This window comes from Vulpes vulpes, chromosome 16 (genome assembly GCF_048418805.1).
Source record: "Vulpes vulpes isolate BD-2025 chromosome 16, VulVul3, whole genome shotgun sequence".
Taxonomy (NCBI): Eukaryota; Metazoa; Chordata; class Mammalia; order Carnivora; family Canidae; genus Vulpes; species Vulpes vulpes.
The window spans coordinates 78,994,715-79,138,893 of record NC_132795.1 but is presented as its reverse complement, the minus strand read 5'-3'; the positions used below and the strand labels follow the sequence as shown (position 1 = coordinate 79,138,893).

Below are 144,179 nucleotides of genomic sequence, written 5' to 3'. Positions count from 1 at the left end.
CTCACTCTAATCCATTTTACTGCAAGAAATGGAGGCACAGGAAGGCAAAGGATATGATATGCCTGTGGCTAGTGAGCTACCATTCAAAAGAAGGTTTGCCCTGAATTCTCTTCCTCCTCCTCTCTTGCCAGTATTTCCCCAAACAGTCCACAGAGCATTGTCACTCAGAATTATTGGCCCCAACCCCTTGACATATTCTCAAGCAACAAAAACAAGGCTTTAAGATTTCTGATAATTAAGATTTTTAAGATTGCTTAGCATATATTGAGTTCCTACTATATGCCAGGTATTAGTCCAGCTATATTTGTCTGCAATTCTGTGAGACCAGGTTTTGCCATTGTTCTTTGTTTTTAAATCACTGATGTACATGTAAGACAGCTGAGGCTCAGACAACGAAAAGTGGGTTTATGGTCGTGTAGTTCTATCAGAGCAAGAAATTCTAACCCATGTGTACCAATCTTCAACTCTGTTTCCTAAAAAATACTATTAGCCAGATGTCCATTTATGGAATATTTCAGTGAACCAAGTTGTTCATGATACTACGATGGGATGCATGGGTTCTGGGGGGCTGCCCCATTTCTGCCCCATGACTACTCATTATCTGAAGCGCCACCACCACCCTCACCATTCCCCTTCACAAAGGACTCAGTTCATACACAGGAGTATGTGCATATGAGCATGCACACACACACACACACACACACACACAAGCATGTGAGGAGGGAATATTTCTCAAATCAAAACCTTCCTGAGTCCCTTAGGGACTCCCCACTACATCAGAATGGAGGAGGGAGTCTCACATGTTTTTCAGGGCTTCATTTTCAAGCAGTGTGTATGTGCCATATGATCGAAGGGAAGGCCTTTGATCAAATCCCAGCTGAAAATAAAATGGTGGCTTATTTTAAATGAAGTTGAATTATTTTAAAATGATAAGCCTGTCACAGGAGAATCTTGAATATATAATTAATTTTTTTTCTGGCCTTCCAATTTACCAAAAAAAATTTTAAACCTTTTTTTTAAAAAAGGAAATTATAAACTCTGAGACACCTAACTTGCCTACAAAAATGAATTAACTCTAAAGGAATTTTAGAGATCAGGGGAGGAAGTATATAGCCATGGGGTCAGAAAGATATGGGTTCTAATCCCACTTCTGCTATTTACCAGGAATGTGACCTTGTGGATGTTGACCTCTGAGCCTATTTCCTTATCTTCACTGTGGGAATGGCAATGCAATGAGATTGTGAAGGGGATTAAAGGACAAATGATGTAAAATGTAAAATATGTTACACATTGCAGGTATTTAATGTTGATCTCTCCCCATTGCTGAGTCCTTAAATGCCTATACCTAAGACCTTCTCTCTCAAACTTAGAAAGACGTTGTATATCCCAACCAGTGGTTCTTCATTCTGGTTGGAATCATTGATTCCAATTGGAATCATTTGGGAAGCCCTGAAAAAGCCAGTTCCCCAGACTGGATTCCCTACTCCAAATGAATTAAACCAGAATCTTTAGAGGCAAGCCCAGGCATAAGCATTTTTTTTATAACTCCCAAGATGATTCCAATGAGCAGCTAAGATTAATAATCACAGCCTAGATTCTTATTCCTGCACAGTAAAGACTTTGCCAGGAAGCTACATTATTATCCTAAGTGAACCTAAAGTTAGCTTTCCTCAAAGATTTTACTTCTAGAGAAGCTCCCCATCACCTATATGATTCTGCATCCCTCTAAGTCCCTAGTACTTAACCCTCTCCCCAAGGCACCCATCATAATCCCTACCCCCACCCCCATCTCAGGAAAAGCCAGGTTGTAGGTCATTCGCATAATAGTGGAAATTAGCAGCTGGGTTATTTCTACAACCATTGGTCATTTTAGGCCTGAGATCTCACAATGCAATTTATAAAAGGGTTTTTAAAATATCAAGATTAATGAGGCCATCATATCTGGAGGGCTTCCTATTTTGCCTCAGAAATCACACCCAGGAAGTAACCACCTAGAATCCAACCCATTCTCTGTTTCTGGAAGTTTCTATCCTGGGTAGATGAGACAAGGGCTTTGAACTGCCAGTTTCACCCTACAGTAGGGGTTCCCAGGATGGGAAAGCCTGCAACCTTTTTAGCTTAAAACAGAATGCTAAGGCAGCTAAAACAATGGCTTGATCTTACAGAAATTAATTGCTCATGGCAAAGAGCAACACCTCTGACCACATTCACACACTCCAATAATATGTATCAGTGAATACTCATGTCAAGCATACATTACAGATAAAGAAATGAATACCTGGAGAGATCATTTAAATTATCCAAATGCAAGTAAAGCATAGGTACAAATAAAACTTGAACCAAGGTCAGAGTGATACCAACATCCAATCCTTAATTGAACACTGCCCCACAGTGCCAGCCACTGGCTGACCCAATTAGCCTTCATGCTGACTGATAGGAGGGGTGGGTCCCAATAGAATCCAAGTTGGATAAAGTGACCAGATCACTATAACCATTCCTACTATTAGGAAAACAACTCCCAAAATAATCTTGCTTCTGTTATCAGTCAAGGTCCTAGGAGAAAACCATTCTACCCAGATGTTTAAAATGAAGAGAATTTAATGAAAGGTCTGCCCTCAGACGAATGCGATGGGTGAGAGTACCACTGGGATGTCAGGCTTCCAGGAACAAATAAAAGGAGGAAGCCATTTCTACCCTGAGGCCTGAAGGGGAAAATAGAGAGGTATAATTGTAGCCTGGTGAAGCATAGCCACCAGTGGGGCTGTGGTCACCAGGGACACAACCATGCCCAGGCCTTTGGTACCTAGCACAGTGGGGAGCTGGTAAGAAAGCCCAACTTCTCCTCTCCCACACTCCCAGCTAGTGCCTCCCTCTGGTCAGACCCAAACCAAGCCAAACAGGAAAAGAGCCTGGATCAATGCAGCCCATAAAGATCAGCCTCCTGGGGTATAGAATACAGCAGAGAAGGAACTGAATGGTCTGGGTGGGGGTGTGGAGAAGTGGAAAACAATCCACGTGAAAAGAAAAATGTAGTTTTACTAGGATGATTATGCACACGGTAAAGGAATTCTTCACTTTTCAAAAAGGATTTCTTTAAACATCTTTCCTAATAACAATAACTGTGGCTTAAGGTGTTCACTGCTAGGTGTTTTATAGAGGTGTGGTATGAATCTCAGTTCAGGCTCAAGGGTGCAGGAAATATTATGGTTTTTTTATTTTCTAATTAGAAACTAATTTAATTTATTAAATTTTATTTTGAGCTATTATCCTATCAGGATAGGAAACTTCACTCCGTCTTCTTTTGGGTTTTGCCAACCTAGGAAGCCATGGTGGTAGGTGTGAAGGTACTAGGGCCCTCTGGCCTGGGTCACCTGTACACACGGGATCCCTCCAGAACGTCCACTGTTCCAGTTGATGTAGTGTTAGAGAATCATCAGTGGCTCACTCCATCTTCAGAGGCACACTGGGTAGGCCTAGGCCCTCTGCCAAAATGAGGACCCCAACTAGAGCCTTACCCACCTAAAGCCATTATTCTTGAGAGCCTTGCCAGGAAGTGGAACCTGGGTCTCTCCTGCCCAGAGATATACAGAACCTCTCAAGAAATTTGGAAAATCTCCTTTTAGTCAGAGGAAAGCCTCCCTCCCTCTTGCTTTTTTTAAACCATTTTGTTTCTTCCACAATTCCTCCTCTCTCTTCTACCTTCTCTGGAACATCTGTATTCTCTGATGGGCTTGTTTCAAAACCTGGAGAGTCCTTCCTACTCCTTCCCTTCCCAGCACCCAGCTCCTCTTAGACATTGTACTTTGCTTCAATTAGTTAGTGGTAAGAAGGTAGAGGGAGAAATCTAGGTAGGAAAAGAGCTCAAAATATGATCCAGCTACACATATGTGTTTCCAAACCATAAGACAACATATGCCTGCTTTTTACTAATGAGGCTCAGAGCAATTATTTGCCCAAGGATACACAGCAGGCAAGGATGCTATAAATCCTCATTCACCTACCTCCAAAACCTATCTCCTAACTAGTCCAGAGATGACAAACAGATTTTACTGCAGGGCCCACTCTTCTTGGCTGGTATGGCAACCTAGAAGCTATGGGATTGGGATGCCATAACTAGTTCATTGGAAAAAGTGCCATTATTGCTTGCCAATGGCCTCTATGAGTACAGAAGTTTGTGTATTTTGTATCCACTTACTAGAAATTAAGCCATTTCTTATACATAAGAAAACAAAATGAAAAAAAAAAATTGGTCCAATTTGTAAAAATTCACTCTTACAAAAGTAAAGGGGCACATCTATCTAGTATAGTATATCATGGCCCAGGGCCATGAAGAGAGCCCATCAGGAGGACCTCTCAAGAATGAAGAATCAATACTTCTTCTAATATTTAATTTTATGCTTCTTGTATTCAAATGGTGGAAGAAGGGGACGCCTGGGTGGCTCACTGGTTGGGCGTCTGCCTTCAGCTCAGGGCGTGATCCTGGAATCCTAGGATCAAGTCCCGCATCAGGCTCCCTGCATGGAGCCTCCTTCTCCCTCTGCCTGTGTCTCTGCCTCTCTGTGTGTGTCTCCCATGAATAAATAAAATATATTTTTAAAAAGGTAGAAGGATAGCCATTATGCCTGCATGATGTAACTTCCACTAGGGACAACCCTAGAAATTAACTTGTAGAACCTGAATATTTCTCCCTCCTTGCTTCCCCTCCCTATCTCTAACCAATCAACTACCCCCAAGGAAAGCAAGTCAGCCAAGCATGGATTATTTCATTACGGTTTTTTTTTCCCCCTTTCATTCTCCTTTCCACAATGTCCTTCCTTTGAGCACTGTGGGTTTGTTGTTTTTCCCTGATTTATGTGGAACTGGGGATATTTGTCAGTTTAATTAAGAAAAAATTACACTGCTGTAATGCTTGTCAACTTAATTTTCAAGATTTGTCTTGTTTTACGTTGTAAACTTTGGGGACGATTTGTTCTATCTTTAATCAACACTTCAAAGTTTTGTTTTCTTTCTTTCTCTTTTTGAAAAATTTCTTGTTCATTTGCTTTCAAGCCCAATGTGGCAAAAATTGCTTCACATTTTCCCTTGTTTCAAAACCTGTACCACTGTGTTTATATTCACTTTGCTTTGAAGAAAAAGAAAAATCGTTTGTGTGTTTATTAGAGGAAACAGATTGAGCATAATATTATCAGGTTCAAGGAGTACTAAACAAAGAGTCAAATGATCTGGTTCCAGGGCAGTCTCCCCCAGTTTTCTGAACTGTCTTAGATACTCACATGTTTTCTCTTTTTTATAAAGTGAGTGTAACTTCACAGGACAAGTGTGAAGCCCATGATCACTTTGGAATTTATGGATCCTGTGTTAACGTTCTTTGGTTGCAAGCAAAATTACTTGGCTAATGTGAATAAAAAATTGAAAGGAGCCTGGGATCATTTACAAAATTGCAGAAAGAAGTGAACAAAGTGAACAAAGACAAATCAAAGAAGTGCTGGAAATCCCAACCACAGAATTTTCAGACCTTCACTCAAGGGCATTACCATGCATGAAGTGATTCACTCTGACAGCCTTCCATCCTCCTGTACTTTGGCTCAAATTGAGAAGTTCTAGGAGACAAAATTCAATTGGCCTAATTTATTCCTGGAGCCAGGGTATGAGACACCATTTAAGGCCCCGCCTGGAACAGTGTCAGGGATACAGCAACTGTCATCATAAGAAGGGATAACAAGGAGGTCAAGAAAGCATAATATGCAGCTAAAAACAAACTGCTACCTTGGTCCACTGCTTGGTAGCTGCCCAGGACACAAATACACACACATGCACACATAGGTCCAGGACTCTAGGATATTCCATCATGACCATATCTCTGTTGTCCATCCTTATATATTAAGTGACAGACAATCCCAAATAACCTAAGAGGAAGAGAGAAAATAAAAGAAAGCTTGTTAATAGATTAAACAGTAGGCAAGAAGATGCAAGTAGAGACATCTCCCCAACTGGCCTTAAAACTACAGCTGGTGTTTATGGCTCACCATCACCTCCCCTATCCGCTTCCTGTTCCTCTATCCTTTGACCAGAACCTCTGACAATACCAGCTGAGGTTCTGTTATGGCAAAAGGAATAGATCTTCGAAGGGATCTGAGCCTTCAGTGGTCTTTCCTACAGCTATCACACATTAACCTTGACCACTTAAAATGGCACAATAAGGCTTCCTTACATTAGACCTATTTTATGCAGTAGCCATCTGACTTCTCCTTGATAATCAAAGTGAATCACTCTAGCCAACCCTATCACTACCTTTTCCTGTTTCCAAATGGTGTGAGGGGCCTAACATGGTCTGGTGGCAGTCTCAACTCCCAATTCAGTGGACCCATTGTTGTCCCCTGATGAAAGAAACTTACATTTGGTTACCAAGACCTGTAAACGGCAGATGCCAGATTCTCAGAAATGGAGACCAAAACTCAAAAGCAAGTTATAAATAAAATCGTGAGATTTTCCTCGCTCACTGGGTGAACAATAATGAAGGATGAAAATTAGGCAGATAAGAGTAACAAAACCTCAAATATCAATGGCTTAAGCAAGACAGGAGCATATTGTTCTCATGTAATGACCCAGCTAGGTGGCCCACGGTTAGTAGGGCATTCCATAGCTGCTATGATGGATATCGCCATGCTCTGCTATGTCTAATAGGCTCCTGATCATCCAAAAGATTTAGATAATTGCAGGCCTCCTGAAATGGATGCAAGACACTGTGCATATGTTAGTTATATATTTTCCTTAAGAGAAAGCCTATATTTTTTATTTTTATTTTCAGGGGACCCCATAAACCACCACCCCTCTATGCCACCAAAGATAGTTAAGAATAACTTCCCTAGATATTAAAATTGCCCTTAGGGTTTGTCACATGTGGAATCATACATTCTCGTGTCTTACTCTCAGTCCATAGCCTCCCATCTTTCCATCTGCTTTCCTTAGCTACTCCTCTGATGGCTCAGTCTACCATCTCCTTAAAAATTTGATTTTAATCCTCTTCAAACTTAAATTTCATCATCCATTCCTACAAGAACTCTTCATTCATCAATTCTTTCAATCAGTGTTTCTTGAGCAACTACTATTTGTTGGGCACACAGAGGCAAACAAGACATATAGTTCCTGCCCTAATACAGAATACATTGTAACAAGAGAAGGAAAACGAAAAGCAGCAAAAAAATAAATAAATTCAAACTTGTGATTAGTGGCATGAAAGCAAACAAGAGCTAAGCAAGAGAAAATCAGGAGCACCTACTTTAAATAGTGTGGTAGGCAGAATTATGGTTCCGCCAAAATGTCTATGTCTTAATTTCTGGAACCTATGAGTATGTTAAATTATAGGTCTAAAAGGAATTAAGATTACAGATGGAACTAATATTGATAATCATTTGACCTTAAAATGTGGAGATTATCCTACCATAAGTACAACAGTTTTTAAAGGTAGAAGGGGAAATTAGGATAACCAAAGAATGTCAGTGTGAGGAGGACCTGATCCACAATCCACCATTTCTAGTTTTAAAAATGGAAGAAGAGGCTATGAGCCAAGGAAATTCAGGTGGCCTATATAAGTCAGAGAAGGAAAATAAATGCATTCTCCAGAAGAAACTCAGCCCAGCCAAACCCTTGATTTTAGACTTCTGACCTTGAGAACTGTAATATAATAAACCTGCATTATTTAAAACTCTAATTTGTGGTGATTGGTTATGGCAACAACAGAAAATTAATATAGATATAACAGATAGAAACAGCCTTTCTAAGGAAATGGCATTTAAAATAGACCCCCAAAGTGAGTAAAGGCCATGAGTTGGAGAAAGGTGTGCCAGACAGAGGGAAGGGCATGTGCAAAAGCCTTGAGGTTGGAGAGAGCTTGGTACATTTGCCAAACCAAAAGTAGAACTATGTAGCTAAAGTTCAGAGACTGAGGGGGGATGTCCATACACTAAGTCTTAGAAAGTCAGGGTAAGATCCTATAGCTGGATCACAAAGCATAGAGTGATTTTTCTAAAACACAAATCAGATCATATCACTCCTATGTTAAAAAAAAACAAAAAACAAAAAAACAAAAACAAAAACAAAAACAAAAAAAACTTCCAAGAGTTCCCAGAGTCCTTCAGGTTAATCCAAATTTCTCAACACATTTACTACCATCTGGCTTCTGTACCATCATATTTCTTGTGTTCCAGTCATTTTTTCAGTTTTCAGGGTTTTCTGCTCCCCCCCCCCCACCCCAGCTTGATCACTGTTCTATCTACCTGAAATACTACTTCTCCCCCTCATAGTCTTCTTTCTCCTTTAGGTTCCACTTCTGGTGTCATTTCCAGCAGGTCTGAGTCTGCTGGCCCTCCCATGGACCTCCTTAGCACCCAGGCTTTGTTTCCATCCAGGAGCATATCATGGTGCTTGGAACCATTCATGTCACCTTGAATAAGCACCAACCTGATGAATGAATCATCTTTATTCTTTGTTTCCCACTGTTACTGAGAAGTTTATCATAGGAAGTTTTGCCCCTTCCACAATAAAAGTCCAATGGGATTTCTGATTTTTTTCATTACTCTCAGAAAATAAGATGTAATTTGGTCATTTTAAGTGATAAAATACAACTCCAGTTGATAAAGTGGAATTTATACTCCAACATATTAATCCATATCTATCTTCATTCATAGTTAAGACTCCTTCCCATTTCTTCACCTGCTAAAAACCTATGCTAAGGCTCCTGCCTTAGTGAAAGGGCATATGGTTGGCTTCATCTCCCTTTCCCTCTCTGTGGTAGGAACATCAAGGAGAGAGAATGGGAATGGATTTAGAATATTCTTATTTGACTACTACAGTCTTTTTTTTTTTTAAGATTTTATTTATTCATTCATGAGAGACACAGAGAGAGAGAGAGAGGCAGAGACACAGGCAGAGGGAGAAGCAGGCTCCATGCAGGGAGCCCGACGTGGGACTCGATCCCAGGTCTCCAGGATCACACCCTGGGCTGAAGGCAGCGCTAAACCGCTGAGCCACCCGGGCTTCCTGACTACTATAGTCTTATTGATGTTTTGCTTTTACTGAGCGAACGTTTAAATTTGATTCTATATGAGTGACTTCAGGGTTCTTTGGAGGTTGCCCAGCTAGGATCCTCTAACTCGTAACATCAATGATAGGGACAGTGTTGTCAGTTCTCCTGCTGCTTCTCCCTCTATCTCAGGCTTTTTGGCTGTCCCCACCACCCAGACATTCTCTCCAACATTGATGTATGTAGTGTACTTCAACCAGTTGAAATAACTCCAGGCAGTTTTTCTCTACTGTATGACCAACATCTGGTCCACATTCCTTTTACTGTGACAAATTTTGGGAGTGCAGATCAATCTCAACCCATCCATCCTTGTTCTGCTGCCAGAAAGTATGGTCCTCTCGATTTCTAGGACAAGAATCAAACCCATGTCCATGGTATCCATGAATTACAGGGAGCATATATGAAGCTCTTCAAGTAGTCTTACTGAAGTCCCTCTCTCTAGACTTAAGGTGACAAGATATAATTAGTTAAGACAATATTAGCTACCTTAGCAAATAAATCCCTAAATCTCAGTGGCTTACCACAATACATGTATAACCAGAGTGGGAGGAATAGCTGCTCCATGAAGTCATCAAAGGTCCCAAGATAATGGAGACTCTGCCATCTTCAACACGTTGCTTGCAAAGTTGCTCTGGGTATCAAAAAGTTGTTAGCACATAAGGGAAGAAGTTGAGGCTTGTGTAGGGAGGATTTGAAAGATCCAGCTCTGAAAGTAAGCATACATAATTCTACCCACACTCCCCTGGCCAGAACTCAGTCCATGGTCACACCTAACTGCAAGAGAAACTGGGAAACGTAGCCTAGCTTAAGCAAAAGGAAAGGAGGCCAGTTTCTGTCACAAGGGAAAAGTACACCTTGGCTTTTATCTGGAGAAAGGAGTGGTGATCTGGGAAGACCCATGGACTCAGAGTCAGGACACCCTACTTTAGTCCCACTACTGACTACTCCTTAGGACTTTAGGACTTGTCCTATTTAGGACAAGTCAGTTGACCTCTCCCTGAGCCTTTGTTTTCTCATTTGTAACTGAGGGGTTGGGATAGAGGATCCCTAGGCCCCATTTCTCTTGTTCTATAGGTCTATGACCCTGCATATGACAGCTACAAATGGAGCAGAGCCATACCTCAAAAGGTACTGTGTCATGGCCAAGGTGAGGAAAGATATTCTGATCACACACTGAGAGCTACTTCCTTTAGTAACATCTTTTTTCAAAACTGAAGGACAGGGATCATCTAGGAAGGAACACATATGGAGACTGAGGTCAGAAAGTCTAAAATATATCTAGAATCCCCACCCTTTCTCACTACCTTCCTCCCTACCACCTTATCCTCTCCTCCCTCACCTGGATTATTGCACCAGCTTCCTATCTGGCCTTCCTATCTGGCCTCTTCAAACATTTCAAGCTGTTGGATTGCTATTGCATTACTCCAAATGATGTTTATTTCAATTCAATTCAAAAAGTAATTAAAGAACACACCATTCTTATTTCTCCCACCATTCAAACTTGGAGTACTCACCTACCCTCCTCATCTCCATCTCTGCAAACCCCACTCCTTTGACTCATGGCCGAAACCTTTCCACTCACTCCATGAAATCCTTCCTGGTACATATTATCTTCCCCTACTCTCAATCCTACCCTTACTATTTGTCATCCTCTTATGTGTTCCTATATTAGAGGCTAGTTATTTATGTACATCTTATCTTCTCCACTAAATTGTAAGTTCCCTGAGGGAAGAGATCATAGATTATACTATTTGCATTTGCACCATGTGAGATGCTTAATTATTTATTGAATGAATGAATGACTAATGACCGTGGAGAATTGTTAAAATCATTAAAAGGCAGGAGTGAGGCAGCCCAGTTGGAAACAGCAGTGAGCCTGGCATCAGCTTAGCAAGTGTATTGTTTTCTGATTGTTTTTCTCAGAGTCTACTGTGGTTGCACTGAACAATCTATAGGAAGAACTGTAGGTGTGAATCTTCAGCCAAGATAATGATTGCGCCAGGGTCTCATTCAATTCAGTCTTGCTCAGGGGCAATATTAGGAAGTAAGTTAAATGAGAGATCACATTCTGTCAAATCTTGAGAAAATGGCTGGGCGCCTGCCAAATGAGAAATTGCAGCTGGACAGTATTTTTTTTTTCCTTTCTCTCTTTTAAATGTGAAGCTGTGTGCTCTGAACAAAACAGAGTGGAGAGATGAGAAGTTATTTGAAGAATTCAATCAACGTGGACAATTGTTCTGCTAAATTCAGACAAAATAAGCCTTTTCCTCCTCAGTAGCAGAAAATTATGAGCTAGTTATATGAATCCATGTTCAAGCTTCCATTTCCTTTTGGCCTGTCTGAATCAATGGCCTTAAGCCAGGCTGCAGTCAGTTAGCTTAGCTGGACAGAGCCTAGAGTATATATCGTGTTGGCCATGAGCCTGGTGCTCCTGGGGGCCCATTAGCCATACTTCCTTCATGTGTCCAGATCATGACCCCAACCACAGATGGATAGCATGCCATGGGCAGGAACTGATCCAGGAAAGGTAAAGGATTAACACAAATCCATCCTCCCTACTAAAGAAGCAGCTCAGATTCAAATGGCACATCCTACCAGCATCGGCAGTGCTGCCTTAACAGCATTAGGCACAAGGGCTGTCATAAGTATCCATCTGATCACGTGTCCACCATGATCACTCTCATAAAATAACAGCTGTCGGTTATTGAGCTTCCCCTCTGGACCATTCACAGTGCTACGCATTTCATATACCTTGTTTTTCCAGTCTGCACATCAATCCTGGGAAGTAAAAAATCAACCCATTTTGCTATTGGGAAAACTGACGCTCTAAGTGGTCTAGCACCTGGTCCAAGATTACATGGCCAGTATGTGGTGGAGCCAAGATTCCAACTGATATCCAACTGCAGACCCACGCATCCTTCTACTTGAGCATGCTGCCCACTCCCTTTGCAACTCCATCCATCCCATTCTTGGGTCAATGGCAATAATGGACACTCTGCAGACTACAATGCTCTTTCATACACATTATCTCATTTATTCCTCATAGGAGCCTGATGAGGTAAAGAAAGCCCATTTCTCTTCACTTTCTTTAGATCCTGAGCCTTCTCCTTGTTAGATGACATGGGAACTGAGGCATTAGAGTGAAAATTATTTTCATTTTCACAACACATGTCCCATGTCCCTCTTTGAAAATCTGCTGTGGCTTTCCATGATTGTCAAAGTAAATCAAACCACATTATTGCATTACATAAGGCCTTTCCAGGCTGGTATTCCCTGCCTCACCAGTCTCCTCGCAGCTCCCTCCTGCCTGTCTACTCTTGCACTGCCATCTCCAGCCAAAGCAAATTGTTCTCCTTTCTCTGAAGATGTCACAATGTCGCACATTCTCGTCATTGTCCCTGCTACTCCCTCTGCCTGGAAAACCCCTCACACTTGCAGACTCAGCTCTTCCCCAATGCCCTCAGGCGAGTTGGCTGTTTCCAGTCAGCCTTGCCATCACCTCCAAATGAGACGGTCTACATGTAGTGCACTGAGTGAGTGTCCACCTCTATTCATGAAACTTCCCCACTAGTCGCTGACACGCAGTGACAGCCAAAGCCCTCACAAAGGACCACACAGTGCTTCATACCTCTGGATATGTGTTACAGCACTGAGCTTAGAATCAGCTAAGGGCCTCTGCGCTCTTCCCCTTTCAATTCCCTCCCTGCCCTTCTTGCTCCTCTCCAACATTCCAGACAAGCTCTTACCTCAGAGCCTTTGTTCTTGCTCTGTCCTTTGTCTAAGAGTATCTCCCTCCCCAGCAATTCACAGGGTTGACTCACTGGTGAGTGAGGCCTTCTCTGAACTCCCTATTAAATTGTAACCCCTACTCTTACCCTAATACCCTTTATTCTTCTTTTCTTTAAAGTGCTTCTGATAGCTCATATATTTCATATATTTTTAAATTTTCTTTCTCGTGAATGAATGAGTGACTCTTTATAGCCCTAGCTCTTCCACCTACAACCCAGTCCTCTGCACGGTGTGCCAGGCCGTGAAGTTATCTGGTGTTTTCCACTGCCTAGAAAATCCTGAAAGGTTAGCCAAGCCCATTTCATTTCTATGAGCCAAGACAAAGCCAGAAAACCAAAGGCACATCACAATCCAGGGAAAGCTGTGGGTCAGGGCAGGCTAATTATGTCTAGGCAGTCTCTCAAAGCAAGTAGGTCCTGGAACAATCACTATCAGGAACAAAGGTACAGGCCCAAGGGAGCAGAGAGCCAGGAAAAAATGAAAGAAAGCCAGGACAACAAGTCAAAACAGGCCAGAGAGAGGGCAGTGTGAGAAAATCACAGAAATGGTAGGCTTTGATGTGTGCTTGGTGATGAATTGTATGGGCAGAACAGAGTAAGAAAGCCAATGTTTGCTGAATAAATGAATAATCAATGGGAAAGCTGGGGGACAGTCCTAAGCACCTGGTGGTCGGCGCCTTTCTGGATCTTCCACTGGACAACCTTCCTGTGTAGGAGCTGCAACTCCCATCCCAAGAGATACAGGTGCCATGCCAGCGCCAACTTCTGATTACCATCAGCCAAGATAGATTGCTGCAAAGGCTCAAAGCAAACGATTCATCTTTTTTCCTGGGAAATAAGGCCAACATCCCCAGCAGATTCCTTTGACAGAACTGTTGCATTTGATAAACAGAGTACGGGCTTTGAGTTAATGGTCTGCTGTTCTGTCCCCAGCACGAGGCCAGGTCCTTTTTGTGGTTCCTCTAAGTAAGTACAAAGCAGAGCCTAAGACAAACTGCTATTCCACCCGGAGAGAGCAAGCAAGCACACTGGGCAGTGCTAAGAACGTCAGCCAAGCAGGGAAAACTAGACACTGGAAAAAACATTTCAAATTGGCATCATCTACTTTAGAGTTATAATCTCAAGCGTATTTTCACCCTAGAAGTCAGAAAATCGTTCAATGAACACATATAAGTGCAGCAAAATGCAATTTGCCTCCACATGTTCCATTGGAAAGATAGGCAAAGAGGAAAGGGAACCAGGACCAAGAAGTGGCCATTTGTTTCTTTCAAGCCTTTTTATGTCATTCCTTTCATTCTACCATGAGTGATTATTTTCTTAGAGTGGAACCAAGAGTGGGCTGGAATCTCAAGGCCTTAAAAATGGTTTATTAAAAAAAAAGATAATTTGTATTAGATGAGTACTATATGAACTCAAAGACTGAAACAATACAAACACTGATATATCAACATAGACATCAGTAAGCATAGACATAGACAGATACAGTTATAAATACAGATATAGATACATAGTGTGAAATGAAACATTGTCCCTTATCTACTTCCCCACTTCCAAACACATTCTTCTTTCCACAGGTAAGGAGAGATGACAAGGATTTCTTTCAAGTTATTTATCTGCACATTTACAATCATATGTAAACATATGCACATTTGTTTTTAGCACTGGTGGGATCATTACACATATTTTTCATGCATTTTGCAACTTAACAAAATGCCTCAGTGATCTGCCCATTTGGATATCTTATCCTTGGAGACATTTTTAAATTTTAATTTTTAATTGCCACACGGTATCCCATAGTGTGGATGCACCATGTTTCATTTAATCTCGATCTTCAGGTAATGTCAATTTTACAGTACTATAACATAATATGACTCTAAACACCCTGGTATCTACATCTTTGTAGTCATGAATAAGAATTTCTTTAAAATTTCTAGAATTAAAAGTCTGTGTCAACCATGAACACAATTTAAATTGTGAATGATATTGGGGATCCCTGGGTGGCTCAGCAGTTTAGCGCCTGCCTTTGGCCCAGGGCGCGATCCTGGAGTCCCGGCATCAAGTCCCGCATCGGGCTCCTGGCATGGAGCCTGCTTCTCCCTCCTCCTGTGTCTCTGCCTCTCTCTCTCTATGTCTATCATAAATAAATAAATAAATAAATAAATAAATAAATAAATAAATCTTTTAAAAAATAATAAATTGTGAATGATATTAAGAAATCAACTCCCTCAAAAGTCTTTACCGTGGCCTATTCCAACCCAAATTACAAGACTTATTTTTCTCCATCATTGCCCACAATGAATAACACAATCGTTTAAATATTTATCAATTTGATAAATGGACATGATGGTTTGTTTTATTTTTATTCCCATGATTACTAGTGGGGCTGAATATCTTTTCATATGTTTACTGTCCATTTGGCTATCTTATTTTGTGACTTGTCTGCTTCTATTCTTTGTCCCCTTTTTGGTTAGATTGTCTTTTTTTGAGTAATTTGAAAGAGCAGACATGCTCTCTTTCTTTAATGCTACCTTCTTCCCTATATACATTAGAACTTTGTTTTCACAATGACCTTTTTCTTCTTGATTAGTCCTGCTTCATTCATCTGCCCAATATAACTATAAGCTTCTCATGAGTAGATATATATATATTTTTAAAGATTTTGTTTATTTATCCATGAGAGACACAGAGAGAGGCAGAGGCAGAGGCAGAGGGAGAAACAGGCTCCCTGTGGGGAGCCTGATGCAGGACTTGATCCTGGGATCCTGGGATCACAACCTGAGCCGAAGACAGACGCTCAACCACTGAACCACCCAGGTGCCCCTCATGAGTAGATATAATATTGCTGCTATACTATTTCTATTTTTATCATTGCTAATATTTTTTATTGTCCACCTACTATGCACATGTCATATATGGGCCCGTGTCCCCTGGCACAGATTCACGCGGAGCTGGCTGAAAGAACAGAGCCTTGAACTCTCAGACAGGAAAGCCTAAACTCAAGTCCCATTTCTGCCCAACAAGCTGGAGATTTGGTCAAATCTCAAAGTCTCTCTAATGTCAGTGTCCTCACGTAATCCTCTCAATCAATTCCTGGAGTTGGATTTGGAGGTATCTCTACAAACACAGGTTTCTGTAACCACAAGTCCAGTTGCCTAAAAGAGCAGCCAGCACAAATTTGCCTCCTATTAGTGTCAATCTCAACTGTCTTGAGCCTCAAATTCCACCTTTTGTCACCACAGCTAAATTCAACATAATAACTTGCAGACCACTCTTACAACCCCTAATAAATTTGACAGAAACCTGAGAGCAGTAACTATGTCATAGACCTTCATAAAAGGGACTTCTTTTCATACTTTTGGTTCAGTGGAGATGAACCCACTTCAACTATTGTTTCATGTACAATATATACTATCATTTATAAATCTATAAAATAACACTCTTTTAAATATTAAGGAATTAATAGTCCAAATTTACAAACTGGTTACACAAATAATAAATAAATGCCCGGGGTGCCTAGGTGGCTCAGTCGGCAGAGCATCCAACTCTTGATCTCAGGTCTTGATCTCAGGGTTGTGAATTCAAGCCCCGTGTTGGGTGTGGAGCCTACATACGTACATACATAGTACATAAATGCCTATAATTTAACGCATTAAATTTTCCTAAGCATTCAAACATTGAATATACATTTTTTTTGCTCAAACTCTCCTAAACATTGAATTACAATCACAAATCTAAAATGTCATATTCTCATAAATGTTTTAAACATATGAGAAATAGGCAAAACCCTGACAAAATAGCATAGGTGTTATAGAACTTGTTATTAAATTTAAACTACTTTTAGTGCTAATACATTAAATTCTATATCTTCCTAGCCTTGCAGTGAGTAAATGATACAAAATTCACTCTCCTTCCCTCTCAAAAAAAAAAAAAAAAAAAAAAAACTCATACTAGTCAGCTGAGTTTGCAAGTTCTGCATAATTGGTCTTTTGGGGTTTTTTTGTGTTGGGGAGAGTTGTGTTTTGTTGTGTTCTCTGTTTCCTGTCTGACATGGAATCTGGTTAAGCTATTTTAGGAATTCTACTTCCTTTTTATTGTCACTAAGACTCTAAGATCACTTTTCAGACAGGTTTTAGTATCTCCCCTTGAAATAATGTATTGTGCTCTTTGAATTTCACTTGGTCAGCATGAACCTTTGTCCTATCATTACACTATGGAGACCTGGCTAGTTAGCATTATTAGAAAAGCTTATATTCCTAATTACTATATTATTATGATTAGTAAGGCCATCCAAGGGTTCTGTTTCCTAGGAGATGACAGATTGAGTCTATGCAATTACCTCTCCTCCTTAGGACATCAGGACAATTGAAAATCTTGCCCCCATACTGTTAACCTCTCTCTCAATTTAGTTACTGTAGGTTCTCATTGTGCCAATTAAATCTTGGACCCTCTTTCTATGTTATTTACATGTGAGAGAGCAGATACTGACCAATTATTCCTGTTTTTTGTAGTTTCTACTGTATTTCCCTGGACTGTTTGAGAATGCATTTTTAAAAACATTTCTAAGATGCTGTAAGAATATATATACCCTTAACAGAAGAAACAAACACACACATTAAGGTCCCCCTGATTTCCTGATGTTCAAATTGTTACAATGTGATTCTATAACCTGGTTCCTTTGTCATTTCAGTGCCATCTGACATATCCGAAAGCATTTTTTTTTTCCAGCAACCATAGAATATTCTCAAGTTTTCCTATATAGAGAAATGTAATCACTTTCCCTCCAGGAAGCTTTGGCTCCTGCTAGGGGCCAATACTTGGGAAGCCAGGAGTGTATATGAAAATCAGTAGTGGCCAAAAGAGCTGCTCCTGCTGCTGGGCCACTTTTGGACATGACAGAGCTAGAAAAGATATTTCTTTGTGAGGTCATAAGTTCAAATGGTATTTGTAAATTAACACATAATCCTGATATATCCTACTTTTCTTAAAGATGACTTTCTCCCACCTTGATAATCAATGCCTCTCTAAGGCATAGTAAAACATTTATTACACAAATGTTTTGAAACCATATTAAATTGAAAGATATTCTGCATAGACATGTGGCTTCCCATCACCCCATTATCTCTGATGCAATGCTGATGGCTAGCTTGATCTTCCTCCATTACATGCCTCCCCACCCCTACCTTCATACTAACTATTCCTCACAGTTCACAAACAGAAGAGGATCATCCCACCAAATAACTGATAACTCTGCTGGTATGTAGTAAAAGCATCAGAAGAAGTTCTGATCTTTGAGTGAGGCAAATAAGCTTGAAAGCAGACCAAGCCAGAGGCATGAGAGTCATGGGCAGGAATGGATCCCAGATAATAAGGCAAGAAATTACTGTGTGGACAAGTGGTGAGAACACTCTTCTCTGTGAAGGAAATATAACTCCATACTTACTTTTTTTAATTAGCTAATTTACTGATACTCTAACTCATCCTTACTAAGAGTTTGAAATAGCTTACAAAATATAAGACAATTTGGTAAAGAAAGAAAGTAGATATAAAGTTCAGAACAAAGAAGAAAACAAGGGTAGAATAGTACTTGAAACTATAAGCAAATTAAATATACCCAAAAAGGAGATGTCACAATGTCATATACAAAGGTTAAATATCCCAAGTTCACTTCTAAGTGTCATAATAGCCAAATCCAAAAGGAGGTCATTATTGATTATAAAAATGACACCAAACATAAAATTCTTCAAATTCAATTTGTTTAAGAGAAAGGTAGGTTTACCTAGTATTTAGATTTGAAAAAAATTCTCCTCTGGGTCCTCAATAAGGGGCATGATATAATATAGTTGACCACGGCTTCACCAATGCTCCTTCAAGAAGGACAACAGCCAGCTTTCATACGGCTTCTTCTTATAGCATCATTGATTCACCCCAAAGTCCGTCAGTGAAAGCAATTTACAAGAGATCCAAAAAAATGTTGTCCAAGTACACGGTTCTTTGATGGTCTGGCTTGATTTGGGGATAAATTTTGGCCTGCTAGAGGAATTGCTAATAATCCTCTAAGACTTTTATTTCTTGCAATTGAGCTTTCAATAAGAACTGAATAACAGAGTTCAAGCTATTGTCTCTGGCAGGAACCTGGAGTACTATAGCTTATGCTATATCCTCTATATCCTCTAACAATCTACCATGGGGAGCATTCTCTTCCTATGTCTTTTTCATTCTCTTATTAAAACTAAAGAGCCTTAGAAGGACTGTATCTGAAAAGAGGGTGCTTCTTCCTTGCTTCTCCCCTGGCAAGGAAGCACCAGCTGGGTAGAAACAAGGTCCTTTCTCAGCATATGCAGAAAGCCCTATTGCACAAAATAAAAGGCTGATAAGACCTCAGTTTTCAGATGGGCCATGTTTCATTGTAGTCAACAATTCTAGTAATGTTTCAGTCAGGGTGGATACTTGGTTTTGTGTCCTTTGGGCCCTAAACAAGTAGGAACAGCAAGGAAGACTGAGGCTAATGGAAACAGGAAGAGTCTGTCTAGGAAGTAAACAGGTCAATTTAATATTGAAAAGATGATTGAAAGGGGGGAAAGGAATTATTTATTTGTCACTGAACACTGTAGAACAGAAAACCCTAACATAATTCAGCCCATAATCACATCAACTGTGTTTCCCCTTATCTCTGTAGACTATACACACATTCTGACCTTCTCTAAGAGGAAGCTTAAGCACAGCAGGTGCTGCCCATTGTTAGCAGGGACCTAAAGCCAGGCTGGGACCAGAAATGAAGCTCTGGAAAGCCTACTGGCCACTAGTCTAAGCTGTATACCTTCAATGGGTTTTTATCAATAAAGCTGGCATGTGAACTTCATCTATGACCTCTCAGAACTGGGTGAGAATAGAAGAGTATTATCTCATGTAGGATGAGGATAAGAAAGATGAAGAACGAACTGCCAGACTGCAAGTTCATTCCTAGCAGGCTCTGACAGACAACAGGAAATGGTTACAGTGGCTGAAGCCCTAGACCAGGAAGAAAGTGGCTTAAATTAGCTGCTGGCCACCCTGGCACACGTTAGGAAGGAGGGACAAATGTATATGGCATTTCCTGTCCTTATTACAATCTTGGTAATGAGGGCAAGGTGTCTGGTGTCTTCATTCCCCATTCTTCAAACTGCAGTTCAAGGTGAGTAAGCTATAAGCTCTTTAACTGTTAGCAATGTTCTTACTCACCAGAATCTTCTCTGCCTGCTTTTAGCTTCTATTCTCAACTTTGGACAGGAAACTTGAGAGCTCCTCAGAAAACTCCATGCACTGATGGATAGGGTCAAAGAAAGCAAAGTATAAAACTTCCTGGCATTTCCAACTATAAATAGGTCCAAGAGGCCTCATTAGGAGCCTTGCGGCTGGCTTACTTCTGAAGCACAGGTCACATCTCAGTCTCCACTTGACTCTCAAGGAAAATAACCTGATTACATTATCACATTTACCAGTTTGCTGAAAAATAGTCTAAGCCCCTCACCAGCACCAGGAATCTACACCCAACCCCCTGCCCAAGACTTCAATGGAATTGACCTTCTCTAAGAAAAATATTCTTGTATCTTTCCCTTTACTTATAGTGATCAGTGATCAGACACATCAACAAGCAGTTAAGGACTTGAATCCTGCAAAGTTCTAGCCAGAAGGAGCTTGGAGAACTAGATTGGTTTCTGGTTTCAAGCTACAGACATGGATCTGGTATACCTTAAGTAAAAAGAGAATATTCTGGAAGGCTATAGTGCTGCTTACAAGATTGAAGGGAAGACAAGAGAACAAAGCTTAGAACAGACAGGTTTAAGGAGGCTCCAGAAGGTTTTGCTGCCAGTTGAGTGCTGGTCCCACAGCTAGAATGATGAAGTTCAATGGTTCTTCTGCCCTAGGTTCACTCTATTCAGGACTCAAAGTCCTAGAAGATAGAGAAACCAGTAGATCAACCTTAAGTCCTATCCTGACTCTTGCTGTACCTAGACTATAAGAGGAACATCAGAGAACTGAGCCTGGAGTGTCTCCATTGGCTGTCATAATGGGACAGAAAGTCTTAAGTCATACCTACCTATCACAACTGCATACAAAGAAGGGACGAAAATTCTCCAGAGGGAAGTCAAACTGCTGTTGGGAAGGGGCAATGCATGCTGGGCAGAAAACATTAAAAATGTCCATCTCAAAATGTTAAAGCCAATTCTCTTCTTTTACAGTTAAGGAAGCTACGATCTAGGAGGTTAAATAACTTTTAAAGGTTAAATAATTTCTAAAGAGGAAGTTTGATGAAGAGATACAACTGAAATTAAGACAAATTCTTCCCAAAGTGTGGTCTATGAACCCACAGCACCTCATCACTTGGGAAATGCAGGTTCTCAGGCACCATCCTAGACCTACTGAATCAGAACTTATAACAAGTTCTCAGGGTGATTCACATGCACATTAAAGTTTGAGAAGCATTGCTCTCTTTATAGGTCTTGACCATAGTGTCGGAAGTTAAATCCAGATATTCCTCATCTGACCTTGATTTATGATTTCCTCAGTTCACTGAAAAAAACTGACATATGTGTCTCTTCAACATTTTCTAGCCTCTGGGGCCTATTCCCATGTTCCCATGTGCTATTTAGCATACCCAAGCAGAGGGCAGTTTATATGATCACCAGAATCTTAACAATAGGGTGTGCATCTAAGCCAGATTCCAATGCAGTGATGGAAGGAATTCTTAAACTCAAGACTTCATAAAGGCATTGTGGAGAATGACTAGTCCCAACTGTGAAGTAAGAAACAAAATCCTACAATGATATGAATTGCTCTGTGGCAAATCCGGTACAAGAAACATTACTTTTTAATGGTCCTATATCAAATTAAATCTTGTTCAGCCTCCTGCTGAGTAGAAAATCTAACTGCAGTTCTCTAGAAGATCCTCCGCCCCCTTCTTTCTTTTATTGAATCAGGACCAAGAAGCCTAGGGAGTTTTACAAAACTCAAGAAAGGGCTAACTCAATTGGTCATGGCTGCTGCTGACTTTATCATCAGGCTTTCTACTCAGGGTCACCACTCTGGGAGGGTTGCAGGCATGCATGCAATCTGAAGACATTCTCTCTGTGTGTCAGCAAGACAGAGAAATCCTCTTCCCTCTCCTCCCCACTGAGGTCTGTGCTTCATTTTGTATTGGTAGAAGGGCTCTTTTGATAGTAAGATTTTATTGCATACATATAATATAGGCATGGTTTCTGCCAGCAACATGCTCCTGGTTTGCTTGCTGGGGTGAAATATATCAACACTTCATAGTGCTCCATAAAGAGGATGATGTAAGTAAAGAGCACCAGTTTGTCCAGGGGCTCTGTCACCTAGACTAGTTTGAGGGGGCACTGCTCTTCACTGCCTGTAATAAATATATAGTCTCTGCTGCTATTGGGCTTTGTAACTCAAACACTCTTATAGCTGTTAGTCCTATACCAACTCTTAATCTTGAGCCTATAGTATGTTGCTCATCCAACATCTTGTCACCTCTGCCCAGCCATTCCATATTACTTCTCTACTGCAGAACTTAATAAGAGTGTTGGTAAAGCTCTTATGACTCAGATTATTTGGGGAGCTTGGAAAACGAAGGTTTTCTCAATTAATGATTAATGCTACTAAGACTGTATATATCTATTAAACAGAAGCCAGTTCCAGCCATGCATGCATGTGTGTCTTTGTGTGGGTGTGTGTATTAGGGGGTTGAAAAAGAGGGTATAGATATTCAATTACAAAGTATTACTTCAGGTTTAAGCCACTGCCCCCCTAAATTCCTTTCATATTATCTGATGCATGGACTATCTTTACTAAAAAACTAAGTTTTTCATGCTATAATTAGAAATAAGATTTTAAATAATCCTGGAATAAAGAGACTGCCATTCAGACTAAGATCTAAATAATTCACAGTAAAGTTTCCTGAGTACAGATTCAGATTAGGAGAGGGATATCTGAGGTACATAATGTCAAGGAAGAAGGAGCCTGGAAAGTAGACCAGAGCACACCCAGATGCATTCATCATCCTTACAATTTGTCAAGATCTTGTACTAATCCATCCCAGAATGAGCTTAAAATGAAACATGGCCACTTCTCTTCATTTCTTCTAGATCAGCAATTTCAGAGGCAGGGGCCATTCTGGCAACTATTCAGAAACTTACTCACAGATCAAGAGGCCATCCAGAGTCATCGGATTCTAACTGATCCACTGGACCTCAGAAGTCTCTCCAGAACATGTTCCATAGCAACCAGAGTGGAAGAAAAAACTGCCTGTTTGACTCCTGTATATAACTGAATGTATTCTTTGACCAATCAAAGCAACATATACTGAATTAAGTACAATTCTAAGAAGTATGTGGCAGGACCTTACCTTCAAGGAGTTTTAGTTTATGTGGGTAAGTAGAGCATGTGCATAGAAAGAAAACAAACAATATACAATGGTCTTTAGTAAGTACCAAATCAATGGAAGAGACACCAATTTCAGTGCCGTTCAGGTGAGAAAAGAAGGGGTAGAGGGAATCTCATCATTACCCAGAGTGGTTAGTACGGCCTTAGAGAGAATTGGGAATTTCAACTTGACCTTAAGCAATGATTCTTAATCTAAGATTAATGTTCTCTTAAGTAGTATATGAATGGAGCTTCAGGGGCCAATGAACTCTTTGGCTATACACTTTCTGGGATGAAGGATGGCCTTCATCAGATTCTCAAAGAGACTGAAAAAGTTACAAACCATTACCTTGTAAGAAATTGTTAATGTAGGAATCCCTGGGTGGCTCAGCGGTTTAGCACCTGCCTTTGGCCCAGGTCGTGATTCTGGAGTCCCAGGATCGAGTCCCACATTGGGTTCCCTGCATGGAGCCTGCTTCTTCCTCTGTTTCTCTCTCTGTGTCTCTCTGTGTCTCTCATTGATAAATAAAATCTTTAAAAAAAAAAAGAAAGAAATTGTTTATGTAGTGAGGAAGAAAAGCATCATCCTATATAGGGGAACAAGTAAACAAAGGCATCGTGAGGGAACAACCAAGCCATACTCAAGTGGAACATGAGGAAGGCCAGTCAAGTGGTAGTACTGTTCCCATGTCCATCCAAGGCAATGTCAAGAGGTGGAGCTGGGAAAGCAGGTTAGAACAGGGGGTAAAGGGGATCCCTGGGTGGCTCAGCGGTTTAGCGCCTGTCTTTAGCCCAGGGCATGGTCCTGGAGTCCCAGGATCAAGTCCCACATCAGGCTCCCTGCATGGAGCCTGCTTATCCCTCTGCCTGTGTCTCTTCCTCTTTCTCTCTCTGTGTCTCTCATGAATAAATAAATAAAATCTTAAAAAAAAAAAAAGAACGGGGGATAAAGGGCCTTGACTATCAGGATTATGCTATGGGTAGTGCTCAGGTGAATGACACAGTGACACTGGGTTTAGGATGATTAATTGACCACCTGGGGCAGGATGAGGTGGAAGTTGGTGAGGCTCAAGCCAGAGGGATGAGAGATGAAGATCAAGAAAATGAGTTGAACTGGTGACCAAAGCCATGGAATGGATGAGAGGGATTCTGGAGGCACTGAGAGAAGAACTGATAAAATTTAGTAATTTGGGGATATGAGAGGAGAGAGGAAAGAACCAAGGATGACTCAAAGCCCCAAGCCTGGATACCTGGAAGAATAAAGACTCATTCATTGAAATAAGGAACAGTGGTTTAAAAAAAAAGCTGATTTCCAAGAGAATGGTAAAGACTTTGATTTCCAACAGGTGGAGTTTGAGGTGTTCCCAGTAACTGCAGAGACCCTTTATCAATGGCACCACTTATTTACATACCCAAAAGGAAGATTGGAAGTATCTTCCAGCCCAGTGCCCTCTAACCTAGACAACTGATTTGGTCTGACTTCTTGGGGGGACTCTGCACATTGTTAACCTGAGGCTGTATCATTTCTGTTTTTTATTTGCAATCTTTCCTAAAGCATTTTCTCCAGATGACGTTACTACTGTGTGATTAGGAGACAAGCAAGGACATAAACATTCCAAAAAGATAAAAGCAGCCCTGCTTTCCCAGTACTCTCACAGCACTCCAACTTCATTAGGCTCATGTTGTTTCATTAGACTCAATGCCATTTAAATTTTTATGTTCATTTCAAGGCTATTTGTTTTGACAAAGGATTTTAAGAAAACGCAGTAGGAACTTTCTAGGTTTTATTTAACTTTATAACCATCTAATTTACTCCCCAATAAAGGGATAACTAAGCATTCCTGTTATGCTGCTAAAAACCTCTTTGCATAATTTTGAAATACAATGCAAGACTCTGCAAGGAGGAAATTCACACCAAGGAAATGCTGACACAGGCTATCCAATGTTTGGTGCAGGGATTTAAGGACTCTCTTCGTCCTCTCTTCATTAGTACACACACACACACACACACACACACACACACTCTATAGGACCCAAAGACACTTCCTCTATTTATATATTATTACTTTTCTAAACAAGTGTGTCTCTGACCCTGCCACATACAGGATAGATGAAGCCCAGTAAAAAGTTTCCCACAGCCCAGGGGCGACAACAGACAGGAGATAATAATGACTAATAAGGGGCAGGGTGATTTATAGGGAGAAAAGAAGAATTTATGGATCTTATAGAATCATTCCTCATCTCTCCTCAAGATGATACTCTTTAACTAATTCAGGTAGATCTCACTTGTCCCCTTATAAATCAAGCCACTGCTCACCTCTTCGTTTTGTACAATGTCCCCCCGTAGTAGGCACGATGTTCCTCTTATCTATCTAAATGCATTTAGGCATGTGACTATTTGGAGACGTATCATCAAATTTGGCTACTTATCATATCCTGCCTCCTCCCTGAAACTTTTATTTCAGACCTCTGGAACATTGTCTTCACTCAATTAGTCAACCAACAAACACTTCTGAGCTAACCGCAGGCATGGGTGGTCCATTGTACTTATTCCTTGTTGTCCCTCTGATTGTTGAAGTATATCCATCCCATCACTCTAAAACAGATGATTGTTTCACTTCTTTACTATTTCTCACAGCATAAAACCAATTTCTGACACAGCATCAATTAGTGCCCATATGTTAAAATATGCTTCATGTGTTCCAAAAAAATAAGACACGAAACCACTTAGAAAAATCCAGAACAAGCTATTGTTTCAACCCAGTTAGAAAACTTAGAACAATGATAATATATTTTTTTAAGATTTCTTTATCTATTTGAGAACAAGAGAGGGTGCAGGAGGGGCAGAGGGAGAGGGAGAGAATCTCAAGCAGACTCTAAGCTGAGTGCTGAGATCATGACCTGAGCTGAAACCAGGAGTCAGACACTTAACCAGCTGTGCCACACAGGCACTTTGAAAATACTTTTTTTAGAGAAAGAGAGAAAAGAAGAAAGGAAGGGAGGGAGGGAGGGAAGGAGGGAGGGAGGAAGGAGGGAAGGAAGGAAGGAAGGAAGGAAGGAAGGAAGGAAGGAAAGAAGGGTGCAAGAGGGGCAGAGGGAGGAGAGAGAGAAGGGGGAAAAAATGAGCCCAAAGAGAAAATGAGCCATTGGAAAGTGTTTGTAATATGCTAAAGTGAGGAATGCATCAGATGGCTTTGTAAAGTATGAGAAGGGAGCAAAACTAATTTCCACTTGGACGTCACAAAGAGTTACTAGTCCTGAGGCAGCTGCATAGCTCAGGCTGAGCTTGGATATGGGCAACAACTTGTTCACCTCATCTATGATAACAGCCAATATGTGCTTCCACAAATGGGCTTGGAATTCACATACTCCAAAGTTCATGTCCAGTAAACATCCCTTGAGGTCACCCTCTAAACACAAAGTTTGAACTCCTAGGAAAAAAAGGATAGCATCATAAGCAAAAGAAAAAAGTCATTATCCTTAGAATAAAAAGATATTTTGAAACAAGAGAGCTGCAGGTTGGTGTACCCTCACATTTAGTTTTTTCCCTAATTATGAAGTCAGTGCCACTATGCTCTTTCCCCAGTACAGACAAGGGTCTCTTTCTTTTACTTCATGGCTCCCCAGCAGCTCATATTACCCTATAGGAAGCAATAAATACCCACCTGAACTGCTAGCTTCTCAAACAAACATCTGGCAAGTTTTGTGAGCCTCTTAACTATTGAATTTCCATATCAAGCACATTTTCTATTTAAATCTTTTATTTATAATACTTTTGTGTAAATCCAAACCAACAGAATACACTCAGAGGCAGAGATTTTAGCAAATAATAAAATTTTTAACATTTAGAACTTTCATAGCATGGCTTTTATAACTCAGGGGAGAAAGCAGGGCAATTAAAAATATTGTCTATGGACTCAGAAGCAAGGGGGGGAAAAGCTTTTATTAAAGTAACCACTGAAGAAACATGTCCTCAAACACGTAATTTATCCTTCTCCCGAAACAGGAAGAAAAAGACATGAGCATGCTTTTTAAATTAGAGAAATCTCTGTGAAGTGCTTGCAGAGAAGCTTATCTTTGGTTTCAGCCCTAAAAAGCTACAGAAATTTCAATGATTAGTTGCAAACACTGAGAAAAAGGTTAACAACATATACTCATGTGGACTCTAAAATTGTACAGTCCTGGGGTCGAATATCAACTTTGTCAGGTGCTGAAGGAAATAGCTCCATCTAATCATAGCTGAATGACCTGTGTGACAACAGGAAAGTTTCATAGCTTCTCTGAGCTTTATCTGGACAATGAAGATAAAAAGACCAACCTTATGGGCACCCTTTGGCCCAGGGTGTGATCCTGGAGACCCGGGGATCGAGCCCCACGTCAGGTTCCCTGCATGGAGCCTGCTTCTCCCTCTGCCTGTGTCTCTGCCTCTCTCTCTCTCTCTCTCTCTGTGTCTCTCATGAATAAATAAATAAAATCTTTAAAAAGGGGGGGGGGGATTATGTAAAACAATTCTGCAAAAAAAAAAAAAAAAAAAGCCAACCGTATAATACTGGCTAGAGGATCAGACAATATCATATGTAATCCCTAGAACAGTCTCTGGCTTTTTGGCTAGAAAGCAGAAGCTCAATTAATGTTGGGTGTTCTTCCTTATATCTTCATACCCACCCCTCCTTCCATCTAATAAAGCCCAAACTGCTCAGAAATTAGGGCTTCATTCATACCCATCCCAAAATATCACTTATTAAAAGGCATCCTTGAGGGAACCCTGGGTGGCGCAGCGGTTTAGCGCCTGCCTTTGGCCCAGGGCGCAATCCTGGAGACCCGGGATCGAATCCCACATCCGGCTCCCGGTGCATGGAGCCTGCTTCTCCCTCTGCCTATGTCTCTGCCTCTCTCTCTCTCTCTGTGTGACTATCATAAATAAATAAAAATTTAAAAAAAAATAAAAGGCATCCTTGAATGTAGCCCTTCACATTATAGTTTCTCCACCTATAAAGTGGAAATATTAACTACCCTACCTACCTAGTAAGAGTGCTGTGACATCTTGGAAAAACACACAGGACTGAAAAGAGTGTCAGTGAGAAAGGAGAAATCTCTGCGCTGACCTTCAGAAGACTGAATATTGAGCTATGTGACCTTGGATCAAGCCTCTTAGCATCACAGTTCTCTTTTTCCTTGTGCTTAACATACAGATAGTGATACCTGCATTATTTATGTCAGAAGGTTGTAGTAAACCCTTTTTCTCCACTACCCATCTTGATCTTTACACCTTTGAAGCCAAAAAATGTTTGGCTCATGCTAAGCCAGCTATTATTTAAACCAAGATTCTACACTATCCCAGGAGTCAAAGTCTTGCCTTCCCTGATGCCAGGATTTTGACATTGAAAAGTAGCGTTATTTTAAAGGGTAAATTCTTTGAAAGCAGACTATGCCTTTTTTCTTAAGAGCTATACTCCTGCCTCAGCAAGGATCTATGCAATCAAATGCCATAGTGCTTTTCAAATTAATTTTAGTTTTTTTTTTTTTAAGAGAGAGAGAGTGCACGCACATGCATGAGTGGGGAGAGGAGCAGAGGGAAAAAATCTTCAAGCAGACTCCCCACTAAGCCCATAGCCTGGACACTGGGCTTGATCATACCACCCATGAGTTCATGACCTGAGCCAAAACCAAGAGCTGGACACTTAACTGACTGAGCCACTCCAACACCCCTCAAATTAATTTTGAAGCTTCCTCATTGTATACAAAACTTTCATTCAGAATTAAGAATGAATATTCATGCAATCAAATACACTGAGGCAGTGTAGTGTATTGGTTAAAGCATGACTTTCAAACCAAGCACCTAAATTCAAGCCATGGTTCTTCTTGCTACCTGTTAAACTTGGAGAAAGAGACTACATCTCTCAAAGTATTAGTTTCTTCATCTATCACATAGGAAAAACCAGACCTACCTTCTAAAGTGGTCTAGAAATTAAGTGCGATACCAGATGCATATAAAGAAGAAGACATTTTACATCTTTACATAAAGATATTTTATATCTTTAGATTCTGTGCAAGGAGGGAGCAGAAGCAAAGAGCGCCACATGGGAGGTAAAAACAAAGTAGAAATTTGGGCAACCAGAGAGCTCTAAGGAAGTCCAAAGTAATTGAGTGAATTTCACATTTGGCCTGTGTTCAACCCTGTTCTCAGAGTTTCTGGTTTATTTATTTATTTATTTATTTATTTATTTTTATTTTTATTTATTTATTTTTTTTTTTAGAGTTTCTGGTTTAAAGGGTGATCTGAAGGGTCCTGTTAAGAATAGGAAGGAAATATTCCATTGAGGTAGAATATTACTCCAAAACTTGTAGGTCTGCCTCTTTCCTGCTCTTCTCCCCATCCTCCTAATTTCTCACACTCACCACTCCAGGCCCATTTAGCTCCTTATCAAACATACTTATTCTCATTTTAACCAACACACACACACACACGCAATCTCACACATAGCCTTGCACATACGCAAACAGATATAAACAGGCACACATACGTAGATACCCTTTATTCCTGACCCTTAGCCCCCGAACAGTTCACATCTGAGTTATAAAAATTGATGATATTAATGCTGGTAAAGTACAACTGATAGGGCTTCTGGTTAAACATGACAGATTATACATGTGCATTTTTCTTCACTTTTCAATCCCATTTAGATGATGGCAATACCTAAATCTGGATGCTGGAGAGGAAAGGCAGTGGTAAGTGATTTAGCAGACCAGAAAAGGTGAAACCTAAACTAAAAGGCAAGTTGGTTGGTGCTGCAGACCCCAGAAAACAGCTGCAGTCGCCAGGGACCCCTGAAAACTCTTCCAAGGCAGAAGAGAGGCTTGCACAGCAGAGGATGGGTGTGACTGCACTAAATGCAAGAGGCTATGTCCACTACACTTCAGTAAATCTGCTAAATGAAAAAAGAAGAAAAAAAAACCCTATCCACAAAAGGGGGATTAAGTGGAAATTGGCATCCTAAATGGTTAAGACAACACACTACCCCCAGTTCCTAGAACTCTGACAGCCAAGTATATACCTCCAGCCAGAAAACATAGAGGATTACTTTGCAGAAACTGACTTGCCCGAGAACAAAGAACTACAGATGGCAACACCTGGGGTAGCTCCAGTGAAATAGCTAAGTTCCCAGGTGCTTACCCATCACTTGGTACAACTCTCCTTTCCTCATACACACCTTCCAATCATCTCTTCTGCACTTTTCTCTTAAATAAAATGGGAAGCCATTGTAGAGAAACCTCCAACATAAAAGTGAGGTCAAAACAAACAAAAGAAAAGGAACTTAAAGAAAAGAAACAATGCAGGGAGCAGAAGAAAATTTCAAACATTCAAAAACACTATCTCTAAAACACTGATACAAGTGTTCTTATAGTGCCCAGAAAAAAACAAGAACAACTGCGGAAAGGTGGAATCAAAGGTAGAGATATTTATATTTATCTTTCATTTCCTCCACGTTTGTATGGATGTGTGTTAAGATTATGTGTAATATATTGTTTTTATATAGGATTATTCTTTACCCTGTGCTTAAGTGATCATCAGCTTAATAAAAAATTAAAGCTAAAAAAAATCCAAATAAGGTATCCATGAATAAAGAATGAAATGCCATGGAATGTAAAGACACAATTTTAAAAATTCAATAGAGTAGAAGACAAAGTTGAGGAAATATTTGTTATTAGAACAAAATGACAAAGAGATGGAAAATAGGAGAGAAAAGAGAAAAGAGTGAACCAATCCAGAAGATCCAACATCAGATATATGTAAATTCCAGAAATCAACCACGGGAAGTTCAGAAGAAAAAAATAATAATCAAAGAAAGACATAATACCTGAGTCTCCAAATTGAAAGAATCTAGTAAATATCCCAACTAATAAACAAAAACGAGAAATATAAACCATCCTCATGAAATTTCAGAACACCGGGGATTAAGGATGATTCTAAAAGCTTCCAAATAGGAAAACAAAAACCAAACAAATAGGTAAGAAGAATTGTATCTGATTCCTCAAAAGGAGCAGAAGCTAGAAGACAATAAAGCAATGTCTATAAAATTCTGAGGGAAATCTATAGCCAAGAACTCTATACCAGCCAACTATGAATCAAGTGGGGAGGTCAAATAAAGACATTTCCAGACATGTAGATTTTTTTTAAAATGTGTTCTTTCTTAGAAAAACTCAGGAAGATGCATTGCTGCCAAACAACTGAGAAAACCAGGAAATAAAGAGACATGGGATCTAGGAGCCAGGGCCAAAAGAACCCCAGGATAGTCTATGAGATTGCAAGCTGGCCAGCAAAGAGAGACAGCAACCAATCCAGATGGGGTGGTTAGATGGAAGGCTCCAGGGGAAATGGCTCCCAGAAGAGAAAGGAATATCTAGTGACTTTGTGTGTTTAAATGGAAAAAAAAAGAGTTTTACAGCTCTGGTGAAATATATGGAAATGAGTTATTGATAGACACATAGGAAATGAAGCAAATGAAAAAGCAAGTCAATTAACTATGCCAAGAAAAAATGTTGCAAACAGAGGAAATGAAATTTTAGAACACTACATGACTCAGCTGTGAGTGATACTGACAAAGTCATGATGAGCAAAACTAGTGGGATTAGCTATATTGAGAAACAGAAGATGAGACAGTAGAGAGGTAGGTAAAAAGAGTGATTTAGGAAAGCAAAATCCTCATTTTTTTTAATGTTAGATATTTAATTCAATGGCAGAGGAAAAGAATCACAAGTTCAAAGTGGTTTTCTTTAAGAGGCAGAATAAGGGTGAGCAGGCATGAGACATGGGACTACTGCTTTAGTTTAAGGTAAATTAATAAAGACACTAAAACTGAACTAAACAGTGGCTTATCACAAAAGGACATTTGTTGTTTACCAAAAAGTAATGTGCACAAATAGATGGTCCCCGGATTGATTTGGAAGCTCAGGGATATCACCGAGTGCTCATTTCTTTCCAACCTCTACCTCCACCTTCCTCAGTGTGTCATTTATCTTTGTTCACTCAGGGCCACAAGATGACTGCTACAGCTCCAAACATCTAGTTTTCACAGACAAGACATAGAGAACAGAACAGCCAATGACTGAGAGAGACTTGTCCTTCTTGTAACGCTCTTCTCTCATTATTGTATCAGTTAGGATTAACTTGGTAATGAGAAACAGAGACTCAAAAAAAGAGGGGCTAGACAAAGGCAGAACTTTGTTTCATGTAAGAGTCTGGAGGTGGGTGGTCCAGGGCTGCTTTGGAGGTTCTGCTCATTATCCCCTTAGAGAACAAGGCTCCTTCTCTCTTTTGCTCTACTAGACTTAGCCTCCATTTCCAATATCACCTTCTGGTTCCAGATATTACTCCAGTTCCAGTCATCATATCAACATATCATATCAACTTACAGCCAGCAAGAAGGAAATATTAATACAAGGTCATCACAGAAGACTTCTCTTTTGGGAAATTTCTTGAAAGCTGCCTTTCAAGAACACTTCTGCTTTAGCCTGTTGGCCAAAATTTAGTCACAAAGCCACAAGTAGCTACAAGAGAGGCTGAAGAATATAATATTTATTCCTGACAGCCACATGCATGGCAAAAAAAAAAAAATGGAAGTTCTAAAAAGGGAAGAACAAAATGATGAACACCTGGTTATCTCCACTACAATTAGAAAGGGAAAATCTTTCCCAAAAGATCTACAGCAAAGTCCTCCTTACATGTCATTGGCTAGAACTGGGTCACATGGCCCCTGCAGATGAGAGAGACCTACTAAAGGCAAGGTATGGATTTTTATTCTCAAAGGTGGGAAGTGAACAAAGGAGAAAGTTGTTGAGAAAGGCTGTGACTAGTCAATCAACAGAGTCTGCCTTATAAATCTTGTAGTACAATTTGACCTTAAAACATACATATATATCCAATTTTTTAATGTATATAAATAATAAATTTACATTTCTGTGAGAAAATGAATGATAGGAAAACTTGTCAATAACAGCTGCCATAACTCCCTCCAACTTTGTGGTGAAGAAATACAAAGAAAGAAAAAGTTATAAGGTCAAAATACATACACATAAGTAATAGCAAAGCCTACTCAAATGGTCTCTGCATTTCATGCTTTGCCAGATTGACTTTGTCATTCATTCAACAAACATTTGATGAACACCTGCTATGTACAAAGGACCGTGGACATGATTGAGTCTCAGTCCATGCCTTCAAAAGGTCACAGTTTAGAAAGAGAGAGGAATGGAAACCATTTTTTTACTATACAACATAATAAACACTATAATGTGAGAATGCACTAGGGAATCCCTCAGCAACCCAAGGCAGGGCTGTTTCTGTCAGCTGGCAGACAAGGGAAGGCTTCCCTAAAGAGGTGGTTTTTGAGATGTAGTTTGAAAGACAGGCAGAAATTTGCCAGGTTATAAAAGAGGCATGGAAAATAATTTAGGCCACAGAAGAGTGAGTACAAAGGCATGGATCATATTACAACTTGGAAAAATAAGCCACATTGTTACCTTGTCTATCACTGATCTAAAAGGCTGGGGACAAGGTTGGCACTCAATAAATATTTGGTGAATTGAATCATGATAAGTAAAAATTCTCTTAATCTACGTGAATACAGCAGTATTCTAGATCGGGGTTGGCAAACAACCACCCTCAGGCTAAATCCCACCCACTGCCTGTTTTTTTTGTAAATAAAGTTTTATTGAAACATTACCACACCTATCCATTTACACATTGTCTATGGCTGCTTTTGTGCTACAGTGGCAGAGTTGAGTTGTTGGCGAAAGAAACTAAATGGTCTGCAAAGCCAAAAACATTTACTCTGTGGCCCTCTACAGACCAAGAATGCTAACCCCTGTTCTAGATTAACTGACATCCTCTATTCTCTAAAACATACAGCACTCTGAGCTCAAATCTAGTAAGCAATAAGTAATACCCTCTTTTCCTCCCACCAATTGAGTTCTATATTTTCCAAGAGTAAATTGTTTGTTCCCAAAAGTGGTTTGCCATTTATTGTGTTAATGTATTTAACATGTAACATTAAATGTAATTTATATATCAATATAAATATCTAATTCAACAAAATATTGTATGTACTGATAAAATATGAGTGTTAAAAGGAAGAGCAGTTTCTATAAAAAAAAATAAAATGGAATGCTTTAAAAAATCTCAGTCATAGCATGCTAATAAAAACTTACTGAGTTAGATGTAAGACAATTACAAAAGACTAGAGAGAAAATGTGAAATTTTAAGATTCTACTTTGCAAGTGAATACAACTTTCACTCCACTTCTTAAAAAATACTAAAATTAGATGTCAGAGATGATGCATTGCAGGGAATGGTTTGTATAAGAAAGACAACACAGAATTTTGATCAGCAATATCCTCAAAGAGGAGTCTTGGCCCTATACCAACAGACTGGTGTTTACCTGAAAGTTCAGGTTAAAATAAAGATAATTACCCTAAGTAAATGAGTAAGTAAGTAAGTGGTAGATAAATAAATGTTAATGTATATTTGCATTTTCTTTTTTATAATTCCCTAATTTAACCAGCTTTTTACTGTCAGAGGAGGAAAGAACAAAGTAACTTCAAGGTTTGTTTGGGCAAAGACACAAGATCACAACTTCTAAATTTAATGAGGCCAACCAGGCTCTGCTAAACTCACCATCACCCAACCACTGCTTTGGTGAGCCAGCCTGTGGGCACCTACTTCAAAGCCCAGTACCAGACCCTAGGAAGGTTAGATAGTCAGGACTCAAACCTCATACTCCTGGCTCTGGATCAAGAAGGAAGGATGAGCCCACACTGGCCCTGGTAAGAGCCAAGACTACCTTAAAAGTTAGCCTCAAAATGTCAACTCATTAAATCCCCAAATTGTGACTTGTAAGCTCTGACAAGCCATTCCTGGGAATAAAACGAATGAAATTAGTATCCCTTCCCTTACGAATTACATGAATTCAGAGTTCAGAAAACTTTTACTTATCACTTCACAGAACCCTGGATCTATCTTCATTCTAGAGCTTCGAACAAATCTCTGCTTCATTAGAATTCAAGGAATGATTGCGTTCCTTGTGGTGCATTAACTCTTTATAACAGATAAACAATTACATTTAATTAGTTCCAAACAGCTGGTTAGTTATTTTCTTGAAATCCTTGATTAAACATCTTTTTTTTTTTTTCAGGCGAACCTATTTGGTTTTATCCTAGCCAATTAGCCCTTTACTTTACCCCCAAAGACTATCCCTTTCAGGAAAAAAAGGGGGGGGGGACTTCCTTGTTCAGAATGGGTATCTCCAGGCATCCCAGGCCCCATTGGAAGCTCCCTGAAGGAGGGCTGTGCTCTCCACCCATGACAGAGCTAAGCAGGCAGGAGACACCCCCAAAGAGACGTACTGAAGATGAGGAGCAAGACAATGACAGAAAAAGCCCACCTATACCCGCACAGTTTCAGAAGCAGCTCAGTTTTCTCCTCTTCTTCAATATCTTCCCAACACTAAGTTAAGCCCATTAACATTTTGCCTTGTCCCACCCTATGTCTACCAACAGTATTGGGTATAAAGAAAATGTGTTGTCAACACTGTCTTAAATGCAATCTGTTTTGTTTTGTTTTGTTTTGTAAGATTCTTATTTATTTATTCATGAGAGAGAGAGAGAAAGAGAGAGAGACAAAGCAGAGGGAGAAGCAGGCTCCCTGCAGGGAGCCCAACATGGAACTCGACCCCAGGACCCTGGGATTACACCCTGGGGCGAAGGAAGATGCTCACCCACTGAACCACCGAGGCATCCTTTGCAGTCTGTTTTCTGTTCTGTCTCCTAGTGCTGCTCCAACTTAATCATGTCATACTCATGCCTTATTCTTCCTCTATCTCTTCCACAGTGTTCAGCAAAACACATTTTCTTTTCCTTTTCACCTACCTAGTGTTTTCATGGTCCCTCAGATGGTACCCAGGGACCAGCAAGCTAAAGCCCAATTTAGGATAATTCCTTAAACTTAGGAGCCATGTGAATACAAAGCCTCTCGAATATTTTGCACTAAAGGACCATGAATGAACAATCTCAGAACTGCACCTTTGTGCCATAGCATAATTATATTTGGTTAAGAGTAGACAGAATAAAATTGCAGTCTCAAAATAAGGTGTGGTAGACAGCCTCAAAAATCGCTCCCAGTGATCCCACTTCGTATCCATGTCTCTGCATAATTCCTTCCCCTTGTGTAGGAACTCACCTCTAATTAACAGAACTTAACAAAGCCATGGAATATCACTTCTGAAATTAGATTGAGAGAAGACTCTTTCTCTCTGAGGCTTACTTTCTTTCTCTCCCCCCAACTTGTCTTACCTTTTATTTTTCCTTCTTTCTCTCTCTCTCACTTACTCATATTCTTTCTTTCCCTTTGCTCTGAGGCAATCAGTTGTCACATTAGGAGTAGCAGCCCTCTGGAAGGCTCCACAGGAAAGGAAATGACATCTCCAGCCAAAATCCAGAGAAGACCCGAGGCCTGCTGACAGCCATGTGAATGCACTTATAAGTAGACCCTGTCCCTGTCAAGCCCTGAGATAACTCTAACCCCAGCTGACACTTTGACTGAAGCCTTGAGAAAGACTCTGAGCCAGAAGCATCCAGCCAAGCATCGAGTTTGTTGTTCTAAGATGCTAAAGCTTCGAGTAATTTGTTACACAGCAATAGATACCTAATATACCAATTTTTCAACAAATATCAGAATTTTTCTCTATAAAAGACATTAAATCTAATATAGACCTCCTCCTTCCCCTGCCAGATGATCAGGAAATTATCTTTTTCAGGCCTATAACTCTATACCCACTTCTACTCCTCAAGGGTCTTGGCAAAGGCACAGGGTATGCAGGACAGAATATTTGGGGAAGGGCCTCTTGTTCATGGCATGTAGTGGTCACCGTCAATGAGCTCATTGCTCAACTGTCCATGGCCCTTAGAATTAGAGGGTAAGGAAGCTCTTTTCTGCTTTTCTGCTAAGCCTCGGCTTGGCCACTGGGATATCTGCTGAGGCTGGAGCCAGTACCCAGCACCTAACACCCCAGTTGCACTTCTGCAGTCCTGTCAGCTCCCAACCAGGCCCCTCTCAGACCTCCATCCCTTTCCAGGCTTCTGAAAATCTCCCATCTCTTACCATTTCCACTCTCTTCATAGCCCTCCATCCCCACGTATACACACATATACTGTTAGCATAATTCCAGAGGTTAGGGGGTTTCTTAAAACCTTAGAAAATAAATTATCTTCAAGCTGCTACTGTAACAAGGGAATAATACAATGTCCTTCTGCAAATTCAGAAAAATATACAGATAGTTCTCATTCCTTCTGATGTTTCAACTGCCTCAAAAGCAAAATACAAATTAATGTTTCAATAAGTAATTCCACTACAATTATTTTCCCCCAAATATTCAAGAACAAATTTATGCCCCAAAAGAACTGTCATGCTTACCCTAGGGCTCTGAATATCTCCTGGCGAACCACAGCACACTCACCACCTACTGTTCCCCCTGCCACAAACTATAAGAAGCTCAATAATGGGGGAACATGAGGCTTCAAAGTAGGAACCTTCTTCTTCTAACTCTCCTCTCACTCTGTTACAGAACAGCCCAAGCAACCAGCCATGAGACAGGCATCAGGAAGGCATAACTGAAATAAGCTGCTACTTCTGTATGTGATTAAAGTAGAACAAGGAGGTCTTTCTTGACCCAAAATATCTTCTCAGTGCTCTGCAACAATGACAGAAGTCCACCTTTAGAGCTTGGCTCATTTGAGTTGAAAGCACTGTTACTCCAAAGTTGAATTACCCATTGAGCTGTTTTCAGCCAGGAGCACCTTCTGACAATTTAGCTTATCAGTTCTTTTATAATAGGCAGCTTATTGAAAAAAGTGTTTGGGTTCACATCTGAGTGGAGAAGAGGAAGAAAGAGATTTTTAACAGCAGCAGTGCAGGCATCTTGAATGTAAAACTCAAGGCAGCCAAGAGAGAAAGATGAATAGAAAAAAGCTTCCTTTTACTGTTAATGTGATATGACTACTGGGGTTATAATAAAATGTTCTCTTATGGTTATTCTATAAAGAGCAGCAAGGATGAAGGCCACCCCTGGAACTTCATGGTCTCATGAAGGGTCATTAATGGTGTCCAGTACTAGGGGTATGGGCTAGTCCTCAAAAAAGAAAAAAAAAAGCTGAAAGGGTTAGACATAAGGTCTGGATGCCTGGAAGGGCATCACTGGGTAGTGTGTATAAAGATGGTTTCCTCCCTATCAAGGGACACCAGGGTGCTCACTTCAGCAGCACTAAAAGGGACACCAGGAGCTGAGAATGAAAGATGCTGGACTGGATCTTTTCTCAAGGGTCCCTCAACATGGAGGAATGAGATAGGAACAGCCTCAGTTCCAAGAGATGTATTACCTAGTTTCACACGACTCTCTCTATGGTAGTTACTGACTCTCAGTGTATGGTAGAGATCAAGTCAGTTGGGCCATTGCCTGGAGTGCCCCCTCTAGAAGGAGCTAAAACACCACTGGATATGCAGCAAAGAGGAGATTGTATTTTCTGAAGTTCCTCTCAAGGATAAAGAATATTGATTGATAAATGGCTTGGGCTAGAAGGATGGGGAGAGATCGCTGAGGGTCAGATCTTCCAAGGATGGTGAAACCAGTTAATTATCAAACTTTTGATCCGTTGAATGAAAATCTGAGTTAGTGGCTAAATTCCTCAGGGATCAAAGAAAGGCTACACTCTACTATCACAAGTCTTTCTTCTTCCCAAACACAACACTTGAAAAAGATACCAGATTAAAGAAGTACTGTGTTACTATTGTGCACACAGAGTTAGCTGTACTCCAGTTCTGCTCATGATAAGATCTGCCTGAATATGTTGTCTTGTCTTGGCTCCACTACTGAGAAGCCAGGGAAGGGACACTTGTATTTTGTTTGAGTCAGAGTGCTAAGAGGAAGCAGCACCCTTGAGGCCAGCCATGTTGGTCTTGTTCAAGAAATCTATAAAGGAAGATGAATCTAAGAACAGGCCAACCCTCCTGGCTCCTTCCTCCCTCCCTCCCTTAGTAGATTTTCTTCTACCTGAGGCCAACTTCAAAAGATCTGGAGTTTGTGTGCTTGCTATTCATTGGAAGGTGTTATTTGCTTCCAGGGGAGCACTCACCATTCATGAGAGAGGTCACAAGAGGAGAAAAGAGAACTTTGAAGATAGATAAAGATCATCTTGTTCCTAGATTTTTAGAGTACCCACCTGGACATGGACTTACTGGCTAGAAAGTGCTGTTATAATAAGCACTCTTAAAAATAATAAAGGAATAATGTCCCATTCTTCTCACCTCACTCATAACAAGTGAAGTCATATGTGTAGCAACAACAGAATGAGGAGGAAAAATGAGGACTGGCTCAGGGTGGTTGTTTTTTCCCCTCACCAATTGCTTGCACTCTCACTTTCTGCTTCTTCCATGGCCCTCATCATCAAAAGGCATCATATCTGATATTCCTGGATAGCTCCTTTCCTTTTATCCCCAAATTATCTGCAAATAAAATGCCCAGGACACAATAGCATATTTGGGCTTCCAAAGTATATTGAGCCCATGTAAACTTTTCATTCTTTGGTGGCCATCACCTGGGTTCACTGACATAAATATCTTTGTTTTCTATTCTTCTTCCTGTTACCCTTTTATTTTATTTTCTGTTTCTTGATAGACTACTATAATGAGTGAAACAAACCACACAGTCTGAGGATACAGTCCTCACAAGACTGTCCTCACTTCAGACTCCAGGCACCAGTTTGCAGGTCCCCAAGGCCACCTTCACTTCACACCAGTTGACTACAAATTCAAGGGATTGCCACAACCACTCTCAGGTTTGATAATTTGCTAGAATGACTCACAGAACTCATAAAAATGCTGTACATATTATGGTTGCAGTTTTATTACAGCAAAAGAATATAAGTTAGAACCCACTAAAGGAAGAAGAGCAGAGAATGAGATTCTGGGAGGAAGTCTGTCATCCTCAGGGCTGGTACTAATGTGTGGCAATTCACATAGAGTATTCCCAGGTAGGGAAGTTCACTGAAGCTTCAGTGTCCAGAGTTTTTTATTGAGGTTTCATTATATAGGCATGATTGATTAGATCATTATCCTCTTGGTTGAACTCAATTTCTAGCTCGACTCTCCTCCCTGGAGGTCAAACTGAAGTTACCTGCCTCAAATCCCAAACCTTAATACCATGTTTGCTCTTTCTGGTGTAGCCAAAGATCTCTTCCCTGAATCATCTTGTCAGCACGAATTATTAGGGGCCCAACATGAATAGCAGACTCTCCTATCATTCTGGAAATTCCAAGGATTTAGAGGTCATCTCCCAGGAGGAGGAACAAAGATCAGACCTCTCTTTGGGTAAATTTAATTCTTTGCTATGTAATAATGCCCTCTGAAAACAGGTCTGGAATGTGTTAAAAAGGTACAAGTCACTGATAGCAGATGGAAAGCTCAATTGCATAACACAGTTTAGGATTCTGATAAATGTCAAACAACCATTGAAAAGGTAGATGGCTCTATTGCCTACGTAGAGTTTTGGGAAGGGAAAATGACCTGCATTGACTGACTGTATATTGGGCTTTTTAAAAAGAGAGTCAAGCCTAATTCTTCAGCACTAACCTCTCAGATTAGCTAGGAAGGATGAGGGCAGTGAAAAAAACATGCGTTGTTGCCTTGAAACCAAATGGATGGTCTTAACTAAAACTGATAAATGTCTCCTAAAATATTCAAGGATTTTCTCTTTTTTTTTCTGGCAAAAAAAAAGTGAAATATGAAAAATAAAATTATGTGCTCCTTGTGCTGAAGTTCAGGAGAGATTCCAAATGTGCACAGCCTGGTCTTGGAAACTGCAGGTGTCTAGTTTTGCCCTGTGCCTGGACCACCCATCACAGCCTCTCCTCCCCAGTCCTTTCCCTGTCTGATCATCCTACGGAAGGATGTGAAAATTTTTGTCATGATAGATACTCAAATTAGACTATTAAAAACAATGGAGCAGCAGCACTGAGGAGTACCACTTCAGTGATTTCAAGAGCATTTTCTTTCTTATTTGTTGTTAAAGAAAAGTAATGATCCCCTAGCACTGCTTTCCTAGGCACATTTTCCTTTGAGTTTTCCAAAATCTCAATTTAAATAAATTTATATGATGCTCCTAGCACTATGAAAAGAATAGTTGGGAATCACCTAGGAAAGAAGACCTGGTCTCTGCCCTCAGGGAGTTTCTAATTCAGCTCAACAAATAATACCAACATATATAAATCCCATATCAAAAAGAATAGATAACATAATGAGTAGTACCTTAGGTATTCAAGGTGCAGAAAAATTGATGTTCAACTGTTTCTTGAGAAAGACTTCTCAAAGGATGTGAAATTTAAATCAAGCTTTGAGAGGGATGCCTGGGTGGCTCAGCAGTTGAGCGTCTGCCTTCCACTCAGGACATGGTCCCGGAGTTCCGGGATCAAGTCCTGCATCAGGCTCCTGGATGGAGGCTGCTTCTCCTCCCCCTGCCTATGTCTCTGCCTCTCTCTGCGTCTCTCATGAGTAAATAAGTAAAATCTTAAAAAACAAATTAAGCTTTGAGAAATGATAGGACTCTTAGTACATGGGGTGTGGGGGAGGGTAGGTATTCTAGAAAGATGAGCTAGTACAAGGGGAGTGTAGACACAGGAAAAAGAAAATCTGGTTATCTGGGAAGGTTTTTGGAGTTATAGGCTGATAGAAAAGTATAAAGGATTGTCCCTGTCTCCAAGGACATTGAAGTCCATAGATTTTTTAATATTCAGATTAGAGACAGAGAAAAAGGATTTTTAACTAGTTGTCTTATTACTAAAATGCACCTGCAAATGCTTATGTGGTAGAAAAACAATGAGCAAATATTTGAATATGTATTTGAATAGGACTATATCTTGACAGTCTATTATAGAGGAAAATTATTTCTTAGAGAAACTATATTCCTTAATTACGTGTTAGCTCAGAATATACTTCTCTGCCGCAAGTTCCTGCTGTGAAATACAAGTCTGGGTGAAATTCAAACACAAAACCAGGTATTCACAAGGCAAATTGAATTACAGGAAAAACAACTTACAAGGAGAATTTTAATGCAACAAATGTCCTTCAAAGCTGCTGTCACATTGAGTACAGGTCAACAACTCAAACTAACATTATTTTGATGTCACAAGTCAGGGATGGCCAGAGAATACATGGGGTGGCAGAACTGGAATTCAAAGTAAAATATAAGATTGTATGATAAGATCATAAGATCGCACCACAGCCCCAACATAACCATATACATTTCAACAGAAATAAACCCAACTTTCAAGTGTAAGATGTAGAGGATATGGCTTGATAAATAACAGTAGAAATTAGGAGTCACAAATGTAATGTGGCTACCCCCAAAGAAAGCAAAAGCAAACTTAGGCTGTGGTAATAGCCAGTCAGTGTCTACAGCAGGTAGGGGATTGTCTGATCCATTTCACACAGGTAGCATTACCTAGTGTCACCACACACTTTAAAAGGGGGTACAGAGATCCAGAAGTGAGTACAAGAACCATCTGTGAGAGCCAACCTGAAAGATATCAGCCTAGGGAAAAGTGAGACATAATTGTTGACTTCAAGTAACTGAAGGGTTGCATCAAATCGAGGCATTAGACTGGTTTCATACTGTGCAGTTCCTAAACTTTCTAAACCAAAAATAAGAACACATTACACGATGAAGAGTCTTTGTGCCACTTCCAAGTGTGAGAGGCATTCTAGAGCATGTGGTTTGAATACTGCAAGTTGAAAATATCTGAGACCTTATGATGTTGTATAAAGGCAGTACATATTTGAAATTGGAAATTATAATCTAGAAAACCCCCGGCTTATAGCTGCAGAAATAATTACAATTAATGAGCATAAATTCTAGGATGGTCAATTTCAGCTCAGTATGAAGGGAAAAAAATTATTTATTTATTTGACTTTTAGGGGGGCAGGGGGCAGAGGGAGATGGAAAGAGAGAATCTTAAGCAGCCTTCAAGCCCAGTATGGAGCTTGATATGGATCTCAGTCTCACAACCCTGAGATCACAACCTGAGCTGCAATCAAGAGTCAGATGCTTAACCAACTGAGGCACCCATGCACCCCCAAAGAAAAAATTTTTGACAGACTTATCAAAAAATAAAATATTCTATCACAGGAGAATATTGCAGAGATTTTCGCAATACATTTATGGTGAACCTGTTATGTAATAACCATTGTCCTGCCTTTATATCATTCAAGGTCTAGAGTGGAAACCAAGCAAGGAAATAGGCAACTATAATATTCATCTATAATATTCAAAAATTTGTATAATAGAGATAAGAAAAATGTAGAGAAGAAGCCTGGGGAATGAAAGGTAGCAGGAGCAACACCTGAGTTTAATCTCAAGGGTTGGCTCCAAAATGGAAAATCAATTAGAATGTGTTCACCCAAAAATCAGAACTACAGGTAGAGAGGGCAATGCAGGAAAGATATGGCAATGATCAGAGCTAGGGAAGAAATCATAGGGATAAAAAACAGTGAGTAGATTTAAGAGTCATTAAGGAAGTAGAATAAATAGGACTTTGCTAGATGATGAAGAAGAGTGTGACAGACAGCTGGTTTCCTTGAAAGTTGATAATACCTTTCCCCAAGACAGAAAACAGACAACAAGCAGTTTTACTGAAAATGAAGTCAGTCCTGAACTGGTTGAATTTGAGAGTAGATATAAAACACAACCACATGCAGATATCAAGAGGTAGCCGAACATGTGGTCTAGACTTCAAATCAAGAAAGGAGCTAGAATACTGCACATACCTCTCTCTTAGCTAAAATGAGTGACAGATTTATTATCTCTCCAATCAGTCATCCCTATAAATGCAATTTATTGAGATACTCTATCATACAATTTCCATCACTTCCTGATACCATCCATGTGGAAGGAAGTGGAGCAAACTCCACTTCCTTAGACCATCCCTCAAATCACCCAGCTTAAGTGCATATCCTATAATAGATTCTTTCTAGTGCTCTCTTACAAGGCCAGCCAGTGGTTTCCCCAAGGTATGTGTTCACCTTTACTGCAACTTATTCAAGGTGTGCTCCTGCTGTGCTCCTAGTGATCTAGGCTAGACTGTATTGACATTTCCAAAAAGGGACATAAATTATATAGCCTTTCAACAAAATCTTTGTGCCTCTGAGTAAATCTGAGGTCTGGGAATGTACACTGTGTTTCCTCTATTAATTTTTTTCCTTTTATCTCAAAAAAGTGGGAAAATATCATCATTTATAATGGTTAAATTATGCCATAATGCAAAACATGTCAAGTGACTGGCAAAACGAATTTGTGAAATGAATCTTCTTTGCTGGTGACTCATATTGGAGGATTATATCCATTTATCTGACTGATAAATCTCCTTTCTGAATGAAAATTTTAAGTAACACTGTTCATCTACTATATGCTTAGAAATTGACTTATGATTATTCTGAGAATCTTCATAAGGTGCATGACATTGATAAATAAAGTTAGTGAACAGCAAAAAGAAGAAGAAGAAGAAGAAGAAGAAGAAGAAGAAGAAGAAGAAGAAGAAGAAGAAGAAGAAGAAGAAGAAGAAGAAGAAGAAGAAGAAGAAGAAGAAGAAGAAGAAGAAGAAGAAGAAGAAAAGAAGAAGAAGAAGAAGAAAAGAAGAAAGGAGCTAAAAAGGAAAGTTAAGAATATCTTGTCCTAGTCTGTTTGGGCTACTATCATAAACTGTGTGGTTTAAACAATAAATACTTATTTCTCACAGTTCTGGATTTCTAAGATCAAGGTGCCAGCAGATTCTGTGTCTGATGAAAGCCTGCTTATTGGTTTACAGGCAGCCATATTCTAATTATGTCCTCACATGGCCTTTCCTTGGTATGCATATGTGGACAGAGAGAGTTCTCATCTATCTTCCTCTTTTTATGGGGGCATTAATCCCATCGTGAGGGCCTGCTCCCTGACCTAATCTAACCCAAATTACCTCCCAAAGATACCGCCTTCCAAATTCTATCACTCTGGGTATTAGGATTTCAACCTATGATTTGGGAAAGATATAAACATTCAGTCCATAGCGTATTTCATAAAATACAAATGAAAAAGGCAAATCAATGAAAACTAAGAGATCTAAGAAGTCTAACATCTCAAACTAGGAATTGTGAAGAGTAACAGAGAAAATACTGGGGGAGGGGGTAATTTTTCAAAGAATATAATACAAGAATATATAATATGCATTATAGAAAAAAATTAGTTTCCACATTAAAAGGTGCAAAGGCCCAATATATTGAAGAAAAGGATTCACATCAAGGACATAATTGTGAAACTTTAGAATCCAGGGGATAAAGAAAAGATCCCAGGAAGAAGAGCAAACAACATATGAAGAACTGAGAATAAGAGTGGCATCAGATTTCTCAAGAGCAATCTGTAAGCTAGTTTGAAAACATAACTCAAAATACTCAAAGAAAATCATGCCCAATTTCTAATTCTATACCCAACCAAACTATGAATCAAGAATAAAGATAGAGATGTTTCTTTATATTCAAGGGCTCGAAAAAATATACCTCCTATGCACTTCTCAAAAAACTTCTAGAGGATAAGTTCCAGAAAAATAGAAAAGTTACTATAAAACAAGAAAGAAGATATGGAGCCAAAGAACTGGGGACCCAGGGCAAGAGAAGTAAATAGAAGCCCTATTATGACAAGAGGGTAAGTCCCATGACAAGAGCTGAGCGGCCATTTTAAAGGGCAACAAATCCAGATTAAAGCAGAGGCATAAAAGGCTCTGAGAGGGAGGTTTCCAGGAAAAAATAAAACTTCTAGATCTTCTGACAGTTTTATGGTGTGGAAAATTGGATTAAGAGTCACTTTTACAGAGCTATTGGAGGATATAAGAAGACTTAGCAAAGGATGGAAGAAAGCTAAGTAAAATTTTTTCTAAAAGATAAAAAGAACTACAGGAAAACCAAAAGTTGAACAAGAAAGGAACAACATTCATAACATAGTTCTTGGCTCAAAAACTGAACAATGTTAACATAGTTATCAAATATGAAAATAATGAATATGGATGGTATCAAATTATGGTAAAATTATATTGGAAACATACAGAGAGATGAAATATGTATGAGTCATGGATGATTATATCAGATATCTACTCCTGTGCAGTAAACCACCCCAACACTTAGCAAGTAAAAACAACTGCAATTTTATTTGCTTATGAGTCTGTAGATTAACAATTTGGACCTGGCTCAAATGAGCAGTTCTTCACTCATTTAACTGCTGTTATCTGTGGACTCAACTAGCAAAGAATATCCAGGATAGCTTCACACTCACACTTGGGACTGGTGCCGGCTATCTGCTGCTGGTGGGCCTAGGGACCTCAGCTGAGACACCTCCTCTGTGTTTCATGTGATCTGTCACATTCCAGTAGGTTAGGTCAGGTTTGTTTGCTAAGAACCCCAGGGCAGTGCTCTGAGAGGGTGAAAGCAAAGGCACAAGGCATCTCGAGGTCTAGGTCTAGGTCTATAAATACCATAACATCACTGCCAGCGTGACTGTTGGTCAAATAAGTCATATGGCCAGTCCAGATTCAAAGGGTGAGCAAAGAGATTTTACCTCTTAACAGGAGGAGATACAAGGTACAATGCTAAGGGGGTGTGTAGAAGGATGAGAGAATTTGTTGTGCACACATTCTTCTACAATGGTATGTAAGAATTAAGTCTTTATCTTCTATAGTGGAAAATCAATATAATGTCTAATGTGGAAAAATCAGCCAATCAGTGTATAATTTAGAACAAATGGCTGATGAGTTTAAAGTGGTTTTCTTCAGAGGAAGAAAGGCAGAACAGGCAACTGCTGTTCTTGTTATAAGTTATATAATACTGTTTGCCTTTGAAAACTATGTCTATGTGATTACTTTAAAAAAGCAAAACAAAAGTAAAAAGTTTGGCGATACCAGCAATTCCACTTTCAGATATACACAAGAAGAATCAAGAGCAGGAATGTAAACAGATACACCAACGTTCACAGCAGCATTATTCATAATAGCCAAAGGTGGAAACAACTCAACTGTCCACCAGCAGATGAATGGATAAATAAAAAATATGAAATATACATACAATGGAATATTATTCAGCCTTTAAAAAGAATGAAATTCTGACATATGCTATAACACATGGATGAAACTTGAAGACATTATGCTAAATGAAATAGCCAGATATAAAAGGACAAATAGTATATGACTCTGCTTATGAGGTACCTAGAAGTAGAATAGTGGTTACCAGAAGGTGGGGTAGGGGTGAAGACAGAGAGTTACTATTTAATGAGTGTGGAGTTTCCATTTGGGAAGCTGAAAAAGTTCCAGAGACGGAGGGTGGTAATTGTTGCACAACCATGGAAGTATATTGAATGCCACTAACAACATGCTTGAAAATGGCTAAAATGCTAAATTTTATGTTATGCATATTTCACCACAATAAATAAATAAATACCATTGAAAAAAAGATTGGCCAGGAAGGGAAAGAAAGAGGGAATGATAGATTAAAGGTAGACATGATGCTTGATTGCTTTCTTTCTTTCTTTTTTTCCTGTCCTTTTTTAAAAAAATAGAAAAGAATGAAAAGATGAGATAAATGAAAACAGTGTAGATTTGGGGTTTGATAAAGCTGAAGGAAGGATGACTGGGAGAGAGGTGTGTCTGCTAAAGAAGGAGATATATGAGCTGGGCAATCGATGCTTGCCTGCAGTGGATGTATCAAAGACAGTTTGGGTAAGCTCTTGCTGATGTCACAAACTGGAATGGAGGACTCCCTTCCATCCCTGAGGGCCTTACAAAATCATACATGCCTCAAAAATTCCTACTGAATAAAATGTGTCAACTGACCAGAGCATTCACCAATTGCCTACCATATATGCGTTTACCAATCAATCTGCTTAGTGAACAAGTTAGAGGAAAGAGTATTTTCATACAGACTTTATGGTCACAATATTGGAATATGTTTTCACTGCAAATGTGGCTGCATTTTTTGTTGCTGTTTTTCTAAAGGGTGGAACATAAATACTTCCCTCATCATCTAGGATGGTTGGAAGAGCAAACTCTCTTGCCATCAGGGACAAAAGACAAGTTTTGAAGGATTTGGGCTCTGGGCTTCCGGGGTCTATTGTGAATGAACAGCAGAATAACTGGTTTGGGGGTCAAGAAGTTAGAGTAAGAAAAGGAGGGAGGATTATCTCTGAGAAAAATTAAAAGAGAAATGATTTTCCCCAAGCTAAATAAAGGCCAGGCATTAGTGAATTTTGCTCCCTCCTCATCTAATCAGCCCACTACCTCTGACCCCATCCACAGTGGTACATAACCTCCAAGACAGGTGACCCTCAACATAGTATGGCGCAGTGGAGAGAAAGCCCCCATCCCCATATTCAAGAGAGGAAAACTGAGCTTTCTGGAAACCTGGTCTCGGACAGAGGCGAGGCCTCTGTGACCTAGGTTGAAATACTAGGCCCAAATAAAATAATCTCAATAAATGTTGATGTACTTTGTAAAATGTGATGCTGTCGATTTGGGAAAACAAAGGCAACTTAGGCATTACAAAACTTTTTTATTTTACAAAAATAGCAACTCTTTGTGCCAGGTTTGATATGAGATAGTTGGCAAAAAAATTTCTTCAAACTGTGACCCTTCCTCAGACACATGAACCCATACCATTTCGTAAATAAAGAATAGTTAAGAAAACAGTAGAGAAATACTGCAATTATTCTTATTTTTCAACCTCTCACATTCACAGCCACACTCATCGATATTACTAACAGCAAATATAATTGTGGATAGTATGAAACTGTTTAGCGTGAAGTAACTATTTAGATGCCATTTTTCTAGCCTTTCTTATGGACACTGACCTACACCTCAAATGACCTTTTATCTCCTGGCCTCCCCTTCCCCAGAAATCTCAGGGGCAGCAGTGGCTCTGACCCAAGTGGGGTCTGACCCCGATCACTCTGGCAGGACTTGGAAATCCGAGTTTCCATGGCAACCAGCCACCCTAATAGAGCCTGCCTCTTTGGAAAGCATTTTACAGCTCCCTTCTGGAGGAAAAGAAGAGAGAGAGTGGAGAGGAAAGGAGAAGGAGAAGCAGGAGGAGAGAATGAGGGAAAAGAGAGGAGGGATATGGCACCAGGGAGGTCATGAAAACCCATCAAATACGAACTGACACAACAAACAGCCTAAGAACTATACAAACATCTTTCACAATCAGAAAGACTTCAGGGGACCTTTCTGTTGTGATTATTTTCTTTTTCTTTCTCTATTTCTCTCTCTTTTTCACCCTGAATTTCCCAGCACCCTGGCTTTTCTCAATATGTTTTGTCTCCATGGAAGTTCCTCTTGGAATTTCAATCAACCAGCACTCTCAAGTTTTCTCCCTTTCCTTTTTAACATTTAATATATAAAAATGAGCAGGGGGTCAACCACAACTGGATGAAATCACTAATCATTACAGTGCTCAAATTGTAGCCCCCTGGTGTATGGAAAATTGCTTTTTTACTGTGGCTGAATGTGTGAAGGGTGCATCCAGAGCCTTACTCTGAAAAGGGAGTAGATATTCATCATACCACAATCTCGCCAGCAATTTTAGAAAATTCATGAGACTGGAATGGATCTTCAAAATCCTACAGAAACAATACACATGTACACACACATGCCACACACTACACACTACACATACACACACACACACACACACACACACACACACACATTTTCCTCTAAGCAGTTTCCCCTGTCACTTAACAACGCCCACTCTCCTTCCTTTTTGATTTATTGAAAGTGACACAGCATTGCTCCAAAGTTCTTGAGTTTTTTATTTCCACTTACAAGTAATTATTTCAAAAACTAGAAAAATTGCAATAAAATATTGCTCAATTCTTGAGAATCTGTTACATCTCTTCTGAGGGAAGGTCAGAGAATAGGAGAATGGAAAACCATACTGGCACTCTCTTGAGAAAAATCTATGCTAAACAGCATGAGGTGAGAAACAGGCACCTCACAAGTTGTAACAGTTACTATTCTTTTCACTTGTATCCCTTTAAATTTCCAAAGAAACAATGAGATATTTCTCAGCCTACTTATGTTTGGTTTTAATATAGAAGTCCAAGGACATCTGATTTAATGATAAAAAGCAAACAATTTAGGACCAAATTAACTGGTCATGTTATGCTCTACCCCTCCGCTCCTGTCAAACAAAAGTGCTGGAAGAAATGTTAAAAAAAAAAAAAAAAAAAGAGCCAATCCTGTGTGCATGGGCCCCTACCCCTAGTCTGCACACAGCTGGGGCGAGGGGATGAGTAAATCCCACAGGAAACAGGGTGGTGGGAGACAAAGGAGGAAGGCAAGTCCTTGCAAAGTCTGAGCAGAGCGGAAAACACAAAGGGAAGGAGAGGAGGTTGCGTAAGGCTGGTAAAGGCAGAGGTCGATGGAGAAAGAAAAAGATCAGGGTTTTGTAAAGGGAAGGAAAGGGGAAAGCAAAGAGGAGAAAGAGAAGGAACAAAGGGTGGAAAAGCAAGGAAGCAAATAATAGTACATGGAAACAGAAAGAAATAATCAGAGAAGAAACGATAAATAAAAGAGGGCAGATGCCACCAAATCTCTGACACAACCACACATGCCGGCAAGCCCCTGCTCTCATGGGAAAGGGTGGGCACCGGAGCCTTCCTTCTCTCGGTCCCTTTGACTACTCGAGCCAGGGCCCCTGAGGATGACCTGATGAATGAGTTGTGGCAGGACCTCATTGCATCATGATGATTTAGGATTTTCCTTTCACTTCCTGCATGTGGTTATGGATCTTTTATCTGCTCTATCTGTGGAGCCTAATGAATTCCTGCTAAGTCTTTATAGCAGTTGTCCCTTCCACTTAAATCTTCCCCCAATCCTATTTACCAGAGTTTACAGTTCAGAGTGTTGTGTGCTAAATTGTTTGTGTTTTTTACAACCATCACTAAATGCTGACTCTAGAAAGTGGTTAAGTTGCTAGAAGGAGGATCTTCCGGTAAGGACTAATTGGAGACTGATGGATAGGCAGTGCTTCCTCTCTTCTTCCACCTGCACCGTCTGCTGACCTGGATGTGGAGGTTCAGCATGCACTGAGGGGCTTCCCAAGACCTCCGTTTCCCTAAGTCTTGAAGGATAGGAGGTCAGGAAATGGATTGGCAGTCTGGAAGCCTCAATTTGTCCCAGCCTTGCCATGACTAAGCAGGTGAGCTTGAGCAAGTCACTTGAGCTTCCTGAGCTGTGGTTTTCTCATGCATAAATTGGGATTAGTCTATCTCCCTCTTCTACACCAGAGGTGGGAAGAAAACCTAGTCTAATTGGGGAATGATTAAAAAGGGTGGGGTGATTGCTGTTGAAGCTGATATTAGATATTGAAGATAAAGAGGAACAGGTAAGCTGGAGCCACATAAGAAAGGCCTGGAGGGCAGCCCGGGTGGCTCAGCTGTTTAGCGCTGCCTTCAGCCCAGGGTGTGATCCCGGAGACCTAGGATTGAGTTCCACGTCAGGCTCCCTGCATGGAGCCTGCTTCTCCCTCAGCCTGTGTCTCTGCCTCTCTCTCTCTCTCTCTCTTTCTCTCCTCTCTCTCTCTCTCTCCCCCTGTCTCTCATGAATAAATAAATAAAATCTTTAAAAAAAAAAAAAAGGCCTTGAATCTGTGCTTCTCACTTTCTCATCTGTAAAGTGGGTAGAACTTATGCCAATTCTTCTCTTCATAAGCAAGTGAGAGGCTCTTTAGCTCTTTGGGTTAAAAAATGCTAAGAAATCCAGGACTGTGTCCCTGCAGCAATCATCCATACCCTTCCTGCAAACTCAGCCTTCAAAATGTTATCTCCTGAATTCTCCTAGTTCTGCATATGGTCCTATCTCTGTTATGGCTAAGCTGTCCCAAGGAAATCTCTGACCCCTCCAAGTGCTTTCATCAGAAGATATTCTGAATCATTTATCATGAAGTTCAGGATCCTTAGAGAATGATGCCAAACGCACTTCTATCAGATAGGTTTGCGACAAAAACACAGGCCTATTAAGACAAAACAGCAATATTGGGGAAGCCTTCAATGTTTGGTGTGCTGCCTTTCCTGAGTCTGTTTCTTTCTGTCCTTGCCTTCAGAGATAATAAATTTCTCAATTCTGGTGACCATTTTTAAGCATTCCACCAATACTGAAATTTTTAGACAGGAAAGAGACCCCGCTAATACTACTAGGATAATTCAAGTATCTTACCAGCTCTGTGTGTTCAGGTTCAAACCCACTAAGTAAAATTGCAGGAACATTGGACACCTAATATTTTGTTGCTTAATTTTTAACGGCTAAAGTTAACACCGTTTCTGGAATACAGGGGCCCATAAAATATATTCATTGATATGGAATGAAAGTATGATTGATTGAGCTAATTACCTAGAATAAAATGCAAATACCACAAAGAATAATAACTCTTTAAACATTCTTGTTAAGTCTTTAATGCCTTATTGTGAAAGCAAAATTTTAAAGAGGAAAAAATGGGAAGAAAATAAACAACAATTATGGAGTGTGTACTGTATGTTTAGTGCTATGCTAGGCTTGTTACACATATGTTTATGTAGGATTAATATGTTTAATCCTCACAATTACCCAGAAGATCATTGATATAATACCTATTTTACATTTGGAATGAGACAGAGAGTTTCCATGATTTGTCTACAAAGTTGGTAGAAAAGCTGAATAAAGGGTCACAAGGAAACACTGAAAAGGATGATGGGCTGGGGCCTTATCTTGTACCACTCACAAAAATTAACTCCAAGTAAATTAAAGAGTTAAATAAAAAACCCAAAACTCCTGGGAAAAAAAATAAGAAAAAGCTCCTCGATATGGTTCTCAGCAATGATTTTTTTGGATATGACACCAAAAGCAAAAGCAACAAAAGCAAAAAATAATAAGTGGGGTTACATACACTGAAAGCTTCTGTACAGCAAAAGAAACAAGCAACAAAGTGAAAAGACAAACTACCGAATGGGAGAAAACAATTGCAAATCATATATCTGAGAAGGGGTTAATATTCATAATATATAAGGAATTCCTATGACTCATAGCAAATGATAATAATCTGACTTGAAGATGGACAAGGAACTGAATAGACATTTTTCCAAAAACAATCAAATGGCCAGCGGGTACATGACAAGATGCTCAACATCATTAATCATTAGGAAATGCAAATTTAAATTACAATGAGTTACCACATCACACCTGTTAAAATGGCTATTTTTAAAGATAAGAGAAACAAAAACACTAAGTCAAAAAGATACCTACACTCCCATGTTCATAACAGCATTATTTATAATAGCCAAGACATGGAAACAACCTAAGTGTCCATCAATGAACAAAAGGATAAAAAAAATTGTGATTTATATATATGCAATGGAATATTAGTCAGCCATAAAAAAATGAGGAAATCCTACCATTTCCAACAGCATGGATGGACCTTGAAAGCATTATGCTAAGTGAGGTTAAGTCATATGGACAAAGACAAATACTGCATGATCTCACTTAAATATGGAATCTAAGAAAAACTAAATTCATAAAAACAGATTAGATTGGTGGTGGCCAGGGGCCAAGGAAGGGATCCTGGAGTCACCTGAGTACCTTCCAATGCAGAAAAGAAAAGACAGCAGAGGGGGAACAATTGAAGGTATGAGAAAGAGAGGGCACTTGGTAGCTCTTTCCAAAAGATTTGCCAGATAATTTAAGGGGAAAGCTACCTTACATCGCTTAAACTAGAATTTAATTTGCAAATATTTCATTTTCTGTAAAACATTATTTCTGGTAAACCAAGGTATATGAGCACTAAACAGTTTGCTATCTTAGCTGATGACAGAAGGGCAGCGTGGCCCAAAATTAGGCAATCTTCTTCTGTCAAAAGCCTTACTGTTCTGCCGGGATCCACTATCACTATCTGCTTGCTAATGTGTAAGTTAGTACTGAATGTTTTAGCTCATGTAAAAGTGCAGGCCAATAAATAATGACTGATGGTGAACCGATTCAAATGAGTCTTCACTGAGGCATTTCACTGAGGCATGTCAGAATTTTTTAAAGCCATGTGACTATCAGATAAAGAACAAAAGTTGAATGAAACAACAAATACCTAAGCAAGAAAAATGAAAAGTTTTTATTAAAGCATCAGACTTAGAAATTTTCACTCCCTGTTCTTATTTAGAGAAACAAAGACAAAATATACACATGTTCCTGTTCAAATATGGCCAATAATTTAATCGCTTTGATCTTATTGTGGAACCACAGATTACTATCTTAAATATTTGGGGCTCCAACTTTCATTAATTTAAACCCAGTGTTTTCATTTGGACATTTACTTTTAATCAGTCTCTACAAGTGAGGCTGATTACCTTGAGTATTAATAATAAGAATCAACTTGCTAATGACTTCTTTTCCCTCTTAAATTGCAGGATTAAGCACAGCCATTTAATCATATTCATTAGCATTTTTTTTTCCGCTGGAGAAACTAAATCAAATGCAAATGCAAGAGCTCATTTTTCCATGCACGTCCACACAAACTTCCCAATAAATTTTTCTATTCTTTTCTTGGTCTTCCAATTTTATCTCCAGGGTCAAAAGCCATGTACCATGCTCTCCAAAATGCACTGGATGCTACATCAGACAATCATCAGGGAGAGTAAAGGGCTGGAGCATTTGCACCATCATAATCATCATTAATTATAGCAACAGCTACTGTTGAACATTTGTGAGCTGGCACTGTTTACAAACTCCATATACATCTCAGATAAAATCTAAGAAATAGGTACTCAAAATCTTTCCATTTGGCAGATAAGGAAATTGAGACTTAGAGAGGTTAAGTAAGTAGCAAATGGCAAAGCTCTTGTCTCTCTGACAGCAAAGATGATGCTCTTAATCACTGGACTGCCCCCACTCACTCATAAACCACTCACATAGCTGTAAGCCCTTCAGAAAGAAAATGTCCCAGGCTAAGAGGTACCTTAGACTAAATTAAGTCAAGAAAGTGAATGCCATCCTAAATCCATCCATAGTCAGTTGGGCACCAAGTGGGAAGGACCAGCTTCTGGAACCCACAGGGCTCTGACCATCAACAACCTGAGCCTTAGAAGAGGTAGCCTCCACCCGCCCAGTTCTTCACCACTGCCACAAACCAACCCAGTCTCAAAAGATAGTATCAGGGAATATTCATGAGTTGAAAAGCCCTAGTGGCTAAGAACAGGGTACTGAGAGAAGTTCAGTATCTCTCTAGATGAGAGATTGCAATCACAATATGTTGAAAGCCTAGCCGGGGTGATCAGTCCGAGATAAATGGTATATAAGCTCTAAAAAGCATTGTTTCTACCTATCCTTACCTCGTCAAATACTTGCCACTTCAGCCTGCCTCTTCTCCCTTCCACTCTGGCTCCTACCCAACACACAGCTCTGTCTACCGGCCTATGAACCCCACTCATGAGCATCAGGCCATTTATGATTTCCCAGTCCTAATACCTTTGACTGTACCTGATCTAGCCCCACTAGCTCCACTCCTGATCCCCTGGACAAGACAATCATCCATCTTATTGTCCCCTGTATTAGTCACTTTGTACTACTCTCACAAGAATACCATAGACTGGGTGGCTTACACAACAAAGCTTTATTTCTCATAGTTCTAGAAGCTGGGAATTTTAAGATCAAGGCACTGCAGATTCAGTTTCAGGTGAGGTTCATAGATGGTCATCTTCTCCTTGTGTTCACACATGATAAAAAAATGGTGAGAGAGGTCTCTGGGGTCTCTTTTATACGGGCACTAACTCCTTATTCATTCATGAGGGCTCCACCTTCATGATCTAGTCACCTCCCAGAGGCCTCACTTCCTAATACTATTGCACTGGGGGCTAGGATTTCAACATAATGGGGAGAGGGGATACAAATATTCAGTTCATAACACCTCCAAAGGATACATGGCTGTCAGATCCCAGTTTATCCTGGGAGTGAATCCCATGGCTAAGCTTCACAAAATATTTCAATACAGTCACCTAATTCAAAAGCAAAACTTCAAAAAGCAACAGAAAACAGCAGCCAGGCTTTTCCAAAATTTTCATGGTCTTAGTTAAAAACAAAAGGGATTTACAAAGTTGGTTTAACATCCATATTAATAGAATAAAGTATAAAAGCCACATGATCATCTCAATAGATTAGGAAAAGTATTTGATAAAATCCTTTAAGTTTTTCATGATAAAACTTATTACAAAGTAATCAAGACAATGGTGCTGGCAGAGGTGTAGATGTACAGACAATGGAATAGAAGTGAGAATCTAGAAATAAACTAACACCAGTTTTGGTCAAGTGATTTTTTTTTTTTTAAGATTTTATTTTGAAGTAATCTCTATACCCAACATGGGACTTGAACTCACAACCCCAAGATCAAGAATCACATGCTCTACCAAGCTAGCCAGCCAGACACTCCTGGTCAGATGATTTTAGATAAGCATGTCAAGACAATTCATTGAAGAAAGCAGTTTTACAAGAAATAGTGTGAAGATAACTGGATATCCAAGTTGGGCCACTACTTCACACTACCCACAAAAATTAACTCAAAATGGATCACAAACCTAAATGTGAGAGTTAAAATTTCAAAACTCCCAGAACAGAATATAGGAATCAATCATAACCTTAAGTTATGTGACTTCTTAGACATCACATCAAAAATACAAGTAACAAAAGAAAATATAGGTAGATTGGACTTCATCAAAATTAAAAACTGTGTTCATCAAATCATATGATACCACCAAGAAAGTGAAAAGACAACCCAGAGAATGAGAGATAATATTTGCAAGAAATATATCTGACCAGATACTTGTATCTAGAAGCCTTACAACTCCTCAGTAAAAAGACAACTCAATTTTAATATGAGCAAAGAATTTGAATAGATACTTCTCCAAAGAAGACAAATAGTCAATAAGCATATAAAAAGACATTTAACATCTCAATCATTAGTGAAGTGCAAATCAAAACCACAATGAGATGACACCTCACAAATATTAGGATGGCTATAATCAAAAAGAGGGGAAATAACAAGTGCTGGTGAAGATGTGGAGAAATCAAAACTCATATACTGTTGGCGGGACTATGAAATAATACACTCATGCTGGAAAATAGTTTGGGAATTCCTCAAAAGGTCAAGCATAGAATTACCACATAACCCAGCAAGTCCACTCCTAGGTATATATCCAAAAGAAATAAAAACTAATGTCCACACAAAAACATATACACAATTGTTCATAATTTATACTAGTTATTCATAATTGTCAAAAAATGGAAACAACCCAAATGCCATCAAATGATAAACAAAATGTGACATATCCATATAACGTAATATGATTTAGCAATAGAAAAAGAACAAAGTGGGGACACCCAAGTGGCACAATCAGCTAAGCATTCAACTCTTGGTTTTGGCTCATCATGATCTCAGAATCGTGAGAAGGAGCCCTGCCCTGGGCTCCACACTCAGCACAGAATCTGCTTAGGAGTCTCTCTCCCTCTGCCCCTCCCACACCTGCTCTCTCTCTCTCTCTCCCTCTCTCAAATAATAATAATAATAACAACAACAACAACAATAATAATAATAACAAATCTTGTTTAAAAAAGAATAAAGTGCTGAGACATACTATGACACAGAGGAACCTTGAAAACATTATACTAAATGAGAGAATCCAAACACAATAAAACCACATATTGTATGATTCCATTCACATGCGATGTCCAGATACACAAATCCACAGAAACAGAAGGTAAATTAGTGGCTGGATACAGGTTAGGACAGTCGTGGAAGGAAGCAAGAATAAAGAGTGACTGTCAAGGATCCCTGGGTGGCTCTGCGTATAGTGCCTGCCTTCAGCCCAGGGTGTGGTCCTGGAGTCCCGGGATCGAGTCCCACATCAGGCTCCCGTGTGGAGCCTGCTTCTCTCTGCCTATGTCTCTGCCTCTCTGTCTCTGTGTCTTTCATGAATAAATAAATAAAATCTTTAAAAAAAAAAATAGTGACTGTCGACATGTATGGAGTTTCTTCTGGTGGTTGTTGGTAATGTTTTAAAATTAGATTGTGATGATGGTTGTTTAAAAGTTTTTGATTAGGAAAAAAAAACATAAATAAATAAAAGTTTTTGATTAGGGATCCCTGGGTGGCGCAGCGGTTTGGCGCCTGCCTTTGGCCCAGGGCGCGATCCTGGAGACCCGGGATCGAATCCCACATCAGGCTCCCGGTGCATGGAGCCTGCTTCTCCCTCCACCTGTGTCTCTGCCTCTCTCTCTCTCTCTGTGACTATCATAAATAAATAAAAAAAATTAAAAAAAATTTATAAAAGTTTTTGATTAAAAAAAAATGCAAAGGTGAGGATGGACACCTAAGAAAAATGATTAATGACATGCTAAAGTTTAGGTTTCTCTACCAGATTGGAGACTAGGATCTAGGTAGAATATGCAAAAAAGAATTCCACTAGTTTACATTTAAGCCCTATATAAATTTATATGATCTATACTACATACTCATATGCTTTCCACAATTGGCAGGATAGCAAACCAACTTGGGTCCATGAGGAATCTAGGATCTAAAATCATCTCTATCAGTAGTTTGCTGTGGAATTTGTTCACATCAAAAGCTGTGTGTATCACTTCTTCATGAATAATTAATCTCGGCATCCCTGGGTGGCGCAGCAGTTTGGCGCCTGCCTTTGGCCCAGGGTGCGATCCTGGAGACCCGGGATCGAATCCCACGTCAGGCTCCTGGTGCATGGAGCCTGCTTCTCCCTCTGCCTATGTCTCTGCCTCTCTCTCTCTCTCTCTCTCTGTGTGTGACTATCATAAATAAAAAAATAAATAAATAAAATAAATAAATAAAAATAATAATAATAATAATTAATCTCAGTCCTGTGTGCCTACACAAGTGTTAAATAAATGCATATGGGGGGAAAAGTGGAAATGTTTCATGTGTTCTGAATACTCTAGGATAAACCCATCTAAATGGGACTGCAGAGTTGGTGAAAGAGCCACCAGGATGTACTTGCCCTAAAGACCCAAGTGCGATGGCGTGCCGGAGCAGGCTCATTCCACCCCTCAAGAGCCATTTTTATTCCTAACCTTCCCTGCTCTATGTTCAATGACATTACATATATCATTGTTTGTTTGAAATCAGTCGTAGTTTTAGAGGGTTTAGAATATCCATCTTCTTGACTTAACTTAGTCCAATGCCTCTTGGTTTGGGCCATTTCCTCTCTGAAGACCTTACAGTTAGAGATCTTGTGAACTAATGTATTTTAGGAGTGAGTTGGGTAGACCAGTGATTAAAAGCACCTGCTTTGGAGTCAGAAGGCAGAGACTCCAGTCCTGGCTCTGCCATTTGCTACTTACTTAAACTCTTTTCTGGAGAACTGATTTACCAACACAGTATTGGCAGCTTCCAGAGAAGCCTCTTATTTTAATGGTATCAAAGCTCGCAACCTGATTTAAAGATCATGGATCAGAGCCTAAGGGAGGGGTCATTTTGAAGACAGTGTCTATCGTTCAAACTGTCCCTCGGCAGAGATTAAGTCCTGGGAGAAAGAGGGTAATGATAAAAGCAGGTGAAACCTGAAAGAGATGCTTCCTAAAGCTCCCTGAGACACTTGGAGCAAGAGCCCAGGTACTCCTGGGGTTCCTTCACTGGCATGCAGCTAGCAGGAGTTGGGGGGACTCATGGAGCACTCAGCACGATTGGGCCCCATCCAAGCTGCATTTGTACCAGCCCACATTTGTAATAAATAGAAAGAAAAAGATGATCATTTGCAGACTTGTAAAGTCGTTTGAACATAAATATTATTTACTAACATGAACAACTTGTTTTAAGGATCTGTTGGCCATTCTTATTCTCTGGAACCCCTGCAACCTCTTCTCCAAAGCCCAAGAGACTCTTAAGCCCTTATGCAAGGTGGTGGACTCTTATTTTGTAATGACAGCTTTATTAGGACAGGATTCACATACCATACAATTTGCCCTTTTAAAGTATATAATTTGATGGGGTTTAGTATATTCGTGGAGTTATATTACCATCACCACAATCTAATTTTAGAATGTTTTCATCACTCCCTGAAAGAAAAAAAAAAAAAAAAAAAAACCTATGTGCATTTCGCAATCACTCCCCATTCCTCATCCCTCAGCCCCTAGCAATTACTAACCTACTTTGTGTCCTTATGATTTGCCTACTCTAACCACTTCATATAAATAGAATAATTCAACATAGGGCCTTCTGTGCCTGATTTCTCTCACTTTGCATAGTATTTCTGAGGCTCATCTGTGCCTCAGCATGGTTTGATGCTTTGTTACTTTATATTGCTACATGATATTCCATTATATGGATATACCACATTCTGCATATCCATTCAACAGTTCATAGAAATTTGAGTTATTTCCACTTTTCAGCTAGTATGAATAATGCTGCTATGAACATTCATGTACCAGTTGGTACCCAACTCTTTGGGCATTTGAATCTATCTCCTGGCTATGCTCCTGGCCAGCTGAATAGAACTATAACAGGTCTCAGGGTCCCCTAGCACTGTCTTCTTCACTCTATACTTTTTCAAAAAGACAAGTTCACCCTCCTTGCTGGTCTCTCTGCCCCCAAGCTCTTTCCAACTCTATCTAGGTCTCCACATATTTTGATATCAAGTTTCACTTTTCTTGGCATTGATCTTTATGGTATTGATTCCATGCTTTTTTAACATTTTTTTAAAGATTTTATTTATTTATTCATGATAGACAGAGAGAGAGAAAGAGAGAGAGAGAGGCAGAGACAGGCAGAGGGAGAAGCAGGCTCCATGCCGGGAGCCCAATAAGGGTCTCAATCCTGGGACTCCAGGATCACGCCCCGGACCAAAGGCAGGTGCCAAACTGCTGAGCCACCCAGGGATCCCCGATTCTATGCTTAAAAGCCGTGGCTATGGCTTTGCCACTGAAGGTATGGCATCCTCACCCTGCCCCACCAGCTTCACTCCCTTCTATACTTTGTTTCAGCATCTGCACCAGGAGCCCCTGCCTCTTTGCACCACTTACTCCTACCTTCATCCGTTCTCTGCCCATCAGGAGTCTCCTAGCACATCTCTCTGCCATCTTACGTCCAGCTCTTCATTCCTCCAGCAAACATTACTGAATTTTTGTTAAGTGACTAGACATAATGCTAGGCATTGGAGACATCAGGAGTTGAACTATAAAAGATACCCGGCCTTATGGAGTCCCTCTGCAGATTTGAGTCAAGTGGGAAAGAAGATGTTTGGTTGAAGAGGGTGAATAGACATGTGAATACACAATAAAGAAGCAATGTAGCTAAGCAGAAATGGCCTATTTGTCCAGTTCTCCCAGTGACATATCCAGCCTTTACAGAGTTGTTGTTGTTGTTGTTGTTGTTTTTCCCTCACTCCAAATGAGGTATTTGATTTTTTTTTTCTTTTTTGGTCCAAGGTTTTTATAACTAAAATTTTGAGAACTGTTTTTTTTGCACAGAGACGGCAGAGAAAGGGTTAGTAAGCCCCACTTGCCCCAAGCAGTGTCTGAGGCTGAAGAGTGGCAGGCACTCTCGGATTGCCCTGGACAGCCACATCTGCACCCTGTCAGGATTATCAAAATTGCCATGACAATGACCCAAGGGTTCTTCCTTGGATAAACCCTGGATAAACATTCAGCTGATTTCAGCCAGACCCAACCACATGCCCTTGAGGTTTACATGTTGTAAAGAGATGAAGGCAGGGGGACCTAAAGCAAAGGAGAAACAGCCAGCCGAGGCTACTCAACCTTGGAATAATATTTAGCATTTAAAAATGTTGAGGTAGAACTGCAGGAAGTTCCAGGGTAAACTTCAAGTGTCTCAAGGTCTCAGAATTTTTCCTCACATTTGACCAGGGGAGGTATCCCTGTGAAGAACAAATGAATGCACAGACTTTCACTCCCTAAGCATTCTTACTTAGACAGCCTGGTCTTTGCTAGATTGTGATGTCATTCCATTTAGTCTTTTGGGAATCCTGGCCTCTACTTTCTCAACCCTTCCCTTCCTACCCTGGTCTCTGATTCAAACTGAGGGTCAACTTATCTTATCATCCAGATGGACCCACAAAGGCCCAGGAAATAAGGAGACTAAATATTAATCAGTGAAATATCTTTGTCAGAAGAAGGTTGTACTAGATGACCTCTAATTCTGTCCCAACACAAAGGCTCTACAATTCTAAGACTCCTCTCAAAGGAACCCAGCTATTTGTAGGCAAAGCGTGGACCAGAATCCAGACCTATTCCCAGAACCCACTGGAGGAGGAACCCCAGTTCGTTTGGATTTTTCACCTCAAGTTTTCCCTTAAAGACATTTCGCAAATCAAGTTCCACTTTTTTAATGAAAAGCAAATTCCCTGTAAATGGATTTTACTATAAATTCTTAAAAAGGGGACAATGTGGGCAGCCCAGGTGGCTCAGTGGTTTTGCGCCACCTTCAGCCCAGGGCGTGATCCTGGAAATCTGGGATTGAGTCCCATGTCGGGCTTCCTGCATGGAGCCTACTTCTCCCTCTTCTTGTGTCTGTCTGTCTGTCTGTCTCTCTCTCTTTCTCTGTGTCTCTCATGAATAAATGAATAAAATCTATTAAAAAAAGGGACAATGTTTGTTATAAATTGAATAACTGACCGCTCCTTAATATGTTAATGTAGGATATTTTGATTGGTTTTTTTTTTTTATTGGTTTTGATTCAAGTTCTATCTATATATCCTTGTGGTCATTTTGCAGACAGTAAAGCCAAACTCCAAAATGGAGGAGTTACTCCGAGAATATCCTGGAAGAAACTCTGCACTAACACGACTCTCAAATCCCTTTGTCATCCACCCAACACCACAGCCTGGCTCTCCAAGGAACTTCATCTGATCTCTTCACCTTGTCTACATCAGAGCCCAGAGCTCCAAGTTGGCCATAACTTGAGACTTTTTTTTTTAAGCAAGGCTTTCCAACAACCTTGTGCTATATACTAGCATGTAAGAATAGGCCCACGTCCCTGACACACAAAGCCACTCTGAGTTCCCCTAATCCCCAAGCAATCCCCTGCCTGCTGGGTCTCATTGCTTAAAAGGAACATAAGCTCCTCTGACACTGCCCTGGACAAGTGCTGTATATTTGAGAAGACAGGGAAAAAGGACAAGCAGAAAACATCTTTAAGCGCATTATCAGCCTGCTTGATTTCTACAAACTGCTCCAGTCGGCCTGACCCCCTTCTCTGGAAGGGAGACCCTTGAGACCACAGGCTGGCAAAGCATGGCCTCCCTCCCTGGGAAGTCTTGAGATGCAGCAACAAACTATTCCTTTTCTCAGAACAGGCAACCCTGCAAACTCACCCTTACTGGAACAAAAAGCATTTAATTATTTTTTTTCTCCCACTTTCCTTTAATGTTATAGCCACGGAATTCATACTGCTTATTGACCAGACCACTCATTTGCCAATTAAGTACAATGTAGCAGCTCTTAAAATGTTGTCAGATGCTGAAAATTATCTCTCTTAAGGGTATCTGACTTTCTCCAAGATATTTGAGTCTTCTCTTTCCCATTAGGCTGTGTGCTGTTGGAAGACTCAGCCAGAGTCTTTTTTTTTTTCCATAGGCAGGTGAAACAATTTTATTTCACAGTTGTCTTTAAAACCACAAAGACACTATGTTCTTCATATAAAAACATTAGTACAGATAACTATACGTTCTAGAAAATGATTATATAGACCCTCTCAAAGAAAAATGCACACATTATATGGTTCAGACAAGTTACTTGGGAAAAACACATCTGGACCGATTCCTAAAACATACCAGAAGACCACGCTGCATCTTTTGGTTCAAAGTATAGATTAGTGTCATCAGTAAGGGCTCCTGCATTCTTACATATTTGATAATACACATATAGACTGGTTTGTGACTTAATGCTCCATTGGTTCATCAGCCTTTTCTGCAGGTTCATCAGCAGGTTGAGCAGCCTGTGCCTTTCTCTGTGGTCTTTCTTCAAGACCTTCCAGGAACAGAGATACATCATCACCATCATAAATCGTAAACTCCAAGTCTTTACCAACAATTCCAATGGAAACATTCTTTGTAGTTAGGTCCTGTTCTGCAGGAAGTGTCTCTGGTAAGGCACACAGACCATGTTTAACCAGTTCATTCAAATTGCACTCCATAAACCCAGACATATGTCTCTCTAAGTAAGTACGAGCTGATTGAGAACGGGCTCCAATGGACATGGCTCTACAGTCAAAATAGTTGGCAGATGGACAGGTTTGGAAAATGCGAGGGCCCTTATCATCATAACCAGCAATAAGCAGTCCAACACCATATGGTCTCCGGCCATACCATTGGGTTGGTATCTGGGTCTTGCTTCCAATTAGAGATACAAGACGAGACAGGAAGAGGTCTGTCAAATACAAATCTGGAATCCAAACACTCCTGGCACATAAAATTACATAACAGTCTAGCATCAGCAGTAAGTCCCACAACTGAGATACCAATATGGTTACCAACCTGAAGAATTTTCTTCTGATGAGCTGCAAGCTCTGACTGTGCTCTCTTCAATGCAACCAACACTGCATGGGTTTTTGATTTCAGACCAACTGTGGCTGAACCTTGTTTGACAGCTTCCATTGCATATTCAATTTGATGAATCCTGCCCTGAGGGCTCCAAACAGTGATGTCATTGTCATACTGGTTGCGAAACATGGTTCCGGCGCGGGTCCCGCTGCGGACTCCGGCAGAGGTGGCAGCTTCAGGAGCGTGGCCAACTCAGCCAGTCTTTGCATTACCCACAGTCTTGCTAATGTTTGGGATAGAATTGGAACTCAGTACACTCATTCATCTATGGATGAAGGAATTTTTTAAGGGCTTACAGCCATGATGAATCTCAAGTCTATGAACTAAGACATACCAAAAAATCTACATCTCTATTTTTATTAAATCAATTTCCATTTTGACATCTCATCCTCCTAGAATCCCAATTCCTTGCAAGAACTTCAATCTCAGGCATTACTGGGATCTCCTTCTTCCTCAGGGTCTTTCCAGAATCCAGTAGACTTCCATGGGGCTCAGAAAAACAGGGTGAGGGTCTCCACCCTTCTGTCCATCGTGGTCACTGCTGATATCCTCATAATCCCAACCCACAGTGAACCTGTGAAGTCTGGTGTGTCTCTGCTTCCATGACCAGCATACAGAAAAGGAATTTTTGCCATTGATAGCATGGGGGCCTAAGGTCAGGCTCCCTAGATTCATCATTCGCCCTCCCCTGAAATCTTGCCGCTGCTTTAGGCAAGGGGCTCTCACATTACTGAGCCTAAGTCCTCACTGGGCTTTCTCCCTACCTCCCTTCAGTTCTGGTGTCTTATTGGAATCCCAGGGAAATCACTCTCCGCCTCCCCCTCCCCTTGTTGCTCTTCCAGGCATTCCTCAGGCTCTTCCATGGCCACCAAGGCCAATCAGGGCAGTCTCCTACTCATTCCACAGTTAGGAAGCTAATCTGCTTGCTAAAAGGAAGAAGCACTTGGGGCACCTGGGTAGCTCAGTGCTTAAGCGTCTGCCTTCAGCTCAGGGTGTGATCCCGGGAGTCCTGGGATCAAATCCAAGTCCAGGACTCAGTTCCCCGCAGGGAGCCTGCTTCTCCCTCTGCCTCTGTCTCTGACTCTCTTTGTGTCTCTCATGAATAAATAAATAAAATCTTAAAAAAAAAAAATAAAAGGAGGAAGCACTCCGTTCTACTTTGGGTCAATGGAGCATAGAACAGAAAAGACCATATACGGAAAGAAAAGCAAAGAGAGACTTTGTATACCATTGGGTTCTTTGGTTGTAAGCATTAAAACTGACTAAAAAATATATATATAGACAAAATAATAATAATTTGTTGGGACAAAAAAACATTGGGTAACGTCCTAGAACTGAAGAAAGATCTGAACGTGCAGTCCTCAAGAAGGACAAGAAAAGAAGAGTTCCAAGAATTTCAGTCAGTATCTCTCAGATGAAAGAAAATGGCTCAGCTCCAGCGGCCACTGGAGATGAAACCCAGGCGAGAGTCTGATGGGCCCAACCCTAGTCATGGGCTTGCCACCTCTTGGATAAGACACTTGAAGGTCAAGGAGTACTCAGATCAATAGGTTAAAGAGGGGACAGAGAGTTCCCCTAAAAGGAAAGCAGAGTGCTGCTACCAAATGAAGGAAATACTAAATTGACAAGATGAACAGTGACCATCATAGACAGAAGAGAGCCTTTCCAGGTAACAAGGCACCAGGGGCATATGTGTATGTGGAGAGAAAAACATCCTCACCCTAGTAATGACATCTGATACTTAAAATGAACTTGGGACAATTGCAGATGCAAAAACCAAGAGCAGGCTGGAGAAAAATAGTACAAATATTAATATAAGAAAATAATCACCCCAGAGAAGACTAGGTGGTAAGAGAAAATATTATCGGCCACACCCTATTGAATCCGGCTACTTGGAAACAGCTGGAAAAGAAAACTATAGACCAGACCAAAAAGAGGACTATTTTCTTAAGAATAAATATTTTATCAGTTATCTTGAAAGGAGTAACTTAAGAGTTATTCGAGAATACCACTCCAAAAACATACGTCATCGCTGCGTAATAATGTCTAGGCTACCTATATAGGAAAAGACATATAATTCTCAATTACATGTGAGTTCAACTATTGTCAACTAATTTCTTTATGGTCTTCACAAAATCCCTAGTTAAAGAATCCATCCTGTTATTACTAAACATTGATACCATGACTGGATATCATTCCAGGGAAGATTCTGAACACCAAAGTGGACAAAACCAGGTAAGTATTGGCACTTAGAAATGATGTCTCAAGATTTATTTCTCTCTATATGCACTGTGCATGCATAAAAACTGAAATGTAGAATTTTGAAAACAAAAATGCTATGTCAGGGCAGTATTTCTCAGGCTAATATCTGACACATCATCTCTCTGAGATGTTCCTGAGGGAAAGAAAAGAATGAGATTTTAATTAAAAAAACAGAGACTAGAAACTAGAAGTCTCCTATTAGGAGACCACTAAGGTAGCTCATTGACCAGGTACTGAGGACCATGATAAGAAGTGACCATGAAAGCAAAACAGAAACAAAAGCTATAGAAAAGCTGAGTGAGGTATCCCATCTGGGAAGTAAATCATCAAGTAGTGGCCCAGGACCTAGAGGTCGTATCTCTTTATTCTCAACCATAAGCTTTTTTTCCTTTTCAAGAATAAGCCCTTCATGGGATGCCTGGGTGGCTCAGTGGTTTAGTGCCTGCCTTCTGCCCAGGGCATGATCCTGGAGTCCTGGGATCAAGTCCTACATCAGGCTCCCTGCATGGAGCCTGCTTCTCCCTCTGCCTGTGTCTCTGCCTCTGTGTGTGTGTGTGTGTGTGTGTCTCTCGTGAATAAATAAATAAAATCTTTAACAACAACAAAAAAAAGAATAAATCATTCACAATTATCATATGGTTTCACTGATACGTGGAATATAAGAAACAGTGCAGAGGATCAGAGGGGAAAAGAAAGAAAACTGAATGGGAAGTCATCAGAGAGGGAGACAAACCATGAGAGACTCTTAAGTCTAGGAAACAAACTGACAGTGCTGGAGGGGAGGGAGGTGGGGGGATATGTAATTGGGTGGTAGGCATTAAGGAGGGCACATGATGTGATGAGCACTGGGTGTTACACACAACTGATAAATTACTGGACACTATATCTGAAACTAATGATGTACTAATATTGGCTAATTGAATTTAAATTAAAAAAAAAGAATAAGTCATTCAGCAATGACATGGATAAATCTCAGAATAATTATGCCGAGTGAAAGAAGCCAGACCAAAAAAAAAAAAAAAAAAAAAGAGTATATGCCATATGATTGATTCCATTTATATAAAATTCTAGAATATGCAAACCAATCTATAGTGATAGAAAGCAAATCAGTGATTGGCTGGGGATGAGAGGGTGGGATGGATGGGAAAGCAGAGGTCTAAATTACAAAACAATGGGGGAAACTTTTGGTGGTAATGGATATGTTCATGCTCTTGATCGTAGTGATAGTTTCACATGTGGTGATGTCAAACACATCAAATTATTTATATATCAATTAGACCATGCTAAGCCTCTTTAAAAAAAAAAAAAGAATATGTGAGTTTTAATCTATAACAAAATTTCTCAACCTCTGCACCACTGACATTTTGGGCCAGGTAATTCTTTGTTAGGGGACTGTCATACATCGCCTGCTGTTTGGCAGCGTCCCTGGCTTCTACCTACTACTATGATAACCAGAAATGACTCCAGACATTGCCAAATGTCCTCTGCTGGGAAGGGAGGAAAAGGGAGAAACACTCCCAGTTGAGAACACATGTCTCCAAGAATTCAGCAAGTTGCAAAGGAGGTAAGGAAAGAGACCATCCCCAGGGAATCCTTTCGGACTGAGCCATCAGTACGGTGAACTGCACAGAGCTGCAAGCTAGCAGGCAGGAGCAGGTGCAGCTGGAGCCTGTGAGGCTCCTGCTGGGAATGCCATGAAATGCCCCAGTCAGTGCTGGACGACAGAGAAGGCTCCGACAATAGCAAAGACTCAAGGGAAAAGTGAGAAGGATGTAAATATTAAACTTGAGCTTGTTTATATTTCCCTGAGTACTTTTATGCATATTATCTCATGGGTCATTACAAGGTGTGTGCAAGGAGGAGAGAGGTGGATATTGCTCTCCTCACATTCTAGACCTAGAAAGACTGTCCAGCAGCCTCTGAGCTCCTAGGTCACTGAGCATAGTGTCAGCAAAGGACAGTTAGGTAACGCCTCACCTAGTTAGAGCTGCCAGATAAAAATTCTGAAGGACTATGATTAAGGATTCTCAATCTCTAATGGCAATCCAACAAGTAACAGGCTGTAAAATGCGGGTGAGAGGGCAGCCCGGGTAGCTCAGCGGTTTAGCGCCACCTTCAGCCCAAGGTGTGATCTTGGAGACCTGAGATCGAGTCCCACGTCAGGCTTCCTGCATGGAGCCTGCTTTTCCCTATCTCTCTCTCCCCCCCCTACCACCCCCACCGTGTCTCTCATGAATAAATAAATAAAATCTTTTTTAAAAATGCAGGTGAGGGATGTAGTTTAGAAAGTTTAGCTTAGGGAAACATTTCTGAGGTGAGTCTTATCAGACAAAGAATGTATGACTGAAGGATGTTGAAGAACATCCTCTTCTGCTGCTTAAAAATAGGAGGAACTCACTTCACTGGGATGACTTGAAGCTCCTGCCAGAGGCAGGAGGATAAATCAGAGGGCGGTGCCCAGCCCCTCCAGCCCTGTGAGTCTTTGCACAATAAGACGAGAGGAGATAATTCAGGAGTGAGGGACCGAAGGCCATTTGATGTGAGATTTTGGATTCATGCCTAATAGCACATTCAGGAAGGGGCTAGATGTCCCTGTGTCCTCCCCCACTTCTTTTCCCTTCACAGATATTAAAACCTTTCCTTTGGAAAAACACCATCATTTACACGCAGTGTGAAGGTCACAGTGCCTCTCCTTGAACGGAAGAAAGCATTGCTCCCCCCGAAGAACTGCAGACCTGTGCAGGAGGTAGAGAGAGATTTGGGGAAAAGGCGTTCATGAACCACAGAGATGATGCTACATAGTCCACCCCTCGAGCAGCCCCCAAAATCTAGGTTAGTGCTCAGTGCTGGCTGACCACAGCAAGCAGATTCACGGGGACTTCATCACACCAACATTCCAACTGGAACCTCGTTATCAGAATTTAATGACCATCCTTGTGTGTGTTTACGATATGATCATATTTTGATGATCATGCTTTCATTTTTGGAGTGCCTTTCTTGTAGAGCTGCTCAAGGAATGTTCTAAATGGGATTTTTAATTTTTAAATTATATATCAATGCCTTTATGGTGAAATATAAGCAGAATCATCAAGAAAGGAAAACCCCAGCCCTTTTCACCATAAAACCTAAACTAGTGTCAAGATACAATGGTCTCTCCTTGCTTTAATATTGTAAGATACAACTTTTCAGAACTGCATTGAATGTACTCATATTATTTTAAGGTTTTATTTTAGTTACCACTACAGAATCTAGGTTTTGTTTTTGTTTTTGTTTTTGTTTTTGTTTTGCATTCCCACCTCATTTACATATTTTTAAAAAGCCACATGATATTCAGTTTAACATACCAGATTATTTAAACAAAGTACCACGGTTTGGTCATTCACATTGTTTTTCATTAAGAGAGAAAAGTCCTAATGAGAATATCATAGTTACCTCCCAATATTTTGCCCATTCATTCATTCATGCATGCATGCATGCATTCATTCATTCATAGAGCAAGATGGAAAGATCTTGAGTCCTTGGCAGTGTCTTATTGCCGTCATGCTGGTTCTGGGCTGTCTATCACCTAAACTCCTACTTATTTAAGCCACAGTAGTGAAGTTTCTGTTTCTTGCAGCTAAAAGCAATCCTAACTGATAGACCACTGAAACCTCTCTTTATGTGCGTACCTCCCTCCTTCCATTGCTCATATCTCTGAGAGAGAGGTATCCCTCTTGCTATTGGAACTAGCCCTCCATGTGCATTCTTGATCCCATCCCCTACACTGCCTCTTCGTAGACCATGCTCATAATGTCCTTTCTTATTTGCGTCCTCTGTCTCTCCTTCCATTCTAGCTCTTTTTTATGTTTACTAAGAACCTGTTAAGGTTTCCCTTCCCTTTACCCAGCTCACCCCTAGAGTAACGCTCTCTTCCTCTTCTTTTTGCCACCTGACTTCTTGACAGACTTGTCTTCACCTACTTGTCTTCAGTCTCTTCCATGCCGGCTGTCACACCCAAAACTATGGAACCAGGAATAAATTCACTGACTCCCTAGTTAGCAAGTCCCACAGCTTTTTCAAACTCTATCATCTTCCAGCTTTCTGCATATAGCCCTTCAGATCACCTTTTTCGTCTTCTTTAAACTTTCCTTAAAAGTATAAACACATTTTGTAAGTTGTGGAGAGAATCATCTCAAATGATTGAAAAAAATGAACACAGAACTACATCCATCTATTTCCTTTCCTTCTCTAGATGCCACTAAAATAAAGGAAGGATTTAAAAAAAAAAAAAATACACTCTCTCCACCCTGCCCCCTAAAAAAGGAATCATCCAAAAGATAAAGGGAATGAGAGAAGAAATTGTTTGCAGCAGCCATGAGACTGCTCAGACCTCCATCTGTAGGGATGTAATTGACCAAGGGCCGGGCTATTAGGCTCTGACACCCACCTAAAATCCACAGCAGTAGCTGATGCAAGCAGTGTGACCCGAAAGCCAAGCAGAAAGGAATGCTGATAAGCATTAAGCCAATTCCACTAGCAGATCTAGGAAATCTCAGCACTTGGAGACTCAACTTACTGCAGATGTTGAGGGGTGGGGGTGGGAGGTACCCTGTGGAGCTAAAAACAGCTTTATTCATGGGAAGTCTATATCCAGAGAGATCAGGCCACCAGATCCTCCCCCTGACCTTGTCCACCCTCCACCAGCTAAGCTACACCCAAACTCCTGACCCACAGAAACTGTGCAATAACAAATATGTGCTGCTTTAGTCTGCTTGGTTTGTGGTTTAATTTATTATACAGCAATAGAGAATTAAAAGAGATTGCTATAGAAGTATATTATTTAGAAATGAAGCAAATGCTAGAATTTTAGATGAGGGAGGAATATGAAAAGTATTATATTTTTCAATATTAGGTACAGCTTTACATTTGGATAGTTTTAGCAGTTTCTGATGCAAAAAAAAAAAAAAAAGACATTTTATGACTGTTGAAGTAGATGTTACTACCTGAGATTGTCTGAAACTGGGAAAGCCAGTCACAGCAGAGTCTGAGGAGAAGGTGAAAGCCGGGAGTGAGACAGACCAGAGGCTGATATTAGATGCAGAGGGTCCCAGGTGGCATCCAAAGCTCCATAAAGAGGCAAGGGTTGGAAGACCTGGAAACCAAACCAGCGAGGAGGGGTTTAGGGGGTTTACAGAGCTACCTTGGCCACCTGAGAACCATATCACTGCTCAGAACACCAACTGGTATCCAATACCTTGCTTTAGATACCACCGGGCACGTGGAGCACGGCGCTCATTTAGAGACGTGAGACTGGGACAGAAAATGCGTCCGTTTTTCTCTCCTCACAGGAGTATGTTTATGTTATTGGGCTTACAATGTAAATATTATTTTACATTCTCACTGTTTTATTTGACCTATCCAACTTTACTATGGCTCTAAATTAGTCAAATTGTTAAAAATTACAGCGTATTCCATTGATTATGTGAATCAGAATTTCTTTATGTCACTGTAATTTCACTGAACGTTCAGGCTGTCTCATAGAAATACTCCTTCATTCTCACAGCATTTTTATCCCGTTCAAGTACCTTTGGAAAACTCTGAGTTCTAGAATCACTGGATTGAGGGGTATGTATACACATATGCCCAGATCTAGATGGGAAAAACTGTATTGCTTCCCAAAAGGCTTAAATCATTTTAAATGCATGAGCATATTTGTTTTATAATTGTTTCTCTAACATTTGGTGTTTCCTTTAAGTGACTTTTCTCTTGGCTAATTTAGTAGAAGTCAAGTCCTATGTAGGATTTTAACTTTCATATCTTTAACTTCAAGGAAGAATAAACTTTTCCTTTGTGTTGGCCTATCATTTGTCTTGTTGCTGGCATGGATGGTCTATTCCTTCCATTTTGCTTCCTGCCTGGTGTCCTAGAACCTATCTGATGGCTCCTCTGATCCCACCTCCTCCTCCCTGTGGTGGATATGCCAAGTTGTCCTACTTCTCTTACAACATTCTCTCCCTGGATTTCATCTGGAGCAGTGTTTCTCAGAAGGTAGATTGGGGTCTTTTCTCAAAAAAATAAAAAATCATTTGAGGCACTTTGAAAATTTCCTATGGTGACACCAAATATACAAGAGCAGAATCTCCCAGTGTACCTCCAAAATCAGCTTCTTAAGCAAATTCTCAAAAGTCAGTCTAAGAGTTTGACAACCCCTGGAGCACCTGGATGGTGCAGTCAGCTAAGTGTCCAAATGTTGGCTTCTGCTCAAGTTGTGATCTCAGAGTTCTGAGTTCAAGTCCCACATCGGGCTCTGAGCTCAGCGTGGAGTCTGCTTAAGAGTCTCTCTCCCTCTCCCCCTGAAATAAATCTTAAAGAAAGAATGAGAGGGATCCCTGGGTGGCTCAGCGGTTGAGTGCCTGCCTTTGGCTTGGGCGTGATCCTGGGGTCCCGGGATCCAGTCCCGCATCGGGCTCCCTGCATGGAGCCTGCTTCTCCCTCTGCCTGTGTCTCTACCTCTCTCTCTCTCTGTGTCTGTCATGAATAAATGAATAAAATCTTAAAAAAAGAAAGAATGAGAAAGTTTACAACTACTGATGTAGACATTTTCACCATCACCATTTCCCTTGCTCAGCACCAGTACAGTTAAGCTGTCTCCTGGATCCCTCCAGCCAGATGTCCCTCCAACTCCACATGTCATCTTCCAGAGCTCCCTGCCTTTCGCAGGCACTCCCCATGCCTGCTGATCCCCTTTTGCTGAAATCCATTCTTCCAGGCTGTCAGCCACACATGCATGATTCAGTACTGAGAACTACTTCCAAACTAGTCTTTGAAGGAGATTCCCTTTTTGGAAACAGGCCTTGCAGGCCCTAGGGTAATGACTGACCTCTCTGTTTGTCTGCATGCCACTTGATGGCCATAAAGCCTAATTCAACGTGACAGATATTATCAGCCAGATATTAGCAGCTGCAGTCTGGCAGACGTGCATCTCTAATGGAGCCCTACCAAGTCTCAGCAAACCCAAGAGCCCCACGCCAGCCCCCTGGGGCAGGATGTATGCAGGAAGGAACGAGAAGAGGGCTGAAAACTCCACTCAAAGAAGCCAGGAGGTTTTCTTTACACGCCAGGCCCCAATCTCTGTGTTCTGCATGCATCTGGGGGCAAAGCCTAGGGACTGATCCTGGCATAGCTCTGATGGGAAGAAGCTTCCTGCGGAAACTCCCTCCCCATCAGCCAGAAGCATCTACCTCCCAAACTCTACACATCCTGGGTCTTCACACCACAGTGGGCCTTCAGAAATTACTCTGAAAGTGAATAATTCTGATGAAGATACCATCAAATCAATGTGCTCCCTCCCTGTGCTGTATTTTCATTTTTTAAATGGAGAGAGCAGGGGCGGCCTGGGTGACTCAGCAGTTGAGCATCTGCCTTCCACTCAAGTCATGATCCCAGGGTCCAGGGATTGAGTCCCACATCAGGCTCCCCACAGGGAGCCTGCTTCTCCCTCTGTCTGTGTCTCTGCCTCGATCTCTCTGTGTCTCTCATGAATAAATAAATAAAATCTTAAATAAAATAAAATAAATAAAATAAAATAAAATAAAATAAAATAAAGCAATATGCAACCTACAGAAGTATATTAATAATTTTGGGATTTACAGACCTTGAGCACCACATGAAAGAATGGAGGGAAAAGACGGACCGGGTGCCTCTCCTCTCACCACCTAATCCGCACATTATATCCATGAAAAGTTTAGCTCTGGCTTCCAGTTCAGTGAAGAGTTCTTTGCCATAAAAGTCAGACACCTGAAAATTTGTGAATAAATCCGCTTTCTCAAGGTGTATTCCCAAATCAGTATTCTCAGAGTATGTCCTGAAGAAACATCTGTCCTCCACATATACTCTGTAGCCCTCTTAAAGATTCAGAATACATGTTAAAAGTCCCAAAAAACTGTCTGGTACAAAACTGTGCTTAATTTTTTTAACCCGATTTTTCCCAAATTTCTTCAGCTTTCACACCTTTTCCCTAAATGCTGCCAATTAGCATGGCAGGCAACCAGTATCCTGTGGTATACACTTCAATAAATTCTACATCCATTTTTTTTAAATCAAATCCTGTTTCTTTGTTGATTTATTTCATCATTTCAGAGGGTTTTCTCTCTTCCCTCCTGTTGGCTCTACCTAATAATTTAGCTTGAAATTTGATTTCTACACCAAGGTCACAAGTTTACTAGGAGGCCTTCTCTAAAATGGAAAGAAAATGCTTGGTGAATTATTTAGCAAAGTGCAGCTTCTCTAAAAAGAAGAATAATGTGGCTCTATGCCACTACCTCTTTGTTCACTCATTCGTCATTCATTCATTTGTTCATTCACCCCTCCACCAGTTTATTCCCAGAAGCACAATGATAAATACTCTGGATGCAAAGGAGAAAAACTCACTGTGTTTGTGATGAGTCCTATGATGGAGGTAAGAATAGAAAAGCCCTATATCTTTCTTATCCGAGAGTAGGTGGAAAAAGTAGAAGGTCAAAGAAAGATCACAGATAGTAGAGATAGTAGAGATCAGAAATTTTGGTGTCAAGTGAGAGAGACTCAACTCCAATGACCTTAATTAAGCAAAAGAGGCATTGGCTCATCACTGGGGAAGTCCAAGGGAGGTGCTGGCCTGACTGTTTGCCCTCCATCCGTCTCTCAGTTCTGTTTTTCTCTTTGTAGCTTTAGTCACTATCAGGGCAGACAGGCTTTTTTCATGAGATAAGGACAACAACCCCCAATGCATTCACATTCTTCAGCAACATAATGACCAGAAAGGCCAAGCCCCTTCTCTAGCTCTCTCTGTGTGTCAGCCTTAGAGAAAGTCTCTCAGGTCTCAGAAAGTCCTCACTCTCCACTCCCAGACCTACCCTGGGGCCAGGGCCCAGGCTCTCATCAGCCTGCAGTTTCTCGTTGGTTCCTCCTAAGGCCACAGAAGCCCCAGAGCAGCAGTGGAGGTGGACACAGCTGATCATATCTCTGATCTCACACCATCTACACAGTGAAATGGAGGATAAAATTTCCAAGCAAGCTACTAGAGAGGATGCACAAAACTTCTCACTGTAACTTTTAGGGATAACCTTTTTTGTTTTGTTTTTGGTTTTGTTCCAGGTGGCAAGGTGAGAAGCTCATAGGTGTAACTGTATTTTTCTTTTCTTACACATTTTTTTTTCCTCTGCCCTACATTCACCTTTTCTTCTGAAGGAAAGGTAAAACCACTGCTTTTAAGGGGAACAAATATCTGTTATGGTACTAACAAGACATATGTTCAAGAATCAGAAAGTTTTGCCTATTCTACTTGAGGTTTTTTTTTATTATTTTGCTAATTTCCTCCAACTCTAAGGTCTTAGCATGACATCAAGGGCTATTGAGTTCTGATCTAGTCAGGCATAAAGAAAAATAAGATTCCCTTCTAAAAAAAAGAAAGAAAGAAAAGAAAAGAAAAGAAAAATAGGATACACGATCATGTGAAATTGTTCACTCCCCCTCCCAACAAATTAAATTTAAAAATTAAAATAAACTGCTACTTTTTAAAAAATGCCTCAAGATTACAATCAATTGTGCAATTTTACACATATACACACTACTATTTGTATGCATGTGCTTACATATGCCAGGTTTCTTTAACAATGCATCAAAATTCTTAGGCTTTATTCAGAATCCTTAGTACGGATTCTCAAGCTTTGTCTTCCTAAGGCATATTGAATTCTAAAATTTCCCATTTAGTGTTTCATCAGTTATGCTCTGGGTAACCCATGAATCAGAACTACATGGGAGCTTATTAAAATACAGACTCCTAGGGGCACCTGAATGGCTCAGTTGGTTAAGAGTCTGACTCTTCACTTCAGCTCCGGTCATGATCTCATGGGTCATGGGATCAAACCCATCATCCAGCTCACCACTCAGCAGGGAATCTACGCAGAGTCTGCTTCTCTCTTTCCCTCTGCTGCCCCTCCACCACTGCCACACACCGCCCCCCCCCCCACACACACACACACACTCTCTCTCTCTCAAAGAAATAAATAAATCTTTAAAAAATAAAATAAAATGCAGACTGCCAGGGGTGCCTGTGTGGCTCAGTCAGTTAAACGACCAACTCTGGATTTCAGCTCAGGTCATGATCTCAGGGTTGTGAGATTGAGCCCCACATTGGGCTCCATGATGCGTGTTGGAGGCTGCTTCAGGTTCTATCTCCCTCTCCCTCTGTCCCTCCCCCCTCTTAAAAAATTCAGACTCCTGGGCCCCACTCCATACGAACTGAATCAGAATCTTTCTGGGGAGGGTGTCTTTGAGGAGTCTTTGTCTTTAAAATTTCCCAAATTATACTTGCATCCTAAAATATAAGAAGCCCTGCTCTAGAATTTTGGAGAGTTTTATTAGGATTTCTGAGCTGTGGTGTCAGATATTTCTATATCTCTAAGGCAGGATAAACTTCTTGTGAATTCCATGAACTTTAGTTTGTCAGTAAAATATAATAGCAATCCCCATGGGTCATGCTCTTTTGAAGTTCTGTAACAAAAGTAACTATAAGCATAGTTATAGTACACAGAATTCTTTCAGATTTAAAAATATCTCCTCTAAATAGGTCACATATTAATGAGTAGGATAGGTAAATTCCATTGTAACAAATGTTTGTGGTTATAACAAACAATTCAATGTAATTTTGTTAAAATAGGGACATTGCAAGAACTGATGTGATAATTAAAATCCAACTGAAATTAATCACAGAAAAATTTTATGAAAACTCATTACAGTTTTGAGTTTTCTTCAAAATGAACTCACCCATTTCATAAACAGGATTTTATTTTTAATCCAAGACAAGCAATAAGAAGTCAATGTCCACAATCTGACTCCTTCCACCACTAATATACTAAGAGTTGTCTACAAAGTCTTTGCATTTTAGAGCTAGAAGAGTCTTAGGGATTGTGACCACCAACCCTCCTCTTAGATGAAGAAACCAAAGACCAAGTCACACTGTTGATGACAGAACAGAAAAAAAAAAAAAAATCCAGATGCCCAGGTGGCCTGGTCCTTCTCCTATTGAAGCATAAGCAACCCCCAAGGATATCCAAGCAGGGAATCAAATGGTTCTTCAGGCGCAGGTAGAAGCAACCATTCTTTTTCCATAACAAATATGCTATGAAGTAAAAAGAAAAGGCCACATGAAATTTAAGATTTGAAATAAATACCACTCAGCCATCTTGAGTTATTCATTCCTTCTCTCCTACAACTCAAGCTACATGGTGAAAAGATTTGAAAACCCCAGTGCTACTCCAACTTCTCTACCAAAATCTGCCATATTAAAATAGGAGAGAATATCTGACCCCAAAGTAGTCATGAGTAATTACCTGATACCTGTCCAGATTGATCCAGTGTGGTTGAGAATAAATCAAGCAAAGCTGTTAAGCTCTTCTCAGATGGTTTGCTAAACATATGCTATAGGTCTGCACTTGGGTTTCACTTATTCATTCTGTTATTCAATAGATATAGACTGAGCACCTATGAGGAGCTAGAAGCTGTGACATGTTCAAGCAATATTAAGATCAATAAACAGGAGAAGGAAAACTAAAGCCAAAATTACAATGTGTTACATTACAGACTATAGAATCAGGTGTCATGGGCACAGACGCAGCTAGGTTGTGTCAGAGAAGGTGTTACAGTGAAAATGACATTGAGCTGAGTCTTCAAGGACAACCAGGAGTTTAACTAATGGGATATGGGAAAGGAAGAGAAGATCGTTCCAGGTAAATGAATAGCATATGCAGAGGTATGAAAGGGTGAGAAAATCTAGTAAGCTTTGTTTTTCATGCCATCTAGCACAATGAGGGGAAAGCCTATTTTTTTTTAAAAATAATAATTTTTAAAAATCTCCTTGGGCAAAAAACTCACAATGGACTACATACTTGTGACTGAGCCAGTCTGACCCTGAGAGTTGGCTTCAAATAAGAAAGAAATCTGTTCCTTCACTTCTTGTCTGTAGAGTCTTAGATACCTTCCAGACTCTCAAAGTCGACCTCTTCCTGCAAGATTCCAGGATTTCCAGAGTCCAAACAGAGTCATTGTAAGAGGAGGAAGGAAAAATGTTTTGATGATGAAACTGAGTAGGACAAATTATGCATTCCCATAGGTAACCATAAAATTGTCTCCTTCTACATTCTTTGTATGCAGATCATATAGAATTTTTTACACGGGTAAGATAAAGTGGGTGATAGAAGTGAGCTCAAACAGGTTTCCAGGGATCCCTGGGTGGCGCAGCGGTTTGGCGCCTGCCTTTGGCCCAGGGTGCGATCCTGGAGACCCGGAATCGAATGCCACGTCAGGCTCCCGGTGCATGGAGCCTGCTTCTCCCTCTGCCTGTGTCTCTGCCTCTCTCTCTCTCTGTGTGACTATCATAAATTTAAAAAAATAAAAAATAAAAATAAATTAAAAAAAAACAGGTTTCCACTTCTTAAGAACTATGTGACTTTGGGGAAGTCACAAAACCTCTCTGAACATCATTTTCTTGTTGCAAACATCCGGCCAGTTTGTTATGAAGCTTAGACATAACCGGAGGGAGAGCACCTGTCACAGGGCCTAGCCTGTAAGGGGCCTCTCCCTGGGGCAGTTGCTGTAGGTTATCATAGCACTTTCATTCACTCAACAAATCTTTACTAGAGACTCAACATGGAGAAGCCGGGAATAGAAAAATATATCTGAACTGGATTTTGTTCTCCAGGATGGTCACAGTCTATGGTGGAGATATAGAACAGATCAGATTCAAATCGCTATACTATAAGGAAAAAAGTGGTGATGAGCAAGAAAAACACAGAGAGGGGGATGCCTGGTTAAAAGAAAAAAAGATTTTTTTTTATTTATTCATGAGAGACAGAGAGAGAGAGAGAGAGAGAGAGAGAGAGGCAGAGGCAGAGGGAGAAGCAGGCTCCATGCAGGGAGCCCGATGTGGGACTCGATCTTGGGTCTCCAGGATCACACCTTGGGCCAAAGGCAGGTGCCAAACCGCTGAGCCACCCGGGCTGCCCTAAATAAATAAAATCTTTTAAAAAAGAACACAGAGAGAGAGAGAGAGAGAGAGAGAGAGAAACTTGGGAAGTTGCGAGGACAGAGATCACTTGTGCAGAGGGGGTTGGCGGGGGAGAAGGAGAAGGGTCTGGGGCTGGGAGCCCGGGAGAGGAAGCGCATCTGGGCGGGACAGAGGATGCCCGGAGGTGACAATCTCCGTCCGCTTCCCGCTCGGTGACAGCAGACCCGTTAGAGGTCAGAGCTCCCTGCCCCCGTCGAGGCGCTCTCGGTCCCCACGTCCTCCTGACCTTGTGCCGAGGGCGGGCCGGCGGGGAGAGGCCAGAGGGGGGTGATGAAGGGGTCGCCGCCGCCAGGCGCCAGGGCGGGGTGGGGGGGACCAAGGGGCGGGGAGCGGGCGCACGGGCCGGCCGGGGCCCCGCGCAGCCGCCAGAGCCGCGCTCAGCTCGCCAGCCATGGGGCCGCGGGGGCCGGCGCTGCCGCTGCTGCTGCTGCTGCTGCTGCTGCTGCTGCTGCTGCCGCTGCCGCCGCGGGCGCGCCCCGGGCCGCCCTGCCCCGAGCCCTGCCGCTGCCCGCCCGCCGGCGCCCTGCGCTGCCCCGGCCCGCGGGCCGGCCTCGCCCGACTGTGAGTACGCGGCGCCCCGCCCGCCCCGCCCGGCCTCCTGCCCGGCCGTCGGCTCCCGCTCCCCGCCCCCTCGCCGGGAGGCTCGCGGAGAAAGGCTTCGCCCGAGCAGACTCCACTTTTCAAAGTGCTGAGAAGCCGAGGCTTGCGGACGGCCTCGGCCTCCCCTGCTGGCCTCGCCTGGGGCCTCACCTGCCGGCGCACCCTGCAGCCCCCGGCCGCCCCAGGCCCGCGATTTCCCCATCCCGTCCCCGCCCCCGGCTGGGGCTCCCGCAAGGGGCGTGGAACCGCCCAGAAGCCGCAGGGGAGGCCTGCTCCCCGCCGCTGCTGGAGGGGCCCGGTTCATGCCTCCCATCAGCAGCCGCCCCCGCTACACGAGCCCGAAGCCGTCTTTGGCCCTGGCGCCGGCCAGGCCGGTGCAGGGTTCTGTGTCCTCCGGCCCCCTGCGCTCCTCTGGGCGTGGGGAGGCGGGCCCTGTGGTAAGAAGGGGGCGACCTAGTCACCAACCGGGACTGCTCTCTCTACCCCTTCCCGGATGCACTCGCGGTTCAATCCGGTTGTCTGATCAAGGTGTGCCTTGTGTCACGCCTCCCACACACCACCCAGGCCTCCCGTTTACAAAAGTGATTAGAAGAATTGCATACGTCGGCAAGCAGGTGGAAGAAGCTGTTCACTGAAGTGATGGGGTAAAGAGAAGAAGAGGGGCCTGTAGCGCTAGCAGATCAGAGGGTCACCTGGTGTCCTTTCTTCGATTTAGAAAGAGGTACCACACAATGGGGGCCCCCCGGGGGGCTCAGTCGAGCATCTGCCTTCAGTTTCAGGTCATGATCTCAGGGTCCTGGGATGGAGCCCCCATCCTGCTCCCCTGTTGGGGCGGTGTTGTTTCTCCCTCTCGCTCTGCCCTTACCTTCTGCTTGTTTCGGATCTCTTTCTCTCTCTCCCTCAAGTGAATAAATAAAATCTTTAACAAAAGAAAAGAAAAGAAAAAAGAAAAAGGTACCACACGTTATATGATTCTATTTTTATGTCCAGATTGAAAGGAGATTAGTAGCTGCCAGGTAGGGGTAAAGGCCCAGTGACTGCTAATGGCTGTGGCTTCTAGGGGTAACAAAAATTACTTAAAATTAGATTGTGGTGATGACTGCACAACTCCATAGACATACTAGAAACCATTGCACTGTACACTTTTTAAAAAAGATTTTATTTACTCACGAGAGACACACACACACAGAGAAAGAGAGGCAGAGACACAGAGGGAGAAATAGGCTCCATGTAGGGAGCCTGACGTGGGACTCGATCCTGGGGCCCCAAGATCACGCCCTGGGCTGAAGGCAGTGCTAAACTGCTGAGCCACCCAGGCTGCCCACACTGTATACTTTAAATGGGTGAATATGGTATATGAATTATAGCTCAATAAAGTTATTAAAAGAAAAAAGGAAAGAAGAGTGCTATAAAAATATCCAAAAGGCGCTAGCCTGGTGGAACTCTGGGTTATATTCTAACCATTGGCAATAGAATTCCATTCTTGGGGAGGAAAGAGGCAACTCCCCACCATTTCCTTGGGTCCCAGGAGCCTGCCAGGAGCCCACTTCCTAGAGGGAACTCCTCCTCCCTCCTGAGGGGCTAAGCCTCTCCTCTGAAAAAGTTAGTAGCCTTCATTGGGCACCTGAGTGGCTCAGTGGGTTAAGCGTCTCACTCTTGATTTCCACCCAAGTCATGATTCAGGGTCAGGAGATCCAGCCCAGCGCTAGGCTCTAGGACGGGGTGTGGTGCCTGCTAAAGAGTCTCTCTCTCCCTCTCTCTCTACCCCTATCCCCTCTCCTGTCAGAGTGCTCTCATAAATAAATAAATAAACCAATAATAAATAAAGTTACTGGCCTTCAGGGAGTGTTTGCAGTTGAGAGATACAGTTTAAAGGTTGAGGGGTTTATATTAATTAGTTTCCATTAATTATCTTGTCAGCTCAATTCCCTGAAGCTGAGGACCATGCTGATGGAATTGGTTTCAATCAATCAACAAATTCATAGAACTTGCCTTTCGAGTCCTAGCCCTTGTCCTTCTGTGACAAACCTCCCATTCTTGCTCTTATGAATGATTGTGCCACTAACAGCCTTTCTCACACCCAGCACTTTTATACAGGCTTCCGGAAACTGAGACCCAAAGAGATGGAATAGCCTGACCAAGGTCTCCTTTTGCTATTGAGTAGCAAAGACCATTAAATGTGTTTTTATATTTGCTTATCTTTGTGAGAAAATTACCCTTTCCTAAATACAAACACATTCCCAGCTCCTTTCAGTTTCAGCTTTTCACCTAGCTCTCTCAACAATTCCTACTGCCACACCACACCATGTTGGCCTCAGAAGAGTACCTCTTCCCTGGAGAAAGCTGAAGTGAAAAGACCAAAACAGTTCTCCCACTGCCTCATAACACAGTTTAGAGGAGCCTAGAACCCCTCAAAAAAGATTGTACAGGCTGACTAGGTTTGTGGGTAGAGGCGAGAGGCAAGCACAGTATGAGCACCACTAGCATGCTGAAGCTGGCTCATCCCACTCCCAAAGAGGAGCAAGCTGTCCAGGCTCTGACACCCTTTGTCATCCCTGTGAGTTTCTGGAGGATCCTCAACTTCCTCCCTTCACATACACTATCTTGGTATCCACACTAAGCACATCTTATAGACATTCAGACACCCTAGGTTAGCAAGCATGCTACCCCACACAAGGCCAGGCTTTCTGAGGATCAGATAATTGAGACGTGACCTCGTCCTTTAGGTGGGAACCCTATGGGCACGATAAGGTGACCTCAACATCCATCCATATGCCAAGGGAAATATATAAGAAGGGATAGGAGGGTAGTTACTTTAAGGAAATTTACTCAAAGTGTGGTTAGCATCACCTGGGAAAAGTTAGCAATGCACACTCGAGCCCCACCCCCAATCTACTGAATCAGAAACTCTGAGGATGCGGTGCAAAGCTGGTGTTTTAACAAGCTCCCCAAGTGGTTCTAATGCATGCTAAAGTTTGAGAACCAAGATCTTATACTTTCTATAAAGAATACAATCTTGTGGAAAGTAAGAGTATGTTTTCAACTTCCTATGCCATGTACTTTTCTTCCTCGTGCACCCCTCCACACACACACATATACAATATACAAAAGGCAGCTGTGATCAAATTAAAAGCCCAAACTCTGATGCATATTGAAAATATACAGGATTGAGAAAAGGTTTTGTTCGGTTTTGCCTTCAAAGAGGAGCAAGATGGGGGGGAGGGTGTGCCTGGATGGCTCAGTGGGTTAAGTGTCTACCTTTGGCTCAGGTCATGATCCTGGGGTCCTGGGATGAGTCCCGCATCACATCCCACTCCCTGCTCAGCAGTGAGTCTGCTTCTCCCTCTCCCTCTGCCCCTCCCCACCCTGCTCATGCTCTCACTCATTCTCTCAAATAAATAAATAAAACCTTTAAAAAAAAAAAAAAAAAGGAATAAGGGAAGGAATCCCTGGAGGACAACCTGAAGATAGGAGGGATGGCGGAGAAGATATTTGATGGAGAAAGATCTCTGTGCTGATGGGAGAAAAGTGGCAGTCTCAGATCATAGGGGGAGAGTTAGGCTTAGAAAGAGAGGTACTTCTGAGTCCTGGGGGATGGATAAAGGTATAACTTCACATTGAGATGAAATACAGGAAAAGTGAACAGCTTCCTACTGAAATCCTCTTTTCTTGACGATGAATGAATGAAATGGTAAACAGTAATTACAAGATAGGGAAAAAATGTTATGAATAACAAATTATCAGGAGTTAGTAAAAAAGAAAGCTGAAATTAGGAAATAAGGCAGTCCAGAAGAAGAGAGATATGGTCTTAAACATCATGCACAGGGTCTGACTCTGCAGAAAGAGGGGGAGCACTCTCATTTTTGGGGGGTCAGAGGAGGCAAGTATTGCACAACATTTGAGAATTCACCATCAGCCTCTCAATAGATGCTAGTTTGTATTTTAATCTTCCAGGCCTTGGAAGTCTGTCCTGTAAGACTTCCATCTCAAGTCCACTATTTGGTTTAAAAAGGGGGAAAAAAGGAACATGGATTATAATTGTTATTGACAAGCCCACTGTTTGCAAATTTTGAAAATGGCACTGTTCAATCATTCATATCTTTCTACCTCTTGCATGTTTTATTAAAAACTTAGGTATTTAAAATCTAAAATGTGATATAAAAAGTAGCCTCCTGCATGTTCATTCATTTTCATTGGGGAAGGGGGAAGTAAAAGAAGAAAACTGATTTAAAACATTTCCTTCTCCTTTCTTATTAGTTCCAGACAACTGGAAGAAGAGAGAAAAAAATATTCTCACCTTGCCCATGGATATATAAAGATCTTTGTCTCTATGACAACAGAAAGGTTGATCTTCTTGATATGGAAACAGCTTCTGAAAAATCTGTTAGTAAGAAAATGCTAATAATAATAATGGCAATTTATTTTTTGCATGTCGTGCCTACTGAACAGTTTAAACTTTAAACTTTATTATAAGACACAATCCAGAGACTTTGGAAGGATAAAACGTGCTGTATCTATTAATCCAATGTTACAGGAAGATGTTATTCTCCTGACATCTTTCCTGACTGTCTTTCTTCTTTTCATCGTACCTTCAATGGAAATCATAGTCCAGAATGGTGTTCAATGCTATAGAGGGATGTACGGGTGGAGGACATGGTCCCAGTCCTTAGGGGGCCCACAGTCTAGATAGAAACACATGCAAGAGATCACTGTGGGCAGGGAGAGAGGCAACAAGGGTCTAGGAATTCAGAGAACAAAGCAAGTACTATGGACTGGAAACTCCAAGGGAAGGCTTCACAGGTGAAGGGGTATAAGGCTGAACCTTGAAGGAGAGAAAGGAAGAAGAGTCCTGGTGGGAGAACCACAGGTTCAAGTAGATTCAGATTCTTTGCTGGGAAGCAGAGAATAAAGTTGGATGGGTTTGAACTTTTTAGGCCTCTCCTAGGCTCTTTGGGGAATTTTTTAAAGGAAAAGATAAAATCATTAGAAATATTTGCTTACATTACCCAGAGGATTTGTGCACAAAGAAAAAAAATCCCAATACATAGTGCTTTACTAATAAATTCTCAATCAGAGTCATTCTTGGACAACTGATTACAAAAGCATTAAGTAAAAATCATGATTTGGAGTCACTTTCCCTAGTGCCTCCTCCCTCCCAGACATGCATCCTTTGATACCCTGTACTTACCTGTATTTTTGCACGTAACCTGCCATAATGTAACCATTTATTCAAAATAAGCCTCTTCTGCTAGAGCAGGGTTTCCCAACCTCCGTGCAATTGACATTTGAGGCCAAATGATCATCTGTCATAGAGGGCTATTTTGTACACTACAGGATATTTAGCAGCATCTCCAGCCTCCACCCCCTAGATGCCAGTAGCACTGCCTTCCCAAATTATGACAACCAAATATGTCTCTAGACATTTGCCAAATGCTCCATGGGGGGCAAAATCCACACCCACCCTTGGTTTTGAATCATTGTGCTAAAGAACCACAACCACTTGAAGAGAGATCCTATTCAACTTAGGAATCCCAGAATTTCATGAGTATTGTGATTAAAGAATTTATTGAACTACTATGATTATCAAATGGAATTGATAGCTGAATAGGAACAATGAACTAACACACACACACACAAAAAAATGTGTATTAGTTAACATGTACTGCATCTAAATGTCATTTTAAAAATCTCCGTCCTGGGGATCCCTGGGTGGCTCAGCGGTTTAGCACCTGCCTTTGGCCCAGGGCGTGATCCTGGAGTCCCAGGATCGAGTCCTGGGATCAAGTCCTGCATCAGGCTCCCTGCATGGAGCCTGCTTCTCCCTCTGCCTGTGTCTCTGCCTCTCTCTCTCTCTCTCTCTCTGTCTCTGTCTCTCATTGTTGAATAAATAAAATCTTTTTTAAAAAATCAGATGAGCACTGGGTGTTATGCTATATGTTGGCAAATTGAACTCCAATAAAAATAAATAAATAAATAAATAAATAAAAAATAACTCTGTCCTACAGGATGGGGAAGCCAGGAGGTGCTATGGGTCGTGGAGAGAGTTCTTTGTTATGTCAACATCTAGGTTTCAGATCTTGCAGACACCCAGTCTGTCTTTGAACGGGTATAGTATCAGCTTCAAAGAAGCAAGACTGGAAGCTTACCTATAGTATATCCCATCCAAATTGATTTATTTTTTGTTATTTATTTTAATTCACTTATTAGAGAAAAACCAATCCTCAGCCCAGGATCCATTAAAACAAACCAAAACAACCACTGAGGAGCCTGGATTGAGACCAGCGGGTTCCCAGTTATGTTGTATACCTGTTATAGGATATGGAGAAACCTACCAAGTTCTTGCAAGTACAACAGCTTGGCCCTGCCCTCAGCTTTCCTACAGCTGGGACTGACAAAAAAAAACAAACAACAACAACAAAAAAAACCCAGAATTCATAAAACTCATTTCCTACCTCCCAGCACCACTGCCCCCACACACCCAACAAAAGCAAAGGCCAAAGGTAGAGGTTGATCTTGAACCTCAATTCTGACTCAAGTCTCTCAGCGGCACCTTAAAGGCAATTCTTAACCTGGCTGTGCCTATAAACAGACTCCAGGGGGAAGCTTTGCAAGGACCAGATTTTATTAGTTTAAAGATCATCCTTTTGGGGGCAGTAAATGATGGCCCCTAGCAGGACTCTTAAAAAGCAAGCAACAGAGTTCCCAAAATCTCAGTGGAAGTGTAGAACCAAAAAGGTTCACACACCAATTCCTTTGGTATTGGACCCAGCTCCCCCAACCTCACACAGCAACAATTCCTTGGGTTTGTTTTCCTGTCTTATTCTTTTTTATTTCCAAAGCAGTAAGTCAGATTAATTCAGGGCTCCAGTTCTGCTCCTTCGCCCCCTCTATCTTCCTCCCAAGCCTCTCAGTTTGGCTTCTCTTCATGTCTTGAAATGAGACGCAAAAGCTTTTCTTCCAAAATGTAATCTGTCAGAGTGGCTGCACCAGACGGTGTCTTGGCTGCGTGTAACTATAATCTTACACATGGAATTTTAAAGTCAGGTGAGTCATGGTGGTGGAGGGAGACCCTGCTGCTCACTTCCAGGCCCAAGGGGGCTGGCTCCATGGAAGCATATGAATTCTGTTCTGGCACCATCCCTTGGCATGCAAAAAATCATATTTAATGCAGATTTTAGCAACTTTCTCACCAGCTATTTTTTTAAGAGGAAAATTAAAATAATCCCACCCACCCAGCAGGTGGGCTCCCTGACTTGGTGGGCAGCTTCTAGCAGCTTCTCTTCATGGTCCTCATTTCCTCCTAGCTTCTGCCTCACAGGGAGATGACACCCTTCCCCACCACCAGCAAACCATTCACAGCTGCCCTCTGTGTGGTCCTGAACCACAGCTCTTTAATGCCACCTGAGCCAAATTCAGAAAAGCCCAATTTCTAAGCAAAATAACTTTCAGAATGAAGGGGTTTTGGATTTTTTTTCCCCTGCAGCTGTGACATTTGTCCTTGACTCTGATGAAATGAGGTGACTCCTGGGTTCCTAATTCTACCTCAGGAGCAGCAGCAGCAGCATTTCTGAGCCCGCAGGGGTAGGGCTGCTCGGGTATGACAAGGTAGTATCCAACACAGCCCTCCAATTATCTGAATTGATCAACAGGACAAAAACAGGGCAGACCTGAGTTCTAGCACAAGGTCTCCTTGCCCTAATTTGCACTGTGGGTTCGGGCTAGTGAGAAAACCTCTGTGCTGTCTATAAAAGGGGCGTGATGGTTCCTGCCCCTAAGCGGGGCTGACTGTGGTGAAGATAAACGAGCCAGCAGAGCCAAAAGTACTGGGAAATAAAGGCTCCACGTAACTACAAAGCGTGATGGTAACAATCTGATGATACAGAGAAGAGTGCAAACCCACAGCTGGTGTATGTGGTTGAGCAGAAAATACCTATCATCCCAGGGGCAAGCCTGATGGAATACTTTTGTTCCTGTGAGGTGTTAATTAGAGAAAATGACCCACTAGGTCTTCTCAAACCTGGAAGGTGAATAAGTTAGAATCCCAAAATAGCAGCACTCATTATTGCCCGGAGTCTGATATGCTAGTCTTTTCAGCCCAGGCTGAGCTGCCTTTCAAACATGCCACCTAACACCTGATTCTGGGCTGCCTACTGTTGTTCCACTGGATTAGTCCCTGTATCCAGCTAGAGCATCAGAGCCTCTTCTGGGTCCTTTCAATCCCCCATTCCCCATCCCAAACCTCAGGCTGACACGTAGAAGACCTTCAGGGCAATCCTGTAGACCATTTGGGAACTACATACTGAAACGTACAGGACAATGTACAGAACCCGTAGCCACTCCCCCTGTGCTCCAAGAGCATCTAGTCTTGGGATCCCTGGGTGGCGCAGCGGTTTAGCGCCTGCCTTTGGCCCAGGGCGCGATCCTGGAGACCCGGGATCGAATCCCACGTCGGGCTCCCGGTGCATGGAGCCTGCTTCTCCCTCTGCCTATGTCTCTGCCTCTCTCTCTCTCTGTGACTATCATAAATAAATAAAAATTAAAAAAAATAAAAAAGAAAAAGATAAAATATATAAAAAAAAAAAAGAGCATCTAGTCTTCAGCTATAGGACAGAAAGGTCTAGTTCTCAGATGACTGGAGAGAAATGTAGAAGGTGATAAAAGTCAGAAGAAGGTTATAAACCAAAGCTCTTAGGAGTTCAGGAAAAAGGGCCATCCCTTCTGGTCTGAGTAATGAAGAAACCTTGGTGGAGGCATCACATGAGCTGTAGTTCTTTGAGCCTCCCTCTCTCTGGGGCAGCCAGTGTGGTTATCCCAAAAGCTCAGTCCTGCTCTGACACCAGCTTACAAAGGCCACTGGGGAATCACTACTGAGAGCCTTCTGCACTCTCACCACCAGCAAATACCTTGTATTATGGATCCTCCGTGGAGCAGAGGATTACTTCCCCCAGGAAAGGCCAGGGGGGCTCTGATTAAGGCTTTTCTTATTTGTGGGCACCAGAAATCAACTCAGGCAAATTTAATCATAAGAGGTTAACTTGATAGAAGAATAAGGAGGTAGGTAGATGGATGTGGGCAAGATCCAGAATTTGGCATTTTAGCCGAAAGAGGTCACTTAGCATTTCTCTAGATTCCTCCTTTACAATAAGTCAGCTCCACAGATCCTGTCTATTACAAGTTTGAAATTCCTCCAAGAGAGAATCTGACTGCCTCAGCCTGCACCCCCTAGGCAAGAGCAGAGGAGCACAGTCAACGAGATACTCCACCCAGACACAACCAACAATGAGATGCTTCTGAAGAAGCATACAACCACACAAATTGGTGTCCACCAGAGCTGGAGAGTTAGTGCAAAGTGAAGGCACACATGCTAGTAATTTTAGGCACTTCAAATCCATCCTCGGATTAATTAAAAGTACGTGGTATATCAGTTGCAACCAGCTTTTACAGACTTACTTAAGAAAAAAAAAAAAAAGTTTTTAAGTGCCTGGAACAGGAGCTTGTAATGAAAGAGTTTCCTGAAGCATATCTGCAGTGTCACTGTCCTGACAACATAATATTCTCTGCTTCTAAAAAATACTTTTGAAAAATGATTACAGATGATACAGACATTCCCTGGGGAGAATTCAACATGTAGTTTTATTTACCAGAGTTATTCTTGTCATGTTATATTATTGCTATTCAGTTTAGGGGGTAAAGATTGGGTTCTTTTGCTTTGTGTCTTTAGAAAACTTTAAATGGGTTTTGAGTAAGGGCTTAAATGTGTTTACCATTTTCCTCTGAGGCTTTATATTTTTTAATTTAGTTGTTGCACAAATGACTTGGAAAATCCATTATCCAGGGAATCTTCTTGAAAATTTTGGTTCACAGTTTAATTCATAAGCTCCTCACAGCTTCTTAGGTGCTCTATAGAGTTTGTCTTGGAGGAGAATCACCCAAATGGCACTTCCCAATGGGAGGGCTCCAACTGACTGAACTTTTTAAAACCAGTGAGTAAATGAAAGCTCTGCAGAGTGGCTCTCTACAGTTGCAACATTTAATGGAAGGTTGTTCTTTATCATTTTTTAAAAAGGGCTATCAGGTGACACCTGTAAGAGGTAACTGAGCCCAAAAGAAAGGTACCTACTGAGTAGGAGTATTTACCCTCCCCCTCAGTTGTCCCATAATCAGCAGAGAGTTAAGAGTCAGGAACAAGTCACAGATATTTTATAGATTAAAGCATGACCCACGACAAACAGAAGAGTCCATTCCAAGGTACTGAACTCACCAGCCCCCCACCCCCATTAATCCCCTACCCTTGACAAGGAAGTTAAAGTTGTCTCTTGAAGTAGCTGGGGTATCTGTGAATCCTCCACAGTAAACAGCTATGAATTATGAGTATTTACTGTGCTCTTATCTTGTGTTAGATGCTGTATTAGTATTATATAAACATTTCCTATTTAATCTCAGAAATCCCTGTGGTAGTTCATATAATCATTATTTTATTAATGTGCAGTGAAGCTGGGATTTGAACACAGGCATTCTGACTCTCCACTGCCCCATGATGCTGCTTTCAGAGAGAAAGCATGTGCAGTTGGTGATGAAGGCATAGTCTTGATAGTACATAGCACCTAAGAGAGACCTCTAACCAAGAGTAGAAGCTGGCACATTCACCAGAGAAGGGTGAATGTGCCAGCTAGTGGAGACAGTGGGAATGAAGGCAGAAAAGGGTGAAGTGAGTTCAGGAAATACAATAGCCTGATTTGTCCAGGGTGGCACAGTCCAGCAAAAATGTAGTATCAATCACGTGTGTAATCTTCACTTTCTAATAGCCATATTTAAAAAGCTTTTAAAAAGTGAAACCAAAAACAAAACAAAACAAAACAAAAAAAAGTGAAACCAATTTCAGTGAAATATTTCATTTAATCCAAGTGTACAAAATATTATCATTTCAACATGTAATCAGTATAAAAGTTATTCACAAAATACTTTATATTCCTTTTTCTTGCTGAGTCTCTGACATCCGGTGTGTTTGATACACTTTACAGTGGATCTTGATTCAGACTGGCGTGTCTCAAGTGCTCAGTGGCCATGTGTGGCTGGCGGCTGCCTGATTGGACAGCACAAATGTAGTGTATGGGCCATATAAGAGGAATAGTGGGTGACAGGACCAGCAAATAAAGTTTGAGCTTTTATTTGGAGGGCCTGAATGCGGGGCTGAGACATGTGTCAATAGTAGGCAGGCTAAGGGGAGGCACAGAAGATAATTGAGCATAATAGTAACAAGGTGGAAGTTATCTGGAAGATTAATCTAGATCTGTTAGGGGAAACCCAGGGTGGGATGAGGGGAAACCAATTCAAAGACCAGTCAAGGGTGGAGAAAAGAATGCCCAAAAAATTTGGCAGTGGGAAAATAATAAAAGGGGTGGAAGCAAGAGACCATTGTGAAGGTCGAGTCACCAGGGAATGGGTGTTCAATGGTGGAACAGAGGAAACATTCATACAGGGTACCTGGTAAATTCTCAAATAATAGTACAGGGGGAAAAAAATGAGTAGTTATTCTTGTGGAGGAAGATAGGGGAAAGAAAGACAACCCACTCTGGTAGGCTTATGGAGGAAGAGGAATTTGAGTAGCATCTTTGAAGTTTAAGACTGAGCACAAGCCCACCTGAAGCTGTCAGAGCCTAGGTTTTCACCAGAGAACCAGAGGACTGTGTAGCAGAGTGTATCAACAAAACTCCCAAAGGAACAGCACTGATGTGCTTTGATTAGTGAAGGACACAGCACTGGACCAGGAACGAAGTGAACTATGTTCTAGTCTAGATCTGCCCCTGAATTGCCACATGGTTTCGGGGAAATCATTTCACTTTCCTAGCTGAAGATTCCTTGTCTATAAAGTAAGGGGTTGGACCAAATCACTTGCAAGTAGCCCTTTTCTCTGATTCCTTGAGTCAAATACAGTAAATATTTAAAAGAGTAGTCAATTAAAAAAAAAAAAAGAGTAGTCAATCAAAACCATCTGGATGTATTTTTAAGGAGGTTTCCAAATTTTCTTTTTTTTAAAAAAAAGATGTTATTTATTTATTCATGAGAGACAGAGAGGCAGAGACATAGGTAGTGGGAAAAGCAGGCTCCTCTCAGGGAGCCTGATGCGGGAATCGATCCCAAGACCCAAGATCACGCCCTGAGCCAAAGGCAGACATTCAACTGCTGAGCCACCCAGGCATCCTGCATTCCAAATTTTCTGATGTAAAACTTAACAAATTGCATGTCCATCTACATTGACTTCATATTTCAGGTAACATTGACATCTCAGCTCCCTGTAGGTAAATGCTACAAAGACAAGAGGCCAATAAATGAAGACATACCCAGTAATGAAGTTACCAGGTAGACCAACACATTTGAAAACACAATGATTTAAAACCATCTGGAAAGGGGGAAGCCATTTTTATTTCATTCCAAGATGAAAGTAAGTTTATTATAATTACTGAGCAGCTTTGAAAAGAACACAGAAATTCTTCAGTCTCTGTTGAATTTAGATCAAGGTCTTATGCAATAAATACAAAAATATTAACGTTCTTTTAAATAAAGTAATGCTTCCCCCTCCCATTTCAATGAGGTCATTAGGCAAAAAGGCTTTGAGTCTCTCTGATTTCTGTCTTTTTTTCCTCCCTCTGATTTTGTAGCATTTTAAAATTCAGAGTGTATAGGTCTAGCAATAAACTAATTGTCTGTGAAAGATGGATGGATGTTTGTAGCTTTCTTAAATCGATAATATAGATGGCTTTTCTAAATAATTAGAGGGAAGTGAATAAAAATATTTCTTTTCTGCTGTGCTGGGCAGAAGGACAGGTAAAGACTCGACAAGATACCTAGGATTTCACCCAGTCTTTGGGGACTCTAGATTGGTACAAAACTTTTTACCTGGCTCTCATCTTCCTCTGGCCCTGCTCAGCCCATGTGCTTCAGAAAGTGGTCCTGCCCTGGAAACCCTTATGCAATGCAAGCTCTTAAAGACCAAGGAGAGGTGGGGAACCTACAGTTGTAACTGACTTCATGCAATACCTGTCTTTAAAAGAAGACAGCGTGTCAAGTGGAACTGTATTTTCCATTCACCTAGGGAGTTTGCTATTTAAAACTCCTTCCTAAAAAATAAATAAATAAAAATTTAAAAAATAAAGGAAACTTCCATGGTATCCTTTTGTAGAACAAAGAACCTTTGATAATGCAAATGTATCTCAATTGATAGGTTTTTATAAACAGGGATTTCTAAATCCTGGATTTCACAGGGGGGACACAGCCCTCTTGACACTGAAATTCTCCAGCTAACATTATTTGAAGGTTCATTAGCAAGCCAGTGAACTGGAGAAACTGACCCCTTCTAAGGTCATCTGTATTATTAAACTCTGAAAAAAAATATGAGGGGTTCAAGCCCACTTTTAGTATTCAGGAGACAGTAGAAACAATTATAGAGGACCCGATAATATGGCATCATCCTCTTTAAGGTGATTGAGTTTATGTAAATGCTATTTGCTTATCTGCAAATTATCCCCTGGTAATGAGTTCTAACACACAGTGCACTGGTGTCTTGGCAGTTGGAGTTGGCTGGGAAGGGGAGTAAATCCGGGGTCCAGGTGAAAGAGTGGATGGGAAGGAGCTCTAAAGGTGGGATAGCCCTTCTTACTAGTCCCACCTTGAGGCAAAGGGGCCAGGCCTTCACCCTGCATTGACCAGTCATTGGATGCATGCTGCCCAGGACAGAAGATGTGATCTTGGGTAAGGTGGCAATCTTAGGCTGAGGGTAATTCCAGGAGAACAACTATTTAGGAGCTTCAGCAGACCTGTCTCCTGGCCTTTGGAGGAACGAGTGCTCAGTCCTGAAGGGTGAGCTTGGTAGCCCATCACAGTATCCTCTATGGGAACTCAGTTGTACTGGGTAGCTCCAGTAAAGAGTCTCCATCTGTGCCACGGGCCCAGTTTGAAAGTCAGAACCCACCAGTGAGAGATACTAGGTTGAACCTAACCAGACAGCAAATAGGAACTATTTCAGATCAGTTGTGTTTTTTAAGAAGCAGAGACACAGGAATCAGGATGTAGTGACTGAGAAGCCAGGGAAAAAGTCAGTTACAACTGTAGGTTCCCCACCTCTCCTTGGTCTTTAAGAGCTTGGATTGCATAAGGGTTTCCAGGGCAGGACCACTTTCTGAAGCACATGGGCTGAGCAGGGCCAGAGGAAGATGGGAGCCAGGGAAAAAGCTCCACTCCTAGATGGACTCTGAGGAGACCAGGGAGGCTACAGGATAAGGAATCAAGGCAGAACAACCACCAACATGGCCTTGGGGGAAGCAAGTATAATTCAAGACACTGCAGGTGTACTTCTGCCTTCCAAATATTGTTAGGTTTAATGTAGACAATGCAGAAAGACACAGGACTCCACCAGAGGCATGACCAATCACAGGATCCCAGAACTAGAGTGAGTGCTTAGTTCCAATCCTAAAAGGGCAAAGGATGGTGCTACATCAACTTTAACACCTACCTGGGAAGGCTGGGGACTTGCGGAGGGGATTCATGAATAAATGGAGTTTTCAAACTTGATGAAACTAAGGCAGACTGTCATTCTGTCTAAGTATTTGTTTCAATAACTGTGACACAGACACTTGAGCACAGTGAGATTTGGCCATAATCCAGGTGTCACCTGTGTTGTACCATGCATTCATTTAAAAACCAAAGTGTCAAATGGTAAAGAAAGAGAGGAAAGGGAAAGGAAGGAAAAGAAAAAGAGCTATGAAACAAAATAAAAATAAGTAGCTGGAGTGTCCCCTACCATGGACTTCCTTACTCATCTCACTATTTAGGAGGCAGAGAGAACTCTCCACCCTGTGAGTTCAGCCTCAAGTTTGCCCAGTAGCCTGGCTCTTTATCACTCTCTGAGCTGCATAGTTTGGGTCTGTCACGCTTTTTGTCTGACAAAATAGGCTCTGCCCCTCTTTTATTGGTCTTTGCTTTATGCATAGCTTTCATTTCCTCTTTTGACCCTGGACAGCGGAGTTGCTGAACTGTCCTTGCCCTTGGTCTTCTGTCCTCAGCTCTCCTTGGCTGCTGCTCTATAGCAAATGATATTGCCTAGGCTTTTCCACAAGTTTCTGAAGTTCACAAAATTCTTGGAATACACAGAGGCCTAACTTCAAGAGAAGAAGAAAAGAAAGAAGGGAAAAGGAAAGCATGGGAGCACTCTATACATCAAAACAAAACTGTTATTCTTTTTCATCTCTCAGATACAGAGGGTTAAGTTGATCACATTTCTTCATCCAAGCAACATCATCGCTGGTCCATTCAAAGTCACCCTGCTTTTATTTTATCCCCTTCTCTCACTTCCTTTCAACTTGCCATAGGCAACAATCCTAATAGGTGCTCAGGTGTTTTCTCTTAAAATATCTAATGTTTTGGGACGCCTGGGTGGCTCAGCGGTTGGGTGCCTGCCTTCGGCTCAGGTCATGATCCCAGAATCTGGGATTGAGTCCCGCATCGGGCTCCCTGCGAGGAGCCTGCTTCTCCCTCTGCCTGTGTCTCTGCCACTCTCTCTCTGTGTCTCTCCTGAATAAATAAATTTTTTTAAAAATCTAATGTTTTGTGCACATGTAATTTTAATTCTGCAAGTAGAATTTTATATCATTAATTTCTTACTTGTTGCTCTGAGCACCATGATTCTAAGATCCACATAGGCTGCTCTGTGTGCCTTTAGACTCTTGCTTCTAGCTGCTTACCTATTAGTTAGATATATACTGTCCACACTATGATTCTCTCACTCCGTAATGGACACCTGGTTTGTATCCAACCCCCTGATGCCACAATGCTGTGAAGAAAATCCTTATACAGGTTCCCTTAGGTATCAATGTCAGAATTTCTCTGGGATGTACACAGGAGTGGAATTACAGGGTTATTATGGAGACAGTAGTTCATGTTGCTACAAGTTTTGGCCTCATAAAAGCACCCATCAGCAGGTCACCCGGGTCACTCAGTTAAGCATCTGCCTTTGGCTCAGGTCATGATCCCAGGGTCCTCAGATAGAGCCCCGCATTAGGCTCCCTACTCGTTGGGGAGTCTGCCTCTCCCTGTCTCACTGCCTGCTGCTCCCCCTGCTTGGGCTCTCTCTCTCTCTTTGCCAAATAAATAAATAAAACCTGTAAAAAAAAAAAAAAAAAAAAAAACATACACCAGAGCAGGGAGCACCTTCAAAGGGAGTATATTCTAATGGTTATTGGCAAATCACAGGCTAAATGAACAATTGTTTAAATACAGGAGACAGACACATGAATGCTTAGAAACTGCTGCCCGTTAAAGATGAATCAGGAATGAAGACATGACATCTCTAAAATAAAAATGTAAGTCAGCAGGTAAAATAGCTTTGGATTCAGAAAACTACATTCTGCACCCACTTCATGAGAATACATCTAGTGTCAAAAACTCAGTACCCCTGCCTCACCCACCTGTCTCCCCATTCTCCAGCCCACAGGCTCTTCTTGCCCCAGCCACATCCACAAAGCTACCTGCTGTTTGCTAAGTTCCTTTATGGTAGGAACTTTATTTTTATTCTCATTACTGCTGCCTTTTCTGATCTGCAGCATCAACATCAACTGCAAAATTTCATCTTGCACTAGGGCTGTTCTGTAGTCATTGGGGACAGCCAGTGCATGATCTACAGCCTCTCTCACTTCTGTCCAACCTTTGCTCCTCATCCCTCATCCCTACATCAATCAAAAAGCTCAGGCAACCTCCCTGGTCCAACCTGAACCAAACTACTCTCCTGGGAGCAACACTATGCTCCCTTTTGGAGGAGGAAGCTGCTTGCTTGAGAGGCTCCAGCTTCTGGGGTCCATTTGCATGAATAAACAGCTCTGAAGAGTTCATTTTAAGCTTTTATGTAAACACTCTCCAAAATATGTTCTGCACTGCATTATCCCCAGCAATAAAGATTCTGGAATCAGAATTTGGCTGTCAGTTTTATTGATGTTGCATGGGGTACAGTAGAATACAGCTTTCTCTTCTGGAAATTTATTGACTTGGCAGTGCAGAGAGCAATAAAACTGTGTTTTTAATCAGTAAGCCAAGCGGACATGATTCCAGAAGAAATATAGGAAGCAAACATGCCACCGTAAGAATATTTCTCCCCCCACTGTCCCTGTTCTTCTTGGATGCCCTGTTAAATAAGTTCGGGTATTGAACAATGTGCTTGGTGGGACTATCTGCAGGAATAAGATCAGAGGACCAAGTTTGGATAACTTCCCCTAGGTTGTACCATCTCTAAGAGACTGTTGAGTAAAAGCATTTTCCTGAAATGAAATTTCTTTGCATTAGCCCCTAGAGAAGAACTCTTGGTAAGCTGCTTTGCAGGAGAAATTGCCAGAGTATAGCATTTCTCCTTTCAAGAGAAACAAGGTTACAAAGCTCTCCCTCCACCTTGCTCACTTGAGAAAGACTAGGTTACCTGGAGATGGATAGATGATAGATAGATATAGATAGATAGATAGAAAAACAGACCTGAAGGAAATGAAATCACTCTAAGAGATATCTGCATCTCCTGTTCATTCTAGTAGCATTCATAACAGCCAAAATATAGAAACAACTAAAGGGTCCTTCAACTGATTAATGGATTTTTAAAATGTAGTAAATACACCCACATACACATGCATGCACATACACGCAGAGGAATATTTTTCAGCCATAAAAAAGAAGGAAATCCTGCCATCCGTGATAGCATAGATGAACCTGGAGGGCATCATGCCAAGTGAAATGAGCCAGACAGAGAAAGACAAATACTGTATAGTATCACTTATATGTGGAATCTAAAATCTAAATAAATAAATAAATGAAACACACCCAATTTCCTAGAAACAGAGAAGAGAATCATGGTTGCCAGGGGCTGAGGGGAGGAGAAAATGAGGAACTATAGATCAAAGGGTACAAATTTTGAGTTATAAGACTATGTTCTTATGATCTAATGAAAGCAGATTTTAAATGTACTCACACACACCCCCGGCCTAAAAAAAGGAATTAACTAGGGAGATGACGGATGTGTTAATTTTCTTAATCTTGGTAATGATGCCATAATGTATGTGTATATCAAATCCCCACACTGTACACTTTAAATACATACAATTATAATTGTCAGTTATTCCTCAATAAAATCTGGGGTGGGGGAGAAAGAGACCAGGTTAGGAATCAAATACTTTGGTCCAATATAGAACAGTAAAAAGAGTATTTGGGCTCAGTGTGCTTGGTCATGTTGCTTTGTTTAGGCTACGGAATCTCTCTGTGATCTAGTTCTTCTGCTATCAAAGGGAAACACCCACCTCACACCATTGTTGAGTGGATAAAATAAGGTTGTGTGCTCAATTCACATAGCACCTTACACCAGTAGCAAGTCCCTTCCGAGACCATAAGACATCTCTCTGATTCAAATAGACCCCGATGCAGAAGGTGTGCTTTCCAGGCAATTAAGACAGTCTGCTTATAGACACACGAAAAGCAAGGCAGCATCTTCCACCTCTACTCTCATATTCCGATATTCACTTTCCTCCTGAAGTGTCCTCGTCCACGCTCCTCCTCTCTGCCAGTGCTTGGTCCAAAACCCTGCACCACTGTAGATGCTTCATAAATGTTGGTTGAACATTCATCCCTGCTTTGCAGATGCTTTATTCTGAGTTAACTTAACCCCAGTTTCCTTTAGCACATGTACATCATCCCGTTCTGCTTTTGCTATTGCTGAGTAACTGCTCTTTTCTCAAATTTTACATAATGCCTAACTTTTATCTCAGTTCAAGAACATTTAGATTGTTCCTCTGAATATAGGTGAGTGCCTAAAGGAAATGTTCTGTAGATGTTCCCCCAAAATGGCATGAGATGCCCATGTGATTGAGCCATAGCAGCCACGTGATCTGGTTGGGCACATACTGAAATCGGCTATCTGGGGAAGATGGTATAGATCAAAATAAGAACATGTTCTTAGTGAATCTTCCCTTCTCCCACCAGCCTGGTTTCCAACTGTATTTTCACCAATCACTTCCCACTTTACCCAAGACAGTTTCTTTTCCATCTTCCCAACCAGGCCTATGGGGCCACCTAGAACTATTTATCAACTATTTACTTGGTACCAAGCTCTGTTCTTTACATTACTTACCCTGATTAGTTAGCATAACAACCTGTAAAGCAGAAATTATTATTCCAGTTTTACAGATCTGGAAACAGAAATAGAGGGCTTAAATAACATCCTCAGGATCACCTGGCCAGTGAGAGAGTGGGGATTTGGACCTAGGTCTATCTGATCCCAAAGTTTGGGATCTTACTTACAAAATAACATACTCTTTGACATAGACCAAGAGTGAGTCATGGCACATCACTTTATTGATATAACTTAGAATTCTCCATCTGAATCCAATCGTTGGAACTCTGTAGTCACACATGCATGCACGTGCACACACACACGCGCGCACACACACTCACACACACACACACACATTTTATTCATGAACTTAAAAGATGCCCAGTCTTAAATATTAAACTCGTGGTTTTCCTTTCTTCTTTTCTAGATCACTCACCTATCTCCCTATCAAACTAGTCCCATCTCAAGCTTTCAGAGGACTTAATGAGGTCATAAAAATGTAAGTAAGATGCTGCATATCAAAAGACATTCATAATTGGAATAATAAAATTTTTGCAAGAGAAAACATAATTGAAAAGGAATAATTTTTCTAGGAGAGAAAGTGTGTTAAAGAAACCTCAGTATTTTTATCTTTATAATACAAATAATATCTAGAGACTTTTGAAGAAAAGTATGATTTTCAAGAGTCATTAAATTCCAGATAATTAACCTTGCTTCAATGAACTGAATGCATTTTGATAAGTGACGATAAACTTCTCAAGTAGAAAAGAAAATAGATTCCAATCATAAAACTTCTGCTTCTGCTAGAGCACTATTCCCTTGTGTCACATTTTTAGATAACACCTACATAAAAGAAAATGTGTTGGAGGTTTATTGTGTATCAGAAGATAATCTTTATATCTAAAATATAATAAGTGTATGACAAAAACAGAGTATTTATAGTTGTATTGGTTAAAGGCCTTTATCAAAAGTGTAAAGCAACCTGATAATACAGGGTGATTTCACATTTGTGTCAGATGTAACTTTAATCCATTCTCCCTGGGTCTCAGCCTCTAGGGCATAAGACACCAGACATGAAAGAACTTTCTCAGGAGTCTAGTATTCTAGCATCCTCCTTAAGGTTAGTCCACATGAAAGGACCTCAAAGGTCATTTAGTTCCTAGAGAGCGTCTCTGATCTTAACAATCCACTGGGCTTTCCAAGCCAATTTACATCTCTAAAGATGCTGCATCATCAATCCTAGCTCCTTGGGGAATCTCTGACTGCTAGTAGGGTATCAGCAAGCAATGAGGATATTAAAAATAATTCCCCAAGAATTACAGAAATGTCAGTTTCTTGAACCTAACCCTATTCTTCTGCTTTCAAATTTAAATGGTGAGTTTTGATAACTTTTAATGCATTAGACCTCCTCATGAGAAAAACGACCACAGCTAAAGAAACAAACCATTAGGTACAAATAAAATGAATCAGTTCAGGAATAATCCATTACTGTATTGTTCATAAAAGACATTACCTGCCTTAGGCTCAGTCTTTCTATGGGCTAAAGCTCTCAAGTCTGAAAGCTTCAGTAAATGTTAACCTTAGAAACATTCAAATGTACAATTTATGAATATGAGACTTTTTTTCTTAGCTGGCAGCAAGTGTTAGCTTATGTTGGGATTTTAGGGTAACATTGACATTATTTGCATGCCTGGGATGATATATGGCAAAGCTGGTTCCTTTACATTTGTGTCTTAAAAAAAAAAAATCCATGCAGGGGTGGCCTCGGTGACTCAGTTGGTTGGGCATCCAGCTCTTGGTTTCAGCCAAGGTTGGGATCTCAGGGTCATGAGATGGAGCCCCATGTCAGGCTCTATGCTCAGCGTAGTCTGCTTGGGATTCTCTGCCTCTCCCTCTGTGCCTCTCCCTGTTCACTCTCTTTCTATAAAATAAATAAACATGTAAAATCTTTTTTAAAAACTCCATTCATTCATTCATACTCTATGTACCAGGCAATATGAAGTCACCACAGATTCAGAAGTGAACAGGACATACTGCTTGCCCTCAATTTGCTAAAAGAGAAAAATAGTTAAAGATATAGACAATTAGGGGCAGCCCAAGTGGCTCGGTGAGTTAGTACCACCGCCTTCAGCCCAGGGCGTGATCCTGGAGACCCGGGATGGAGTCCCATGTTAGGCTCCCTGCATGGAGCCTGCTTCTCCCTCTGCCTGTGTCTCTGCCTCTCTCTCCCTGTGTCTCTCATGGATAAATAAATAAAATCTTTATTTAAAAAAAAAAGAAAAGAAAAGAAATCAACAGTTATAACCCAGAAAGGACACTAGGTGCAGAAGTTGACCATCTTGCAATTGCCTCAGAGCCGGATTTTGGGAAAAGGAAAGAGTTATGAAACAACAAATGCAACCCAATTTAAAACCTCACTGTAATGATGGAGTTGAGAATTCAGACATCTGGATCCTGGTCGTGAACCTTCCCATAAACACTTTTGCCTCTCTTCTGAAGAATCTCAATTTCCAAAGCTGCAATACAAGAGAATCTGACTAGATTTTCTCAAAAGACCTGTCCACTTGTAACAATCTGTGACTCCAAGTCATAGATAAACAAGAAAAAAAGCCTGTCACACAAACAGGGGTTACTGAAACCTGCATTTCAACTTCACCTGGGTTATAGATGCCCATCAATGCTCCTAAAGGGAGATGGTAGCACTTTATGATGTGAGGACAACATAAGGCATCCCTGTTCTTTTTTAAAAAGACACCCTAGAGCCTCCAGTTGTTGAGTCACACACACAGCTGATTGTGATGCATGCATGGTCATTTCTTTCACGTTTCTTTTTCTTTTTTTTTTTTTTTTTCTCTCTCTCTCTCTCTCCCCTAGTGAAATCTCTCAGAGTGATTCTCTGGAAAAGATAGAAGCTAATGCCTTTGACAACCTCCTCAATTTGTCTGAAATGTAAGCATCAGCTAACAGATAGTTTATTGCTGTACACTATTACCCTCGCTGGCTGGAGCCCACTCAGTATTTGTATTCAAGCATCCACTGCTAGGAATCCAAGAGGAAAAGACTATAGCAATTACTAGGTCTGGGCAGGCACTAATTTCTCTCACTGCAGTGCCCTGAAGGTTGCCATGGTGACAACTGCTTCTCCCTGGGAGCTGTATAAACTCTGAAACATCACAACACAAAGTTGGAAATTAAAATTGACATTGTGGAGTCCTGCCAAGTAGCTCTTACCTTATGGAAGGGAGGGTATGAGGTATCTGGGATAGTGAGAAAATTTGAAAAAGAGCTTAAAGATCATGAATTAGTTTATTGGGGACTGTTTGGGCATCTTCATTTATTTAGTAAATGATTCTTGGAAGCCTACCATGTAAAGCCCTGTGTTGGACATGTGTATGCTGTTTGTTATTGTTATTGTGATGTTTTAGAATTGATTCTTAAAAACAGTTTTTCCCAAATTATCATTTTCCTCAAATTTACAAAAAAAAAAAGATGGGTGAACACTGGCTCAATTCAGTTTTCAGATGATGAACCCATGACCCAAAGAGGTTAACTGACTTGTCTGATGTCACACAGCAAGTCAGTGCTGGAATTGGGGCTAGAAACTGAGTCGTGTGACTCTCAAACCAGGCTTCTTACTGCTGCCTCATTTGGCTCAACCCTGAGCTTCTAAAAATTTCACCTTTTGAAAGTTAAGGGAAGGGGAAGGAAGTTAGCAACAAACATTTTCTGTGCACTAGTGCTTGGCATTCCCCCCACTCCCACTCCAGGTTGTGTTTATCCTCACAGCTTCCCTGAAAAGTGTGTTAATTACTCCTTTTGTTCTGGGGAAGGAATGGAGGCTCAGAGAAGTCAGTAACTTGACCTGTGTGGCACTGTAGAGAATGGCAGGGCTGTGATTCCACCCTGGCCTGTCTTTCTTCAACGCTTGGGCATTCCCCACCACACCACAAGGTCTCTGTATGGATGGTCCAATTAGCAATTATCTAAAGAGAATAACTGATTGATAAGTATTTGAGAGGTACCTGCCACATGTCCAACCAGGGGTCCAGTGCTGCTGGAATACAGAGGAGATAAAATATAAATCTTCCCCAGGAGATGACAGTATAGTCAGGAAGATGAGACTACCTCACCAGCTGATTATGGGAAAATCCAAAATAATGGGTATTCAAATGCAGATTTATACTCTGGACTTGGCTGTGAAGTAGAATTTTGGGGGTGGGAGGGTGGGAAGGAAAGTAGAAGGGAGAGGAGTGGGGAGAGGAGGTCATCACTATTACAGATGACAGTGCTGTCCCAGACCTAGAAATCTGCCCAAGTGATAATGAAACACAGCTTATACTGGGATCCACCAGAACAGCTTAAGATATATAAATTGCTCGTGGTGCAACAGAAAGAAAAACAAAATGCTCTAAGGGAAAGTTTATGGACTTTTCCAAAGGAAGGCCCTGAGACTAGGATGTTAGCCCCATGAGGCTTTCTTTGTTAATAGCTGTATCCCCAATACTTACAAGTGTAGGTGCTTACTACATGTTTGCTGAGTGAGGGAATGTATGGATGAGTAGTTTCAGGTGAGACCCCAAAAGCTCTTTAAGAGATAAAATTTCCTTCCATCCTACCTATATAATGCATTATATGGTCCATGATTGCTTGACTAAGTTGTTATAAAAATAATTACAACAAATCACTCACCTCTAAAGAATCAAAAGGACATAAAAGATGGAAATAGGCACAAACATTAGGTAACCATAGTAAGGGGGAATGAACACCAGACTCAGGGTCAGAAAAATGGAGTTTACTTCCAAGTTGTGCTACTTCTCAACTGTGTGACTAGAGATAAATCATTCAACATCCTGATTTCATTAACTATTATAATTGTTAACTTTGGTTTAAGCTTTACGGTGAACCAGAAACACAGATTGACTTCTCAAAAACTACCCTATGAGGAAACTGAGCTTTAAGTGATGTATCCAAGGTCACACAATTAGTAACACCAGGATGTAAAACCAAACTGACTCCAGAGCCCCTCTAACTAGCCAATACACTATATTTTCTCTGTAGAACAAGAGTAATTATCATTTCTTCAGGTGGTTGTGGCAGGGGGTAAGAAAGTCAACGGCATTTACTGGCCTTTTATTGAATCCAAAGTAGACACACAACTGTGGCCATTTCTCAAAGTGTCAGAGTCACTGGAAAAATAAGGAGAAGGCCAATCATACCACTGTGGAGTTAGTTATAGCTGTACTTTAATACTTTACAAAGCCCTGACTCTGACATTATCTCTACCTATTCTATTACTCACTACATACCAACCTATGAGGTAGGAAGAGTGCATATTATTACTATAATTTTATAGAAGGGCACACTAGCCCATGGAAGCTAGGAGGCTGGGCATGATCACATAACAAATTACCTATACAATGGGCATAAATCTCCCCCAAATCCAAGCCCCTGTACTAATCCAAAGAATGAGTGCCCATCTGGATAATTGATCAGTGGGCTGCCAGGCCAGTATGAAGAAGACCAGTTTGCCTATAAAGGAGAGTAGCCAATTTGCTCATCTGACTTGAGACTGGAATCTTCCATCACCCCCAGTGTGTAGGCTCCATGGGGGGGCAGGATCTTCTTGGCCAGGAATTCTGGAAGTTGGTGCTACCTCACTAAGTTGGGGTGGAACAGACTCCCAGCTATGTTTACACCTGCCTCAACAAGAGGTTGAGAACAGAGCTTCCTAGCAAGAGCCAGCTGGCTCTCACCTTGCAGTTTTCATCTCCAGGCTCTCAGGAGCTCCTCTCAAGCACATCAAAGTCACTTGATTTTTGTTGATGCCATTTTCAGCCAGCATCCTCTGGTGACCATGGTCTGGTGCATTCCAAACAATATACATTTTTTAACTGCTCCTTCTCTCTTTACAGACTCATCCAGAACACCAAAAACCTGGTGTACATCGAGCCTGGAGCATTTAGAAATCTCCCCCGGTTAAAATACCTGTAAGGATTTCTCCTTTTTGAGTAACTGAGGAGGGACATTGGGTATCTGATGAAAATCAAAATAATTAAAAGATTGGGAAGAATTTTTTAACTATATACTTAGCATTTTTTGCACGTCTGTCTTCAGCCTTCTGATTAAAATTTAATCAGCATTTCTTGTCAGCCACCAGGCTGGGTGCTTTCAGAATCCATATAAGTGGCTCCCAACATTTTCACTCTCCAAAAAACACAAGAGAAGAGTATCATCTCCTTTGCAATGATTTTCAAAACTGATTGTGGGAATGGGGAGGAGAGGTCATGACACTTTAAAAAGGGTAAATCGGAATCTCTTCGGTGAGGTGGTGATGCAGACAGACCACAAATGAAAGGAGGACAGGCAATTCTGATTTGACGTCCATCTCTGGTTAAGAATTACTGATTCCTTCATCTCATTTGTTCATTTCTGAAGTGAGAACTTTTAAGTACTACCTTGAGGTAGGCACTGTTATAAACTAAAACATTATTTTCTATTTCCCATTAAATCTTATTAAGTCTAGTTAGAATTATACATTGAGTACCACTCTAACCCAGCAGATTCATTGCCTTGCCAGCAAAACCAAAATTCCTGAAACCTGATACAGTCTCTAAACTGATCACTATGGATCTTCTCACATGTCAAGCAGTCACATATTCACACAGAAAAATTTAAATCCTTCTAACACAGATGTCCTCTCTTCTTCCTGACAAATTAAATTTCATAAAATCTCCAAGGGGTGGAAACCCACAACCTCTACCTACCACCTTAAAAAAAAAAAAAAATTGGAAAAGAGGGGAGGACATCTCTCTTGTTACCTGTATAGCCTCGCCCTGGGGCCTCCTAGAGGAGCTGCTGCTGGCACAAGCGTAATTCTTTTGCCAGCTCTAACACTGGATGGTTCCCAGACCAGGTGTTCCACTTTTCCAGGCCTCTGAGGTTGTGCAGGACACATAGGCATCTGCAAAATCAATCACTTTAGAAAAACAGAAGGAAAAAAAGAGAAAAATATAAGAAAATCCCAGAACCAAATTTGACCTCTATATTCCTTGTTATCTAAGAATCATGGTCTTTATTAAAAAGCATTTTCAGGGATCCCTGGGTGGCGCAGCGGTTTAGCGCCTGCCTTTGGCCCAGGGCACGATCCTGGATACCCGGGATCGAATCCCACATCGGGCTCCCGGTGCATGGAGCCTGCTTCTCCCTCTGCCTGTGTCTCTGCCTCTCTCTCTCTCTCTCTCTCTCTCTCTCTCTCTCTCTGTGACAAATTAATTAATTAATTAATTAATTAATTAATTAAAAATTTTTAAAAAAAGCATTTTCACCCCCCAAAAAAGTGATATTCCTCCATCTCCAGTACACATTGCTAAGTTACGATGCCATCATCAGTCACAGAGAGGGCAAGGATTCAGTGCGATCTGGGGTTACAGGAAAGAAGGAGCATCAGAAAGAGCCAAAGGAGAACCTGGCTTCCTTCCATTGTCACCAGAGTGCAAGGAAGTTCATGTCAGTTTCTGCAGTCCCTCATAGGTGAATTTAAAACTTGGTTAGGGAAAATCCAGATGCCTGGACTCCTCTAACAGAGTCCCATTCTTGTGAAATAAGATACCCTTCAATTTAACCTATCACTGCTTCTCTCTCTTTTGAAGTTTAAATAAAAGGTGAGAGGAAGAAGAGCCTTGACTAGCTCCAATGACCAAAAGAATGTTCAGTGATTCCAGTAAGTTATAAAGAAGAACTTCCTGAACCACAAGGTAGCAAAAGAGAGAACTATTTTTTTTAATAAGGGATATGTATTTCTCATAAGAGATTAATATTCCTAAAGTGTTTGAGTTAGAGACTATTCCAAAGTAGAGGATGTTTTCTAGAACTATCAAGAGCAAATTGCCATAAAAGAATAAGATAGAATACAACAGAAAAAATGCAATTGATGCAATAGGAAAAAGACAGGCTGGAAACATAAATATAGATGAAAAAGACCTGGAAGTTCAGTCCCGGCTCCCAGATCTTTAAACAGGAGTCTTTAGAGCAACTTTTTCCATTGTGTTAGGGGCTTTTAAATTCTGACAATCTTCAACAGTCAAAAGTGCTACCAAGAAAGCCAAACTCAATATTTTTAATGTGAAAATAGTCTTTGCAAAGTGCCTTTCTGCTGCTTTTATCTTTATGCCTTAATAACAATCACTTTTACTCACTCTCTGCCCACATCCCCACCCTGCCCCAAATCACAGGAGCATCTGTAACACAGGCATCCGGAAGCTTCCAGATGTTACGAAGATCTTCTCCTCTGAATTTAATTTCATTCTGTAAGTACCAGGCTGATTGCTATGCATAACAGTTTCCTATTTGCAGCTAAAATTTGGAAAGTAAATATTTCCCATTTTATTCCTCCAGGGAAATTTGTGATAACTTACACATAACCACCATACCAGGAAATGCTTTTCAAGGGATGAATAACGAATCCATAACACTGTGAGTAAACTCCCAGATTCACATACAGGCTCCTGCTATTCTCGCTTCTAGCTTGAGGTGAGCTCTTTCTCATCTTTGGCCACGTTCCTCATTCACCAGTAACGTTCTTTATGACCTAAAATGCTAAGGATGAGAGCAGTTGTGTGGATTGCAGCTGGGCCATGTGTTCACACAACCAACCAAACCACTCAGTTTAAAATTAATCAGACGGGCCCTGAGGATTGACAGTGACCAAATTTCCAACTGATGAAATTGTTCACTGCATCAATGGAATGCTTTGAAGCTGGGAAGACGGAGCCTGGAGGGAAATGGCTGCCCTGGTTCAAAGAGCACAGAAATTTCAAGTTTTAAATGAGAAGTTTGGAAAAATATTCTCCAAGTAGGTAGGATAGTTGATCAATAGACCCTGCATTCACTAGTTTACTCTCTCTCTCTCTCTCTCTGATTTTTTACTTTGCTTTCATTCCTTCTATCACTTAAAACTTGAAAATAGTGTCTTTTTATTTGACAATCACTCATCAGGTTATGAGGCTCATAGCTCCTACCCCTTTTATGTTCTTTACTAAGGCGTGCTATTCAAAGTATGGTCCACGGACCAGCATCTACTGCATCTTCTAAGAGCTGGTTAGATATGCAGACTCTTGTGACTCAGAACTACTGACTTGGAATCTGCAAGTACCCGAGTGATTCACATGCACATAAAGTTCGCAGATAACCCAACCTATTCTCTTCACTGTTCATCTGCCTGACTTCTTTCTCTCTGGGGTCCCAGCCATCTGCACATGGGGTACCTGCCTTTGCCCCACCATTCAGACAGAGCATTCTGGGCACCATGTCTCACTTGTATCCAAAGTCCAGTACCCATACTCAATTCTTTTCCCCACATCCATATCCCTCTTTGTCTTTCTGCTTTGGTTACAGCCCTTGACAGGGTTGTAATGAGTCAATAAATGAGCTTGCCCTTAAAGGGAGAGCATGCACTGGATGACCCCAAAATGAGAAGGTAGTTGTGAGGCAAGAGAAGAGACCATCTCAGAGGATTCACTTTTATATTATGGATTCTAAATATTGGTATCAATATACATTGCAATTGTATAGTACTTTTTACTTTGTGTAGGTGTAACTCCACAATATAATTACATGTTACAAGAGTATTGCAATCAAAAGAATACAGAGTAGCAACCAAAAAAAAACAAAAAACAAAAAACAAAAATTTATTTCAAGATAAATTTTTTACCTGCAGCTTTTTCTTTTTTTTAAAGATTTTACTTATTTATTCATGAGAGACACAGAAAGAGAGGCAGAGACATAGGCAGAGGGAGAAGCAGGCTCCCTGTAGGGAGACCATTGCAGGACTCGATTCTAGGACCCAGGATCGCAACCTGAGCCAAAGGCAGCCGCTCAACCACTGAGCCACCCAGGGTCCCCTACTTGCAGCTCTTAAATACCAGGAAGGAGACAGGATAGCCTAGAAAATCTTCTCTACAGTCTTTCTGCTCTTCTACTTCCCTCACACACTATAGCCCTTCCAGCTCTTTATAAAGTATTCCTAACTCACTGCTGCATGTATCCAGAACTACTCATCTATCACATCTCTTGTCAGAACAGAGCAAAGATTGCATGGGGTGTGACTGCATACCTTGGGATGGGGGGGTCTTCCTATGTCTCTACTGTGAACACAAAAGACATACAATCCATGTCACCGAGGAACTCAGAATCTCACTTACCGGGAAAATGGAGAAATTACGGGGCCAAACATGAAATAATGAAAGAATAATACAAACCAGTAGATATTCGCTGTGAGAGTTTGTGTTATGCAGAAATTAGAAGTCTCGAAGAAGTCCTCTTGGGCTAGAGAAGTCAGAAGAGGCTGCACAGTGGAGCTGAGACTTCAGTTAGACCTTGTAGTATCAGCAACATTTGTATGGATAAATGTGATAATAGCAGCTAATATTTATACAGCACTTAAGTAAACGCTGCACTGTTTTTAAATACTTTTTTAAAAACTCATTTACATCTCACAGCAACCCTATGAGGTAGGAACTAACAACCCCATTTTTAAATGAGGAAACCAAGGCACTACACGGCTAATTTTCCCAGGGTCATGATTTAGAACCCATGTGGCTCCAGAATCACAGTCTTAACCATTATGTGGTACTACATACCAAAAAAGGGGGAGCGAATAGTCTAAGTGAAGGAACATCGTGAGCAAAGGCATGGCTATGAGAACAAGGACAAGAGGATATGTCTTACTTATTGGGTAGTACATACCCAGCTGAAGAAACAGGAAATAGGTTTAGATAAATGGCAGGGGAGGAAGGGAAACTGGATCGCTGTGTCTTGAATGCTAGGATAAAGAATTAAAACCTTAGAAGTAACTCTGACAAAAGTAATAAGAAGAAACCACCCAATAGAGTAGCCTTTATTGAAAGATCACAAATATCCTAGAAATCCTTTGATTTTGACCTAAATCTAAAAATAACCAGGACCCAAATGGTACTCCTCCCAGGTAACTGTACAGCCATAGAAATGAAGTGGAAATGGAATGAAGGAAAGGACAGAAGATGCCGAGAACACAAATGTTGGGATGATCCACAGGGTTCTGTGAGATCCCAAGACTGGACCACCCCATCGAACTCAAGGAACAACCAAAGGTTCCTTTCACATGTTACATTTCAGCATGTGCACATGAGAGCTGCACAGTATTTTTATTGTGGAGTCATTAACTTATATTAGTTATGATTTTAAAAAGAACAGTGCCTACCAACAGGGCAAAATTGCCCCACCTCTGAAGTTAATGAGGATTGCAGATCTATCTCTCCTAGCAGGCCCAGGGGGCATTGTGCTTCCATCCCCCCTTCTCACTCTCAGCCCTTCATCTGGAAGCTGAGTGATTAGTCATTTGCTTGGCACTTGTTCTCAACTGAATGGGCCCTTCTGTCAGTGAAGGATCCTGTGGAGCACCCTGCTGGAAAAAGGGTATTACACTTAAAGAGGAAAGCCCTATTTTCTCGGCTATAAAGTTCAACTCCCTAATTAGAAAATAATGAAAGTAGGCCTTCTCTCTTCATTATTAGTATTTGAGATTTTGCTTTTTGTGGAAACTTTCCTGCCCTCCCCCCCCCCATTTTTACCAACTGTGAGCTCATTTAATGAAAACAAAACACTTCACTTGATGCTGGAGAAGCTCAGTGGGGCTAATGCTAAAACTATGCATTATACTCTTATGTCCCTTTATAGCCACTTTGGCTTTTCATTAAATCTCCTCAAGAGGCCACCTTGAAATGTACCCCCTGAGCGAGCAGGATTTGGCTGCACCACCTTTAAAATATTCTAGATGACTGGTCATACAAGTCTCAAAAAAGAGGCAACTTTGATTCATGTCTGAACTCTACAAAGAGAAGGAAAGGTCATGGCAACTAATTCTCAAAGAAAGAATGCCTGGCAAAAAGGATGGCAGGATTCCAGGCTGCACCTCTGATAAGCCACACTAAAGAGACTGCTGAAGGTTGAAACAGAAAGCCTGGGTTCTAGTCCTGGCTCTGTGTTTAATGAATCTTAGTCAAGTTACACCACCCAGGCATGGCCTTGTCTCTGTGTATCCAAAGGGATTATTAATACCTCCTCGTGCAAATTCAATTACATCGTGTCAACTACATAACACCGCCATAATTAAAAGCTAATAATATTCAGAAAGCCAGATGTTTTAGACAATCCTGAAAACATCATGTCTCATTGTCTCCTTTTAAATATTTTTTATTTTAAAATTTTCAGTGGACAAGTGGAGTCAATTTCCATTTGTCTTTCCAACATCACCCCTATACATCTTACCTAGATTTATCAACTATTAGGAGCTTGCTACACCCACCCCATCTCTATGTATGTAATTACATACAGTGCATTTCCTTTGGACCAAACCATCCAAAAGAAGTTTATAGATATTATGACACTTCATACCTTAAATACTTCAGCATGTATCTCCCCTAAACAGGGATATTTTATGTATCTACACCATTACACCTGAACAAACAATAAACAAACAAACAAAACCATGAATTTAATGACATTGTCCAACCTACAGTCCACATTCCAATGAAAATGTCTTTTATAGATTTTTTTAAAACTCAGAATCCAATCAAAATTTTATACATTGCATTTTCACTATTATGTCCCTTGGTCCTCTCAACCTCACCTCCTATCCACCCACTAAGATGTGCTCCCTCACTTTCCTTTGTTCTGAATGACATGAATTCCTTGAAGGAGCCCAGGTCAGTTGTCTGGATTCATCTGACTGTATTGTCAGGATTAGATTCAGGTCAACATTTCTCCAAAAACATTGCAAAAGACATGCTGTATCTCTCCCAGTGCATCAAACCAGAAGGTACATCATCCCACATTCCTTGGCCATTTGGTTAAATGTGACTGCCAGACATCTTCATTGTAAGGGCACATTTTTCCCTTTGTCATTAATAATAAACCATAGTGGGAACTTTGAGTGGGTGCAACTAGCCCATTGGCCAACATTGCTTCATCTAATGGTTTCAGCATCAAGTGATTATTCGGTTATTATGCAGTGAGTTACAAAATGGAAATTTGAAATTTGATCATTGATCATTCTTCTACATTTGTTATCAGTACACTTCTGTAAAAAAAAAAAAAAAAAGGAAGAATCCTCTCCTCTCGATCTCTTTTTATAATATCACTGTGGAAGTAGATTTTTCAAAAATTTTATTCAATATATTATAATCCATTGCTGTCATCATTCTTTTGGATGCTTGTTATCTTTTTGTTATTACATATGTTAAAGTCCTATAAGATGATATTAACCTGGTTGAGGGAAATGAAGGGAAACAAAACAATTCAGTGCTGCTGAAAGGCAGGAGGTATGCCCACATCAGAGAGAGGGTTCCCTTGCCATTGAGACTGTGAGCCCCACAGAAATGGGGGTATTCTGATGATCATTCAGAACTAGGGTCATGGCAGTGTACAGTGATCAGCTTGGTGACAGTGACTGGTGACAAGTTATCCATACAACTACTGCCAGGGTATCCACTAAAGAAGCGTCTTCATACACTCTACACAGAGGAATTATTCAGGTATAAAAGAAGTCCAGCAAAACACCCCAGGGAGGAGAAAGTGATGAATTTAGGATCCTTGTTCTTTAGTAGGTATCTATATAGTCATTTGATAAAAATTTGCTTATAGATATATCACCATGGGCATATTTTCTAAAATAGAAACCCTGAGGCCACTTTTTGAGACCCTGCAGATCTGCAAACACAAATTAAGCTTTCTGCTTTAAAATCATCCAAAAGCTAGGTGGTCACATGATCCAAAAGCAAACTAGAGTATGCCATCTAATACTGTTAATATAACCCCAGAAATGCTTTTAGAGCCCCAGGAATATTTGGAGTTTGTTTCAGGGCAGCATTCAGAATTAGAGTATCATCTGTGATTAAGTTCTAAAGCCTGAACCTTATTTTGAATAAAAAGGTGACATTCTCTCTTTTTGAATCACAATTGCTGACATTTGAATAGAGAACATAGACAATGCTTTAAAGTAAGGTGCAGCTATTGTAATACAGGAGAGGGGGGGAAATCACTTCTGTGCTTGTGACAGCATCCTCAAGGCAAAGGGAGCCGTTCTCATTTAATTCTGACACCATGATGTTTGGGGGAAAAAGTTATCTGAAGTGACTCTCCAGATGTTTTAAGGGGCATTTTAAAGCATTCTGCAGGCCTGACAGCAGGAGGCCTCCCACTCATATTTATAACTTCTCCAAAGTAAGGAAGCCACTGTTGTAATCAAAACAAAGCAACACCTTCTCTTGTGCACAACTGGTAAGAACAAAGCCGAGGAGCAGCAGCTGAAAAGAAAACAGCCTCATTCTTTGGAAAGTCGGGACAATAAGGACCCAGGCTATTAAAAAACAAAAAACAAAAATACGACATGAAAAATGTCCTAATACAAAAATGTCAATGATACCAACATAGACCAAAGATGTTTGAGGGCCTCTGGAGAGTGAGTCCATGTGAGGCAGTCTGGGCCACTAAACTGACCTGCTCCATGGAGAATAGGAAGGCCCCTGCCCCACTGGATGAAAGTTCAATTAAACCAACTATTGCATTTCATGGAAGTCCTCTCCAGAGCATGGCAAGGAAGACCCTTTCCCTCTATTTTGGTCAGAGAGATGGAACAACCACAATATAATGATAATGATAATAATAATAATAATAACAATAATAATAATAACCCATCAAGCCTTTACTGTGTTCCAGGACTTATTTCTAAGTGCTTAACACATGTTTAGCCTTTTAATACACCCAACAGCCTTTTGAAGTCATGATTATCATCCCTATTTTCAGATTAGGAAATTAAGACACAAAGAGGTTAAATAACGGCTTAAAGGAACTCAGCTAATGAGTAGCAAGCTGGGATTCAAGCCCAGGCAGTTGAGTTGAAGATTTACAAATTTAACCAGAAAGCTGCACTTAGGGCAATGTCATTGTAAACACCACGAAAAAAATAATTATAAAATCCTAATATGTATCAAAACTAGGATCAGGACAGCACATAACAATATCGGGAAGGGGCATCCAGACAACTGCTGGCAGCTTTGCTTTGCTCAAGATAGAGTAGGAGCTACTTTTTCTTAATTCACTCTACATGTAGCTCCATCACTTAGAAGGTAGAGAGAGCAATAAGGGGACCAGACTCTGGACTCAGTTCTCTAGCATATGAAAATGCTGAGATTTTTATCATCATCCTATGCTGTACCCCAGAGCAAGGAGCCCCAAAGTGACATGCTCAAGGCTCACTGGGAGAGCTTGTTATAAAAGTACATATTCCTGAATATCATTACAAGATTTTGATTCCAGATCTCTGCAGTGCACCTGGTCAGTAGGTCTGAGTTTGCATTTTTGGCAAGCATCTCCAGTTGATTCTGAGTCAGTAGATGAATGGGAATGCTTTGACAAACACTGGCAGAGATGCTAAGAAATTCTATTTCAAAGAAGTTCAGAGAAAAGTCCAACATGATTCCTTCATCTGCAAGAAGTTGCTATAAAGGAATTCAAACCCCCAAATGATAAGGGACTGACAAAAAATAATATTCTGAGTATAAATTTTTAAAAAGAATTCTTTCTTTTGAGCTAAGGAGGCAAGGTTGTATATAATTACACAAAACGATGGAGATAAACCAAGTACCTATCCCCTCAAATTCTAGAAAACAACTGAAAAATGGCACCAATAATCCACTACAGAACACAGTTAAGAGCTCATAAGTGAAGTTGTAAATTCAAAATTCCAGAAGAAAGCACAGAAGAGCAAGAAAAGAAGCCAGAGAAGCCTGTTCCTCAGATGGAAGGGCAAAGCTACTGCCCCACGCAGCCTGTTGACTGAGCTCCTGCTATGTAGCAAGCATGACAAGAGACCCGGGGGTTTTACAAAATGAGTTTGCTCTGAACTCAAATTAATAAGGAGGCTTTATGAGTTATTTTGTAATCTCTGTATTTTCTGAATTCCAGTGCAAATGTCATGCTTCAAGAGTCCTACTTAGATTTATTTATATGCTGGTTTATCTCAGGTGTACTATGTATTGGTAGAAAGAGATGCTCCCCACACACATACACACTACACACATCCATATACACCACAAGATGAAATTCCATGCTTGTTTTATTTAACAAAGGCCAGAGAAACCTTGCAGACAGCAGCCACCTGGAACACGGACAGCTGGGGACTGTGTCTAAACTGTTTCATTTTTTTTTAAAGATTTTATTTATTTATTCATGAGAGACACAGAGAAAGAGATGCAGAGACATAGGCAGAGGGAGAAGCAGGTCCCTCGCAAGGAGCCTGATGTGGGATCCGATCCCAGGACCCGGGGATCACTACCTAAGCCAAAAGCAGACACTCAACCACTGAGTCACCCAGGCATCCCTAAACTGTTTCTTAAGTCAAACCCACTAGGCCATCCCTGACGTGACCATGCAACTACCAGCAACCCTAGAAAGGGAAGCTAGGGTCTTGCCAGATACTGGAGCTTAATTTTATGCTATTCCACAGCATAGCCCTCTCTCACTGGAGCATTACATCATTGTTCATGAAGAACTTGCACAAATATTTCTAAGAATGTGACTTTCAAACTTACTTGGTTGGCTATGATTTACAGTAAGAAATTAATCTTACATATACCCATTGTTCATCCAATGCATTTAACATATATTTATTGTAATTGTCCCAAGTACCTGGCACTATTTTAGATGCAGGAGATCCTGCAAGAAACAGAACAGTTTGAAATCCTTGCTCTCATGAAGCTTACATTCTGCTGGGGAAGACAGATGATAAACGAGTATGGTGTAATCACAAGTCAGATGCTGATAAAGTCACAGAGGAAAAGCAAATCCATGAGGGGGGATAGGAATGTGGGAATGCAGGGGGAAGGGAGGGTGTAGTTTAAATGGGCAGCCAGGGAAGGCCACAAAAAGAACATGACAGGGACGCCTGGGTGGCTCAGTGCTTGGGCATCTGCCTTCGGCTTAGGTCATGATTCCAGGATCAGGGATCGAGTCCCGCATTGGGCTCCCTGCGGGGGGCCTGCTTCACCCTCTGCCTGTGCGTCTGCCTCTCTCTCTCAGCCTGTGTCTTTCATGAATAAATAAATAAATCTAAAAAAAAAAAAAAACATGACATCAAGCACAGCCCTGCAGGAGGAGGAAGAGGGGCCAAGTGGGTATCTCAGGAATAAAAGTGAAAACACCCAGTGAAACTGATAGGCTGGAAGTAGCTAGCCCCAGACAAGTGCATTCTAGTCCCATTTCTGCCTGTGGTGGGCTTTAGACAAGTCACTTTCCTTTCTGAGCCTCCTCTGTTCTTTGCAAATGAAGGTGTACCCACTTGATCCTCTCTAAGCTTGTTCCTGGATCCAACATTACCCAACATCTGTCTTGAGAAACCTCTTTCATCTTATTCTAGGCAGACATGTACAGATCTATATACATATATGTATACTTATATATATATAACATAGAAAAATGGTGGAACAAAATTCCATAAATAGTACTACCCTAATTACATGCAACACACTCCAATATTTTCCATTTTGTCCTATTCTGTTCTATTTCATTTTGCTAAATGCTGACTGCACCCAACTAAATTGATTTCACTATCCATAACTGGTTAAAGAACCTTTAACAGGAATTGAAATCTTCTTGGTTATGGAGCCAAATATGACATCAGCAAAAACACATACCCATGCAAGAAAAAGAAAAGCTAACTCAGTACTGGAGTCTCCCTCTGCTCCCTACATTCAGTCGGCTGGAAAGCCCACACACCCACACAGGCCTGTAGAAACAGAGGCAAGACTTGAATGCTAGGCAGATAGCTCTGGCCACTAATTCTACTTCTACCCCTACTTTCTTTAACTTTGAGCCAACTACACAACAACACTGAAACTTAGATTTCTCATTGGTATCATGGAAATGACAGTGAGGATTAAGTCATAAAATGTATGTAGAATGACTGATCAAGTATCTGGCACCTAATAATACTTAATAAACAAACAAATTGGTGGTGCTGCTGCTGATGGAAGTTAAGCCAAACTAGAGCAGGAAGAAAAAAAATTAAAAAACAAAAACAAACAAACAAACAAAAAAACACCAGTTCTATCTCACCAGCTCCTTAGAATCCAAAATGTTGGAGAAACAGAGCTAGATATTGTGAATGCCGGTAATTATCTTAGTAATGAGTGTCACAGAAGGAAGAGTGTGTGGTTTCAAAATGTGCTTCTTTCACTGCTAAATTCTCTCTCCTCTCACTTCAGCAAACTATATAGAAATGGGTTTGAAGAAATACAAAGTCATGCCTTCAACGGGACGACGCTGATTTCCCTGTAAGTATGTGCTTATTTCCCCAGCTCATGAATAAAAATGAAATATTACTCCAAGCTACCAGATCACATTCAATCTTCAGCAACTAACTCAGGACAAAAATAAACTTTCAAGTGGCTAGTCCTCAGTGTTTCACTCATGTTACTAGGCAACTGGCTGGCTAGAAACCCCAGAGCACCCTGATTTCAAAGATAGAGGCAGCCTGGAGACATTAAAGTTGACAGTTTGCTAAAATATTCAACACCCTACTTTAGTCTCATCTCTCAGCCTCTCTCTCCAGCCCCCTCACTCAGGTTGATGGTGCCTTAGAAGCAGCCTGATTTCAGGGAAGAAATTCTTCCCCCAGCCCCACTTACAGAGAAATCAGGTGACCCTAGTTACCAGGCTAATCAGCCACAACAGGCCCACTTGCAGCCCCTTGTCCCTACTGCCAGGGGGGTTGTCGAGTACATTTTTCACGGGGGGAGGAGGCCTTGTGCTTTCATCATATCCCACCCTAGGCCCCAGCACTAACAGCCTTTAACTCAAGGAGTACATCCCTATCAACTGCTTCCTTCATTGTTCCACACCTCTGTTTCCTTCTGTGGCTCCTTTTCAAAAAGAGTGGCTCATTCACAAAACCTGCTGGGGTGGGGCCATTTGAACCATAACAGAGTGAGATGACATTCACCCAGCAGTCAGGTATAATAAAAACTAAGAGCATGTGAAAAGTTCAACTGAAGCCAAAATTAAGGGGAAAAAAATGAAAAGGCTTTTATAATAGGTTATATAAACCACAGTCTATACCAGTGCTTCTCAGACTTTAACACACATGGAATAACATGGAGACTGTTAAAACACAGATTCCCAGGCCCCACCCCCAGAGACTTTGCTTCAGTGGGTCTAGGGTAGGGCTTGAGAATTTGTAATTATGACAAGCTCCCAGGAGATGCTGATGATGCCAATCTCAAGCTGAGTAGCATAAGTCTATACGATATAATATTTATTTTAATTATACATATTAACCAAAGACTCTATTATATTGATGCCATGCTACAGAGCTTGGTGGCTAAGAACAGATCTGAGTCACTGACTGGGCTTCAAATTCCAATGCCAACATTCATCATCTTGACCTTAAGCAAGTTACTTAATCTATCCCAGACACAGCGTTCTCATCCGTAAAATAGAGCCACTAATAAGCTTGTTTTGAGGATACCCCACCAAAATGAAAGGTCTGTTTTCTATCCTCAGTACTTAACACAGTGCCTAGCACAGAATATGTGCTCATTTATTATTTATTACTTTGCACAGTTAATGAACTACAAATGAACAAATGAATGATAAATCAGATTGTATTTTTGTGATCTTAGCCTGAGTCTGACACATACCAAGTGCTCGAGAAATGGTAGCTTCCTATCATGGAGTAAATTTTCCTTCATTTTCTTGCTGACTTGAATTCAACGAAGAGTTCGCTGTAGCCAATTGAATCTGTTTGTGCCAAATTTAAATCCTATCCTCTCCTGGCACAGTACTTTCAGATGCCTCATTCACTCAACAAGTGTTTGCCAAGCATCAGCTGTGTTTGAAGGAAAATGCTATATTTGGGGTAGAAATGAAGATGAATAAGCCCTGGCATTTGCCCCACCAGAGTTTACGGCCGAGGAAGAAGCATTGCCAAATAGTATATAAACCATACACTAAGTAGTAACTAAAACAGAAGGCAAAATATGCTGCTTCCCCTGAGAGAAGTAAAGTCCTCCAAGATTCAAAGGCAGAAGAGAAGAAAATTCCAGAAAGCCTCACGAGAGATGTAGACTTTGAGCTGGACAGGCAAAGAGAGAAGGAAAATGCATTCCAAGCAGAGGACAACAAAGAGAATGGCCCAGAGGAGGAAGCATGTGTCGACAGAACAGCAAACAATACCTTTTAGAAAGTTCTAGGGACAAAGCAGGAAGGGCTTCAGATGCCACAGTAAAGAATTTGGACTCTCTTCTGTAGAAAATGAGAAGCTGTTGAAAGTTCTGGGACGTGAAGTGAGAGGGGTAATGAAGGTTCATCTGTTAGCAGGGAGGACAGGGGTTGGGGTGTGAGGTACAGGACCAGGGACAGACAACAGCTATCGGAACAGAGGGGACAACTGAAGGCCTTTGTGCCTCAGGTCACCTGGATGAGAAAGGAAATAAGAAAACTGAATATAAAATGGGGGGACAATAAGAAAGGAGGAAGAAAAGCCAGAGCAAAATCAAATGGAGAGGGAGGGACACCAGCAGGGTGCATCTTTGGGAGGTCAGGGACAACAGGACTTCAGGAGGGAGGGCCTTGGTCAGCAGTGTTCCAGTTGCCTTGGTGATGCCAAAATGGGTATGAACTTCCTAAAGTCCAACTAGTCAAGATTCTGTATCCTCCACATCTCACTGTTGCGAGAAAGAGGAAACCAAGAACGCAAATCAGTTTGCCAAGAATACAAATCAATTTCATTCTCTTATTCATTCAGTAGACATTTATTAAGTATCACCAATATATTAGGCACCATGATAGGAGCTGGGTCTGCAATAGCAGAGTGGAAAGAATCCTTGCCCTCGTGAAGCTTCTGTTCTAACAGAAGATACAGACAAAAGGACAAAGAAGTGGAGTGATTGCAGATAGGGATATACACTGTGAAGGAAATAACCCATTGCTGAGATTTGCGACAGTACAAGGGATTAGGTTTAGGGGCCCAGGGATAGCCTCCTATATGGACATGAAATTTAGGCTGAGCCTAGAAGATGACAAAGAGCCCACTGTGGCAATAAGGAGGGGAAGTACATCACAGAAAGAGGAAGCAAGATAGGCAAAGGTCCTGCAGTGGCAAAGAAAAGAAGTTGTAAGCTCCTGGAACTGAGAGGAGGCCAGTGTGGCTGGAGAGTCAACAAGGGGAAATAAGTATGAGACAAACCTGGAGATGGAGCAGGAACAAATCATGCAGAACTCAGAGGCAAAATGGAAAAGAGTCTTTCTAAGAACAAGGAGGCCCACTGCAAGACAAGGCAGAGAAGTGGAAGTAAGTTTCAAAACCATCAAGCAAAATTTTCAAACTATCCATTCAACCCATTTCTGGCACCTTCCTCATAAATGGGCCTGTCCAAAGTTGTTCAGAATGATGACACCAAAGCCCTAGAAAGTTCTCAAACTTCCTATTTACCAAGGCAAGATAGGATGGAGAGAAGCAGAACAGAAGGTTGTTGCCTTCAGACACCTCCAGGGTTCTGAGGGGCAATCCCTACCATTCCCAGAGCACCCCACTTAAAAATTTTTGGGTGGAGTTTGAGGGATCTCCCACTGTGCTTCAAGAGGTTATCCTGCCTGTACTTCTCATACCTGGAGGGCTGTGTCACTTGGGAACATGAGAGGGACCCCCAGAAAAATGTGGTAGACAAATTTATTTTTAACTGAGTTACATAATGCAGAGTTATCAGTACACAGAAAGACCAGAGTTTTAATAAAACACGTGAAATGCTGTCATGAAATTTGAACAATTAATTTGACCTGGCTGACATGAGGATTATTTGCTCACAGAGCCCCATTTCAATGATTTATGACCATAGCAGGACATAATTAAAACAAACCAAATCAGGAAGAAGAGCCATGGAGGTTTGGAAAGGAAATTTTCTTTTGATTTAGATTTTAAACAGCAATTGACTCTGACAACCTCATCTCTTTGAAAGTGGAAATACACCCAGGGGATGGAAATGTGTGAGACTGACGGGTGCATTCTGATGGAAGGGCTGAGGATTTCCAAGGAAAACGTTTAGTAGAAGCTTGTGGAAAACAGCCACCCAGGGAGCAAGATCCAGGGGCTTTTGCAGTTTTTAAATGGCAGGCGTGACATGGAGACATGCAGAAAGACAATGAAAAGGATGTACTGCTATCAAATGAGCTAAGATGCCTAAGGATCCTGCAGGGGAGGGGAGGGAGAGTGGGTATTGGTCTATTTATTTTGCCGTGTAACACTGTAACAGTGATGCAGAAGAATCATGCTCCCGTGCTTGAAATCATCACACCAACAATGGATGCATGTTCCAGAATGTTCTTTGAGTCACCGTTCTTCTTTTGTAGAAAGTACTTAAAAGAAGACTGGCAAAGCTGAGCCTAGGGACCTCACTCCCAGCTCCCTCATCCACCCAGAGAGGGAGACACCAGCCTCAGGGCCCAGACAGGAGCAGAGCTAGGCTGAGCTATTCCTGAATAGTTCACTCTGTTTGGAACTCAAGGGAACAGAAGGCCCTGGTAGCTAATGTGTAGCAGTATTTGGTTGTGCCATAGCCTTAACAGCAGTGGCCCTCAACCCTTTTGTTTCCATAACACACATACCTGGCAACAATCATACACTCAGCACAGAACCCCGTGTGGGGCCTGGAGGGTGTGTGGCAATTTTCTACACCGGCTGTTCTTCCTCCCCTTTCCTACCCACTGAGAATGCACACCCAGAAGAAAAGAGTACAATTAACATAATGAAAGGGATAACTTTGAACAGACTCTACTTTTTCAAGTAAGGTCTTTGCAAACTTCAGTATATTAGCCAACTCTGAGACCTCCAAGGTCAAAGCAGCTGAGTGCCAGATACAGAGGAGGCTGCACCTCTACCCTTCAGCCTTGAACACTGGAACAGCATTTTCATCCTTGCCCAGATGTGTGGTGGCAAGTTTTCTTCACTCCAGGACAGGACGGGGTGAGCACTTTAAGCTGTTGGACAAAGCATCCTACCAAGTGAGGGGGGACATTGCAGGGGGTGGGGTGCCAAACACACACTCCAGCAGTTGTACCATTTGCCCAGCACTGGCATGTCCTTCTCTGCTTTCACTCTAGTTCCCTTTCCCTCTAACGCTGAGCACCAAGCAGGCAGGCTGCTCCACACATGTGTATGTGCAGCGGTGATTGGCAGTACATAAAGGGCAAACTCCACTAAGGACCCTGTCCTTCCCCACAGGGAGCTCAAGGAAAATGCACACCTAGAGAAGATGCACAATGGAGCCTTCTGGGGGGCCACAGGACCCAGCATCTTGTGAGTACAGAGGTGCTACCTTCCTTCCCCACCCAGGCCTTCTTAGGGTGTCCAGCCACACTGTCCTCAGGCTGGTCCATGGAGAATCATGTGAAAGGACTGTGAAAGGACTGCCATTAACCAATAGCACAAACTTGGAGGGCTTACATAACGGAAAACGTTTCCATTCTAGGAGGGCTGTGAAGACGGGATCTGTTCCAGGCCTCTCTCCTTGCTACTGCTTGTGCCTTCTGGTTGTGAGAGGATAACTCTAGCCTTTACATGGCAATCTCTGTGTGTAACTGCCTATCTCTGAATTTCCCTCTTTTTTTTTTTTTTTAAGATTTTATTTCTTTATTTGACAGAGAGAAAGCACACTCGCACAGCAAGCAGGGGGAAGGGCAGAGGGAGAGGAGAAGCAGACTCCCCACTAAGCAGGGAGCCTGACATGGGGATCAATCCCAAAATCCTGGGATCAAGACCTGAGCTGAAGGCAGATGCTTAACCAACTGAGCCACCCAGGTGCCACTCGCTCTTTTTATAAAAACCCCAATCATACTGGATCAGGGTCCATCCAAGTGACCTCATTTTAACATGATTGCCTCTGTGAAGACCTTGTGTCCAAATAAGGTCACATTCTGAGGTACTAGGGGGTTAGGACTTCCACATATGAATTTGGAGGAGCCACAATTTAGCCTATAATACCAAGGATGGAGGGCCATGTCACATGCTGGCAGAGGAGGGGTGGTTGCCCACCTGGCATCCACTCACAGACATCCGAAGGCCAGAGATCTGACTTGTCCCTGGCCCTTGTCTAGACAGAGCTGAGCTGCTATGTCAGGCTCCCTGAGGGTACAACTAGCAGAACTGAGGTTTCTCGGCTATTGGGAGTTTAGTGTGGGGACATGGGGGAAATTATAAAGGAACAGGAAATTGAATCACTCATCTCCTGACAAGGCCTTAGGAAGCCTGAATATTGCACAGGAAACAACTGCAGTTGTAGTCAACTTTGAGGAGAAATGCAACAGAGCTCCAGACACTCTGCAGCTCTAATGTGGGGTGACCTCTTTCCTCCACAGAGATGCCAAGTCCATTACTCCCTACTCTAGTATTCTGTTACTCATTCATTCAACAAGCTGTGATTGAACATGTCCCATTTATCAGGCAGCATGCTGGAGAGATTGGTGAGCCAAACAGCTCTGGTTCCTGCATTTAAAGAGATTATAGTCACCTAGGGGAGACAGCAATAAATAGGCAAAGCAGACAAGCATGTGATTTTCAAGTAAGGAAAGTGCTAAAAGGATAGTGAGCAGTGTAATCTAACTCATTTGTTTGTTTATTCATTCATCCATTCGTTTATCCAGTACCTATTTTGTAAGTCCATACTGTATGGAGGCACTAGATTAGGCATCAGAGAAACCGTAGAGAATAAGATAAATATTTCTTATTCCCTTCCTTCATACAATGGGGAAAGACAGACAAGGATCAAATAAGGAAATAAAATATATAGTATGCAGATGGTGTTGGTTGTGAGGCAGAAAAATTCAGTTGGGAGGGCAGTGAGAAGGAATTCTAGGGAGAGGAAGTTACTTTTAAAGAGGATGGTCAAGGGAGATGATCCTGAGAAGTATCATTTAGGCAAACATCTGAAATAAGTGAGGGAGCAAGTGATGTGGATATCAGCAGGAGGGGCATTCTAGTAGAGGGAAGGCCAGAACAAAGGCCGAGAGGCAGGAACTTGCCTTGTGTATTAGAAGAACAGAAAAGGGGCCAGTGTAGCAGACTGAGCAAAGAGGAGAGTTCTAGAACACAAGGACAGAGAAGTGGCAGACAGCTAGGTCAGAGGACCTTGTGGCCATTATAAGGATTTTACCTGTTCGATGAGATGAGATGAGATGAGATGAGATGAGATGAGATGAGATGAGATGAGGGTTCAGGATTTGGGTCAGGGGAAGGAATGAACCAATCCAGTTAATTCTTTACATTCCAGCTCCTACCAGTATCAACTCATAATTCTGTCTACTTTCTATCTCCCACCATTATAAATCCCAACTCAACATCTTAGTTCCTGCCAATATCAACTCCTGACTATCTATTTCTTGACTCCATCTGCTGTCAACTCTACTCCACTGCCAGCCCTGCCACTGTCAACTTCTGACTGTATGTAGTTCCCAGCCCCTACTTCTATCAACCCCCACTGTGTCCAGTTCCTAGCCCCCATTACTGTCAACCCCTACTATGTCCATTTCCTAGCCCCCACACTGTCAACTTCTGACTTTTACTCCCCAGCTCCTGCCAGTATCCATTCTGACTCCACTTCTTAATTCCTGCAATCATCAACCCTTGACTCTGTTTACTTCCTAATTCCCACCACTACAACTCCTAATCTTCTCAACTTCTTAACTTCTGTCACTCTCAGTTCTGACTCTCTCTCTACTCTCCACTCAACCTCATGACCTTTGCTCCCACTACCTCATGACTCATGCCCATTGCTTTCTCTGCTGTGTCTCAGCTTCTGCCCCCCTATCCCATAGGTCCTTGTCTATATGTCTCATATTCAAAGTACACCAGACTCACAATCATGCAGGTTGGTTGCAACTCTGCAGTCTAGCACACCCTGTAGGCAGAGCTCTTACAGCAAGCTGGCTAATGACCCAGCCACTGGACAGCCAAAGAGAGTTGCCTCTGGATCAAAGTATATGATGAAGTTAATGTGGTCACAAGACATCCTGCCTGGAGAGCTGCTTGGTCCACTTACTTAGAATAGAGACACCTACACTGTGTTGTCCAGAACAATCGGAACAGACCTAGTCTTATTTCACAAGCAGCTGTTCTCATTATACCCTTAGGGTGTAAGTGGTGGCTAGAAGCATTCCTTCCACCCACAACCCAAAAATATTTTCCCCACTGGTCTTCCATGAGACTGAAAATATATTATCAGAGATTTACTCCTTTATAATGAGACCTTGCCTTTTTCTAGGATCCTAATTTAAAATATATCTCCTGAGCAACACACACACACACACAAAACACCTGCCTGCAGAGAGCTATGTGCTCTATCCCTAACATATCCAAGATAACACTATAAAGCAGGATAAGAACACTGGTTTCCTCAGTCAACAGGGACACAAAAGCAGCAGAAGTCTGAAGTCCCTGAGATAAATTCTGCTGTCTTGACTATTCACCAGTGACCTACACTAGTCCTCACTCCATGTTGAGGAGTCACCATCACTCAGTCACCTACTGATCCCTTTCCATGTGCTGGCCACTAAGCATTGGGACAACTTGCTGAAGGTGACTGTGCTTCTGGAAAAGTTTCATGGGACATTAGCAGTGACCACTGAGGAGGTGGGCAGGATTTTAAAATTTCCACTAACTTATCTTCCTCCTCACATTTAACCTGCTTAGATTTTTCTTGGACATTGTCTAGAAAAACCAACGAGTTTGGGACCTTGTTTACAAAACCTATGCTGTCCACACAGTTCTGTTTGCATGGCCAAGTACTTGCTTGCTTTCGACTGATGAATCCAGCTTGCCTTTTAGAGAATGTAAAGTCTGCTTCCCAGGTAGATGACAGCTAAGGCCATATAGCAGCTCTTAACAGTATAACTGGCCTGTGCTTAGTGAAAACCTACCCTGCAGGGCTTGATCAGTCAAAGATGGAGGCATCTGAAGCCCTGAATATCTCCCCCTGGGAGACAGCACAAAAGCTGATGTCACTGCATGTGCCTGCTGTCTCATAAAGCAAAAGTTATTTCATGTCTGCTAAGTGGAAAGAGGGAGAGGGAGGGAAGGAGAGGAAAAAAGAATGGGGGGAAGGGGAGAGAAATGCTAATAAATATATGGCAGATATAAGGAGTTACAATAAAAAAAAGGAGTTACACTCAACCTTGAAAGGAATAATGGGGTGCATATGAGGGAAAAAAGCACAGCATAATTTTTTTTGAATTTAGATCTTAATGAGAGTAACTGAATGGAGAACCTTAGGGGAAAGGCAAGATAGAGAAAAGGTTCTCTATCCTCTATCTCTATCTCTAGGTTCTTCAGAACCTAGAACAATACTATTATTGAGAGGAGGTTTCATTCTGTGAAACAAATGTATAAAATAAGCAAAAAGGCTTGCTCCCTTCTATTTTTCAGGGATATTTCTTCCACCAAATTGCAAGCCCTGCCTACCTATGGATTGGGGTCCATTCAGACACTCATTGCCACATCATCCTACGCTCTAAAAAAACTGCCATCGAGGGAAAAATTTACCAGCCTCCTGGATGCCACACTGACTTACCCCAGCCACTGCTGTGCTTTTAGAAACTTGCCAAAAAGAGAGTAAGTAAAAAACAAAAGGTAGAGCCTACCAAGCTGTGGTAAAAACATTTCAAAACAGTCAACTCTGGCAGCTTCCTGCCCCTTCACTCCCTGCTCTAGATCAGCTCCATAGCCATGAGGTCACTTTCGGAGAGACAAGAAGAAAATGAGCCATCCTGTTTCCTTCTGAAAACTGATTCTGAACAGTTGATTCACCCTACAGCCGCAAGACCTTTGTAGCCTATTCTGGGCTAACTGAATTATAACCTTAAATCAGGCCATAATTGCAGTTGCAAAATGGAGTACAGAACTGGCCTTTTAAAGATTAGCTCTAATCTTTATCAGAGAGCATCATTTTTAAAGAAGGAGGGAAATAGGCGCAAGAGAGTAAATTTTACCTAATCTTAGTAAAATCTGAATCTTTAGTTAAAAAAAAAAAAGACACAAAACTCTACAGAAGGCTTTTTCTTTTTTTAAGCTATTTCTCTCCCAGCAAGAAGACCATCTTTCATTTTAGAACAGAATCCTAGCTCCCTAAGGATTAGCTTAGTGTCATAACAAAAAGGGCATGAGCTCCTGGCTGATTTGTGTCCAGTGGGGACATTTTACTGATTTCACTGATACTCTACAATCCAGAACGGCATGACAGAGTGTGCAGGATTTCATTCTTTCCTTAAAGATTGTTTTCTAGACTTTTTTTTTGACTGAGATACATACTAATACCTTTTTTCACATCACAAGCCAGTATACATGTCACATAGGTAAAAAAAAAAAAAACAGTACTTTTTTACGTGTGTGATAAACACGTATTTTTCTTGTCTATTTTACTCCATTTTATTTCATGTGTTTGTGTTTTTAATACTAGTCCCGATGCACTCTATCGTTTCCACGACCCACTAATGGGTTACAATTCATAGTTGGGAAAACAGTTGCCCTACAAGGCTATTATTCAGGCTAAGAAGATATTCTCAATTAATTAGATGACATGCTAGAAGACTGACACGAAGATGCTGCTGTCTTTGTTTGGAATCAATCTATTTATAATAAATCAACCAACATGTATTATTGTGCATCTACTTTGTGCCTTGCAGAGGTGCATGAAGCCCTATCTGAAGTTTTGAGGTAACCAAGAAGACAAAGCACTCGGAGAGCCATGCACCATTAACTGAATACTAACTGAGCACTTAGTTCCAAACTGTGCAAAAATCTGAAGATACAAAGATAACTAAGAGCTCATCCCACCCTCCCAGAGTCACAAACAGCTGTGTGGGGGCAACACACAAGAAACCAATGTTTAAGTACAATTCAGCAGATATAATAGTAGTGCTAAGAACAGAACAGAATACTCTGGGAACACAGAGGAAGAGTTTCTAAACAGCAACAGGACTTCTGGAAGGCTTCCTGCAGAAGTGACTTCTGCTGAGCTTTGGAGAAAGGAGTAGGAGTTGGCTAGGCAGGTGTGGGCAAAACCATACCAAGAAGACAAAGTAGTTCATGTGAAGCCACAAAGGCAAGAGATCGAGGATGGAAGTCCTTTGGAAAAACTGGAGCAAGGTGACTTAATGGGTACACAGAGAAAACAGAGAGAAATGGGCTGTGATGGGTTCTGAGTGCCTGGGCCAGGTTGTTCAGAGGATGGGGAACCACTGAAGAACTCAAAGCAAAACTGCCCAGATTTGCTTTTGTAAAATAACACTCCAGCAGCTCTGAAGGATGGCTTGGAGGTAGCAAAACTGGTGAGAGACCAATTTGAAGAACAATACAGACACTGGTTTATGGTAAAGCTGATTCTGGACACCTCAGCTTTTGTGGCAAAGAGGTCACATCCCTTCTGAAATTACTGGCACGTGAAAACATTAGTTCAGGGGATATTTATTCCAGTAGATGAAAGAGACTACCTCTGGGTAAAAAAGGGGAGGACAGGAGTATGCAATTGTAGGCCAGTATCAAAGTGAGATGGGAATATAGTCACATAGAAGTTGTCTTGATTGGGATTACAAGCTTTAATGGACTCCCTCTGTATCCTTAAAGCTTGAAACTTTGGATGCTAGTGAGGCCAGAGAGCCTGAAGCTGAGCCAGTGGAATGTTTATGCAAACTCTGAGCCACCCCTCTGCCCTGCAGCTGCTGGGCCTGGATAACACACACAGCTGCCTAGGCAGATGGCCCCAAAGACCTCCCTGGTATCTATGATTAAAATTTCAAAAAAGAGTAGATGGAACCCAGTGCTATCAACTGAAGGCTAAGAACAACCACATTTCCTGTTAACTATAGATTGGTTCACACATAAGATTGGTTCACTCTAAGTGTCAGATACAGAGCCAGAATCACACACACACACACACACACACACACACACACACACACACTCTTTGATCCAAATTAATTTTTGAAAGCAGGTCCAGTAGGTCAAATAGTTCTGCTATATTATCCACTTTCCTGCCTTGTATACAAAGTTATCTGTACAAGGAATTGTCTGGTTAATATTGGAGAAGAATAATATATAGAAATCTCTAGTTTCAATTGCCTCATTTCTATTTCCTCCTCGAGAAAGGTTGAGCTTCTCATCACTTTCTCTCTTTCCCTCTGTATCTTCATCCAGTTTTCCTTGGTACCTCCTTTTGGTTTCATCTTAGGCATAGAAGTACAGGTCTCTTTTAATATCTTGATACTCCTCCCCTTTTCATTAGGTTAAACTTCTTGGAACGATGGAGGAGTAGGGAGCACCCACATAGATTTCTGAAAAAAGGCAGAAAATTCACACCATAATATCAAGTATAGTATCTTCAAATCCTTACAAAACAGATTTCCCAGTTACGATTCAAAGCCATGAATTCTGAATGGCTATTTCTTCATCAAGAGCAATGTGGTAAAGAGAATGGTAAGGAGCAAACCCTGATATACCATAAAGGTAGTTTTTAATAAGCATTGAAAAACCCATGATTCAACATGACCGATTTAGGTTTATTCATCTCTTGAGCCCACACAAAACATTTAGCATTCCGGAGCATTTTATCTAAGCTGGAAGCACTCTAATAACAGTTCTGAAGCCTTTACTCTCTCCCCAGGAAATGTTTCAGGTAGGACAATAGTACAGAACATCACTGGTATAATAGGTAAAGAATTTGGATGAACAAAGCATAAATAGACATGATCATGTTTAAAGACCAAAAGCTCAACTGTTTTTTTTTAAACCTTTTTTCTTTCAGGCAGAATTTTTCATTTTCCATTTTTGAAAACTTTTCCAAACAATGTGAAAGCACAGCGAGGAGACCAGATAATGAAATGCTGTAAGTATTTGCATGCAAAGAAACTCAGGAAGCCATGTCTCGTTCTCTGTGCACCTTATTATCAGTGCCAATGATTTTCTTCTGATAAAAGTCTTCACTGGGGGGATGTTTGCAAAGCACTTTTTAATAGATTAAAAATGGGATTTTTTTTCTTTGTAAGCGGCAGTTGATCAGACATCTCTTTTAACTGTTAAAAAAAAACTCTTCTAAAAATGTATCTTCATGTTCATTCTACAATTAAATTCTTCTCAGAAATTAAAATTTTATTTGTAGGTATTCTGAGGTCATTAAGACTTGCTTATATGATAGCTTAATTTGTAGAAATTTTCACTAGTCAGTGGTCAGCATTCCATAAAGTAACTGATTGCAGACATAGCTTCTAGAAGTAGCCACTTGCCTTAAAAAGACTCAGGCCACCTTGACCACTATGCTCTGGAGCTTAAAATTATTCAACCTCAATGCTATCGCTAACATACACTGGATGGGAGCTCTGTTTCTATTCTACTGACTGATTTTTTTTAACATTTTTCCTGGCTGCCTTGGCATTTCACATATCTTCAAATGTAAAAGAGTATGCTTCAAAAGATAATCCCAGTGTCCCTGTGCCACATTTACTATGATTTATAAGTTTTATTATTCCCCCCATGTGTCTTTCAGGCTACAAAACCAGATGCCCTTCTAAGACACCTTGTCATTCTCCATTCTCTCTTCATCTTCTTTTCTTTTCTCTTGCTTTTTCCCCCATCAATCTGCAAGTTATATAGAGGCAGCAGGGTGGTATGATGGAAAGACCCTCGGTTTTGGATATGAATTCTTGGCAGTGATGTTCCTGTAACACTGGGAATCCCTGGGCAATACTTACCTTTTTTTGGAGACATTTTTCCTCATCTTTGAGGGGCAGCAGGAATATCATTTGGCTTTCAGACCATGAGAATGAAGGGAGTCGTTAAAGAATGTGACAGCATCTGGGGTACGTTAGAAATAGCATACTCTGTAATCCTTCTTTTCTCTTTCATTTAGGTCCGACACCAAGTATATTCCAGTGTTCCTTTTCCTTATCATTTTTGTTCTTGTCTTGATATTTTGTCTGTCACTCATCTTCCTTGTAACTCTTTTGTAACCTATGGCTTTTTTCCTCATCAATAGGAAACACTCCTGGACAGGAGACGTTAGCCCACTCTCAGTAATCCTTTGTCAGTCCCACCCCAAGCCTTCCCAAATAAGGCTACAGTCTTGAGTTTGCTACGCTAACACTGCTTTAAAACAAATCCCCCAAGCTCCAGCATCCCCAAAACTATGAGAAATTAGTAATAATCTAGGTAGAAAGAATATACTCCCCCACCCTCCTTCCCATTACCTTGCTATTCCTAAGTCCCTGGAGTTCAGAAATTCTAGAGCCAGGCACTAAGTTTTACCTACTCTCCCCAGGATCTCAGTGTCCTTGCTGTTAGGGCTGGCCCCATTGTTCTCCTACAGTCTCCATCTTTCCTCCTGTCTTTGTTCACTGTGATGGGAGTGGCCTCTCCTTCCTCTGACTCAGTGTTGTAGGCCTATGGGGTCCATTCATACCATTCTGTACTAAAGACTGCTCCTTGCTGGGTTTTGTCAATAAGCGTGCTGCTGCCCTTAGGAGCTGTCCCAGGACACAAATGTAAGTGGCAGGAGGTAGGTATTTGGTCTGAAGACAAATCACCAAGGAGAAAAACTCCTAGACACACATGCTCAGTAGGGCAGAAAAGAAAGAGCAAAGGACCAGAGGAACGAGAGAGGGAACATGTTTGACCTCCTATTGATATAAATGTTTTCAGAAATCATGGCAGAATTTTTAGAAGCTTTGAATTAGTGCTTCTGATGCAATTTAATTAATAGCTGCTACAGTCATTTTGATAAGGGGAAAGGAGCAAGGGAAATTAAGGTAGCAATAGTTGGAAAGGTTTCACCTGGTTTAGTAAAGGCTATTATTTGTAGGAATTATCCAGGGAACTTGCTTAAAAAACAGATTCCTGGGCTCTGTCCCTAGAGAATTTGACTCTGGGTTTGAGGTAAAGCCAGGAATCTGCATTTTAACAAACACTCTGGTGATTCTGATGGAAATAGTGCAAGGACCACACTGAAAAGCACTGACTGAGAGACAGTGATGTAGAGGAAAGGCCCTTACTCTATGGATATGAACACCTACCTACCGCTGCTGCTACTACACCTTAGGGATTTTAGGCTAATCACTCACCTCCTTTTTTTTTTTAATTAATTTTTATTGGTGTTCAATTTACCAACATACAGAAAAACACCCAGTGCTCATCCCATCAAGTGTCCGCCTCAGTGCCCGTCACCCATTCCCCTCCAACACCCACCCTCCTCCCCTTCCACCACCCCTAGTTCGTTTCCCAGAGTTAGGAGTCTTTATGTTCTGTCTCCCTTCCTGATATTTCCCAACATTTCTTTTCCCTTCCTTTATATTCCCTTTCACTATTATTTATATTCCCCAAATGAATGAGAACATACACTGTTTGTCCTTCTCGGATTGACTTATTTCACTCAGCATAATACCCTCCAGTTCCATCCACGTTGAAGCAAATGGTGGGTATTTGCCGTTTCTAATGGCTGAGGAATATTCCATTGTATACATAAACCACATCTTCTTTATCCATTCATCTTTCGATGGACACCGAGGCTCCTTCCACAGTCTGGCTATTGTGGACATTGCTGCTAGAAACATCGGGGTGCAGGTGTCCCGACGTTTCATTGCATCTGAATCTTTGGGGTAAATCCCCAACAGTGCAATTGCTGGGTCATAGGGCAGGTCTATTTTTAACTCTTTGAGGAACCTCCACACGGTTTTCCAGAGTGGCTGCACCAGTTCACATTCCCACCAACAGTGTAAGAGGGTTCCCTTTTCTCTGCATCCTCTCCAACATTTGTGGTTTCCTGCCTTGTTAATTTTCCCCATTCTCACTGGTGTGAGGTGGTATCTCATTGTGGTTTTGATTTGTATTTCCCTGATGGAAAGTGATGCAGAGCATTTTCTCATGTGCATGTTGGCCATGTCCATGTCTTCCTCTGTGAGATTTCTCTTCATGTCTTTTGCCCATTTCATGATTGGATTGTTTGTTTCTTTGGTGTTGAGTTTAATAAGTTCTTTATAGATTTTGGAAACTAGCCCTTTATCTGATATGTCATTTGCAAATATCTTCTCCCATTCTGTAGGTTGTCTTTTAGTTTTGTTGACTGTATCCTTTGCTGTGCAAAAGCTTATCATCTTGATGAAGTCCCAATAGTTCATTTTTGCTTTTGTTCCTTTTGCCTTTGTGGATGTATCTTGCAAGAAGTTACTGTGGCCTTTAATCTTGGATTCCGCAACAATAAAATGCGAGGTTCAGTGAGATGGTCTTTAGGAACCTTTCTAATGCAAATAAATAACCTATTTTCTTTCATCATTCTTTCTTTCATCATTCTCTAACCACCACATCCCTTTAAAAATTAAAAAAAATAGGTAATTCTCTTAATAGGCATGAGATGAGGACAAATGTACCTATATTTAGTAATAAAGCAGGTGAGGTTCCTGTGCAATCTCCTATGCATAGCAGCAATGCTTGACTAGTTCCAAAATGGTTTCTAAGAATTTCTAGCACCATTTTGGAGTTGCAGATCATAGATTTTTTAATTATTTTTTTAATCTGTGTTATTTCCCTTCAGTAATTGTATTGCTCGAATATTTCATCCACTCCCTGAATTAGGTTCACACTTCCTTGTTCAGAACATGAGAAGCTAAATTTTTAGAGTAGAGAAAAATACTCTTTTAACGTGTGAAAAACCCTAAGGTAAAATACATATTTGTAATAGCCCTGACAGAAAAATTATGCCCATTTCTCTAGCTCCCAAGATTATATTAGCAGACTATGAGCAAAGAGAAAATTTGTTGAGCCTACATGCATCATACTGTACACATTCGTTGTCCCTGTATCCTTTCAATTCCTCTCAGAGCCAGGATCACCCTGGTTTACTCATTCCACAAGCATTTATTGAATGGATAGTCTGTGCCAAAACTGTGTGAGGCACTGGGAGTTCAGAAATAAATAAGACCTAGTCCCCTGCCTTCAAAGCTATTAAAGAATAGCTTCACAGACTATTAAAGAAGACACACATCATCACACAATGGCAGTATAGTTTGATAATTACAACAGTCCTTAAATGCAGCCATGGCAGAGAGATGAGGTGATAAACTCCTTGGAGGTGTAGAATCAAGAAAGGCTTCATAGAGAAGCTTACCTTTAAGGATGAGAAATTTGCCAGAGATGAGGAAAAAGGAAGGGAAGAAGAAACAGCACATACAAAGACAGAGGGATGAAAGAGTAGATTCTGAGAGCCACAAGTCATTTCATCTAACTGAAGGGAAGGCTGCTCGAGGTATCTGCAAAAGATAATTATAAGAATCCCTAACATTCAGTGAGCACTTAATATGTGTCATGCATTATTCTAAACATTCTATAGGTGTTAATGCAGTTAATCCTTAGCACAACCCTAATGTGGGAAGTATGATTTGTATACCTATTTGGCAAATGAAGAGCTTGAGGCACAGAGACGGTAACTCTCCCACGCAGGTTTACATAGCCTGTAAAGACCAGGACCCAATCAGTCTTGCTCCAGAGCCCATGTTCTGAATTGTGCAGCACTACTGCTTCCTGGAAGTGAGACTGGAGGGGGAGGCAGAACCCGGATCATTTAGGACTTGAAGGTCATCACAAGGAGTCTGGATTTTATCCCATAGTCAGAACCTAGTAAAAATTTGAACACATTTGTACTTAAGAAAGACTATTCCAGGAGGAAGGTACAAGTGGACTAGGACAGGGCTAAAATTGGGGATGGATGCTGGGGGCGGGGGGGGGGGGGCGGGGGGGAACTAATGTAACTATCCTGTAAGAAAGGATGAAAACCTGAACTCCGTTAGTTGCAGTAGGCATGGGAGGAAGCGGGTGGAGAGGTGGGGCTGTTCCATCAGTAGAGATGGAGTCCCTCTCCAATTCACTCTCTGAATTTGATTCATACCCCTTAAAGAGTATCTATTGTCCCTATTTCTCCAAGGGGAACATTTCTTCCTATTGTTCATGTCTATCATCTCCCGCTAGGTTTCTAGTAGTCTATCCTTGCTTTTCACTTCTCAATGCACTATTTGATTAGCCAGGGACCAATGTGCAAGCTAGTCTACCCGTAGCTAACACCCCTCAGCAGTGTGAGCCTTCCCTACCCATTTGTGTTTTGCTACAGACACGCGGCTTGAGAGCAGTTTGGCGGGCAACTAAATGAGATAAATACCTAAGAAAATGCCAAGAAAGGATTCTTTTAGACATAGCAAGCACATACTGTGTCTCTAATTTTTTTTTCAAAGGAAAATCATCCCCTGTAAACAGCTTCATTAAGTCTTTGCATCAATACAAGATCAATATAAATTGTTCTTCATTCCCCTAAGGAATTCCTTATCAATTCAGAGTTCTCAGATAATGTAACAAATAAACCTAAGACTAAGGCTGTTGTAGCTTTGTTTCCTGGGATTTAAAAAGAAAAAATACTAAGGATGACTCTTCAATTTTTTGATACATAGAATCATAGAAAATCTCTCGAGTTTACATTGAGACAAAACATTCTTCTTACAGTTATTCTGCCGTCTTTGCTGAGAGTGAACTGAGTGACTGGGATTATGACTATGGTTTCTGCTCACCCAAGATACTCCGATGTGCTCCTGAACCAGATGCTTTTAATCCCTGTGAAGATATCATGGGCTATAACTTCCTTAGGGTACTGATTTGGCTGATTAATATCCTAGCCATCGTGGGAAATGTGACTGTTCTCTTTGTTCTCCTGACTAGTCGTTGTAAACTGACAGTGCCCCGTTTTCTCATGTGCAATCTCTCTTTTGCAGACTTTTGCATGGGGCTCTATCTGCTGCTCATTGCCTCAGTTGATTCCCAAACCAAAGGCCAGTATTATAACCATGCCATAGACTGGCAGACAGGGAGTGGGTGTAGTGCAGCTGGCTTTTTCACTGTATTTTCAAGTGAGCTTTCTGTCTACACCCTCACAGTCATCACACTAGAAAGATGGCACACCATCACCTATGCTCTTCAGCTGGACCAAAAGCTGCGTTTAAGACATGCCATTCCAATTATGCTTGGAGGATGGCTCTTTTCCACTCTTATCGCCATGTTGCCCCTTGTGGGTGTCAGCAATTACATGAAAGTCAGCATTTGCCTCCCCATGGATGTAGAAACCACTCTCTCACAAGTATACATATTAACCATCCTGATACTCAATGTGGTGGCCTTCATCATCATTTGTGCTTGTTACATTAAAATTTATTTTGCAGTTCAAAATCCAGAGCTGATGGCTACCAACAAAGATACAAAGATTGCTAAGAAAATGGCAGTCCTTATCTTCACTGATTTCACCTGCATGGCACCGATCTCTTTTTTTGCCATCTCAGCTGCCTTCAAAATGCCCCTTATCACAGTAACCAACTCTAAAGTTTTACTGGTTCTTTTTTATCCTGTCAATTCTTGTGCCAATCCATTTCTGTATGCAATTTTCACAAAGGCATTCCAAAGGGATTTCTTTCTGTTGCTGAGCAAATTTGGCTGCTGTAAACGTCGGGCTGAACTTTATAGAAGGAAGGATTTTGTGGCATATACCTCCAACTGCAAAAATGGCTTCACCGGATCAAATAAGCCTTCTCAGTCCACCCTGAAGTTGTCTCCATTGCAGTGTCAATATACGACTGTCCCAGACAAGACTTGCTGTACAGAGTGTTAACTATTTTATCAGTAACCACATTACTGAATTGTGCTTAAAAATGTAAAAAAAAATGATCTGTACTAGTAATTTTAACATAAGGAGTTGGTTTTAGGAAATTATTTATTCTTAGGCACACACTAGGCAAAAAAGAGCCATCTACCTAACTCAAAGTGTCATCCATGACCATTGCCAGTCTAAAAATTGCCATTGGTACAGGATGACATAAAACACAGAAGCTGAGAGTGTTAAAAACATTTCTAATGGGGAGTCCAGGTGGCTCAGCAGTTTGGCGCTACCTTAAGCCCAGGGCCTGATCCTGGAGACCCAGGATCGAGTCCCACGTCAGGCTCCCTGCATGGAGCCTGCTTCTCCTTCTGCCTATGTCTCATGCCTCTCTCTCTGTGTCTCTCATGAAGAAATAAATAATCTTAAAAAAAAAAAAACATTTCTAGCAATTTTGACAGTAATTTATGTTGAATCTAAAAATTTTTAAATGAGATGGTATTTTACCTATCTTTGGGTTTGCTTTTTTTCACATTTCATCTTTGTAGTGTTTTTATATTGCATTTTATTAAAATATTAGTATATAACAGATTTGAAATTTAAAATAACTGGTCCTTTTCCTCAGATAGTTTGGAAAAACACTCTCCAGGGATGCACTATACAGTGTGGTAGCCACTAGCCATAGGCAGCTAAATGAAAATTAAAATTAAAACGTAGTTTCTCCCATAAAACTACAAGAAGAAAATATAGGCTGTAATTTGACATCAGCCTTAGCAACATTTTTCTAGATAGTCTCCTCAGGCAAGGAATGCAAAAGCAAAAATAAATATTGGGACTATATCAAAATAAAAAGCTTTTGCACAGCTAAGGAAACTAACAACAAAACAAAAATGCAACCAACCTGGTGAATAGGAGTATATGCAAATGACATATCTGATAAGGTGTTAATATCCAAATATAAAGAACTCATATAACTCAACACCAAAAAAAAGAAAAAATCAAATAATCTGATTTTAAAATGGGGAGAAGACCTGAATAGACATTTTTTCAAAGACGACCTACAGAACCAACAGACACATGAAAAGATGTTCAACATTACTAATCATCAGGAAAATGCTAATGAAAACCCCAATGGGATACCACTTTACACCTGTGAAAATGGCTAGACTCAAAAAGACAAGAAATAACAAGTGGTGGTAAGGATGTGGAGAAAAGGAACACTTATGCACAGTTGGTGACAATGTAAATTAGTGCAGCCACTGGGGAAAACAGTATGGAGGTTCCTCAAAAAAAAAAAAAAAATCAAAATAGAAATATACAACCCAGTAATTCCACTTCTGGGCATTTATCAAAAACAAAAGAAATACTAATTTGAAAAGATATATGAACCCTATGTTTATTGCAGCATTATTTAACAAGAACCAATATATGGAAGCATCCCAAGGGTTCATAGACAGATTAAAATGAAGGAGGTTTGGAAAATATAGACATACATACACAGATACACATACACACACAATGCAATACTACTCAGCCATAAAAAAAAAAAAAAAAAGAGTGGTATCTTGCCACTCACGAATGGATGGACCTAGAGGGTGTTAGTGAAATAACTTAAAAAAGAAATGTCTTCATAAGTACAAAGAACAAATTGGTTGTTGACAGAGGGGAGAAAGGTGGGAAGATAGGCAATATAGGTAAAGAGGATTAAAAGGTATAAATTTCCAGTTATAAAATAAATATGTCACAGGGATGAAAAGTGTAGCATAGAGAATATAGTCAATAACATTGTAATAATAACTCTGTATGGTGACAGACGGTAACTACATTCATTGTGGTAAGCATTTTGCAATATATATAACTGTCAAATCACTGTTTTACACTTGAAACTAATATAATGTTATAGGGTCTACTATACTTCAATTAAAAATTTTAAAAAATTTAAAAATAATCTATGTGACACTATAATGGTAGATACAGGCCATTATATATTTATCCTATCCATAGAATATACACAAAGAGTGAGCTCTTACATAAACTATGGATTCTGATGAGTCAATATAGGTTCATCCATCATAGCATATGTTTCACCCTCGTACGGGATATTGATAATGAGGAAGGCTGTGTGTTGTGTGGTGGGGGAGTGGGTATATGGGAAATCTCTCTACATTCCACTCAATCTTACTGTAAAATACTCTGTCAAAGTCTGTTAAAATTAAAAATTTGAAAGCAAAAAATTAGAAATAAAAAAATAAGGCAAGTTGCAGACATTAGTATTCATCAGCCCTAGACACTTCAGTGTGCTTATCACTAACCAAGGCTCAGTATTTTACGTTTTAGGCAAGACTTACATATGGTAAAATGGAAAAATGCTAAGCATACCATTTAATGAGGTTTGAGAAATGCCTAAGTCCCTGTAACCCCAAACCTCTGTGAAAACAGAACACTAGCACCCTCAGGAAGTTCCCTCATCATCCTTCCTAGTTAATCCCTCACTCCCATTCCACAAAGGTAACAATGGTTCTGATTTTTTCCCCATAGATTAGTTTTGCCTATTCTAGAACTTCATATAAATGGAATCATACAGTATACACTGTTCTGTAAGCCTGCTGTGATTCAACTCAATGTTTTTGCTATTCATCCAAGCTGTCACTTGAATTAGTAGTTCATTCCATTTCATTGCTGAGTTTTAAGACTCTAACACTGTTTTCCATTCTACTGATGATGGATATCTGGGCTATTTCCAGTTTTTAAGCTCTCCTTTCACATTTTATTAAATAAATGTATCGTCACAACTAGACTATGTATTTCATCTGCGTTCAACCTTTATGCCACTGTGTAAAGTGATTCAAAATAGCCTATAGAAGATCATAAGCTTTACAAAGTATCTCTTCTATGTTTTTCACATTTTTTTTTAAGATTTCATTTATTTCATGAGAGAGAGAGGCAGAGACATAGGCAGAGGGAGAAGCAAAACAACTAAGTAAGCAAAAAAGCAGAAAGTCAAATAAATATAAAATAAAATACATCCTTGTGGAGAAACTGTTTAAATTATGTCTTCTTAAATATTGTTTGAGCCTAAGTACTTGTATATATCCTCTGAAAATAACTTTTGTTGCCTTTTCCACAAATACTGATTTTTATTCTCTATATGATAATTTAAGTTTCAACATAGAGTTAGTTTACTCTCTCCCTCATGCTCATATCCTATCATTCACTAAGACCTACCAGTTGTTGAATGTCATTGAATATCTTCTACATCAAGTCTGTATTTTGCATTCTTGCTGCCCCACCCACACTTCAGGCCATTCCCATTTACCTCAGAAGTGCTATCGTATCTTCCTCATTTTTATCATATCCAATATTTGCCTTGTCCACATTCTCATACCCACCTCTGATTAATCTTCCTAAAATCCTATTTCGTTCTATTACATATTTGCCAAAATCCCGAGTAGCTCATCAGTACCTATAAAGTTTTAGCTCCTAGACTAATATTCAAAAACTAATATTCCATTCTCAAATTTGTTCACTTGGTCTCCTGCTGTTCTTCTGCATGAAATAAACTGTTCCACTTGCTTTTCCCTAGCATGTCCCACAACATGTCCACCATTGTTACCATCAGAATACATTCTTCTTACCTATCCTCCTTCTGCACCCCTTATGACCCCAGCCACAGGTTTATCTTTGTTACCAAGCTCTCCTAATCCACCTCCTCCCTAATCCAATTTAAGATACTTCCTTTACCTGAAATAAAGTAAGGCATAAATAATAAATATGTGACTACAACAATTTCTCTTTGGATTTCTTTTGGACCTGTCATCCCTATCATTCATCTTTTATTCTACATGCTGAGTGTTATTATCCTTACACATATACCTCTTATTTCATTTATTTTATAAATTTTTTAGTGATAAACTCATCTCTTTTGCTTGTTCCTCCTACTCTATCTATCCTAGACTCTTATATATGGTAGATGATTAATAATTTTTTCAGTTGATTCACTTTTATATCTAAAATATAAGACAAATCCTTATGAAGTATTTCCCCTTGTGAGATGGTCTCATGTGTATTCTTAATCTGTGTAATCCTTTATACATAAATGATAAAAACATCAAATGCTCAGGATATTTTAATTCTACCTTGTGGGTTTGTGTAAGTTTTTTGTGGGTTTTTATCATGTTTGGTATTATCACTGGCAGTTTGCAAAATGACAAAGAAGGGTTAATTAGTCCAGAATAACTCCTCTGAACATACAAAATATTTTTAAAAGTTACTTTGTCCTCCATTCCTAACATGTGCTATAAAGGGCCTGGTTTTAATTTCCTCAAAAATGTATTAAGTCCACATGTAAATTAAGAATCTTTATGTCACAAAGATTTCAATAAATGTGTTCCTAATTAGAAATGATCTCTTCTTTGAAATGTGCAATATTCTTTATTAATATTGAATTTCTTCTTAAGAGTTATTACCATAGTCTTCCTATTTATAATTTAGCTTTCTAGTTATAAATCACCAAGTTCCCACATGGCATATTAGAGTATATTTACATGAAAACAACATAATATTAACCTAATAACAGGAGTCAAAAGAAAATCCCCACTAAATTCCCTTGCTTACCACCCCTATTAACTGTTGCTATTCATTCTAAAAATATTCATTTTCCTACACAACTAAAATTACTGAAACTGAGTGCCTCAACCAGAATTGGAACCTCATTGCCCTGTGGAGTCTGAGCTGTACAGATGATTATTTACACATATTATAGCACGTGGAATAAAATAAGTAAAGAAGGTATTTCAGGCAAGTTCAGTCAGTTCCTAAGAGACTAAATGTGCAAATTCTGCAAGATCATCTTAGACTGTAGGGAGAGGTGGAAAGTATATAAGAAAGCACTGTAGGATGCCAGTGTGAAAAAAAAAATTTGAAATAGGAATTAGGATACATGATACTTTTACAAATTTCATTTAGCACAGCAAATTGTAACCTTTATAATACAGATACTTTCTCTACCTATAAAAGGGTGCAAGATGACATTTGCCAAGGTACCATATTTACAAGAACTCAACCTACCTATGGAATTTTGTTCTAATATACAAGAAATTCTCAGCTTGGACATGATGAAGGGTTTCTGAAAGTAAAAGTAATACCATATCAAAGCCAAGTCTCAAACACCACGTTATAGGGATTATAATCTTTTTCTTTTAAAATGCACTAAGATTTGTCTTGCTTTCTTTAGCATGAATTTAAAATACTTTACCGAGTCATGACCCATCAGTAGGTAGTGATATCAATTTAGTGGGTCAAGACCATCAATTTTAAGGCAACCGAATAGAATCAAATAGAAAATATAGGAGGCCATCATGTGCTAAATGTAAGCATGATTTTCTGAATCTTCTATTTAACTTGCATTATGTGTGTGTACATACAAACATATACCAGTTGTTAATTTCTTAGTGTAGATCATAGCCAAAAACTTTTGAAAAGCACTATTTTTTTCAAAATTTTTAAAAATATTTATTTATTTGAGAGAGAGAGAGCATGAGCCGGGGGTAGGGGCAGAGGGAGAGGCAGACTCTTTGCTGAGCAGGAAGCCTGATGCAATGTGAGGGATGTGGGGGAATGTGGGGTACAATTCTAGTGGAATCATGACCTGAGCCGAAGTCAGATGCTTAACCGACTGAGCCACTCAGGCACCCGAAAACCACTGGTTTTGACAACTTTTCATGAAATAGGATTTTTTTTCTAGCATTATTCTAATAATAAAAGAGCACCCAATCCAAAATAATTTGGAGAATTTCTTAATTCTCTCTGCAGCCACCGCCAATACTACCATTTATATTAGCATGCCAAGATTATTGTTGGCTTTGTTTTAGGTTGAGGTAAGCTTAGTTTAAAATTGCAAAAAATCAATTTAAAAGGATCAGGGGCATGAGGGTATGCAGAGAAACAAATGGGAGAAGTGTGACTTTTTCCTCTAATGATAAAAAAACAAAGAGGACCAACATAATAGTATTTGTGATATGCCATTTAAAAAAAAATCACTGAAGCAAAAATTAAAATAAAAATAAAAAATAAATCATTGAAGCAAAGTGAGATTTTAAAATCCACAGTGGAAAAAAGGAAAGGAATTTTAGAAACAACTGTTTTTTTCTCTCTCAAACACTTGAATCAATACATTAAACCCCAATTCCCAAGTGAATGCACCTCGCCAATAAATTCAGCACTTAATTTGCAATAAGATTTGCTTGGGATAAATACAGAATGATTGGACAACGCTGAGAGGAAGAAAGCAAGGATAACACTAGAAAGTATACTCTTTAGTCCTTGATGGGATACATTTCAGGAATAAACACAAATAAGTGCCCTCTTTTTGCCTTCCATATAGG

At 40.9% G+C, this 144,179-nt stretch overlaps 1 protein-coding gene and 1 pseudogene across 1 annotated transcript; one reads left to right on the top strand and one right to left on the bottom strand.

The window, feature by feature from the left end:
• Positions 1-64,152: 64,152 nt before the first annotated feature.
• LOC112915339 (proteasome subunit alpha type-1 pseudogene) lies at positions 64,153-65,159 on the bottom strand (annotated as a pseudogene).
• A 15,554-nt stretch (positions 65,160-80,713) lies between these two features.
• On the top strand, positions 80,714-138,236 carry LHCGR (luteinizing hormone/choriogonadotropin receptor). The gene is made up of 11 exons (XM_072741951.1): positions 80,714-80,883; positions 100,482-100,553; positions 102,929-103,003; positions 105,967-106,041; positions 108,286-108,360; positions 108,449-108,526; positions 118,351-118,419; positions 123,363-123,437; positions 127,557-127,742; positions 130,930-131,010; positions 136,659-138,236. The coding sequence occupies exons 1-11, from the start codon at positions 80,714-80,716 to the stop codon at positions 137,809-137,811; spliced, it is 2,109 nt and encodes a 702-aa protein (XP_072598052.1). The 3' UTR covers positions 137,812-138,236.
• Positions 138,237-144,179: the final 5,943 nt, after the last annotated feature.

Coding starts and splice junctions, on each gene's coding strand:
- LHCGR (XM_072741951.1), top strand. CDS start 80,714: ATGGGGCCGCGGGGGCCGGCGCTGCCGCTGCTGCTGCTGCTGCTGCTG. Junction 80,884..100,481: donor CGGGCCGGCCTCGCCCGACT/GTGAGTACGCGG, acceptor CTTCTTTTCTAG/ATCACTCACCTATCTCCCTA. Junction 131,011..136,658: donor AGACCAGATAATGAAATGCT/GTAAGTATTTGC, acceptor TTCTTCTTACAG/TTATTCTGCCGTCTTTGCTG.